Consider the following 144,179-nt stretch of genomic DNA (forward strand, 5'->3'; position numbering starts at 1 on the left):
CTTCCGCAGACTAAACAATCCCAGTTCCCTCAGCCTCTCCTCATAAGTCGTGTGTTCCAGTCCCCTAATCATTTTTGTTGCCCTCCGCTGGACTCTTTCCAATTTTTCCACATCCTTCTTGTAGTGTGGGGCCCAAAACGGGACACAGTACTCCAGATGAGGCCTCACCAATGTTTGTTTACCTGCCACATGCGCAGGTTCAGCAGATCGCGGCTCCCACTGGCCGCGGTTCGTGGCTCCAGGCCAATGGGGGCTGCAGGAAGGGCGGCCAGCACATCCCTCGGCCCGCGTTGCTTCCCCCAGCCCCCATTGGTCTGGAGCGGCGAACCGTGGCCAGTGGGAGCCGCGATCAGCTGAACCTGTGGACGTGGCAGGTAAACAAACCAGCCCGGCCTGTCAGGGGCTTTCCCGGAACAAGCGGCGGCCCTAGTTTGAGAACCACTGCTCTAGGACATATATACTCAGAAGGCATCGCTGCTGACTCAGTTGAGCAAAGCGATAGTGTGAAGGCAGGGTAAAATAGAAGCTTGCTCACTAAACATGGGCACTAGTCTAAAGTGTGGATGTACTGAATCATGTCAATTACAGTTGATGCAACTCCTTTGGAAGTTCTTGGTAGGATGGAGCTGAACAAGCTTCCACACAGACAGAGTGTAAATGTTTATTTAGATGTATTCGTGACTTTTACAAGCAGTAAGACCCATGCTTTACCCAAATGAGATTACAATCTAAAATAGAGAAGAACACGGAAAGAATTAGGAAAATATTTTAGGGCAGCGATAGTGAGAATAAAATAAAACAGAGTGGCTGCTGTTTGCACTCCTAAAGCGCCTTCTCTTTGGGGGGCCTGAACCCCACATCCTTGATGCAAAAATGTATTGTCCTTATTTTAATTTATTACTTGCATTAGAGTGGTGCTAGGAGACCTAGTCTTGGACCAGGACTCCATTGTGCTTGGTGCTGTACAAACACAGAACAAGAACACTCTTCCCATTTCTGAGCCCCAGAAGAGAAGCAAAGGAAGAAGCATGTGTAGGAAAATGAATGGGTTTTTAAAAACCAAACATCATTCCTGGAATCAAACTTTCCCACCAACTGCCACCTCCTACTGGCCAGGCTTTCCCATCTCCAATATCTGCTAGCCTTACAGAGGCTTCATGGTTTTGTCTGTTTGTTTTTTTCTGCTGTATTTGGAATGTCTCATGGTGCTGCTGCTTATTTATGCAGATAGGCATCAAGCCAGAGCTCCCCAGAATCCTTCAGAGAGCTGCAGAAGAGAGAGGGGAGCCCAGTTAACCATAGTAATTGTTGTGCTATGTCAGCCCAGTAGCTTTATCTTAACTCTGGCATTTCCTACCTTTTGAGTGCTTGATTCTGCCACCTTAGCATTCTTTTAGTACAGTGTTTTAAATATAATTTGATATACTTTTAGCATATCCCCTTCTATCTGTCTCCTTTCTAATGTAGACAGTCCTGTTCTTTTTAATGTTTCTTCATTTGGAAGTTTATCTATGCCTTTAATCTCATGTCTCTGAACCAAGTTTACTTCTGTTATATGCTTTTTGAGTGAATACAGTGCTCAAGGTGAGGGCTTCTCATTAATTTAAACAGTGGCATAATATTTTCAGCATTCTCTATCCCATTCCTTATGGAGCCGAACACTTTCTGCTTTTTTGACTGCTGCTTCACATTGAGCAGAATTCACCATTGAGTTATCCAGAACGGCACCTGGGTCTTTCTCTTCAATTGTTTCAGTTAATTTAGAAACCAACCAAGGTGTATGAATATTTCAAATTAAATTATTCTTCCCACTGTGCATTATCTTGCAATTGTCAACGTAAGTTCCATCTGCAATTATGTTACCTAGTCACCAACCTTTGTTAGGTTTGAAGTCTTCCCTGGTCTTGGCTGAATTAAATACATTTGTCATCTGCAAACTGTACCAGCTCTCTGCTCCCCCCGTTGACAGATCTTTAATAAATATTAAATAACATGCTAATACTGATGGCTCTTGTGATAACCCACAACTAACCTCTTCTGCCAGGATAAAAATGGGCCATTTTCCTACCTCTTTATTTTCTAGCTTGCAGCCAGTTTCTGATCTGTGACAGTCCTTTGTCTCCTATCCCAAGAAACTGAAGTCCAGTTTCTCTTCAGAAAAGGTATGACAGGCAGTGGTTGGAGCAGTTTCCCTTATGCTGTCCCCTGCCAGTATACCTCCTTCCTTATCTAGAGGATCTCTCTAGGGGTCAAAGGGCAATTCTTTCGACAGTCCATTCCATCCTATGCATCTCTGCTGACATTAATCAACAAGAGGAAAAAACAGGGTCAATTATTAGCGTATGTTTTGTGATGCAGACACCTGTCCAGTAAGAACTAAAATTAGAATCCTACCAACAACTCTGACCCAGGCTGTCAGCTGATAACTAGTCATTACCAATGACTTGGTTCTTAGCAACCAGCAGTTAGATTTCACGTAGTGATTGAGAGGTGAAAGGCTCCCTGTAACACTTCCAGGGCCCTGACCCATCCAGTCCCATCATATCTATCACTTCTACTCACTATCTCATACTGTGCACCTGTCCTCCAATTTGCCGTGCTGTGGACTCCTCTCATCTGCTAGTTCACTGAATCTTCCAGATCAGTACTTACTGCACAATGTCTGCAAAGCCAGTGAGAAGGGGCTTGCAGTGGTACTCAATGCTGTGCTTGGCACACAGGGACTTCACCAGGGGGGCCACCTTCCAGTAATTGTGTCGAGGCATTGTGGGGAAAAGGCTGTGAAAGAGAATGAGAAGAAGTTGAATTAGGATTCATACCCTTTCCCAGTGCCCCAGAGGGATCTCTCCCCTCTCCAGGAACCTGAAATGGTCCCATATAGGGTTTTTATTTCTTCTCCAAGGCCTATATCTACAGGTGCCCCACAGAAATACCATCTTTCCTCAGAAGTCCAAACCAACTGATTTCCCCATAAGGATCCTATCCCTCCCACTGGGAAACACTCACTGATGCTCTACAGGGTTCCTGTCCCTGGGCACGGGCCCATACTCACTGATGCTCAATATGGAAGTTCAGATGCCCAGTGAACCAGTCATTGAACAGGGACTGATCCACGTTGCATGTTGCCTGGAGCTGGAGGAGGAAGAGAGAAAAGTGAGTGTGGTCTCATGTCTCATCTCTCTGGATGGAAGTTATAGTAACAGAACGCCACTAATCATCACCTATAGCCCCCAACTAAAACCTCTCCAGCGCATCATCAAGGATCTACAACCTATCCTGAAGGACAATCCCTCACTCTCACAGACTTTGGGAGACAGGCCAGTTGTCGCTTACAGACAGGCCCCCAACCTGAGGCAAATACTCACCAGCAACTACACACCACACAACAGAAACACTAACCCAGGAACCAGTCCCTGCAACAAACTCCATTGCCAACTCTGTCTGCATATCTTTTCAAGGGACACCATCATAGGACCTAACCACATCAACCAACCATCAGGGGCTTGTTCACCTGCACATCCACCAATGTAATATATGCCATCATGTGCCAGCAATGCCCCTCTGCCATGTACATTGGTCAAACTGGACAGTCTCTACACAAAAGAATAAATGGACACAAATCAGACATCAAGAATTGTAACATTCAAAAACCAGTAGGAGAACACTTCAATCTCCCTGGACACTCAATAACAGACTAAAAAGTGGCCATTCTTCAACAAACAAACTTCAAAACCAGACTTCAACAAGAAACTGCAGAACTGGAATTAATTTACAAACATGACACCATCAAATTAGGCCTGAATAAAGACTGGGAGTGGCTGAGTCACTACAAAAAGTAATTTTCCCTCTGGTGATAGTCACCCCTTCTTGTCAACTGTTGGGAACGGGCCACATCCACCCTAATTGAATTCGCCTTGTTAGCACTGACCCCCGACTTGGTAAGGCAACTCCCATCTTTTCATGTGCTGTATATTTATACTTGCTTACTGTATTTTCCACTCCATGCATCTGATGAAGTGGGTTCTAGCCCACAAAAGCTTAAGCCCAAATAAATGTGTTAGTCTCTAAGGTGTCACAAGGACTCTTTGTTGTTTTTACTGATACAGACTAACACAGCTACCCCTCTGGAAAAACATTAACATAACTGGGAATCCTCCCCCACCACACCCCACCTTGCTCTGAATAACCATGAGTCACCGGGGGGGGGGGGGGCAGAGAGGAGGAAGTAAAGCCTTTTAAAAGCAGGCTTGTGTCTGAGACTTTTTATCCAGAAACTAAGGGAAACTGTCTGTGAAACACTGGATCCCCCAGTGACACAGGGTGTGCTGAGCAACTGTTCAGAAGCAAAATATAACTTCTTAGACAAATTCCCTTTTCTAATATATCAAAGTGTGAACCCTGAGTTGTCATATTTGCTCTCTGTGTAACTTGTTTGCTTTTCCTTACTATTTCATGTTGGAATCTGATTTTTTTTTCTATTTTTTTTTCTTTGTTACCCCAAGGAGTGTGCAAACTGTGGAGTTTGTGCCAAAGAGAATTAATAACTGGGGGCTGTTTTTATACCTTCGGGAGTGACAAACGGGAGGGGGAAAGTCTGAGTGGCTGGTAGTTAAGAACTCAGGGTCGGGTGGGTTTGGGGAGACTTAGGACCAGAAGAGCTTTTGGGGTCACCCTGCAAGGAGTAATTAGGCTGCTGGAGCCAGGGTGGGACCTTTATGCTTGTGGGCTGGCCACTGGGGCAAGGGCCCTGGGCCACAGCTGCCTAGGATTAAGGCATCCAAAGTTACAAGTGGTAACAAAGTTACAAAGGGCTGAGAGAAGCCCTTACTGGTTTGGGTGATGACCAAAAGTCACATCTTCCTCCTTTATCTCCAAGCCATTGTACATCCCTCCCTGCCGCAGCCATGAGTTTCTTGCTGGCCCCCTGTGAGGAAGCAGAGAAACTGCTGCCTGGCACAGCAGAGGTTAAAGAAAATCTTTGGGTTCAGCTAGCCCGGTTCCACTATACCTGCAGCCAATGCCAGGCGTGGAGGGGGAGAAAAGAAGGGAGCCTGACTCTCAGTTAGGGGCGGCCTGGCGAGGAGGCAGGAGCTCTCTGTCTGCGTGCTGGAAGGGATGGATCAGTGACCTGCCAACCAGCACAGCCCCTGGAGCCACGTAAGTCTTCCCCTGCCAACGGGAGCCTGCAGTTAAGCCCCAACGGCAGGGCCACTGGACTAGTAGGGCCATGCCCCAAACTAGAGAGACTTTAGTAGGAAGTAGCCCAGGGAAACTGGTGTTAACACCCGCACCCCCGCTGGGAGGGAGCCCCATCTCCCCTGTTTAGGGATTAAACTACACAGGGCCCTGGGCTGGGACCCGGTGGAAAGGGAGGGCCTAGGTCCCCCTACTACCCTCTCTGATTAATGATCTAGCCACTTTGCCACCCAGCCACGGAAGGCCCTATCACACCCCAACACCTAGACATCCCAAATGCTCCCTGTGCCTATGTACCCCTGGACTGGAATTCATATCGTAGGGGCACAGAGTGTGAGAGGGGAAGGATCATACCTGGGTAGAGAACCAGTCCAGGTTTTTATCGTAATCAATGTTCATTGGGATGTGATTCATTTGTGTCACCCAGACAAGCCAGATACTCTCCAGAACCCTGTGGAGACAAACACAGAAGGCAGTCACCGATTCTCTGCTTGCCCAATCCACTAATACATCTATAGATCTCCCTGAACACTACAACACAGGCACGTGACAATCCCATGGACCCAAGCCAGCAACTGTCGAGTTAAATGTCTTCCCAAACAGTCAGACTCCAGAAAAACATTTGCATACTCCAGCCAGCCAATGGTCAGTAAAAAGGATGGCACAAAGGGAAACCATGTATTATTTGAGTCAGGATCAGGGCCCATTGTACTAAGTTCTGTGCACACACAGAAGTTACAATCCTGCCTTGAAGCATGTACAGTCTAACTGAGGACAAAACACAAGATGATGCATCAAACAAGCAGGAAGGATGAGGGTAGGAGGAGACACAGACTAGGCATGTGCCCGATTTGCATATTGAAGGTTATTTTGCAAACCAGATATTTTGCCCTGCTGGCCTTGCTGTTGGGAGTTGGTGATTTACCACAGGCATCCAAACAAATTTAGGGGCTGTTGGTTTTAAGAACCTTAAAACCAAGCTATTTTTGTAATGAACAGAACATATTTTATCATGACAACATCTCTCTCTTTCCTTTGCATGCTTCCTGCTGCCCTGGTCACAGGAACTGTGAGCAGGTAAGTGCAGATTTCCTCTTCAGTGCTGCCGTTGTTCTCCTGCACAGTTCTCTGTCATCTTGCCGGGTCAGTGTAACCTCACTTGGCATCACATCACAGTCCCCTACTTGGCAGATCCACTACTCAAAAATTTGCTTGAAAGCATTTGTTACAGTGATTGCAACTTCCATGCTGTCTCTCAGCACAGCAATCGGAGGACAGGCCATCCCTTGAGGGATGCGGAGTCTAATTCCAGTCTCCCAGATAGAATATTTGCTCTTGCATTAGAGAGAGATCTGACTGGGTACAGGAAAACGAGGCAATTGGGAAAATGAGACCGAAGGGTTAGATGGTGTCAAGGGCCAAAGAGACAGAAAGTAGAGACAGAGCAAGGCCGAGAAGAAGGCACAGCCAAAGGGAGTTGTGGGATCAGTGAACGATACCTGATCAGCAGATAGAACCCCAGGAGACTCTTCACCCCCAGTAAGGGCTCGTAAGTGAGAAAGAATCGGATGTAGAAGCTCAGCATCCAGGCCAGGTCCTGCCAGAGAGGAGATGAAGAAGAATAACAAATCATACCCCTCCTCTGTCCCCACCTGGGTCCTAGAAACTGCTGGATTCCGTTGATCTTTTTCTTCTCCCCTGGTGACTGGGGTATGACCAGTGGGTACCCACCCACAGCACACCTGAAGAATTTAGGGTTGAGAAACACTAGACTGCAGCTTTGCAGCCCCCCAACAGTGTCCTGTAGCATTAGGCACCCTGCTTTGATCCTCCCTATGCATTGTAGTGCACATCCACTGTATAGCTGTTTTATTTATTAACATTTGTGCCTATCACCATGATCAAAGGCCACATTGGAAAAGCTAAAAGAGAGCAAACTGTTCCTGGTGAGTGGTTCAGATCAAACAAGTGGCCCTGAAAGGAGAGACTTCCAGAGCCAGGATTATCCACTATTAGAAATGCCCTGCCACCCACATCTCACTCTAGGGAGTTCCTCCCTCAGCACTGAGGGCTGGAGCTTTCTATCAGAGTGAAAATGCCATGGCCAGAGCATAGCGGGTGAGAGGCAGATTCAGAGACACTCAGCTCCCAGTTAGTCAAAGCTTTTATAGAGGGTAATGAATAGGGAGCAGGTGCTGAGTTCCTAGACCGCAGTGCGCTGAACATCGTACACACAGGAGAAATCTGGTGGAGGGGGCGTGAAAATTTTCTTTAATTTGAAAGCGAGTCAGAACATTCACTGTGGAGAGACAATTTAGTAATATCCATCTTCAAACCACTACACAGAGAGTAATTACTACCCCAAATACTCTGTTATGAAACCTTTAAAGTTGCTACACACTCAATATACCTGACACAAAAGCAAGGAAATAAAAAGCTAAGCCACCTGCCAGTTTATCATTGTTTACAGGCACACACCTTGCCTCTATCACAACTATTGTACCTCAAAGCTAAGAAGCTTCATTGTGCCCCCTCTAGGGATGCCAGGCTTCCAGCACCCTCTTCACCAAACTTCCCTCACCAAACACACTACACAATACTACAGCCTCCCTTCTGCTCTCCTCCCTCTCAACACTGCTCACTGTGCACATTTAGTGTAATAGTCTGGTAAAGGGGATCCTGGATGGTTCGTATCATTAGGGGGTCAGGGTTAAGGTTACGGAATATGTGATCTGTGGAGATGGTGACCAGAAAACAGGACAATTACATTCTTGTCATGGAAGCAATGAAACCTGGATTTCCACATGAATCATTGTATACCTGAAATAGTGATGTCACCCAGGCCAGAACAATAAATCTTAGAAACTCCAGGCCCAGTCCCAACAATAGCTCAGGCAGGGCTCCTTTAACAGTATGCATCCGATGAAGTGAGCTGTAGCTCACGAAAGCTCATGCTCAGATAAATTGGTTAGTCTCTAAGGTGCCACAAGTACTCCTTTTCTTTTTAGGAGAGTACTGGTATTCATCCAGACTTTTACCCAAACTCACAAATCAGATGGTCACTGTGAAATGAATGTTCTAAGGGTGTAACACCTCGTATGCTCTTGTTCCTTCAAGGGTCGTCGTATATACACAGTCGTCATTAGGCAACACTTACCGCCCAGTCTCTTCTCTGGATTGTCTTGTGCAGTGGAAAGTATTGGAAGTAGACAGGAAACAGGAATGGGGGCAGTGCTGGAAGAGGGAATGAGGAGAAGATAGAGATATTACTAATCCCATCCGCTAATCATTGACACCAGCTACACAGGAGGGGTCAGCTGCTGTTTAACATCCTCCCTATTTACTGCTGCAAGAGAATGTGTTTTATTATCACAGTAAAATGTGAATACATCAGCTTGCTTCTGTCCAAATCCAGAATGGAAATACACTTTGGCCTTTTCAGCATCATTATTGACAATTTCACCATCCCTGTCTGGTAATGCAGCTACACACTTGCTACGATTTCTCTTGTTCCTGATTTATTTTAATAATTTCTTCTTATTGTCCTTAATCTGACTGGCCGTATATTTTTGTTCATTGATACCTTTAGCGTTCCTAATCGATTGTCCATTTCATAACTGCTAATTTCCATTTGTTCTTGTTGTTCAATATTGTTGTTTTTTTATTGCTGCATTCACTTTCTTCCTTAACTAGAATGATTTTTTTTTTTAAACTTAAGAAACTTTATTTCATGAATGTGGAATTGTGGGGTTTTTTTGTGCATATAGTAATGTTTTCTAACACAACTTCCAGTTATTATTCACATTATTTTGTTTAATTTTCCTCCCAGTAAATTTTGTTTGCAACTTCATAAAATTGGCCAAGTCCATGTATTACTGGAACTATAATCAGTTTGTACAGAATGAATGTAATTAGGTCATGCTCACTTGCACTGAGGCAACTACTGATTCTTCTTCAAATATGTGTAAACAGGGATCTCATGGTAGGTGCACATGTGCCTTGTGTTTATGAACTTTGAATTTGTTCTAAGTAGCAGTGTCTGTTGGAGTCACACATGCTTCCTTGTGCTACCATGTGACAGCATAAAGAGCAGAGCAATTGTGCCCTTTGCCTCAGTTCCCTCTTATTGTCCATGGCAGTGAGACAGAACCTGGTCAGTGCCTGATCTGTTCATTACTAGATTTACATTTCAGTGTTTACTGAATACTGTGAAGTTCTATCTTCGTTTAGGTCTTTTTGTTTTCTAATTGGATTTCAAAACAAAACATCCAAATCATCAGACCCCTGTACACCTTCCTGTATGGCAGTGTGAAGTTTCATCCCTGTTCATTGTACAATATTTTAATGCCCTTGATTGATAGGCATGGCAGATCTCTGTTCTGCGTCATTGAAGGACCGTATCCCAACAAATGCTCAATCTGCCTCTCCTCATTCTACACCCAGAAATCCAGGGATGTGAGGCTCAAATTACATTTCCTTGGGCAATCTACGGAAGTCACATCTGATCCTGAAGACGTAGGAACTACTAAGATGGAGTTGAGATGACAAATTCATGGCAGGTGTCCCCACAGGCAGGCATCATGCCCTGAGTTTGAGCAAGGAGAAGAGCACGTACATAACGCATAAAAATCCACAACACTGGCACTGGAATCCTCGATACCAACTGCATTGGTATCGGCACCCTCAACATCAGCATGTGCTGACATCAGGGCAAGCAAATCTGATGCTGTGCTTTGAAAGATGCAAGGGGCAGACCCTCACCAATCATATGCACAGTTCTGGGTGTTCCATGGGGCCATCTTGCAAGGAGGACTCAAAGCACAGCTCCAGAGACAAACCATCCAAGACCACATTGACATCAAGTGCTGTGATTAAGTGCTGATTGTGATGAAGGCCCAGAAGACACATTTGGTTCCAACTGCAGCGCTGAGACCCAGACTGATACTGACCCCGGCACTCATAAGCAAGCCCATCCTGTTAGCGAGATACATGTTGACAGAAGAACAGCCACCTCTTCTCACTTCAGCATCAAGACTGGGATCACCTGGTACCAGGATGACACCTAATTGCACCTCTGTTCCAGATGCACTTCTTATCACCATCTCCTGGCTGCTCCTTCTGTCCTACATGAAGTAGAGAGCTTTGTCCCCTCGGGATAGCAAGGCACGCTACAGGGAGTTCCAGAGGTGCCCTATACAGTGTACTGCTACACAAGTTGCAATGGGCTAGGCCAGCACAGCCTGGCCAGCATCCCTGCAACACACCTCCTTGACCTCCTGGGCTTTACTGGGGTTGATACTCCCATATGTCTAGGAGCAGATCCCCACCACGTGCCTTAAGGAAGAGGGGGAGGTCTCAGTCACTGGTAACTTCTGTGGGTAGGGCCTCTATGCCCAAACCTGAGGGGAACCCCATAAGCAGGCAGAGAAGATTCTGGGGACACAAAAAGAATCTTCACCTGCTCAGGCATTCACTCCAGCCCCAACACTTGCTGCCAAGGACTTCAAGGCCTTCCAGGACCCGCTTACAAGAATAGCCTAAACTTTCAGCACCAAGGCACTGGTGATCCAAGACAACACACACAAACTGTTTGACATCCTGTTTGAACCTGAGAGATGATTATGTAAATTTACAGTAAATTTACTTGTGTTTACCCTTAGCACTCTCCCCTTCTGTTGCTAGTTTAAGACTGACAAGGGAGTCACAGAATGACGAAGTGGGGGAGGAGAGACGTGGTGCCGCTAGTTAGGACCAGAAGAGATCAGATTCCAGAGGGGTGACAACATAGGAAGACAAGGAGATGATGAGAGAGGAGGATCCTGTGTCCCACACTCAGTTTCTCACACACTGTGACCTGTCAGACTGGACAGGGGAAAGGGAGTCCTTTCTCTGCCCTTCCCCACTGGGAGGAATTAATTCAGGAGTCTGTAGCAACTGCTTGATGAGTGCTCTTGGGGAAGTAGAGATACTCACTGACAAAGTAGTACTTGTGCTGATGGTTGTAAGGCATGAACTTCTTCTTCATCCCAAGCTGTGAAGGGAGAGAGGACCACGGCAGGTCAGCAGGGCTAAAGAGACTCAGGCACATGCTTTCCAACCCTTCCCCACCCTGAGAGTTACCCATTGAGCCACTGCCCAGGTTAAATGACCTTACTGGTAACGACAAACTGCACAAGGGCAACCAAAGTGCAGTAATGGTCGGTGTCTGTCAGAGGTAACTAGAATACAACATGCACGTGCCTGGGATGGGAGGTTTGTCTCTTGTTCATTCCTCAATATTCTCCTTTCATCCCTTAGCCTCCCTGCCAGAGGCACCAACCCATGCAGAACGGGCAGGCAATGGACTTGTCCCGCATTTATTAAACACAGGAGCAATCTCAGATGGGGAGAAGTAGGAGATGGGATGGAAAATGCACAGGTTGGTACCCCGAGCAGGGAGAACCCTCTTGTTATGGGAGTTGCCATAAAAGAAAGGACTTTACAGCTGTTCAGATCCCTTCTCTTGTTCCTCATTTGGACATGAAAAGCTGCTGCAGGATATGCCTACTGCAGCCTCCATGTTACATTGTATTTTAAAAAGAATTGCTCAACTGTTTTTGCTCCAACCTTTCCAAAATTCACCTTTGGGCAGAGACCACATCTGAGTAATTCAGTTTGGAAGATGAACTTTTGAGAAGTTGTGATAAGCAATTTAAATGGAGTGTTAGAATGGAAACACAAAGGCAACCTAAACTATTAGTGTAGATATCACTAACTTTCCGGGGGTTTCTCCTTTCCTCTCTTCCGCCCTCTTTTTCTCTCTGTTTCTGTTCTTTCTTCGTGTATATCTGCATGCCTCACAGGAACTAATGAGATTTTAAAGCACATGGCCATGTACCCACCAGCCCTTTCCCAGCATGCTTGACATGCAGGTAGCAAAGCTTCTCTGAAGCCTTACATAATAGACACTTTGTTTCTATCCATTTACAGCATCTCCGATTTGGAATCTTTCTTTAACCCAAGCTGTCCCTCATGCTCACCTCCACAGAGAGCACCTTCCCTAAAGTAAACCAAGGGTGCATATTGAGATCAGGATCCTTGAGGAAGCAGTTGGTTTTAGCATGATGTTGGGCATGCCTTAGATTCCACCAGCTGGCCGGCAAGCCCTGTGGGAAAGGAGACCAGAAGATACATACCACACGGCTGCAAAAAAAGGAATAATCTCATCCATTATTTCTTCTCCCCTCTTTGAGTTAGACCATGTTCCCCTCCTTGCTATATATATAGAGAGAGAGAGAGAGAAAGAGAGAGAGAGAGCGCGCGCAGACCCTCAGGGAGGCTTTTTCTGAAGTCAGGTGGATATCAAATATTAATCAGTCCTACTGAAGCTCCAGTTAGCACTCACAGGATCAGGATCAGGTACTTACCAACAGTTGGCCTATCACAAACTTTTGAACCACGTGGTTCCATTTGGGCTTGCTGAATACTGAGAAGTGTCCCAAATCATGTTGCAGATACCCAGCTTGGGACTGGAAAGGGAAAGGATCACTGAGAAAATGAAAGCCAAGGTACTGCAATGTCTATTTTCTACACGTTCATCCTAGAGACTCCTCCCTCATTGTCCTGTCAGTATCCCCTCACCCCACTGTCCCATCTAGGTGAGATATCCTCTGTCTGCTGATACTAGGGAAACATTTCCAGTTCTTGCACAGTCAGTCCTTGTTAGGTATGTAGTTAGGGCAAAGGACACAGGAACTTATAGACAAACTGACCAGTAGCTGAAGTTAAATTCAATCTGGCCATTGCATCTGCAGAAGTACCAAAGGACTCTGTCTCTGTTTGATACCAAAAGCCTGACTCTATTACCTTGCACGTTGTGTAGTATTTATAGTAGTGCAAAGTGAGTATAAAATGTTACCAAATCCAATTTCTTTACTCACTCACACCCACAGCAAGACTTTACATTCACTGCATGCAGGTGTAAATGACTACTTAGGGCAGTGGAGAATCAGGCCCCAAGTTGCGAAGGGGGGCTTTCATTATAGCAGAACTCACGGAGCGGAATACATTAGTGCTAGCAGTGTGCTTCTTGGCAGTGGCACAAATATGAAACATAACAACTTGGAGTAGCCCTAGTCCACTGCCAGTGAACCCTGCCCTCAACCTTGTAAAGTGGCAGAGAACAGTTTTTTCATGAACAGAGGTATGAACCGGTGTCACCACACTAGCTGCTGGTTTCTTCATGAAAGTGATCTAACAGCCTGGGGTGAACATACCAGGTTTATATACAAAACCCCTAGGAGCGCTACCCACAAGGGGAACAGCTATGGAATAGGAATACGTAACTGGTGCTTAGTGTATGGAAGGAACACGCTGGTTTATTGCTGTATACTGTAGAATAGGGACTTTACCAGGGAGGTTGTCAGCAGCACTGCAGAGATGAGGAACGGTACTAGGGAAGTCCCAAAGTACCAGAGAGTGATCCAGCTGGCAGCCTCTAGCAGCAGAATTTGCAGGAAATTCAGGAAGAAGAAGAGGCCGTTGGGGTTCAGAAGTCCCATCCTTTCAATGGTGGCGCGTAGCTCACGGAAATCCTCTACCAGCAGTTTCTGGGGGGAGATTCAACATTGCACACTCTGTGCTCTGGATGTGCAGCACAGAAGTCTCAGTGGTGGGGGCGTTTCTCTGCTTACTCTAGAAAAACCTTTGGACTCTGCTCCCTTGGAGGGTGTGGCTGGACACTGTAGGATAAGATGCACCTGACTGATTGTGCTTCTTCGTGGGATCTCTCCAACAGTGGGAAAAGGCTATGGTTGATGAATGCAGCTCATTCACCACCCAGAGGGAGGGATGTATATGTGTGTCTGGGGGGTGTGAGGTGGAGGGGCGTCCCTGTATGACTATTGGGCTGAATCCCTCCCATTCGACTTTGCTGTAAAACATGCAGAAGCCAACAACCAATGGTCCCCTCTCCCACAGCAGCCTCCTTGTGACTCCATGAAACAATGAGCCCAATGCTACAGCTGAGGGTCCTGGAAGCCAATAAATAACTAGAAACCCAGATTTGCATGATTTTACCCAGTTCCTCCCTATTGGGATCCCAACCTGCAGCCATGCTTCAGGGCACTTACGTTTTTGCTGGGCTTCATGCTGATTTCATCTGGTGCCAGCTCCCCAATCAGCAGTGAGCTCATGTATTTTCTCACCAGTGCATGGTTGACATGGAATGTGACAAAGGCCTCCTGCGGAGGCAGGAGGAAATAGGGGGAGAAAAGCACACACCTGGGATGAGCACAAGCCAGGTACCATGTTAACCCCTTACTGAGGGAGATCACCATGGGTTGCTCAGTGGCTCTGGCTGGTCCCCTCCTCCTTTCTCTGCCTAAGCTCATGCTGACTTTTCTTTTCTTTTCTTTTCTTTTGGCTTTTTGTTGCACAACCCAACATGAAGAGCAGAGGGAAAATTTGCCCAGTGAAAGGGAATGCAGGGAAAATACAGAAAGCAAACTACTCCTGCACAGTTCCAGTTCAAAGGGGATCATGGGCCTGTTCCCTTTAACCCCCTGAAAATCTGTGGCTCTGACTGGGTTCCCTTTTTATTGGAGACCACTGGTCTTGATTTCTGCATTGTGAGTGACGGATTGGTGGAAGGCAGTAGAATCACGGTATTAAAATATTGACACAAATTTTGAGAAATTAAGGAACCTGGGAGTCCGTCTAGTTCTCAGTGAATCATTGGACACGCTCCTACCTTTCAAACCACCTTTGCATTTCCCTAATTTTGGCTGCTCTGGGGGCTGGTGCAGCCCATGACTCAAGTAAGTAGAGCAGTGGATGGCTGCAGTCTAGGATAGTATTGTGGCCTCCCTCTCATCCACCTCCAGCCACATGCTTACGCTAGGCGCGATAGAGGAGGGCAGTATAGGGCTGCATGGCACCTTGGTCAATGATCTTCTCTCCGTAAAGTTCACATGTACATGCTGGTTTTATTAGGACACATGAGCATGGCCTCTGTAAACTACGGTTGTGCCTCTCTGGAAAACTTTCAGCTTCTCAACAAAATAGTGGATAAATTAGATCCAGTTCACATATGTGATCTGCATTTTCAAAAAGCCTTTGACTAAATCCTGCACAAGTGGGCAGTAAGGAAACAAACTTGTTACGGAGGAGAGGTAAAGTCTCGTCATGTATTTAGGCACTGGCTAAAAAAAAGAGAGAACAAAGACGAGGGAAAAGGATCCTTTACAACATGGGAGGAAGTTAACAGCAGGGACCCAGGTGCTCTTCCTTCTTCCCTCCACCGCCAGTTCTCATTATGGCCGCCTGCCCTGCAGAGTAGCGGTTAATGTGGATTCCCCCCACCCCTAGAACTCACCGTGGCGTCTTGTCCCGCGAAGTGACTGATGACCTGGGCACCCCCCGGGTGCTGCCGGTAGAACTGGCTGATGTCATAGACCTTCCTGTCGATCACCAGCCACCGCTCCTGCTGCGGGTGCCCCCGGCCCGTGCGGAGCCCGATCTCCTCCCAGGTGAAGCGCCGCAGGGAGGAGCCTGCACCAGACTCTGGGTTCTTTTTAGCCTCCTTGACTTCATGTTCTGGCTGCAGCGCCATCACTACACTTCACATTTAGACCCACTGATCCTCCCCACTGCTGTTGCCTGCCTCATCTGACACTGTGCAGGCTCTGCCTTTTTACACTAGCTGTGTGTGGAGTCATCAGGCAGCCTGCCAAGCACCCTGCCCTTATGATCATTATGCACTTTGTGAACACCTTTTGGGCTGAGGAGGGCTGAAGGCAGGACTATTTGCTGGTAGTACATGATGTTTACCCTGAACTGAAGAAACTTTCTGTGCCAGGATATATTGCCACATGAGAGTAAGCATCCAGCAGGTTGAGGGCAGCAAACCAATCTCCAGTCTCCAAGGAAGGGATAACAGAAGTGAGGGTGATCATCCTGAATTTGATTTCTTTGATAAATCTGTTCAGGTTTCTTAAATCCAAAAAGGGTTGAAGACCACCGCTCTTTTGGGAAATCAGGAAGTAGCTGGAAGAGAAACCTTTCCCTCTGTGCTGGTAAGGAACTTCCTCTATTGCTCCCAATTCTACTAGACACTGTAGTTCTTGATATTAAAAAACGGTCTCATGACATGGGTCCCTGAAAAGGGACCTGGAAAGTAGGTTGACGAAAGACAGAGGTGAATTGAATCACATATCCCTCCTTTAGAGTGCTGAGCACTCAACTGCCCGATGTACCCTCTGTCCATGTACTGAAAAAGAGCGATGCCAGATTGAGGACAAACTGCTGAGTAATAGGGCAGACACCCCCCAGACTAGTGATTATTCTACCATTAGATATACCAAGGCAGTAACAAAAGTGTATGTCTGTCTCACCACACTGGTTAACAATAAGTCAAAAATGCAGTCTCCTTGGGTATTCCAACATTTATTTCACCAGCCAGACACTGGACTTTATGACGAGTGATTATTGAAAACCAATTTAATCAAACAAAGGGTTCTTCTGTTCTAAAAAGATCAGCCACGTAGCCAGGTCAATAACTCAGATCTTACCCAACAAGCATGCTGTTGCCAAACTTTTAGTAACTAAAATCTAAACATTTATTTTTTAAGAAAAAAGAATTAGAGAGTTAAAATGGTTAATAGATCATATACATACAATTGTTGCAAAGTTCTTATAGCAGGTTTGTAGCAGAGCTGGAATAGTTTGCAAAAGTCTCTCTGGAAATTATCCAAACAGCTTAGGGGTCATCGTCCTTTTTTAGAGCTTCCTTGTTAGCAATATAGGTTCAGAGAAATGATGTTTCCAGGGTCTTTTATACCCTCTCCCATGAGCATGGAATTTTACTGTCCCAAACAAAGCTCACAGTCTCAGTTTGTGGAAAATTACAGGCACAAGATGGAGTCCAGGGTCACATGAACAAGTCACATGCCCTTACATGGCTTTGATGACTCACAGGAGCAGCCATTGGAAACTAAGGAGTCCACAGAAAGACTTGATGGATTGGACGACTTTCTTCTACGGCCCATTGTGAGAGTCAATTGACAAAGCTGTCTGGCTTCAGTGTTGTTACCTGATGAGTGGAATAAACACATTTGGGATATAGATCTATATAGTCAATATTCATAACTTCAGATACAGTGATGATACATGGATATAAACAGGATAAACACACTTAGCAAATCATAACTTTTCCATTGACACTGTACATGATACACTTTGTAGAAAATTTGTTGCAATTGTATAACCGTGGTAGCAACAATGATATACACGGTCATATTTCAGTCATACAGCATCACACGCCTTCAAACTGTAGACCATCCATTGTATTTTGCAGCTCTTTTGGGACTAAAAATGCCCGTAGCCATCGAATATGACGTGGTACCTGACATGTCAATCGCTGATTGGAGGGACGTGGGAGCAGAGAGATGACCTTCGAGTACTATGGCCAAAAACTAATCCCTGTAGCCCTCTGACACCCTCATCTGAACGCTTGGGGTGGCATGGCGGGGTGTCTCAAGCCTGCATTGGTGAGGCGAGGCTTAAGTCGCTGCTCTCAGGATGTGGGACCTCCGCTGGTCACGCTGCCTGGGGTGGTAGCATTTAAAAGGGAGCAACTCAGCTCAGTCTGGGCTCACTGAGGAGAGCAGTTGTGTGCAGCAGCTGAGAAGACACCATCCAGGCGACAGGGACTGAACCTCTCAGCCAAACGGCTGGAAATCTGTCAACCGCAGGAGCTGAGGACGACGATTTGCTGTCTCTAGGGGAACGGGCTCTGGAGACAAAGCAGGGAGGAAGCCGGGAGGGATCCCAAGCCTAAGCTACGTATATTGTCTATTGCTTTGCAGAGACCTGTGTCGGAACCCAGTAGAGTGGGCCCGGGTTCTGCTCCCCCTCCCCTCTCACCATTAGGTAACGCTACCCTTAAACTGTTGCTGCTAGCCAAATTGGCCTTTGGACTCTTGCCAGTGAGTGACGCACCCCTGTAATATTGCCACTAGGCAAAGCAGCCTTCGGGCTCTCACCAGTTAGCGAGACTCCCCTGTGATATTGCTGCTCGGCGAAACAGCCTTCAGACTCTCACCAGGGGGTCACACTACCCTGTGATAATTTTGCTAGGGAAAGCAGCCTTTGGGCTCTCACCATGAAGCGTTTTATCCCAGAACGTCACCAGGAGGCAGTGCTGTCGGCCCAGACCACTCAACCAACCCCCGACAGGAGCCGATGATGCTGGAGTTGAAGGTCTCTCCCGTAGGGGCAAAGGCATCTGTCTTGATGGCCCTGCTGGCACTGGGGTTGACAGTGCTGGTACGTGTCAGTGTCAGGGCTTGCGAACAGATCTGGACTCTGATCCCCAGGGCTTTTTCAGAGCCTTTTTATGAGGATTTTGAGCACTTTGAAGAAGCCGCTGGAGAAGATGAGTGACATTTCTCAGAAGACTTCAGCTTAGAGGCTGGGGCAACCAGGGGGACTCCTCCTGGGTTAACGCTCCATTCTCTCATGGTCAGGCTTAAAGAGGGAAGCACCATCTCCTTGAGAAGGTGTGCTTTCCAGTTTAAATCCCCTGTTTTTTTCATTTTTGTCGGGAAGGAAGTATAAGTGGAACATTTACTCCTCACGCATTCCTCCACTAAGCACATTGGGCAACTTTTGTGCTTGTCACTTATAGAGATCACAGCTCTGCATGTTGGCACATTATTTGAAACCTGTAGATTTCTGCATAGTAAACACTGTGACGGGGTCCCGGGTGTGTAAATGGGGACTGTGGGACCACTGTGTCGCCTTTACTCACTATTCTGGGTTTCCCAGACAAGAGTATCTTGATCTTATCAAAACCCTTTTGGCATGCCTCTGACCAAACCACCTTATTGGGTTGGTGCTTTTTGCACAAGTCCGTGATGGGGGATATAATGTCGCTGAACTCACACACAAACCTTCTGTAGTAGTCTGTTAGGCCTATGAATGATTGGAACTGCCATTTAGTTTGAGGCACAGAGGCCAATTTACGTCTTCTACTTTGAGCAGCTCGGGGATATTTGTTCCCCTCCAACTCAATGTCCTAAATAAAGGACTTTGGCTGCTCCTATTTTGCATGTAGAGGGTTTTATGATTAGACCAGCCTCTTTGAGCTGTCAAAGCACGATTCCCTGGTGGTGTCCCATGAGTTACTGAACATCATCTATGTTACTATGTCATCTATTGTATGCCCAGTTACTATGTCATCTATGCATGCCCTTGCAAAATTTTGTAAACCACTTAGCACTTTGTTGACCAGTCTCTGGAAGGTCGCACCAACATTGACCAGACCAAAAGGTAACATTGTGAATTCACAGAGGCCAATGTCAGTGATAAAAGTGGATTTTTTCTATGCATCCTCATCCAGAAGGATTTGCCAGTAACCTCAAGTTAGATCAAAAGTACTGAGCTATTTGGCTTTGCTCAGTATATCCAGCATGTCATCAATCCTAGGCAAAGGGTATGCATCTGGTACTGTAACAGCATTAAGCTTTCTGTAGTCGACACAGACTCTTACAGTTTTGTCCTTTTTAGGGACCAAGACTACAGGGGATGCCCAAGAGCTGTCAGACTCTTTAATTACTCCCAGGTCCAACATATTGTCTAGCTCTGTACAGATTTGTTCTTTCACCTTGTCAGTGACCATGTAAGGCCTGGAAGGGGGTGGCTGTATCCTTTTTGTAAGGATTTTGTGGGTTAACGTGTGGTTTTCCTGGCTTGGTGGAAAACACCTCACTGTATCCTTGTAGCACTGACAACACCTCCCCCCCTTTCAGTTGGCGTTAACTCACTGCAGATTTCAGCGTTTTCTATGGTTGAACCATCTTGGCATTCAGCCATTAAATCAATAAGGGGGATGTGCCTCCATTTCCCCTTCCCTGCAACAGATCAGGTTTACTATGGCTTCCCTGCTGTGATAGGCTTTCAGCCTGTTTGCATGCACAAGCTGTGAGACAGCATCATCAAGGGGCTTTTTAACTTGATATGTGTCCTCATTTGCCACTTCTGCTACCTCACAGGGTCCCTCCCAAGAGTTTTGCATCTTATATTTTTTCACTGGACTTAACACCATCACCAAATCCCCCATTTCAAACATGCATTTACAAGTATTTTTGTAATGCCATGCCTTTTGTTTGGACTGACTGTCTTGGAGATTGGTTTAACGATTTCCATCATGTCTTTTAATTCTTTCTTGAACCTCTGAACGTATTCAGTCACTGGTTCTTCATTTACTTCAGTGTTCCCCTCCCAGAGATCTCTAATGAGATCAAGGGGCCCCCTCATTTTTCTTCCATATAAAAGATCAAATTGGGACAACCCTGTGGAATCTTGGGGTACCTCCCTGTATGCATACAACAGAAATGGTAATAACTTATCCCAATTTTGGCCCCTTTTCTTAGTGTACTTCCCTAGCATGGATTTTAAGGTCCCATTGAATCTTTCCACCAAGCCACTGGCCTGTGGGTGATATGGGGCAGTTTTAAGCTGTTTCACCCCACACAACTTCCATAACTCGTTGAAAAGTTGTGACATGAAGTTTTCCCCTCGATCAGACAAAATCTCTTTAGGGAAACCCACTCTGCTGAATATAGCGAGAAGGGTCTTTGCCACAGTCTCAGCTTCAACATTAGTCAGAGCAACTGCCTCAGGGTACCTGGTGGCAAAATCCACTACTACTAAGATATACTGTTCCCTCTCTGGGTGGGATGCTGCATAAGGACCACGATGTCCATCGCTACCCTTAGGAATGCCTCCTGTATCATGGGCAAGCGACACAGAGGAACTTTCTGAGGTCCTATAGGTTTCTTGCTGTCCTGGCACAATTCACAAGACCCGCAATAATCTTTTACATCATTCTGTATTCCTGGCCAGTAGAAATTTCTCTTTAGCCTGTCATATGTTCTCTGTACCCCCAAGTAAGCAGCAAAAGGACTATCATGTGCTAGCCACATTAATTCCCCACAGTGTTGGCTGGGTACAAGCAACTGCTTAAAGGGTTGCCCGGGGCTTTTGTTCTTTCCCACAGGAGCCTCTCTACACAATTTCCCATGAGCCTTAAAAAACTTCTTCCCATTCCCCTTGGTTTTGCAGCTGAGCAAAAGACAGACAGCTAACAACTGGGACAGCATCCTCAGTCACAGACAACATTTCCCCTGCCCTTGGTCCTGAGTGTATGCGGTCTTCCTCAGGCGTGGAGGAGTTCATCCCAGCCCCTCCCCCACCTGAAAGCAGGCTGCTGCCTTCTGCTGCAGGAGAAGCAGAGAGACTTTCTCCATTCCCCTGAGCAGTTTCTGGGGCCTCAACACCTTCCTCCGGAAACCCAATATACTGGCATGATATATACTAGTATACTGCTGGCCAAATGGTAGAGATTGTTGGGCTCAATGGGTAGTGATCAATGGCTCCATGTCTAGTTGGCAGCCGGTATCAAGTGGAGTGCCCCAAGGGTCGGTCCTGGGGCTGGTTTTGTTCAATATCTTCATAAATGATCGGGAGGATGGTGTGGATTGCACCCTCAGCAAGTTTGCAGAAGACACTAAACTAGGAGAAGAGGTAAATACGCTGGAGGGTAGGGATAGGATACAGAGGGACCTAGACAAATTGGAGGATTGGGCCAAAAGAAATCTGATGAAGTTCAGCAAGGACAAGTGCAGAGTCCTGCACTTAGGACGGAAGAATCCCATGCACTGCTACAGACTAGAGACCGAATGGCTAGGCAGCAGTTCTGCAGAAAAGGACCTAGGGGTTGCAGTGGATGAGACGCTGGATATGACTCAACAGTGTGCCGTTGTTGCCAAGAAGGCCAATGGCATTTTGGGCTGTATAAGTAGGGGCACTGCCAGCAGATCGAGGGACGTGATCGTTCCCCTCTATTCGACACTGGTGAGGCCTCATCTGGAGAACTGTGTCCAGTTTTGGGCCCCACACTACAAGGATGTGGAAAAATTGGAAAGAGTCCAGCAGAGGGCAACAAAAATGATTAGGGGACTGGAACACATGAGTTATGAGGAGAGGCTGAGGGAACTGGGGATGTTTAGTCTACGGAAGAGAAGAATGAGGGGGGATTTGATAGCTGCTTTCAACTACCTGAAAGGGGGTTCCAAAGAGGATGGCTCTAGACTGTTCTCAGTGGTAGCAGATGACGGAACAAGGAGTAATGGTCTCAAGTTGCAGTGGGGGAGATTTAGTTTGGATATTAGGAAAAACTTTTTCACTAGGAGGGTGGTGAAACACCGGAATGCGTTACCTAGGGAGGTGATGGAATCTCCTTCCTTAGAAGTTTTTAAGGTCAGGCTTGACAAAGCCCTGGCTGGGATGATTTAATTGGGGATCGGTCCTGCTTTGAGCAGGGGGTTGGACTAGATGACCTCCTGAGGTCCCTTCCAACCCTGATATTCTATGATTCTATGATTGTGGGGGTGGGTGAAACTAGATTCCCCGTACCACTAGCTAAAATCCATGTGGCATAGGAAGGTCTGGAAAGTGATCTGATTGTGTGAGTAATTGACATGCTAGTGGGGAATGACTTCTTCCACAAGGCTAGGACTGTTAGTTTGGTGATCAGTAGCAAGAAGGAATACTGTATGGGGTCCCCACAAAATTTGCTAGGTAAGATGTGGGTGTTCCTGTCTGGTTTCCCTCCAGGGCCTCTGTGCTGAGGAAAGCTGGACTAACATGGGCTAGTGGGGGCTTACTTTCCCTCAGCTTGGGCATCTATTCTTCAGGTACTCAGTGGAATTACAGAGGTAGCACCTTCTGGGCTCCTCTGTCTTGATAGGAGGTTTGGGATAGGAATTACCAGTAAGGGGATGTTTTTGTGGGAGGGGAATGTCTGTGTTATGCTTATAAGAAGCACACAGGATCTTCTTCAGGGTAAAAGACAATACACAGTGTTTATTGAAGATACAACAATTAGCATATGCATTCAATCACACCACACACACAAAGTCCTGCCCGTCAATGTTATAGTTACCAGTCCAGAGTCTGGATCAATCTAGTGGCCAGCTAGGTTGATCACAGGTAGGAAGGAGCCGGGTTCTGTCAGTCGCAACATGATGCTCCAGGCAAGTCTTGGCAGGACGAACCCAAAGTTTCATGGCAAGGCACCCTGTTCTTATAGTGATTTTCCTTCATTGGGACCAATGAGTTTTGCACCGTCATGCTGTAATCAATTGTTGTTTGATGAGTGCTTGTTTTCTTAAATTGTCCTTCTCACCCTTTATCTTGTTCTTTCATCAAGTTCCTCAGGGAGTTATCCGATGCTGGTTTTGATCACAGCTATCTTGTCCCAACTGATAGTTGCCTGTCTCATCTTTACAGTCATCAATCTGCACTCCTGTGATATTTCAATCGGGGAGTGTTACAGCCTCCTGGCGCCCTTGCGTCTGTCTCCGGTTCCTCCCTAGAATGGCCTTCACACTTATCTCTTATAACACACATTCCTCATTCACACACAAAACAGAATTAATTTACACAGAACATTTTGAACAGGAACATCAAGTTGCAATGCAAAAGAAAACAATCATGGTATTCTTTTACTTATTTTAAAATGCTAAACCTACAACAAAGTGGTGACCCTCAAAGGTCTGTTACTGCCTTGAAATCAGTCCAGACACAAAGAAATTCTGGCTGATGCATCTCTAGCAGTAGTGCATTAGGCCACTCCTTTCTGCTATTCAAAAAGGGTGGCTGGCAGGATATGGTCAAGTCATTCATTAATACATGTTACATTATTATCTCATTATTCGTTATCCTTCATTCTAAATTGTACAAAATACAAACAAAATCCTACTACTACATCCAGACTCCCAAACCCTCTCCTTCTTGCTAGGGATAAAACGGGACCCTCCCTTCCCCTCAGGTTTAAACCCCTCTTTTGGTGGTTTGCTTTCAATAGATGCCCATGTCTGTTCAAAGATGCCATCTCATCCACAGACTTTACATTTTTGTCCCATAGACACTTAACATATGCCTAGGAAATGCCCTTGAGCAACAAGATCAAACATTCCCTCAAAGCTTGTAACACCTTTGCCCCTCACCCATTTTCCCATCAAATCTCCCCCCCCCCCCATATTCCCCATTACACATGCCAATATCCCTCTTAAGATTCCTAAATTTAACTCTGTATGTTTCAGGGATAATCTGAAACCTTTGCAAAACAGTGTTTTTGAATTTATAACAGCCTAAAGCATCCTTAATGGGCAGTTCATTGAATACATTTAGAGCTTTACCAGTTAATTTCACAATCAAGGTAGGAACTCTCTTGGCGTAAGGGATTTCATGCACTGCACACAGCCTTTCAAAGGTAGTCAAATATTCAGAAATATCATCTACTTCATTGTATGCAGGACATAAATGGTCCCAATTGTGGATTTTTGGAGTGGTGGGAATCGTTGGGGTCGATGGGTTCTGGTCCTGCTTCTCTAGCAGGTCCAGTTGGTGTTTTCTATCTCTTTCTTTCTCCTCAGATTCTCTAGCTCTTAGTTCTGGGGCCCTTAGATGTGCTTGTTTCTGGTTCTCAGGTTCTCTCTTTCTCTTTTATCTTGAGCTCCTTTAGCTCCAATACTCTCTGGTGCTCCCTCTCTTATTCTGCAACCTGCAGTCTAAACAGCTCCAGCTTCTCAATGGCTTCACTGCTTTCACTCATTTTCCTGCTTTTCTGTCCCTACTTCCCTTTCCTGAAATAAGCAAACAGAAAATTACAAACTGGTAGCCTCCTCTTGACTGTCCTTAGCCACCACACCTGAATCTCACTTAAAATCCCTACACCAGTGTATGAAGTGCAAATGTCGCTCAGTACAAGCTGTGTATTTACCCAGCTCATTGCACCACTGGGATCCCCCCAGGGTGCAGCCTGGGACTGTGGAACCGCTGTGCCCCTTTTACTCACTATTCTGGATTGTCTTTCACAATGACTTACTAGTGGCAAGCAGCAAACCCCTCCAGGTGCTGTTACCACTCAGTACAACTGCATGTGGAACCCCACACCCAGCAAGATTGCGTGAATGCTCCCAGAGTCATTCACGAATCACACAGAGAAAGGCACCAGCCAAACCTCCACAGCTCCCAGCCTGGTACCCTAGGAATATACCGTCTTGCACTGCTCAAGACCTTCTTTTTGGGCAATGCATGTTTATTAACTGGTTCACCACTTCATCAATGGAAAGTGGACATGCATCAGCCTTTGTGACCTGAGCAGATTTACCAAACAGTTCAGGCAAACTCACTGGTACAGATAAACAGTAAAACAAGTTTACTGGTTACAAAAGATAGATTTTAAGTTATTATAAGTCATTTGCAAAAAGTCAGAGATAGTTACCAAAGAAAACAAAACAAGTGCACAATCTAAATCTTAAACCTGTAAGACACTAGGCATTATTTAGACCAAGCAGTTTTCTCATCCCACTGGATATTGCAGTTCATAGTACGCAGGTTTCACCCTTGAAACCTGGGTCAGTCTTCTCTGTTGGAGTCTCCAGTCTTCTGAGCAGTCTTGTTGCTTGCAGTGTAGGTAGGGGAGGAGAAAAGGCAAAGCCTGGGGCCACTGTGTTGTGTTTTATACCCTTAGTCCCTGTGCTTGGAAAACATAAGTCGACCAGGCATGTCTGGTGGGCATTGCTGAGTCACAGGGTGAAGCAATACCCCTGGTGTGTCTCCTGTGAGTGAGTCATTGAATTGAAACTCCTCTGCTGGACAATGGCTGGTGATGTCTGTTTGGCATCTGCCCGGGCATTGGTTACCTCCCTTGCTATTGTCTTTGGGGGAGATAATATCGGCACTTCCCAAACCCACAACATATTTTGGTGACAACCATACAACACAATTCTCATAACTTCATATTAATTAAAGATACACATATTTAGTCGGAACAGTGGGTTTCAAAGGATCATAACCTTTCCCATGATACCTTACAAGGCATGCTTTATATGCATATGACGGGGTGGGAGAGACCACGTCCAGTGCAGTGAGTTCACGCCATCCTTCAAGCTACCCTTGGTCTCCAGGCCATGAGACCTAAGGGCAGGAGTCTGTAGAGCTGCCCTGATCTGCAGGGCTTTAAGGCCCAATGGCCGGAGTCTATAGAATCGCCTTGTTTCACAGGGCAATAGGGTAATGTGACCCACATCTGGGGGGTAGCCCTTCTCTGGCAGGCAGTAAGGACTAGTGTCAAGAATCCATAGGGGTACCCCAGGGTTTGCAAGGCAGTAAGGCCCAATGGGCAAAGTCAATAGAGATACCCTGGGTCTACAGGGCAGTAAGCTCTAGTGGCCAGAATCATTAATGATCCACTGAGTTCACCAGCAGCCAGGTCTAGCAGCCCGAGTCAATGGAGATACCCCTCCAGGCGTGGCTGTATGGCCTAGCAGTCAGAGTCAATATAGTCGCCCTCCGGACACGGCTGTATGGCCTTGCATCCAGAGCCAACAGGGTCACATTCTGGGCATGGCTGTATGGCCTAGAGGCCAGAGTCAATAGGATGGCCCTCTGGGAGGGGCTGTAGGGCCTAGCGGGGGTGTGTGTGTGGGTTGCCACCCGGGAGGGGGGGGTGGCAGCCAGGTAGGGGGACCCAGGCCCTCCCTGCTCCACCAGGTCCCAACCCAGGGCCCTTGCAGTGGCAAGTGAGTCCACCACTGGGTCAGTGGGGATCCATCCACAACACGCTGACTTGTCGTCCCCCCGGGGCTACTTCCTACCTTGTCACTCCCATCTGTGATGTGTGCGTCTTCGGGGTCTCTGGGTTCCCTCTTATACTGCTGCTACACTTGGAGCAGGCCTGGTAGGGATGTGGGGGCGTGGCTTCCTCTACCCACAGTGAGGAGTTAACCCTTCCCGGTCCAGTGTGGGGTGAGTTCACAATGTCACAATGCAATGTCATAATTATATACAAATGATGAATATGGGGGCTATAGGGCGCTCCCCTGAGGTACAGTATGTCACAAACACCAGATAAACCACTACATTACTAACTACACTAAATTAAGCAACAACTACAGACAATACAAGAATTCCTGAACGCTGATTAACCAAAACTCAAAGAGCGCCAGTGAGCTCCAGCTCTTTCCCATGGTGGTCAGAAGGACCTGAGACAGAGGCAGCAACCTTGCCCCTTTTTATCCTTGGCTTGGTGCATGAAGACAGTGGGGGCGCATGTGCTGCCTGCAGATGTGGCTGAAAGACTCTGACTTGAGTGCATTGGGTCCATATACACCTACAGTGGAATGTCTATGTGCTCAATCACTCAAAGGAGAACATTCTTTTTTTTTTTTAATCCTTACATGTTTTTGGCCTCAATATTTGCTAGTAATGAGTTCCACAGGTGATTTCTGTGTTTGACAAAAATACTTCCCCTTCGATCAGTTTAAATTTGTTGTTTTTCAGTGTCATTGAATGTCCCCTGGTTCTTGTATTATGACAGAGGATGTGTGCATGGTGAGAGAATGACGAAGGACCTATTGAGAGTAAAATATAGTGCTCAGCGGCTCTTAGGATTTGGACCTATTTGAATACAAGTATTAAGGACGATCCTTGGGTTGGGCTGAGTGTTGACTGGGGCAGGGCCAGTGCCAGATTAAGGTATAAGCTAACTGAGCTACAGTTTAGGGCCTCACAATATGAGGGGCCTCTAAAAAAACCCAAAACTGACTCCATTTAAAATTTTATCAAAATCGGTTGATAAATAAAGGAGATTTGGGAAAAAGAATATTCTCTCTCTATATAGACATTTTCATTCAAATATTATAAAAATATACACATCTGGCTACACAAATACCCACACCCTATCCTTACCCTTCACTAATTGTTTATCATTGACAGGCGGGAGGCCAGGGCTGAGAAAAAAACGATAATTGCACTTGTAAAATTATTATTTCTACAAGTAAGTCTGCTATCAGTCTCCCAAGGCAGCGTTTTGTGGCCAGCTGTTCCTGCTAAAATTCTGACCGTGCCTTCATAACTTATTTAAATAAATAAAAAAATTAATATTCTCACTGCTGATAAAATCAGGGAAAATGTGAGGTCGGAAAGGGCAGTGTCGTGAAGCCGCCCTGCCACGCTCCTACTTGTAGGTTCGTGGGTTCTTTCTTCTTTGGGTCTGTACATATGGACAATTGTGTATTTTAGTGTGCACGTCACTTTCTGCTTCATGTGTTACCCATGCTTCACATGATTGAGTGTGCAGGTGACCGTCTTATGGACTTGGGTCGAGTGGATCTTGAGGAGGATAAATTTGTGTTGGCTTCCCGCCATCAGTTTTGGGAACCTTCAAAGTAAATGTCAGAGTGCTGACGAAAGGATAGATAGAGGGTTTTGAGAGAAGTGAAAGAAGATATATATATATATCAAAATATTCTGAGTACTTGGTGAGCAAGTTATTTCAAACTATGTGCATATATGATTTATAAGCTATTAAAGCCTATAAAATTCATTATCTTTGCTTGAATATAGACTTGTTTTTCTCACTTTCTCAATGCCTGTCTAGAGATTACCAGTCTTTTTTCTGGTAAATTCTTTCCTTCTCTTTCGTGCATATAGCTTGTTGTCACACTGTGTGTCCAAGGTGTTTACATGAGATTAATTAGTGGTCTTTGGGGAGACAGAGGACAGAGAAGCAAACACGAAAAGAGATGTCTGCCAAGAAAAAAGACTGAGATTTTCTGCTTGGCAGGTTTGGAGTGTGCAAGATAATATTTTATTATAGGTAGTATGTGATGTAAAAATTCTTATATAGTCTTATAAATCACATATCATATGCATAATATATTGCATTTTTATAGTATGGCAAAAGAAAAATCCCAACAACTCATTGTTTTGTGGCAAAAATTAAATCGGAATAAACATTTGTCAATATATTTTATATCTACTGTGGATAAACTTTGTATTTCCTTAATAAAATTAATCAAACTTTTTTTCATTTATTCATATGAAAAGAAGGATAATTTTCCTTATTCATGGTGTAAAAAAATTATATATCCTCTCTTGTTTTCCTGTGAGAACATAGACAAATAGCAGTAACTTTCACAGAAATATCCTGGTGAAACAACAAAGGTTTTTGGCGCGCACACACACACACGCACACACACATCTATATTGTTGTTGTGTAGATATATAAATCTCAATATTTATAATATAAAATTAATTTTTTATTGGTTTCAAATTTTAGTACCAATATTAGGTAATTCAGCATAACTGTCTATGAAAAAACAAATCAATTTATTGGAAAAATACATTCCGCATACAATTTTCCGATGGTTTGCTTATTACCTAGGTGTAATTCATATCAATATAACTAATAGTTGAGCTTTAAGCTTGTGGGTTATATGCAGCCTATATCCTCTATTGCCTCTTGTATCTTCTAGTGTCCTCTTATATCCTCTAAGAGTCTCATAGCGCATTCAGAAAAGGAATTCCACAATTTAGATGCCCCAACAGAGAAGAAAAATTTCCTGAGAACTCTTCTAGTAAATTGTATTATTTACTATATTTTTTTATTTTGTATTTTTTATATTGTATTGTTTACTTCTACTTTACTTACATACGCAATTAGTTCAAAGAATTTGTCTACAATTTATTTTGTCATGTCATCATTACAGAGAGGGCTGCTGAAAATGAAGATTATTATTCTATGTTTACAACTACACCTTTGTATATATCCAAATATAAAGCTTTCATGTTTATATATTCAATGTCCTTTCTGTGAAAATAATAAATTCATTTTTTTTATGGTACGGGGCCTCTTACACTCAACATAGTTTAGGGCCTCAGAAGATCATAATCTGGCCCTTGCCAGGATTGAAGCTGGAGTGGAGGTGGTTTTATGCCAGTGGAGAGTCTCTTCAGCCCCACCACAAATTAGAGAGGCCTCAGGACTATCCTAATTTGCACTTGAGTACTCACGGCTTTAAGGGCCAGTGTGGCATCTTGATGCATCAAAAGCACAGTGGTTCTCTGGCTGTGGACACTCTACTAGGTTATACAGCCAAGGCACTGCCTGCAGTGGGGCAATCCTTCTACCTGAACCAGCTCTACCCCACATGGGAAATGTCTAGCATAGGGGAACTTCAGCTGGCCAAGTTGACAGCCAGAGTATAAAACTCAGCTCTGAATCAGGAGAGGGGAACTAGTTATGAGGAAGAACTTGCTGAAACCTCAGTGCAAACCCAAACCCTTTTTTAAAACCTTTCAGATGTCAAGTAGTCAAATCCAGGTCACCTCTCTTGTGTTTCAGTATGTATGAGGTGTGGAGTGACACAGTCCTCCGAAATGCACTCCTCTGGTCTTCTGTGAAAGAGACAAGAAAAGCGTACTCCAATCTGGGAGGATATGGTCAGCACATTGAAACTCACATGATCTATGGTATGGGAATTCCATCCCTTGCACAGATTACTTCTGTCCATGGCTAGAACACTCTGTGCAGGGAGCTTTCCCTGGTTGGGTCAGTATATATCCCCACAGTAATTCTGCTTTCATAGCATTGAACTATACCCATTTTCACCTCACAAAAGGACAGCATATAAATTTAGACCATGATGTCTGGGGCCTGCAGAGAGGCCAAAATTTAAAAATTGAGCCTTGGGCAATTGTGACCCAGAGAAACCAGGGACTGCTAAATGCAAGGTTTCAGCACTGTAGATTCCTAACTGAGGGTAGTAAAAGGAAAGGAACCCTCTTGCATGTTGTTTGGTGTTGGAGCCATCCTTGAGTGTATTTCTATCATATCCAGAACAGCATGAATCCCATGGGGCCTTAGGCCTTGATAATGTTTCACATTCAGTAACTAGCATTTTCCTATTGTGTTTGTTTTCTGCAAATACTTTTTCCAGTGGAGATATTTTCAGTCACCCAAAAGTAACCAAGGTTGTCAGTGAACCACATTGGTGTTTAATTCCCAAAGACTGTGGACAGTTCAGTGCTCAGTTTGCTTTCATCGACCTGAAATAAATGTATTCAGAATGTTCCCTTTTGAATTGACAGCAACAGTCTGGGGAAAAGTTCACCATGGAAACTGTCAAGGATTGTCTTTGCCACCTACAGTTGCTATGACGAAAAACACCCTCACAAATTGTTCAATGGAGTGTAAAGAACCTTCTGTTCAGTGTTGATTCACCTTGGGGTTTCAGACCCCTCTCACCTCCCAACTATCATGCCTAGACACCAGGATGATGGGCATCTAGTAAAGAGTTTATAACATCTTATATTTATATTTTGTATTTCTAGTGCGTTAGGGGCTCAATTCCCTTTGCGCACTTGTGAGAATCATGAGTAAGTGGAATGACACTGGGTAAGACTAGTGTAAGTGGGAGGGGAATCAAGGCATAGATCATAATATACTAGAAGAAGTAATTCCATTACAATATCGAATATAAAAAGCAGACACTTGTAACAGGTCACTGACACTTTCTATTTCTATTGCTCTAAAATCTATACTTTGCCTTACTTTGTTGAGGCAAAACTCACCATTTCCTGGGACTGAACTTTATCAAACAAAGAAATGAGATTAAATCCAAACCAGTTCTCTTACTCAGGACTGGCTCATTTTAGGGTTCCTAGCTCAGGGCTGCTTAGGCTGCTCCAGGTCCTTTCTGCTGCAAATCCGAGACCTTTCCATCAGGGAAGAACATACTTTTTTCCCTTTTATTGCAGCCAGGTTTCTTATTGCTGGCAGGGCTTATTTCCAGGAGAGACCTGTGACGTTATCATAGACTCATAGAATATTAGGGTTGGAAGAGACCTCAGGAGGTCATCTAGTCCAACCCCCTGCTCAAAGCAGGACCAACACCCACTAAATCATCACAGCCAAGGCTTTGTCTACCCAGGCCTTAAAAACCTCTAAGGATGGAGATTCTACCACCCTCCTAGTGAAATAGTGTTTCCTAATATCCAATCTAGAACTCCCACACTGAAACTTGAGACCATTGCTCCTTGTTCTGTCATCTGCCACCAGTAAGAACAGCTTAACTCCTTCCTCGTTGGAACCCTCCTTCGGGCAGTTGAAGGCTGCTATCAAATCCCTGCTCACTCTTCTCTTCTGCAGACTAAATAAGCCCAGTTCCCTCAGCCTCTCCTCGTAAGTCATGTGCCCCAGCTCCGTAATCATTTTCATTTTCCTCCGCTGGACTCTCTCCAATTTGTTCACATCCCTTCTGTAGTCGGGGGGGACCAAAACTGGACTCAGTACTCCAGGTGTGGCCTCACCAGTGCCGAATAGAGGGGAATAATCACTTTCCTTGATCAGCTGGCAATGCTCCTACTAATACAGCCCAATATACCATTGGGCCTTCTTGGCAATGAGGGCACACTGCTGACTCATATCCAGCTTCTTATCCACTGTAATCCCCAGGTCCTTTTCTGCAGAACTGCTGCTTAGCCAGTTGGTCCCCAGCCTGTAGCGGTGTATGTGATTCTTCCTTCCTAAGTGCAGGTCTCTGTACTTGTCCTTGTTGAACTTCATCAGATTTCTTTTGGCCCAATCCTCCAATTTGTCTAGGTCACTCTGGATCCTATCCCTACCCTCCAGTGTATCTACCTCTCCCCCATTTTAGTGTCATCTGCGAACTTGCTGAGGGTGCAATTAATCCCATCATTCAGATAAAGATGTTGAAGAAAACCGGCCTCAGGACCGACCCTTGGGGTACTCCTCTTGATACCGGCTGCCAACTAGACATGGAGCCATTGATCACTACCCGTTGAGCCCGACGATCTAGCCAGCTTTCTATCCACCTTATAGTCCATTCATCCAGCCCATACTTCTTTAACTTGCTGGCAAGAATACTGCACGAGGGCAGATTTGAACACAGGGTGATTTTAGTCTTGGTGGTGACACATCAATATAAGGAAAGTGGCCTCTTTCCATACTCTGCCAGTATAATATTTCCATCACTTTTAAAAAGGCACAAGAAATAATATGTTCCTGGGATAGTAACAAACTGGCTACCAGTTTTGAGATACGATGAAATTACCTCCTCTCATCTTTACCATACATTGAAAAAAACCCTCAGTGTTACTAGGAGGCTAAAAATCTGCATGTTTATGCACAAAAGTTTGAGGTTTAAGATAAAATGATCCCTGTGTTGCTCACAGGCTACTCTCTTCTATAAAACTAATATAGATTTTGCAACTCTAGTTAACAACTGGAGTTTGCCAGAGGGAAGCTAGTGCCCTGCAGATACTGATACCTACATCCATCCAAAGCGTTGGATTACCACCAGCCTGGAAAACCTCCATCTGTCTCACCTCTTCCTCTGTCCCTTTTCAAAGAGAAGCAAAAGTGGATCATTCTACCTTCCCTCATCCATCTTTTGACACAGATGAATCCAAGCTCCTTCACTGTAACCTCCAAAACATGCTCAGCTCTCTTTTCCTAATACTTTGTCAAGGCCTAATCGCCCTGTGGCGTTTTCACATGGAAGAGTTCTCAGTTCTAGTTTTCTGACTTTCAAGCTTTTTCAGGCTGATCCATTCAAGACTTTGGCTACCAGGCCCAGATGTGTCCCAGGAGATATTACTCCCATTTTTGACCCAGGAGAAGCCCTCATGCTCACCACAAGATTTGCAGATTGCCTGCCCAGCCAAGACTGGCTGGTCTGAAAAATCCCAAGGTAGGTGTTTTTGTTTGTTTTTGTTTTGTATTAAAGTAAAGTGCTTGTTGGAGAAAGAAGTGGGGGCTGTACTCCAAATTTCAAACAAAAGCTCAAATTTGATTCAAAATCTGAACTTCGGTTCAAACCAGCTATTTTTCTCCACTGGTTCACTCCTCCTTAGTGTACGGAGCCTGTGAAGTATACTTAAATGCAATGTACAGCAAAAATTGGATCTTTAAGTTGTTATCATTGTGATGAAGTATCCTCTGGATTCTGAGACCTATGTGCATTTTAGAGTTGATTGCAGATATGTTTGATGTTTTTTGAAATCTGTGGGACAACCCACACACTTAGAATTAAACATAAGTGTTTGCAGGATAGGGTCCTTAGTATGAAAGTATGAGGTGGGAGAGAGTAGCTGTGAATTTATAAGTAATTTCTAATGAGGAGAAAAAAGTACCCAAGTGTAACAATCACGCTGAGTAATGCTTGTAGAACAGAAACAGAAGGTAAGTAGTACTTTTCAAGGAGTTCCGGAAGGGAGAGAAAATACCTAGACCCTGCTGTGCTTAGAATAGCAGAGAGCCCACATCTACTTATCCAGAACCTTGAGTGACACAGCATCACTTGAAGTAGAGCTGGCTAAATAATTAAAACTTTAATCAAGCTTCTCCAATAAATATTGTCATAAATTTACTGACATAGAAATTACCATACTCGATCAGAGCAGTGGTCCAGCTAGTCCAGCATCCTGCCTCTTAGTGGCCAGCCAAGTGCTTCAGAGGAAGGTGGAAGAAACCCCATAGTAGGACAATTACTCAAAAACTTGCTCGTAAGGGAAGTTTCATCCCAATCTTATCAGTTAGTGGTTGGCTACTGTGCTGAAGCTCGGGGATTTCCATCCTCTTTTAAACCCTATTCCCTATTATTAAGCCAGCCAGGGAGCTGGTTCAGTAGCACAAAACATGCTGAATAAATCAATCAATGGGAAATTGTTACAATGTAATGAATAATGTAGTACAGTGACTACAGTGGGAAGGGAGCGGGCTCTTATAGCTCATTTGGCCACAGTATCTTATGAAGAAAGCTCTAGTACGTTTCTCCCTGAAAACTCCTGAACTCTGCAGCCAAGACATGAAGCCTTTGTTAAGGAGCTATAACAATGATCAGCGCATGCCTCAGTGAAAAGATGCACCTGCACTTTTCTTCATTTCCGCAATTTAACACTTCTTCCTGCTTCTTAAAACAATAGAAAAGGAGGACTTGTGGCACCTTAGAGACTAACCAATTTATTTGAGCATAACCTTTCGTGAGCTACAGCTCACTTCATCGGATGCATAAAGTGAAAAAGGCAGTGAGGATGTTTTATAAACACAGACCAAGGCTCTTCTGGCTCTGTCAATCTGTTTCTTCACTTCTGCAGGTGGGTATTGTAGTTGTAAGAATGCTTGATAGAGATCTTGTAGGTGTTTGTCTCTGTCTGAGGGGGTGGAGCAAATGCGGTTGTATCGTAGAGCTTGGCTGCAGACAATGGACCTTGTAGTGTGGTCTGGGTGAAAGCTGGAGGCATGTAGGATTCATAAACCAGTCGGAGAACACTTCAATCTCTCTGGTCACGCTATTACAGACATGAAAGTTGCGATATTACAACAGAAAAACTTCAAAACCAGACTCCAGCGAGAGACTGCTGAATTGGAATTCATTTGAAAATTGGATACAATTAATTTAGGCTTGAATAGAGACTGGGAATGGCTAAGTCATTATGCAAGGTAACCTATTTCCCCTTGTTTTCTCCTCCCCCCCACTGTTCCTCAGACGTTCTTGTTAAACCCTGGATTTGTGCTGGAAATGGCCCACCTTGATTATCATACACATTGTAAGGAGAGTGATCACTTTAGATAAGCTATTACCAGCAGGAGAGTGGGGTTGGGGGAGAGAAAACCTTTTGAAGTGATAAACATCCATTTTTTCATGGTCTGTGTGTATAAAACATCCTCACTGCATTTTCCACTTTCTGCATCCGATGAAGTGAGCTGTAGCTCACGAAAGCTTATGCTCAAATAAATTGGTTGGTCTCTAAGGTGCCACAAGTCCTCCTTTTCTTTTTGCGAATACAGACTAACACGGCTGCTACTCTGAAACCTGTCATTATGCAAGGCACTTCATTTAGCCATATGGAGTGGAAATCTATCAACTGCATGAAAAAACTTGTACAGATACAGACAGACATCATCTTCCTCTCCAAATGCAAACAGATGGACATCGTTCCAAAAGGACTGAAGGTAAAAAACCCATTACAATCTACACACCACACAGACTATGCTGACAGCTTGTGCCACACGCTCTCAAAGAAACTGCGGAACCACCTGATCAATATCCTCTACAGCAAACAGGGAAAGATTAAGAATGAGCTCTCAAAACTGGATACTCATAAAAAAACAACCTTCCACACAAACTTCCTCGTGGCTGGACTTTAATAAAACTACACAAGCCATTTACAACACACACTTTGCTTCTCTACAAAAGAAAAAGGACACTAAACTTTCTAAACTACTACATGCCACAAGGGGCCACAGCAATGGTTCCCTCAACCCACCCAGCAATATTGTTAATCTATCCAACTATACTCTTAGCCCAGCAGAAGAAGCTGTCCTATCTCGGGGCCTCTCCTTCTGCCCCTCCACCCCCACGAACATGATACAGTTCTGTGGTGACCTAGAATCCTATTTTCGACATCTCCGACTCAAGGAATATTTCCAACACTCCTCTGAACAACATACTAATCCACAGAGATCTCCCTACCAACACTACAAAAGAGGGATTCTAGGTGGACTCCTCCTGAAGGCCGAGACAGCAGACTGGACTTCTACATAGAGTCCTTCCGCTGACGTGCACGGGCGGAAATTGTGGAAGAGGAGCATCACTTGCCCCACAACCTCAGCCGTGCAGAACACAATGCCATCCACAGCCTCAGAAACAACTCTGACATCATAATCAAAAAGGGTGACAAAGGAGGTGCTGTTGTCATCATGAATAGGTCGGAATATGAACAAGAGGCTGCTCGGCAGCTCTTCAACACCACTGTCTACACGCCATTACCCTCTGATCCCACTGTGGGTTACCAAAAGAAACTACAGCATTTGCTCAAGAAACTCCCTGAAAAAGCACAAGATCAAATCCGCACAGACACACCCCTGGAACCCCGACCTGGGATATTCTATCTACTACCCAAGATCCATAAACCTAAAAATCCTGGGCGCCCCATCATCTCAGGCATTGGCACCCTGACAGCAGGATTGTCTGGTTATGTAGACTCCCTCCTCAGGCCCTACGCTACCAGCACTCCCAGCTATCTTCGAGACACCACTGACTTCCTAAGGAAACTACAATCCATCGGTGATCTTCCTGAAAATACCATCCTGGCCACTATGGATGTAGAAGCCCTCTACACCAACATTCCACACAAAGACGGACTACAAGCCATCAGGAACAGTATCCCAGATAATGTCACGGCAAACCTGATGGCTGAACTTTGTGACTTTGTCCTCACCCATAACTATTTCACATTTGAGGACAATGTATACCTTCAAATCAGCGGCACTGCTATGGGTACCCACATGGCCCCACAGTATGCCAACATTTTTATGGCTGACTTAGAACAACGCTTCCTCAGCTCTCGTCCCCTAATGCCCCTACTCTACTTCGCTATATTGATGACATCTTCATCATCTGGACCCATGGAAAAGAAGCCCTTGAGGAATTCCACCATGATTTCAACAATTTCCATCCCACCATCAACCTCAGCCTGGACCAGTCCACACAAGAGATCCACTTCCTGGACACTACGGTGCTAATAAGCGATGGTCACATAAACACCACCCTATACCAGAAACCTACTGACCACTATTCCTACCTACATGCCTCCAGCTTTCACCCAGACCACACCACACGGTCCATTGTCTACAACCAAGTTCTATGATACAACCGCATTTGCTCCAACCCCTCAGACACAGACAAACACCTACAAGATCTCTATCAAGCATTCTTACAACTACAATACCCACCTGCTGAAGTGAAGAAACAGATTGATAGAGCCAGAAGAGTTCCCAGAAGTCTCCTACTACAGGACAGGCCCAACAAAGAAAATAACAGAACGCCACTAGCCGTCACCTTCAGCCCCCAACTAAAACCTCTCCAACACATTATCAAGGATCTACAACCTATCCTGAAGGACAACCCATCACTCTCACAAATCTTGGGAGACAGGCCAGTCCTTGCCTACAGACAGCCCCCCAACCTGAAGCAAATACTCACCAGCAACTACATACCACACAACAGAACCACTAACCCAGGAACCTATCCTTGCAACAAAGCCCGTTGCCAACTGTGCCCACATATCTATTCAGGGGACACCATCACAGGACCTAATCACATCAGCCACACTATCCGGGGCTCGTTCACCTGCACATCTACCAATGTGATATATGCCATCATGTGCCAGCAATGCCCCTCTGCCATGTACATTGGTCAAACTGGACAGTCTCTACGTAAAGAGCTGATCCAGAAAATAGGAGGGTGTGCTGTCTTCCGGGTGCTAAGATACGGGATGTAGACCTGAGGTTGAAAAGGATTCTAAAGGGAGCGGGAAAGAATCCCCTAATTATCCTTCATGTGGGAACAAATGATACGGCTAGATTCTCGCTGGAAAGTATTAAGGGAGACTATGCTAGGCTGGGGAGGACACTTAAGGAAATTGAGGCTCAGGTGATCTTTAGTGGGATTCTGCCTGTTCCTAGAGAAGGGCAACAAAGGTGTGACAAGATTATGACTATCAATAGATGGCTTAGGCAGTGGTGCTATAAGGAGGGCTTTGGGATGTATGGCCATTGGGAGGCATTCATGGATAGAGGACAGTTCTCTCGGGATGGACTTCATCTGAGTAGGGAAGGAAATAGACTTCTAGGATGGAGGCTGGCACAACTGATTAAGAGAGCTTTAAACTAGGAATTTGGGGGAGATGGTTGGGAGATGTCCAGGTAATCTCCACGCCAGAATTCAGCATAGAGTGGAAAGAAAATGAAGTAAGAGTGGATACAGCTGTAGGTAGGAGGAAGGGCAGTGTAGATACAAGTCTAATAGGTTATACTGGTAGTAAAATAACCGTGCCTAATAGGGTACAGAATGTGAGTGAGGCTAAACAGCAAAAATTAAGATGTTTGTACACTAATGCAAGGAGCCTAGGTAACAAAATGGAGGAACTAGAGTTACTGGTGCAGGAAGTGAAACCAGATATCATAGGTATAACAGAGACCTGGTGGAATAGTAGTCATGACTGGGCTACAGGTATTGAAGGGTATGTGCTGTTTAGGAAAGACCGAAATAAAGGTAAAGGTGGTGGAGTAGCACTGTATATCAATGATAAGATAGAATGTAAAGAAATAAGAAGCGATGAAATGGGTATGACTGAGTCTGTCTGGGCAAAAATTAAATTGGGGAAGAAAACTATTAGAGCCTCCCCTGGGATAGTGCTTGGGGTGTGCTATAGACCGCCGGGATCTAATTTGGATATGGATAGAGCCCTTTTTAATGTTTTTAATAAAGTAAATACTAATGGAAACTGTGTGATCATGGGAGACTTTAACTTCCCAGATATAGACTGGAGGACGAGTGCTAGTAATAATAATAGGGCTCAGATTTTCCTAGATGCGATAGCTGATGGATTCCTTCAGCAAGTAGTTGCTGAACCGACTAGAGGGGATGCCATTTTAGATTTGGTCTTGGTGAGTAATGAGGACCTCATAGAGGAAATGGTTGTAGGGGATAATCTTGGCTCAAGTGATCATGAGCTAATTCAGTTCAAACTGAATGGAAGGATTAACAAAAATAAATCTGCGACTAGGGTTTTTGATTTCAAAAGGGCTGACTTTCAAAAATTAAGGAAATTAGTTAGGGAAGTGGATTGGACTGAAGAATTTATGGGTTTAAAGGTAGAGCAGGCCTGGGATTATTTTAAATTAAAGCTGCAGAAGCTATCGGAAGCCTGCATCCCAAGAAAGGGGAAAAAATTCATAGGCAGGAGTTGTAGACCAAGCTGGATGAGCAAGCATCTTAGAGAGGTAATTAAGAAAAAGCAGAAAGCATATAGGGAGTGGAAGAAGGGAAGGATCAGTAAGGCAAGCTACCTTATTGAGGTCAGAATATGTAGGGATAAAGTGAGACAGGCTAAAAGTCAAGTAGAGCTGGACCTTGCAAAGGGAATTAAAACCAATAGTAAAAGGTTCTATAGTCATATAAATAGGAAGAAAACAAAGAAAGAGGAAGTGGGACCGCTAAAAACTGAGGATGGAGTGGAGGTCAAGGATAATCTAGGCATGGCCCAATATCTAAACAAATACTTTGCCTCAGTCTTTAATAAGACTAAAGAGGATCTTAGGGATAATGGTAGCATGATAAATGGGAATGAGGATATGGAGGTAGACATCACCATATCTGAGGTAGAAGCGAAACTCAAACAGCTTAATGGGACTAAATCGGGGGGCCCAGATAATCTTCATCCAAGAATATTAAAGGAATTGGCACAAGAAATTGCAAGCCCATTAGCAAGAATTTTTAATGAATCTGTAAACTCAGGGGTTGTACCGTATGATTGGAGAATTGCTAACATAGTTCCTATTTTTAAGAAAGGGAAAAAAAGTGATCCAAGTAATTATAGGCCTGTTAGTTTGACATCTGTAGTATGCAAGGTCTTGGAAAAAATTTTGAAGGAGAAGGCAGTTAAGGACATTGAAGTCAATGGTAAATGGGACAAAATACAACATGGTTTTACAAAAGGTAGATCGTGCCAAACCAACCTGATCTCCTTCTTTGAGAAAGTAACAGATTTTTTAGATAAAGGAAACGCAGTGGATCTAATTTACTTAGATTTTAGTAAGGCGTTTGATACGGTGCCACATGGGGAATTATTAGTTAAATTGGATAAGATGGGCATCAATAGGAAAATTGAAAGGTGGATAGGGAATTGGTTAAAGGGGAGACTACAACGGGTCCTACTGAAAGGTGAACTGTCAAGTTGGAGGGAGGTTACCAGTGGAGTTCCTCAGGGATCGGTTTTGGGACCAATCTTATTTAATCTTTTTATTACTGACCTGGGCACAAAAAGTGGGAGTGTGCTAATAAAGTTTGCAGATGATACAAAGCTGGGAGGTATTGCTAATTTAGAGAAGGATAGGGATACCCTACAGGAGGATCTGGATGACCTTGTAAACTGGAGTAATAGGAATAGGATGAAATTTAATAGTGAGAAGTGTAAGGTCATGCATTTAGGGATTAATAACAAGAATTTTAGTTATAAGCTAGGGACGCATCAACTAGAAGTAACGGAGGAGGAAAAGGACCTTGGAGTATTGGTTGATCATAGGATGACTATGAGCTGCCAATGTGATATGGCTGTGAAAAAAGCTAATGTCGTCTTGGGATGCATCAGGAGAGGTATTTCCAGTAGGGATAAGGAGGTCTTAGTACCGTTATATAAGGCACTGGTGAGACCTCACCTGGAGTACTGTGTGCAGTTCTGGTCTCCCATGTTTAAGAAGGATGAATTCAAACTGGAACAGGTACAGAGAAGGGCTACTAGGATGATCCGAGGAATGGAAAACTTGTCTTATGAAAGGAGACTCAGGGAGCTTGGCTTGTTTAGCCTAACTAAAAGAAGGTTGAGGGGAGATATGATTGCTCTCTATAAATATATCAGAGGGATAAATACCAGAGAGGGAGAGGAATTATTTAAACTCAGTACCAATGTGGACACAAGAACAAATGGATATAAACTGGCCACTAGGAAATTTAGATTAGAAATTAGACGAAGGTTTCTAACCATCAGAGGAGTGAAGTTTTGGAATAGCCTTCCGAGGGAAGTAGTGGGGGCAAAAGATCTATCTTGCTTTAAGATTAAACTCGATAAGTTTATGGAGGAGATGGTATGATGGGATAACATGGCTTTGGTAATTAAATATTCATGGTAAATAGGCCCAATGGCCTGTGATGGGTTTTAGATGGGGTAAGATCCAAGTTACTACAGAAAATTCTTTCCCGGGTATCTGGCTGATGAATCTTGCCCATATGCTCAGGGTTTAGCTGATCGCCATATTTGGGGTCGGGAAGGAATTTTCCTCCAGGGCAGATTGGAAGGCCCTGGAGGTTTTTCGCCTTCCTCTGTAGCATGGGGCACGGATCACTTGCTGGAGGATTCTCTGCTCCTTGAGGTCTTTAAACTACAATTTGAGGACTTCAATAGCACAGATATAGGTGTGAGGTTTTTTTTTTTGTGGGAGTGGTGGGTGAAATTCTGTGGCCTGCGTTGTGCAGGAGGTCAGACTAGATGATCATAATGGTCCCTTCTGACCTAAATATCTATGAATCTATGAATCTATAAAAGAATAAATGGACACAAATCAGATGTCAAGAATTATAACATTCATAAACCAGTTGGAGAACACTTCAATCTCTCTGGTCACGCGATTACAGGCACGAAAGTTGTGATATTACAACAGAAAAACTTCAAAACCAGACTCCAGTGAGAGACTGCTGAATTGGAATTCATTTGCAAATTGGATACAATTAACTTAGGCTTGAATAGAGACTGGGAGTGGCTAAGTCATTATGCAAGGTAATCTATTTCCCCTTGTTTTCTCCTACCCCCCCTCCCCACTGTTCCTCAGACGTTCTTGTTAAACCCTGGATTTGTGCTGGAAATGGCCCACCTTGATTATTATACACATTGTAAGGAGAGTGATCACTTTAGATAAGCTATTACCAGCAGGAGAGTGGGGTTGGGGGAAAGAAAACCTTTTGAAGTGATAAACACCCATTTTTTCATGGTCTGTGTGTATAAAACATCCTCACTGCATTTTCCACTTTCTGCATCCGATGAAGTGAGCTGTAGCTCACGAAGGCTTATGCTCAAATAAATTGGTTAGTCTCTAAGGTGCCACAAGTACTCCTTTTCTTTTTGCGAATACAGACTAACATGGCTGCTACTGTGAAACCTGTCTTAAAACAATAGGACATTCATGTATTTTTGTCAAATACAGAATAAATTACTTAGAGTTAGGCTGTGCTAGTTGTGTCTCGCAGTTTACTTCAGTGACGTGTTGTGGAACTTGCGTGTAAAGGCAAGGGGAGTTTGGGCTTGAGCCTGAGTCTGAGCCTGGGCTTACAGTGCAGTTCAGATGTACCCTATGTTCCTTTTCCTTGGTCATACAGGAAGTTGTTGACTGAGCAAGAAATTGAAACTGGGGTCTCCTGAATCCTGGCTGAATCCCTCCACTATTAGACCATCCTTACTCTATTGCTTGAGCTAATTTCTCACCTTCAACTGACGTGTCTGGTGCCAGTGAGACAGAGATGACTCCAGGGTCTTGAGCAAAGCAATAAGAAAAGGGTGGCTCCCCCTACCACAGCAGAGCAGGCTGGAAAATACAGGCATCAATGCCCTCACAGGTCTTACACAAAGCAAGTGCTCTACAATTTGAGCTAATCAACCTGGCAAAAAAAGGCACTAATCTGATGTCATCCCATTGCAACCTGTTGCTTGTATCTGAAATGGCTGTAGGAGGTATCTTTCTCCGGGGCTGGCTAACTCAGACTGTGGTGCTACTTACATCAACACTGTAGCATGGTGTAGCTATGCTGGTTACTAGCTACCTGTAGACAGGCTTTGGCCTCTGGTTCTTGCTCTTGTCCATGACTGCTATGGGCAAAGGGCCAAAAGACAAGAGAAGGAGGTGGCCCAAGTGCTCCCCAGGGAGCAGGTGAGAGCTGTTGCCCCAGGTACTAGAGAGCCCTGACCTGCCCATGTTGTTCCAGAGGCCACAAAAGTCCCCTCAGTTGCCTGTTGCTCCTCTCCAAAATGACCAAAGGAGCAGTACTTCTGGTGGGCCAGCTACTTCAGTAGAGTGTGGTTCTAGTGACCCCTACAAAAACTTGCTGGCAAGTTAAAGAAGTATGGGCTGGATGAATGGACTACAGGGTGGATAGAAAGCTGGCTAGATCATCGGGCTCAATGGGTAGTGATCAATGGCTCCATGTCTAGTTGGCAGCAGGTATCAAGAGGAGTGCCCCAAGGGTCAGTTCTGGGGCCGGCTTTGTTCAATATCTTCATTAATGATCTGGAGGATGGCGTGGATTGCACCCTCAGCAAGTTTGCAGATGACACTAAACTGGGAGGAGTGGTAGATATGCTGGAGGGTAGGGATAGAATACAGAGGGACCTAGACAAATCAGAGGATTGGGCCAAAAGAAATCTGATGAGGTTCAACAAGGACAAGTGCAGAGACCTGCACTTAGAAAGGAAGAATCCCACGCACTGCTACAGACTAGGGACCGAGTAGCTAGGCAGCAGTTCTGCAGAAAAGGACCTAGGGGTGACAGTGGACGAGAAGCTGGATATGACTCAACAGCGTGCCCTTGTTGCCATGAAGGCTAACGGCATTTTGGGCTGTATTAGTAGGAGCATTGCCAGCAGATCAAGTGATGTGATCATTTCCCTCTATTCGGCATTGCTGAGGCCTCATCTGGAGTACTGTGTCCAGTTTTGGGCCCCACGCTACAAGAAAGATGTGGAAAAATTGGAAAGAGTCCAGCAGAGGGCAACAAAAATGATTAGGGGGCTGGAGCACATGACTTATGAGGAGAGGCTGAGGGAACTGGGATTATGTAGTCTGCAGAAGAGAAGAATGAGAGGGAGATTTGATAGCTGCTTTCAAAGAGGCTGGATCTAGACTGTTCTCAGTGGTACCAGATGACAGAACAAGAAGCAATGGTCTCAAGCTGCAGTGGGGGAGGTTTAGGTTGGATATTAGGAAAAACTATTTCACTAGGAGGGTGGTGAAGCACTAGAATGGGTTACTAGGGAGGTGGTGGAATCTTCTTCCTTAGAGGTTTTTAAGGTCAGGCTTGACAAAGCCCTGGCTGGGATGATTTAGTTGGGGATTGGTCCTGCTTTGAGCACGGGGTTGGACTAGATGACCTCCTGAGGTCCCTTCCAACCCTGATATTCTATGATTCTATGAAAATCCCACTGCCTCCAGCCTTGTTCTCCATGACCCCCAAGGAAATGCTGACTACATCCAGCCTTGCTCTCCATGACACTGTATAACCCCACTGCCTCCAGATTCACCCTTATTGACCCCCTCCATGACCGTAGCTGCCTCCAAAGATTTACTTGTTGACCCATTTTTGGCTCCCACTACATAAAGCCATGCTCTGTTGGACCCCAACTGTTTTCAGCTTCACCCTCAGTCTGAAAGCAAGGATTGGCCTGTCTCCCAAGGTCTGTGAGAGCGAGGGATCGTCCTTCAGGGTAGGTTGTACAGTCTTTGCTTACAGACAGCCCCCCAACCTGAAGCAAATACTCACCAGGAACTACACACCACACACTAACCCAGGAACCTACCCCTGTAACAAACCCCGTTGCCAACTCTGTCCACATATCTATTCAAGGGACACCATCATAGGACCTAACTACATCAGCCACGCCATCAGGGGCTTGTTCACCTGCACATCTACTAATGTGATATATGCCATCATGTGCCAGCAATGCCCCTCTGCTATGTACATTGGCCAAACCTGACAGTCTCTACGTAAATGGATAAATGGACACAAATCAGACGTCAAGAATTATAACATTCAAACACCAGTTGGAGAACACTTCAACCTCCCTGGACACTCAATAACAGACTTAAAAGTGGCAATTCTTCACAAAAAAACCCTTCAAAAACAGACTCCAACGAGAAACTGGAGAACAGGAATTAATTTGCAAACTGGACACCATCAAATTAGGCCTGAATAAAGACTGAGAGTGGATGGGTCACTACAAAAACTAAAAACTAAATTTCCCCCTACTGTTACTCACACCTTCTTGGCAACTGTTTGAAATGAGCCACCCTGATTATCACTACAAAAGTGATTTTTCATCCTGTTGATAATAGCCCACTTTTATTGAATTGTCTTGTTAGAGCTGACCCCACACTGGGTAAAGCAACTCCCATCTCTTCATGTACTGTTATATATATCTTCCTACTGTGTTTTTCACTCCATGCATCTGATGAAGTGGCTTTTAGCCCACGAGAGCTTGTGCCCAAATAAATTAAGGTGCTGCAAGTACTCCTCGTTGTTTTTTCTGATACAGACTAACATGGCTACCACTCTGAAATATAGGCAAAGTTAATGAGACAGCTGTCAGCAACTGGCATTGGTGTACTAAGGACCTCTGCTTATTTTTTCTGGGTAGCAGTGGAGGTCATTTGAAAAGTGAAATTAACACACACAAATTCATTTGGAGTTTACATAATGTAAAGCAAAGATCATATTTTATTTGACTTCACAGAGTGCAAATAAGTCTGGTCCTGACTACCCTAAGGCCTGGTTTACACTTGCAAGTTTTTGCGCCAAAAGGCAGCTTTTGGCAATGAAACAGCAGAGGAGTACACACTGCAAAGTCACGTTGTGCCATGAAACTCCTCAGCTGCAGTGCTGTAATAAAACCATCTTGAGCAGAGTGATAAGGCTTTTTGCGCAAAGGCTTTAATAAAACCACTTTGAGGAGAGTGATAAGGCTTTTTGTGCAAAGATTTTAACGCCAAAGTGCCAGTGTAAACACCTTGCTTGCTTTTATCCTTGTAATTGGCCTCCCGAGGTGTACCACAATGCCTGCAGTGACTGCTCTGCTCATTGGTTTGAATTCAGCAGCCCTGCAGTCATATGACCCTCCCCTTTCAAAGCTCCGTTCTGACAGCGGTGCTGTGCTGCTCTGCTCTGGAAAACAAAGAGCAAATCAGGGGCTGATGTTGGGGTTTTCCCCTCCCCTGCCTCAGCACAGGTTGCTTTCAACAGCTGTCTGAACTTAGGAGACAGCATGCCACCCATATACTCGCTCTCCCCCAACACGCACTGTCTGTCTCTCCCCCTCTCTCCCCTACACACACACTCCCTGTCACACACTCTCCCCCCCTACACACTTCAGTTGAAAAGCGGCTGACAATCTAGTAGGATGCCCATGGAATGATGGGATTGAGAAACCTGCATCATGTGATGCTGTCCCTGCCCCACAAGGCATTGCAAACCCTTCCCAAAGCACCCTGCTGCCAGTTGCATGGTGGGATGGCTACCACAGTGCACTGCTCTCTGTGTCATTGCTAGTGTGGATGTGCTCCAATGACACAAGGAGCTGGGATGGACATGCAACAGTGGTTTTAATTAAAGTGGTACAACTTTTGGAGAAAAAACTTGGCAGTGTAGATGTAGCCTTAGGATCTTCCACCCTGGAAAAGAGAAAGAAAAACTCCCACCTACCATCTCATAGCTACTTTGACCTTAATTCAGCAAGGCACTTACACACCTTTGAAGTCAATGGGATTTTAGCACATTCTTATGTGCTTTCTTGAATCAAAGGTTCTCTTTTCAGGGCGTCTTGAAAAGAAGCAGTCAGTGGAGCAGAAGTCTATATTTACTAGCTAATCTAACTGCACCAAAGGGAGTCTCCCTAAGAACTGATCTGTTCCTTCCCCTGGACATTTCCTGAAACAAGCAGCAGAAGAGGCTCTCTTTCAGAGAGGAAACTCTCTTTCAGAGGGTTGTGAGGAAGTTGGCTGATGTGATTGCAGAGCCATTGGCCATTATCTCTGAAAACTCGTGGGGATCAGGGAAAGTCCCAGATGATTGGAAAAATGCAAATATAGTGCCCATCTTTAAAAAAGGGAAGAAGGAGAACCCGGGGAACTACAGACCAGTCAGCCTCACCTCAGTCCCTGGAAAAATCATGGAGCAGGTCCTCAAGGAAACCATTTTGAAGCACTTGGAGGAGAGGAAGGTGATCCGGAACAGTCAACATGGATTCACCAAGGGCACGTCATACCTGACCAACCTGATTGCCTTCCATGATGAGATAACTGACTCTGTGGATATGGGGAAAGCAGTGGACATGATATATCTTGACTTTAGCAAAGTTTTTGATATGGTCTCCAACAGTATTCTTGCCAGCAAGTTTAAAAAGTATGGATTGGATGAATGGACTATAAGGTGGATAGAAAGCTGGCTACATTGTCGAGCTCAGCGGGTAGTGATCAATGGCTCAATGTCTAGTTGGCAGCTGGTATCAAGCAGAGTGCCCCAGGGGTCGGTCCTGGGGCCAGTTTTCTTCAATATCTTTATTAATGATCTGGATGATGGGATGGATTGCACCCTCAGCAAGTTTGCAGATGACACTAAGCTGGGGGGAGAGGTAGATATGCTGGAGGGTAGGGATAGGGTACAGAGTGACCTAGACAAATTGGAGGATTGGGCCAAAAGAAATCTGATGAGGTTCAACAAGGACAAGTGCAGAGTCCTGCACTTAGGACAGAAGAATCCCATGAACCGCTACAGGCTGGGGACTGTGACAGGGTTGGGCCAGATGGCTACAGGAAAGTGACGGAAGGCAGATATATTAGCCCCAGGTTAAGTAGGTCCCTTTTCCCTGGGTAAGGTAACAGGGAAGGTTCCAGAACAATCAGGAACTTTCTGGAAACAATTAAGACAGACAGGCTGATTAGAACACCTGCAGCCAATCAAGAAGCTGCTAGAATCAATTAAGGCAGGCTAATCAGGGCACCTGGGTTTAAAAAGGAGCTCACTTCAGTTTGTGGTGCGCGTGTGAGGAGCTGGGAGCAAGAGGCGGTAGGAGCCGAGAGTGAGAATGTGTACTGTTGGAGGACTGAGGAGTACAAGCATTATCAGACACCAGGAGGAAGGTCCTATGGTGAGGATAAAGAAGGTGTTGAGAGGAGGCCATGGGGAAGTAGCCCAGGGAGTTGTAGCTGTTGCACAGCTGTTCCAGGAGGCACTCTAGACAGCTGCGTTCCACAGGGCACTGGGCTGGAACCCGGAGTAGAGAGCAGGCCTGGGTTCCCCCCAAACTTCCCAACTCCTGGTCAGACACAGGAGAAGTTGACCTGCACTGTGAGTTCATGAAAACAGCCAAACTGAGGGCTGCCGTGAATCTCTGAGGCAAGCAAATCTGCCAATAAGCGCAAGACCCACCAAGGTAGAGGAGGAACTTTGTCACAGGACCGAATGGCTCGGCAGCAGTTCTGCAGAAAAGGACCTGGGGATTACAGTGAATGAGAAGCTGGATATGAGTCAGCAGTGTGCCCTTCTTGCCAAGAAAGCTAACGGCATATTGGACTGCCTAAGTAGGAGCATTGCCAGCAGATCGAGGGAAGTGATTATTCTCCTCTATTTGGCACTGGTGTGGCCACATCTGGAGTGTTGCGTCTGGTTTTGGGCCCCCCACTACAGAAAGGGTGTGGACATATTGGAGAGAGTCCAGCAGAGGGCAACAAAAATAATCAAGGGTGCTGGGTATGGTATGATGGGATAGCCTAATTTTGGCAATGAATTGATCTTTGACTATTAGTGGTAAATATGCCCAATGGCCTGTGATGGGATGTTAGATGGGGTGGGATCTGAGTTACTACAGATTGTCTGGCTGGTGAGTCCTAGGTGTCTGGCTGGTGAGTCTTCCCCACGTGCTCAGGGTTTAACTGATTGCCATATTTGGGGTCAGGAAGAAATTTTCCTCCAGGGCAGATTGGCAGAGACCCTGGGGGTTTTTCACCTGCCTCTGCAGCGTGGGGCACGGGTCACTTGCTGAAGGATTCTCTGCACCTTAAAGTCTTTAAACCATGATTTGAGGACTTCAGTAGCTCAGACATAGGTTAGGGGTTGGTTACAGGAGTGGATGGGTGAGATTCTGTGGCCTGCGTTGAGCAGGAGGTCAGACTAGATGATCATAATGGTCCCTTCTGACCTTAAAGTCTATGATTCTATGACTTACAAGGAGAGGCTGAGGAAACTGGGCTTGTTTAGTCTGCAGAAGAGAAGAGTGAGTGGGGATTTGATAGCAGTCTTCAACTACCTGAAGGTGGCTTCCAAAGAGGATGGAGCTCAGCTGTTCTCAGATGTGGCAGATGATGGAAAAAGGAGCAATGGTCTCAAGTTTCAGTGGGGGAGGTCTAGGTTGGATATTAGGAAAAACTTTTTCACTAGGAGAGTGGTGAAGCACTGGAATGGGTTACCTAGGGAGGTGGTGGAATCTCCGTCCTTAGAGGTTTTTAAGGCCCGACTTGACAAATCCCTGGCTGGGATGATTTAGTTGGTGCTGGTCCTGCTCTGAGCAGGGGGTTGGACTAAATGACCTCCTGAGGTCTCTTCCAATCCAAATCTTCTATGATTTCTTGTAGGACAAAGTGGGAATGTGATACTTAACCCCATCACTGTCTCAGCATGAGGCCTTGGTACTGAATTTAAGGCCTTGTCTACACTACAAAACTTTGTTGGCAAAAGTTATGCCACTTTAATTAAGGCGCTTTAATTAAAATTGCTGTTGCATGTCCACACTATGCTCCTTGTGTCGGCAAAGTGCATCCACACTAGCAGCTCTTGCATCGACACAGAGAGCAGTGCACTGTGGGTAGCTATCCCACTGTGCAACTGGCCACAGGGTGCTTTGGGAAGGGTTTGCAATGCCTTGTGGGGCAGGCACAGCGTCACATAATGCAGGTTTCTCAATCCCATCATTCCATGGGCATCCTAGCAGATTGTCAGCTGCTTTTTCTACTGAAGCGTCTGGGGGGAGGTAGAGGAGAGTGGGGTGGTTTGTGTGCGGGCGGGGGGAAGACAGCAGGCTGACTGACCTAGCCTGAGGCAGGGGGAGGGGACACCTCCCCTCACGTCAGCCCCCGGCTCTGTTTGGCTCAGCGGTCTCTCCCGAAGCAGCCTGCTCTGCCTGCCTATGGGTTCGTGATTCCCTCCGAGGTCTCCCACAGCCTCCTCAGCTGCTGGGAGCGGCATCCTGAGCAGCTCTGTGAGCTCTCCCTGCTTAGGAATGTCAAAGCACCACAGCAGTACTCCCGCCCCGCAGCAGCAGTCTGCCTGCTGCTGTCTGCCTAGTGCAGGGCGGAACAGGAGCACTCCAATGATTTGCTCTTTGTTCCCCAAATGGAGCAACATGCTCAGCTGTCAGATACTTCCCGGAGTTTGGAAAGGGGAGGGGCGCATGCCTGCAGGGCAGCACAGATCAAAACAGTGAGCAGAGCGGTCCCGGGAGGCATTGTGGGATGCTGGTGGAAGCCAGTTCTGTCGATGAAACAAAAAGCAGTGTCTACACTGATGCTTTGTCGCTTTAACTTTGCGCAGAAGACTTTATGCCTCTTGTTGAGGTGGTTTCATTTTGTCAGCAAAAGAGCAGAGTTTTGTCCCCAAAAGTAGCTTTGCAGTGTGTACTCCTCCCGTTTTGTCGGCAAAAGGCAGCTTTTCCCACAAACACTTTGTAGCGTAGACAAGGCCTAGGTCTAACATGCCAGAGAATAATGGAGCCTTGACTATGACAAAGGAAATAGGGCATTTCTTATTTGTTGAGTCATCCATTCCCTTACCTCTTACATCCCTGTCCTCCATTTCTGTTTCTCCAGCCTGCTTCCCTCTTTCTCACCATGCATCTTTACTATGCCGCTTGCTACTGCACCAATTCTTACTTACTATACAACATCAGCTAAGGCAGTGAGCAAGGGCTTGCATTGGCACTCGATACCATGCTTGGCACACAGAGACTTCACCAGGGACTCCAGTAGTTGTGTCGAGGCATCATGGGGAAAAGACTGTGAAGAGAAGAGGCAATTTCATTACACAACTTGTTCAGCACAGAAGCCAGCTTTGAGTATAGCAGGACAATTAGAGCATCGTGACCATCAACCAGAATAAGAACCAGGTTCATACACACAGGGAACCAGGGATTTCCATCACATCATCAGGCCTCTTTCTTGTTCCTGAAGGATGTTCTGACCAAAACAGGAATCCAAATATGATCATCCTCTCCAGGGCTCTGTCTTGAGCAGGTCCTTAGAGGAGGTCCTAAGGGTATGTCTACACAGGAATAGAAAACCTGCTGTAGTTGGCTAGGGTCAGCTGACTTGGGCTTGTGGGGCTTGGGCTGCTGCGCTATAAAATTGCAGTGTAGACATTCAGACTCAGGCTGGAGCCTGGGCTCTGTACCCTGCAAGGGTGGAGGGCCCGAAAGCTCGGGCTCCAGCCCCAGCCTGAATGTCTACACAGCAAGCTTTAGCCCAGCAGCCTGAGCCCCACAAGCCGATGTCAGCTGACCCTGGCCAGCTGTGGCCATGCCACGGGACATTTATCCCTGTGTCGACATACCCTAAAGGTCCTGCTGTTGCCTCCCTACTGTATACGTTTCTTTCCCACTGCTCTTTGCCTTCTCTTCAGTAAGAGTCGGCTAAGCCAGCTGGAACAAATCTTCCTTTGCTATCTTAATTGGGTGTAACCTTAGTGGCATGTTGAACACAAAACCTTGAGCAGCCCTATGCTGGTTAATGTTTTCTGGGTCCTGGAGTGGCATCTAAGATTGTGTGTGCTACGGTTTGGTCTAACAGAACTAAACTGCAAACATCAAAGAGAAATGGCATTTTCCTATCTTTTGCTCTACTTTTCTCTTCTCCCCCCTGGCCCCGGTGCCATTGCCTTGTTCTAAGAAGAAGTAGGATCAGACTTTAACCATTACACTCTGAGAGCTGCAGCCCAAAACTGACTCTTTTCCACCAACAAAGGCATTGAATGACATTTAGAAATGTAACTTTATGTTAAAAAGACTACAAAAAAAGTGTGATTAAGTAAGGGAATTTATTACATTAAAAATGACTTCGTTGTTCTGAGTTTTACACCCCCTTTTTAATTTTGTGTGTGTTAAGTCAGGGATAAGAAGAACAATTTGTTTGGTGCAAACCAAGCAAAAGCAAGTCCCTGGTACAGACCTTGAATCCAAATTACAGTTACTGTTGGAGCAGTAAATAAAGGTAACAGAAAAAATTAAAAATGATATCCTAAAAACCTCTTGCTAGTATAGCTGGTGCACTGACCAGGAACAATCCCGCTGCCTTCTCTCCTGTGGATCCTATTACTCACGTCTAGATTCAGAGACTCCAAGGCCAGAAGGCACCACTGTGACCTAGGAGGAAAGGTTAAAAAAACTGAGCATGTTTAGTCTTGAGAAAAGACGACAGGAGGGGACTTGATAACAGCCTGCAAATGTGGGAAGGGCCGTTCTAAAGAGGACGGGGATCAATTGTTCTCCATGTCCACTGAAGGTAGGGCAAGAAGTAATGGGTCTAAATGGGCTGTTACCAGTCAGGAAAGAGATCTTGGAGTCATTGTGGATTGTTCTCTGAAAACATCCACTCAATGTGCAGTGGCCATCAAAAAAGCAAACAGAATGTTGGGAATCATTAAGAAAGGGATAGATAATAAGACAGAAAATATCATGTTGCCTCTATATAAATCCATGGTACGCCTACATCTTGAATACTGTGTGCAGATCCAGTCGCCCCATCTCAAAAAAGATATATTAGAATTGGAAAAGGTTCAGAAATGGGCAACAAAAATGATTAGGGGCATGGAAGAGCTTCCGTATAAGGAGAGATTAATAAGACTGGGACTTTTCAGCTTGGAAAAGAGACGACTAAGAGGCCATATGATTGAGGTCTATAAAACCATGACTGGTTTGGATAAAGTAAATAAGGAAGTGTTATTTACTCCTCACAAATACAAGAACTAGGGGTCATCAAATGAAATGAATAGACAGAGGGTTTAAAACAAATAAAAGGAACTATTTCTTCACACAACGCACAGTCAACCTGTGGAACTCTTTGCCAGAGGATGTTGTGAAGGCCAAGAGTATTACAGGGTTCAAAAAAGAACTAGATAAGTTCATGGAGGACAGGTCCATCAATGGCTATAAGCCAGGATGGGCAGGGATGGTGTCCCTAGCCTCTGTTTGCCAGAGGCTGGTAGTGGGCAGCAGGGGGTGGATCACTTGATGATTACCTCTTCTGTTCATTCCCTCTGGGGCACCTGGCATTGGCCACTGTTGGAAGACAGGATACTGGGCTAATAAATGGACCTTTGGTCTGACCCAGTATGGCCGTTCTTATGTTCTTATCTGCGGCAAGGGAGATTTAGGTTAGATATTAGGGAAAACTTTCTAACTATCAGGATAGTTAAGTTCTGCAATAGGCTTCCAAGGGAGGTTGTGGAATTCCCATCACTGGAGGTTTTTAAGAACAGGTTGGACAAACACCTATCAGGGATGGGCTCGGTTTACTTGGTCCTGCCTCAGTGCAGGGGCCTGGATCTCACGACCTCTCGAGGCTCCTTCCAGCCCTACATTACTACAATCAACTAGTGTGACTTCCAAGCTGTTGAATTTTCCCCAGAAACTGGATTAAAGTGTCTTTTAGAAAGATACCTAATTTTGTTTTAAAGACTCCTGAGTGCTGGTGAGCTCAACATCTCCCCGAGTAAGCGGTTCCAGTGTTTAATTACCCTCACTCTTAGGTGGGTCCCCTGTCCCTCTGCAATGCTTGCACTCACTGGTGCCCCATGAGAGTTCCCACCCTTCTTCCCAGGACCTGTACTCACTGGTGCTCAATCTGGAAGTTCAAGAGCCCAGTGAACCAGTCATTGAATAAAGACTGGTTCACATTGTATGTTGCCTGGAGCTGAGAGAGGAAGAAAGAAAGGAGAAAGTGTGGATCCATAAATTATACATTTTATATCTCTTTGAACAGCAGGATGAAAAGTGCCCCACTCCCGCCCTTCCAGGCTAATCTAGGCTTCATTAACAATATCCTTAAAGTGACACAGATCCTCAGTGCTATTGCCAGGAGTAATGATATTTACACTATTAACTCTTTAAGCATCTATAAGTGCCTTCCAGCACACCTAGGAGGGGAGAGGATCTTACCTGGGCAGAGAACCAGTCAGCGTTCTTATCGTAATCAATGTTCATTGGGATGTGGTTTCTGTGCGATACCCAGAGAACTACAATACCGTCCAGGACCCTGTGAAGAAAAACAGGGGGAAAAGGTAATCACTGCCCAGGATAAATGATTAATATACCCACACTGAACAAACAAGGTGAAACTCTCTCTGTTTCTCCAGGGAACCACTAGTGTTCCAAGCAGCAAGTATGTCTCAGCACCAGACCCTTTCCAGAATGGCTGCAATCCAGCAGTGGCTCCAAAATCCCACACACTGGACAGTTTACTCCCAATACACCACAGCTTCCTGACATCTGGGTCTTTTAGCACTGAATCCTTTCAGAAACCAAGTTTGTTCAAAACCATTCCTTCACACTCATCTCCACACAGAGTGTCTTTCCTAAGGCAAAAAGGGAGGGATGTAGTAGAATATCAGTGTCCTTGGCGAAGCAGTTGGTTTTGGCGTGATGCTGGTTATGCTGGTGATTCCGCCACGTGGACGACAACCCTTGCAGGAATTAAAACACACTGCTGCCAAATATAAATTGCCTCATTTTTTATTATTTTATCATTTGAACTCTGGTAGTGCCTAGAAACCCCAACTGAGATCAGGGCCCTGTTGTGCTAAGCACTGGACAAACAGTCCCTGCACTGAAAGGCTTACATTTTAAATCAACAAGACAAAGGGGTAGAGATGGGGGAGTAAAAGATCTAATATACAATCAGAGCGAATAATATAATGGCTGAAAACATATTAATTCCACAAAGTAAATAAATAAAAATGAGTTCTGAGTGAGGTTTTGTTGGGGAGGAAGAGAAGGAAGAGAAAAGGGACATAGAAAGGAAGGGGATAAAAGAACAAAGGGAAAGAAAAAAAGGAGTGAAGAAGGGGAACAGGGAGGGCAGGCTGAGTGAGACTGAAGTGAAGAGATTCTGAAGGCAGGAACTGGAGGGAAGAGCCAATAAACATAAGGGAAGAGCATCCGAAGGTCTCTGCTGCAGTGCCTTGCCTCTCCTCCTGTTGGATGAGTTTTTGGATGGCCCTCTAGCAGTTTTCCTTCCATGAGCTCACATGTCTGGGGCATGCGGAAGCCTGCGTGAGCCCTCATCCATTATTTGTTCACCCGTTCCTTGAGAACTGCATCATGTTCTCCTCTCTGCTACGTTTATGGGGCAGGCTATCCATAAGAGACTTTCTGAACAGAAGCGGCTCACTCTTTTAACCTACCTTGCTGAAGTTCCAACAGGCACTTACCTTTAGCTTGCACATCATAAACTCATGACACAAGTGGTTCCATTTGGACTTGGTGATGACTGAAAGGTGCCCCAAATCATGCTGGAACCACCAGCCCTGGAACTGGAAGAGAAAATGCATCACTGATAAAATTGGGCCAGGGCTCCTTGCACTTCTGTAACAGGGCCAGGGCAGTGCTATGTCCTCTGTGCATATGCAGTTCTAGATGATCTGGTGGTCCCTTCTGGCTTTAAACTCTATAAAACCAGCCTCAGCCAGTGAACCCCAGCTCCAACTGGATGGCAGTGCCTCCTGATGACACCAGGAATCAATTTCTACCCTCCATACTCACAGTGCAGGGTAAAAGATGTCCCTAGGACTATCATTTAAACAACCTAATTTGATGAACGTGCCCTTTGCTATTATGGGGAACATCTTTTGTATCCGCTATACACTCAGTCCTAAAGAACACTCCCACCTTATTATCAGTGCATCCCAAGCCCATATTGGGGAGAGCACGGTGAAAGGGACCAGAAACACATGTGTCTCTACACATGAATTCCTGGGGACTCCTCTTTTCAGTGCATCCCAACCTCAACCTGGTGAAGGTACAGAGCACCACCTGACTTGGCCGACAGACACAGCTTGTCTACACGTGAAAAGAGGATGTCATTGGTCAGATAACCTCAATTTAATTGCAACCTTTTTCTGAGTGTAGATGCAGAGTAACACATTTCATTTTGATTGAGTTATTTGAGGGATGACCTCAACCAGCTCAACTCAACTGAGGGAAAATATGTTCTCTCTGTCTACAGAAAGGGAAAGCTTGTGATTAGGGGGAGTTCAGGTAACATACTCGAACCTAATCAGTTCAGACACAAAAGCTTATATGCAGGCCATGCCATGGCAGTGCGGGAAGAAGACTGGCAAGAGGAGGGGACCCAATAAACTATAGATAGGAGAAATGTGGGCTGCTAGTTCTAACTACACTCACATGAAAAGCACATTACAGAGGGCTGAGTTCACATCATGCAGTATCTCTCTTGTATGTGCTTTCTGAGACAGATAGGGACTGGAGTTGGTCTGAGCTCCCAACAGCCAGTGCTCCTCCACTACTTCTCTTCAGAACCTTTTTCTGAGTCAGGGTGACAACTTAAGAGGTCTGAGTTTCCCACATCCATAGCTTCTACAAGACTCAGTTCCTCCTGCAGATTAAAAAAGCTGTGAGCTCCCTGTTCCCAGCAGTACTGCAGTATTTTAGCTGTTCTGAACAACTTTGCCTGAACCTTCCAATAAACCATCACTGCTGGATGCTGCAGACACTCCGTTGGAGAAGCTGCATCTTATGAAACAGGGCAAAGGGCCATAGCAGAGTCAGCAGCTGAGGAAGTGACTAGAGTAGGAATATATAACATGTAAATACATGTGTCCCTCACAACACTGATTTGGGCAGTTTACCTGAGCTGTTGTCAGCAGCAGTGCTGCAGTGAGAAAGGGCATGAAGGATGTTCCAATGTACCAGAGAGTGAACCAGCCTGCAGCCTCTAACATCAGAATTTGCAGGAAATTCAGGAAGAAAAAAAGATAACTAGGTTTGAAGAGTCCCATCCTCTTGACAATGGCACGTAGCTCATGGAAGTTTTCTACCAGCAATTTGTTGGGGGGGAGAATTATTAATACAGCACTTTAGGGACATACTTAAAACTAGTGACATACAGGTAGGTGTGTCTTCAGCTATTGTAGCTGAACTGGTTCATCTCTACACTTGATAAGGGAGTTTGATGGAGTGGCAGAGTTAGAGACTTTCATTTTCATTCTGTAACTTTTCCAAAAGTTGAGGAAGTTTTGAAAAGTTATGAAATGCAGCAAAAGGAAGAAGAAGAAGAAAAGAAAAACACTGACATATGATTGTACTCAGTGGGGAAAGGGATAAGGAAGGGGAAAAAACAACCCCCCAAAATTTCAAGAGTTTCAAATGTTCAGTTTCAATTAAAAAAACCCCAGACATTTTAAAAAAATTAATAGAAGCTTTTGCTTTATTAAAATGGCCCTTTTTATCCATTGTATGTGATCAATTGAGGTCCCAGAGGAATGCTGTGGCTAAAAGGGCTATCACCATCCTTGGATGTATAAACAGAGTGGGTCCAGACGCGTTCGTCATTGGTTTGAATATTTGATTGGGATCATGACCCCATCTGCTGATGCCTCAACCCCATGTGGGTTCCCATAGTTTGGGAACTGCTATTTTAAATCAAAATTGGATGCCTTTCTAAAAGATATACTCGAGTTCATCCAGAAGTCAGTGCAGGAATTACTGGGTACAACTCTATGGCCTGAATCAGCAATATTCGGTAGATTCATAGACGTTTAAGGCCAGAAGGGATGATTAAATCATCTAGTCTGACCTATATAAGAACCAATACTTTCAGCTCAATCACTTGTGTTTGACTAAAGCATATCTTCCAGTCTTGATTTTGAAATAAATTGCAGCACAAAAGTTTTAACATTTCTGTTTACCACAGTTCACACCTCTACAAATTAGTGTTTTCTCAGAAACAACCTGTTTAGGGACACATCCTGAATAACATGATCACTGGTGGCTTAAGGGAGTGGGTCCTGACCCTTGCATCCCAAGAGTGTGCATTCAAATTCTTTCTCCAGGAAGTCTAAAAGGTGTGTATGTTTGTGTGTTCTGCTGCCCAACATCTGGCCACAGTGGAGCCCCTTCTGGAAGTGTGAGAGAGGTGTGCAAATATGAGGAAGCTCTGCACCTCACAAGTGAACCCCCCATGATATCTACCCATCTGCCTGGCTCCTATTCGCAGACAGTCTTGTGGGTTGTACTGTGTCTGGGATATAAAACCCAGAATGGTGGTATGCAGGTGGGCTGACATGGGAATGACTAGTTACCACACTGAAAATGACGCCAGAGAGGCAAGTTTGCCACGACAAATTGGTTCTGTTATCGGAGAGGCTCACTGAACTTCTCTTGAGTGGCACTAGGCACAACGGACCAGCTCCACGATGGGAGCTGGGAACAAGCATGCTCAGTGTATGCCACAGGAGACGTTTGGGGAGCAGAGAATAGGCATGACTGATGTACGGCCCAGACGTACAATGCTGAAATTGGAATGGGGAGCTGCAACTAATCCCATGGTCAATACAGCTACACCTAACACAGTGAGGGGCAGTGAGAGGATCTGAAGACGAATGATGGTATAGAATTATGTTGGACACAACATAAGAAAATCTGCCATTTTCTGTGTTAGGGATAGGTCAGATTTTGTTTGGCCCCGTGCCTATTGCTAGTTCCAGGGAAGCAGAGTTAAGGTTGTGTGTAGTGTAGAGACGTTACCTTAATTCTGTATTTCCTGGTTTTCAGAAGTTTAAGTTTGCCTTAACTTTGTATTAATTAAGTTTTGTGGCAGTGAATATTCAACCTTATATATGCAACCCACTGGCCAATATGTATTATAGGGCCCCCTCTGCACCGAATCCACAGAGGATGTCAGACTGCTGCCAGTTCAGTCCGTGGTGTGCTGGCCAAGGTGGCGTCTTTTAAGTATCTACCCTCACATACACACTCGTATTTTAAGTATCTACCCTCACACCTCTGAGAACAGAGCCTCTCTGGAAGCAAACTTAATTTGAAAATTCCAGAAAAGAATTCTTTAATAAACACTTATAAATAAACACTTGAGAGCTGTTACATGAAATGCATGCAAATTGCAAGAGAACAGATAAATGCCATAATTTAACCTTTACACTGAAAAATTTCTGAAATAAATACTGTTAATGTAACTTTTATGTTTTAACAAATTAATTGGGCAATAAGAATCTTTCCTAGTGAAGCCTGTTATTTCTGTACCTGACAGTGAATGCTGCTACGTGAAGGAGAATGTGATATATTCCATAACATGCATTGATTGATTTTGCAATGTAGTACATAAACAGAATTGCATTGTGTTGTAATATGAGTTACCTTTTGACTTCTTGCTTTTGATGGGCAACAAGAAAAGTCCAGTTTAATACCTTTCTGCACAGAGATCACTGTGGAAGTGGGGGAAATCTATGCTCCCGCAGAGGGAGTCATTGGGACAGTCTGTACTTGCTAGGCTGTGCCATACCTAGAGGGAATCTGTGATACTGGGGATATCCAATGGCTGATGGGTTCTTCCTACCTGCTACCACTATGTGGGGAATCACTGCGATGGGGGGGGGGCGGGGGAGGAAGTAGGGGAGCTCAGTGAGGGTCAATATTGCACCAAGGTAAAAGCATGGCTGATCAGCATTCCTGTCCATTGGCATTGTGGCTCTATGATGCAGTATGATGTATAATGTGTACTAGGAGCTCTGGCTGCCACTGAATGAATGAAAAATCTGGTTTTGCATTTTTTTGGGAACAAACTTGACTCCCAGATCCCATCCTACATCCATCCCTTAAATACACTCACATTTTTGCAGGGCTCAAAGCTGGGTTGACCAGGTGCCAGCTCCCCAGTCAGCAGCATGTTCATGGACTTTCTCACCAGGGTTTTATTAATATGGAAAGCTACAAAGGCATCCTGTAAATGCACAAAGGAATAGGGTGAGAAAACAACACACCAAGCATGGGGAAACACAAACAACACGAAACAGTAAGAAGCAATACTGTTCGGGAAGGCCCCCTCCTCCTTCTCTGTCTATTCAAGATATTGCTGGGATAAAGTTTAATACAACACTGCATGCTCTCTATTTTAAGCTTAATTACATTAAAATAAACTGTGGTTGATTGGTATATGTCTGCACATGTCTATATCAAACTACAAACTGCGTTTTGTTTTGTGATTGTCATTTGGATTGTAAACTGGACTGTCTCTTCAGTTTTGCCCCATAGCCTCTATTTTGAGCCAAAACACACTGGAGGTTTTGGAGAAATTCCTGCACCTAGCAAAGGGCTAAAAATAGCAATCCAAAATCATTAACCTGATGCTCTTCCAATCAAACGGAAGCACCACAGAACAATGATCTGGCTGCAGACCAGAGGAACCAGTTCCCCCCGGTGAGTGACTCATCTGGCAGAGGGGACTGAAATTTATAAAAGCGATGATCTCTCAGTGGTCATTTTAGAAGAGACTATAAAGAGATGGTAAGAGTGGATAGAAGAAGAGATCTTTTTATTTTCTAAATGAGTACAAGTAGAGATTCAATCTATTGAAACAGCATCCACAAAACATAACATAAACAAAACATGACAGCATCAGCAAAAAGATATGTCTGAGTCTAATAAGGTTGTTCAGAAATTACTGGCATTCTAGCAATAAGAGCTACAAAGAGTGGGAAGGAAAAGTCATTCTACTCAGTAGTTTGTGCAATATTAGATAGGTTCAAAAACATCCTACTGCACATCTTGGGCTATAAAAAACCTTTTAATTCAAATATGCATCAAATAACAGCTTTGTCTCTTTGTGGTTTAAAAAAATTACCTGAATTTGAATATTCAGATTAGGAAGGTAAGGAATGTAAGTTGCCCATCCCTTTTAAATTGTTTCTTTCTGCTACTTCATAAACATCCAAAATTAGGATTTGTGTAACCTTAGCCGTGACAGAAAATATGATTCTTACTACAGCTGGTTGGGAATTTTCTGATTGTTGCTGTTCTTGGAAAATTTCAATTAATTGAAGCTGAAATGTTTCACGGGAATGTATCAGTTTTGATGGGAAAAGTTTTTTGGGTTCAGGATGGAATGTCTGAGAGAGATTCACCCCAGAATAGCCAGGTGGTTAAGGCACTGATTTGTGAGACCCAAGTGCAGAAGAAGATCTTGAACTGGGGTTTCCCACAGCCCAAGTGCAGGCCTTAACCACCAGGCTGTTCTCTCTCACATACAAACACACACACATATTTTTACTTTTGAAAGGTCTCAGGTGCATTTCAGAAGGCAGAAAAATAGTTTCCCACCCACCTCTATTCTTAATCCCTAAAAACTGTGACCCACATCTTCAAGCTGTGCCACATCTGAAGACACTCATATTATGTGCAGTGGCAGCCAAAAAGGCTAACAGAATGTTAGGAACCATTAGGAAAGGGATAGATAATAAGACAAAATATCATATTGCCTCTCTATAAATCCATGGTACACCCACACCTGGAATACTGGGTGCAGTTCTGGTCATCCCATCTCAAAAAAGAGATATTAGAGTTGGAAAAAGTACAGAGAAGGGCAACATAAACGATGATGGGTTTGGAACAGCTTCCACATGAGGAGAGATTGAAAGGCTGGGACTGTTCAGCTTGGAAAAGAGGCGACTAAGGGGGGAGACGAGAGAGGGCTATAAAACCACGACGGGTGTGGAGAAAGTGAATAAGGATGTGTTATTTTTCCCTTCACATAACACAAGAACCGGGGGTCACCCAATGAAATTAATAGGTGGCAGGTTTAAAAGAAACAAAAGGAAGTGCTTCTTGACACAACACACAATCAACCTGTGCAGCTAGTTGCTAGGGGTTGTTGTGAAGGCCAAAAGTATAACTGGGTTAAAAAAAGAATTAGATAAATTCATGGAAGATATGTTCCTCAATGGCTATTAGTCAAGGTGGTCAGGGACACAATCCCATGCCCTGGGTGTCCCTAGCCTCTGATTGCCAGAAGCTGGGAGTGGATGACAAGGAATGGATTACTCAATAATTGCCCTCTTCTGTTCATTCCCTTTGAAGCACCTGGTATTGGCCACTGTTGGAAGACAAGATACTGGGCTATATGGACCATTGGTCTGACCCAGTGTGGCTGTTCTTATGTTCTTAGGTCTTCTCAGGGCAGCTTGGGCTGGGATGGGATGGAGGACAAGGGAGCTGTAAGTCCCTGTATTTCCCTGCACACCTGCACTGTTAAGGGCCAGGCCAGTCCCAGACATAATTTAGACATCCCTTAGGCTGCTCTACATTATGGCTGACTGCAACAGCCTCAACGAGGCATTCCACGGTGTGCTGAGAAGCAAACCTGTATTCACAAACTACCCACTTTGTAATAATCTTTGTACAAAATATGCTTTGTGAGGTATCATTTGAAAAGTGCTGGTCAATAATATCACAGTGAAATGTATGTAGCAATATTATATGTAAAGTTATGAAATCCCCCTTATGATGTTATTAGCATATGTTCAAAATCACACAGCCCTGCCTGGGAAAGAGTTGTTCAACAGGTCTGTCCTAAACAAAGGAATGTGTGTACCTCAGTTTACATATATGTAGTACACAGAGTCCTCGTGACAGCAAAGTGTGTGTGTGGGGGGCATAAAGGCAGGAGACCAGGAAAATCTGCATTTCAGCAAACAGAGAAGAGGTGAGAAGAAAGAGCATGGAGCCACTTTCACCACCAGTTCCTTCTTCACTGTTTGAATAAACTTTGCTTTGAGGGATAATCATCAGAAGAATCCACTTCAAAGGTGACTGGACTATAAAAGCGATGGGCAAAAACACCCCAAGGCATCTTTCTTTCCATCTCTCTCTCTCTTTCACAAGGGAACCAGCCCTTTGACTATGTGGGAGAGGGGAGGATCCCGACCAGAGAATTTGGTCAGTCATGTTGCTGGGAACATGTGGTAAGGACTTAACAAGCTAGATTTGGTTCAAAGTAAAATTTTAGCTATTAGAAAGTGTTTTATCTTTATTTGTCTTGTAACCATTGCTGACTTTAATACCTTTTACTTGTACTCACTTAAAATCCTATCTTCTACTGTTAATGAACTTGTTTTATCTTTTAATCTAAACCAATCCAGTGTTGTCTTTAAACCAAACTGTTTGGTAACTCCGGTTAAAGTAGCAAACTCTTGAATATTGACCCACTTACATGGGCAAGGGACCTCTGTTCTCCAAACTACCCAGGAGAGGGCTGGACAGTGCAGAACACAGTTTTGGGAAAATCCAGGACTGGGAGTGTGTTATTGTCACCCTGCAAGTAGTAACCAAGGCTGGTGGGACCCAGGGTGTGGTTGGTGTTTGCTGACAGGCTGCTGGAGACAGAGCTGCTGGACCAGGACTACTGCTATACACAGACACTTCAGTCTGACCTGCACAATGGCAGGCTATTTGTGAGCCGCCCAGGTTGGGAGCTACAACAGCAAAGCATTGTGAGGCACCCAAGATTGCAGGGCAGGCAATGACACAACCCCACACTGGTCTGGATTGTACCTTGGCATGTGACACACCATTAGGGGTCATTGAAATCTAGTCAGTCCAGCCCTGTCCTATTCCACTTGATTCACTTGCAAATAGCCTTTTAAGGTCTGGGGAAGGGGTGGGGAATGCATACAGTTGACCATAACATCTCTGTAGTATTTCCCTTGAATCCATTGGACACAAGAAATCCCAGCTGGCTTTTTAAGCCAGTTTTCCAGCCCCTTTGATTGGTTGGTCACACCTTGACAAATCTCCTGGGCCTCACCATGGTATCTTGTCCCACATAGTAGCTGACAAGCAACATGACCCTACTTCTCAGTTCTTACCATGTCATCTTGCCCTGCACAGAGGTACCTTCTGCTATACGCCACCCCCATCCTGGCTCTTACTGGGGCATCCTGCCCTGCATAGAGACTGATAAGCCGTGCGCCCTCCGGGTGCCACCAATAGAACTGGCTCATGTCATAGACCTTCCTGTCGATCACCAGCCACGGCTCCCACTGCGGGTGCCCCCAGCCCCGGGTGGAGCCCAATCTCCTCCCAGGTGAAGAGCTGCAGGGGCCTGCCTCCTCCACTATATCCGTCATTTGCACTTTAGGAGGACTTGACTCTGAAGCTATCTCCATCTGCCTCGGCACTGAGCAACTTCACTCTTCTCCCTGCTTCCGTCACACTCCTGAGCTGGTAGTGAGCTAGTTGCCTTCTCTGCATTATCCGTATTGAAAGTGACCCTACCCAGTCTTGCCCACCCAAGAGCCAATTGGCTACTGCACTCCTCTCAGTTCCACCTCTCCCAAGGGCCTGCAAACCCACTGGTTCTGCCAAACTTTTCCTGTTCCACTCCTATTAGAACTCCCTTTGCCATTTACCTCTCTCCCCCGGTAGTTTCATCAGGGAACTACATGATCCACTGAGACCACTTAACTCCAAAAGGGATGATGCAACTGGATAAACATGGATTCTGGCTCAGGTTCCAGGACCAGAACATTCTTGGCAGCATGATCCCAGTTGTCAAGTGCCATTCCAGAACAAATTAGATTAAGAAAAATCCTGACTGCTCTTGCTTTGTCAATAAAGCCTTCCACTGGGATGAAAAACAGAACAGCAACAAATTCTACAACCTTAAGTTTTGGCTGTCCCGCACTACGTGTAAAAACAGAGGTGAACAAATTATTAAGCAATAAATCTGTAAGCACCTAGAGGACAATAGGGCTATAAATAATAACTAACATGGATTTGTCAAAAGAAATCATGCCAAACCAGCCTAATTTCCTTTCTTTGACAGGGTTACTGGCCTAGCGGATGGGAGGAAGGTGTATATATGTTGTAGCTTGATTCTAGTAAGGTTTTTGACACAGTCCCATATGACATTCCCATAAACAAACTAGGGAAATGAGGCATAGAGGGGGTTATCAAAAGATGGGTGCCCTACAGGTTGAAAGACTGTATTCCAGAGTAGTTAACAATGGTTTGCTGTCAAAGTGGGGGGACACCTGTAGTGAGGTCCCCCAGGGGTCCGTCCTGGGTCTGGGTACGATTCAGTATTTTCCTTGGTGACATGGATCATGGGGTGGAGAGTCTGCTTACAAAATGTGCAGAGGACACCAAGCTGGGAGGGGTTGCTAGCACTGTGGAGGATAGGATAAGAATTCAAAATGACTTTGACCAGCCTCCCCACAAGAGAACAACCTGACTTCTTCAATTCCCCTCCCACACACACTTCTGGCAGTCATTAGTTCGCACCCTCTCGGGAGCCCTTTGGATGCTGCATACACCAGGTGCTGCCCATGACATGCCTCTTCCCTTACATATGCTCTGCTCCCCCAAGACCACTAGTCTCACCATCAGTGAGTTACCATGGGGGAGCAGGTCCCACGGCCCCAGTCCATTTTCAAACTTGGCACTTTAACAGGAAGAGGTTTTTAATTATTATTTTTAAATGGCTCCCACCTCTAGCCACAGGGGGAGATGGTTTATTTATACTCCCTTTGTTTTTAAACTCCATTGGTCCTTCCCTAATCTCTACAGCTACCCATTGTCTCACTCACTGTTAGAACGGCAAACAGTGCTCTCCATAACAAAGACAAGAAATCAATATCCCAGATCACACCACAGGTCCTAAAGCAAGGAAGGGTTACAGAAGGAAAGTGTTATTAGAGCACAGTGAAATACTATTATCAGGGCTTGTCTACACTACACATGCATTGCTGGATTAGCTATCCTGGCTGAGCCCCCTAGTGGAGACACAGCATAAACCAGCAGGAGTTTTTCTGCAGGCATAGCTAAACCACCTCCCTGGAAGACATTAGCTTTGCCGAGTTGCACCCGCACTGGGGGTATTGCCAGCATAGCTACATTTGCAAACAGTGTGATTTCCCCCCCCACCCCCACATTCTCAGCTGACATAGCTATGCCAGTGAAACTTTGCAGTGTAGGCAGCAGGTGTATCTACTCTAGCAATGTAGCACAGACATTTAGGCTAGGTCTACACGAGTGAGTTTACAGCGGCACAGCTGTACCAATGCAGCTGTGCTGCTGTAAGATTCCTTGTGTAGCCGCTCTTTGCTAATGAGAGAGAGCTCGCCTGTCGACATAATAAAACCGCCTCCAGGAGGGGCAGAACCTATGTCGGCAGGAGAGGCTCTCCTGCTGACATAGCGCTGTGCACACTGGTGCTTATGCCGGTGAAACTTATATCGCTCAGGAGGGGTGTTTTTCTTCACACCCCTGAGTGACATAAGCTTTGCCGGCATAAGTGGTAGTGTAGCCATGGCCTTACACAGCAACAGAAGGAGTTCTTCCATCGCTGTAGTAAATCCACCCTCAGTTCCTTCTCTGCCATGAAGTTCTATAGCAGAGCAGAGCAGAGGGGAAAGAGGGAGGGTAATGGAGCACCCATAAGGACACACTTTTCGAAGAACCGCAGATACTGCACAGGGCAAGTAACCTCTTTTTCTTCGAGTAGTGCCACTATGGATGCTCCACTCTGGGTGACTACCGAGCAGTTTCCACTGAGGAGGAGGGAGCTTTGGAGTCGAGTCCAAAACTGAAGATAACACAGCAGAGCCAAACGTAGCACGGGAAGCTGAGATCTGGGTTACTGCATAATGTTCAGAAAAAGATACGTATAGAGGACCTCTACATTTCAGTAACGGAAACATTTTTCAGAAAGGTTTATTCAAGTAGAAAGATCTCGTTGAGTGCATTTGTACACCTGAAGGAAGTTGGAGACCCTGAGATTGATAACAACAATTAATGCAGCCCTATATCTGCCTAGAATCTCTGCTTGGAGATGGCCGACCCTTTAGATCTGTCCGCAATAGAGAAAGAATTTGAAAGACTTTCTAAAAGATTTAGTCCTCTCAAGTTAAAAGGCCAAAGCCCTCCTATCACCATGCCTCAGTGGGTCACAGCTGAGGATGCCAAATTCAGGATAAACTGCTGAGAAATAGGGCAAACACACCCAACTGGTGGTTATTCTCTCATTAGATTATATGAAGCCAGTAACAAAAGTAAACTTCTGTCTCACCACATTGGTTAACAAGAAGTCAAAAATGCACTGTCCTTAGGCATTCCAGCCCTTCCTTCACGGCCCAGACACTGGACTCTATGATGAGTGGTTACTGAAAACCAATTTCATCAAACAAATGGTCCTTCTGATCTCAAGAGATCAGCCACGTAGCCAGAACGCAGAGACTGCGGGGGAAGGGTTTGCCTGGCTTCTTGAGAGAGAAGATGAGGGTCTGGAAAGTGATCAGAGAGCAAACAGCCAGCTAAATGAGGTAAGGGAACTATGTCTGTCTTGGCCACATCGGGACTAGTAGGATAGCCCTGGCCTTGTCTTTCCTTATCTTGATCAGAACCAGGAGTGGCAGAAGTGCCCTGAAAGTGGGGGAGAGGGGCCACAGGTGCCCGAACTGTGGTCCTACCCCCGTTGTGCCACCCCCCTAGGGTTCCCAACTTTGCTTGGATGTATTCCTGAAGGTTTCATCACATGACATAATCTTTAATTAAGGATTAATCTTTAATTCCTGGAGACTCCAAGGCAATCCAGGAGGGTTGGCCACCCTACCTCCCAAGGTCCCGCTCCTGCCCCGCTCCTTCTCCCCAAGCACCCGCCCTCGTGTTGCCCATCCCCCTCTGAGCCTCCACCCCCACACCGCTTCTTCCCCTGTAGCCCCACTCCTTTGTCACCTCTACCCCTCAAGATCCCACCCCCAATTCGCTCTTCTCTGCCCCTTCCTCCCCATTGCTCACCCTTGTGGCCAGTAAAAAGGGGGGCATGGTCTTCTGGCCCCCCTATTCTGGTGCCCCGGATCAGAACTTTGGATATTAAATGCTTTCAATCTCTTAGGAAACTCGCAATTATATAAACCAATGTTTTTGTTATAGATCTAGTGTGGAAGCCTCTCTCTGCCACTTGCAAAGATTACGTTTCCATTGAGATGAATAGTCTTTTTATTTGGCTTTAATCTTGCTGTTTATATAATGTTGTTGTATAAATCAATGGTTCACCCTTCTTGGAATACTGTGTTCCATTCTGGCACCCTATCTCAAAAACGATATAACAAAAATAGGAGTTCAGAAACAGGGGATGAGAATATTTGGAAGAGTGGAGAGATTTCCATATGAGGGGACATGAAAAGGTTGGATCCATTTAGGTGAGAGACGAGTTCAGTAAGAGAAAACATAATAGAGATATGCAAAATAATGTATAGCATACGGACAGCAAAGGGGGTGCTCCTGTTTATCCTTTTCAATAATACAAGAACAATAGGACTGTCCCAGCTTGCCTGAGCCTTACAAAGTGTCTTACAAAATGGGCTCACCTAGCTTTCGATAGTCCAGCCGACGTCTAACTTGCACAAAATAAATCTAAAAGGGGTTTCCATAACCTAAAACATAAAGTGTGGTGAGTAGTAGCCCCTAATTTGACCTGATTTCTTGGGTTGTGGTAGAGGGAAGATCCATCCTCCCTCCCCTGGCTTCTATATCTGTAATCACCTCAGAGAACAAGCACTGGTGAATATTTTCTTTTCTATTTTGTGCTATTTCTGATTTATCCAGGCTGGTTCTGATCTAATACTAATGCAAGAAATAGCATGGACTATTCAGAAACAATCACAAAGGGATGGGGCTGGATAGAGATTGACTGGAAGGCTGTTCTAACCATAAGGGGCAGAGTTAAAGAAGGCACAGAGTTAGGAGTAAGGGAAAGTTAGGTGTAGGCATGAGCACTGGGGGCTGAGGGAGGCTTGTTGCCTGCCACCCCTAAATTTTTACTCTCCTGTTGATTGAATCCCTCCATATGGCTGTACAGCTCAAGAATTCTCAAACTGGTCTCCCTAAGTATTCTTAGGTAGTTGAATCTAGGACTCCAACCTTCCCTTCCTTCTCCAGGAGAGTGGCTGCAGGAGGTAGGAGCAATGACTTACCAGCAGGAGGAGGGGCCATTTTCTCAAACTTGCTGTCCCAGCAATTGCCTTATTACTGACATTTACATGGGATTCACTATCGAGTTAATCTCTGTCTTTGCATTATGCAGCTGGTGATTCAATGTCTCGTGGGCCAGGAAGAGAAGAAACTAAAGAGGGGATGGGAAGATTAAAGCCGGAGACATGGCAGGAAGTTACATTTGGTCAAAATGGAAAATAAAAGGGGTGGGCTCAAAATAAGCACGGGAAAGGATCAAATAGAAAAGGTTTCAAACTAAAAATGGAGCAAATAGGTTAAAAAAATCCCTCATGTTTAATCCCTGTCCCTAATTGTCTATCCTTTCTCTATGTAGCCCTATCTGCCAGGTGGCGTTGGCAGCAGCAGGGCTGGGTTCAGTATCTACTTAGCAATACAATACAGAACCGGCTCAAGCCCCCACCCCATAACCTGGGAAAACTGACCACCACCTCTGGGCACCTCTAAGAAGCAATGCTTCCCCTCTCACAAGCACTGCGGCCCTGTATAGCAAAGAAAACTTTTAATAAAAAAGGGAAAATAACCTGACTTGGGAAAACACCACAACCATGATTCAAAAGCATATGACCATGTGTAAAACACCTACCCCAGAGTACGTTGGGCAGTGTCCTTTGCCTCAGTTTCTCACCTTGTGGTGTGAAAGTCTGACAAACAAATGTTCCTTTAACATGCCACTCCCTGCTCCTCCACTGCACCCCACTCACACTTGCTGTCCTTGGTCAGCCAAGACCCAGAATTCAGAAGTGCATTCATGTGTGTTCACTTCCCATTGAGGAGCAGAAGGAGTGGGGAAGGGGAGCAAGGCATCAAGCAATGCCTCAGATGCTGCTGCCACGCCGTTTACTCTGCGTCGCTGCCTGTTGCCGTGCAATCATTCACTCCGCTGCCAGTGGCTGCTTGTGCCGTCACTTTTTCTGCTGCCACCAGCCTCTCTACTGCAACCTCTGCAATGTCTTGAGGTCCCACCACTTAATATAGCTCTCAGGGATTTCAGCAGTTATTGGCGGAATCTCACTGCTCGTGCAGGCTGAGTCGGCGCTTTCACTGAAAATGCTGTCCCAAAGCAGATCCAAGGCTTAGTATTTAGACCTTGTTGTCAGCAATTTCCGTTCTAGGGATCACTGAACGGGGCAGAACTGTGGAGCCCTTATTTCCCTGAGGGACAAATTCCGACTACACTTCCACATCTGTATAAATTCTCTGTTTCACCCAAATCGTGCTTTCAGCCCTGAGGCTTTGGAGGGTATTTTTTGTAGTTCTTGTTGCACAATGATTTTATGGCTAAAGAACAGATTTATTTCATTGCTAAACTTATTCACCATAAGGCTGGTTACACCACTGTAACCTCTCACTGCCCAGTGAAGTTGAGCTTTTGCCAACAACTCCACCCACCTGTACTGCACCAGCCATGCAGGTTTTCATTATTGGTGGCTGGGTAACAGTTTCTGTTTTGTCTGGCATTTATTTCACTGCCTCGAGTTTGAGGTTATATCAGAAGTGAAAGAATTAATTTTAAAGTACCATGCATACCTTAATCTGCAATTTAGCCATTTAGGTGAGCTGTCAAGTCTTGAATGGTGGCTTGGTCTGAATTAAAAACAAGAGTAAAAGCTTCTAGTTGTCCATGGAGGGGTGTTTTAATAAAGGATCACTGATGCAGAACTGTGCAAAACAACCCTTGTTATGTACTTTAAAGTCACTGGAAGCTGTTAAAATTTCAGTGTGGGAGGCATGGCTAGCTAGTTTGGTATTATTTATTTGGAGTTTAAATGTCTGCAACTAGTGTGATCCAAGAACCACCCAGCTGGGACTAGTAATGCCATGAAAGGAAATGCAAGTCACTGCCTGGAAGGAGGTGGGGCGGGGCGGGGGCGGGGGGGGGGAGAGAGAGAGAGAGAAAGAATTTGAATGAATAAACCAGAATGTTTTTTCATATTGTTGGCCAGCAGATACTTCATGTATATGGAAGTAAATCTGAAACAGACAAGCCTGGCAAGTATGTGACGGTTCACCCCATAAGCTTTATGGAAATATGCTTATGAGTGTATATATGACACAACTGGAATATTTTTATGCTACATATGCCATGTAACATATCTCTGTAAAGGTTATGATCTACTGAATCTATTCATCTTATTTGTATGCATGTATCATTTTTGTACCCAAAGTTATGAATATTGGCTGTGTACTTGCTTGAATTTTAAGTAGCCTTAGTAAAGCATTTGGTCAGCTTCTTGAGAAAGGAATGTGCAAATTAAGTGCCCAATCAAGAAACACTTAATAAACAATGGATCTTGGAAGGCTCCAATCCACATAAGAAGTCTTCCTGCAGACATTCAAGATAGCATGTGGGCAATGGCTGCTGCCTGTAAAAACCTGAGTCGTGCATGGACATGTGACTTGCCCAGGTGACTCCCAAGCTCCATCTTGGAGCTGGACTTTGCATAGGAGAGAGGAGGGGGTCTCCACCCACAAGAGAAAGTCTATTTAAGCCTGTGGGAGACCCCTCCATTTTGTCTTCAGCTGGCTCAAGAGACAGCCTCTCCACCCCAAAGGATACCTGAAAGAAACTGGAACAAAGGACAGTAAACACAGGGGGTGTGAGTGATTGCTGGACCCAGACTAGAAGGAGACTAGTCTGTAAAAGGACGCTTACTGGAACACCTCTGAGGGTGAGGTTTTATCTGTTTTCAGTTTTCTTACTGTATTAGGCATAGACTTGTGTGTTTTATTTTATTTTATTTTGTAATTTACTTTGTTCTGCCTGCTATTACTTGGAACCACTTAAATCCTACTTTCTGTATTTAATAAAATCACTTTTTACTTATTATTTAACCTACAGTATGTATTAATACCGGGGGGGGGGGAGGGAAACAGCTGTGCATATCTCTCTATCAGTGTTATAGAGGGTGAATAATTTATGAGTTTACCCTGTATAAGCTTTATACAGGGTAAAACAGATTTATTTGGGATTTGGACCCCACTGGGAGTTGGGCATCTGCTGCTTTCAGTTAGGCTTGCAGGTTGTGGGACTGGGTTCAGACCTGGGTCTGTGTTTGTGGCCGTCAAGCATGTCTGGCACAACAAGATAGGGCTCTGGAGTCCCAACCTGGCAGGGAAAGCAGGGGCAGTAGTAGTCTTGGCACATCAGTTGGCAGCCCCAAGGGGGTTTCTGTGATCGAACCCGTCACAGTGTATATGGGGCAAAGGAATGTTTTAAAGACACTGTCGCTTTAAGTGTAATTATTTTCTGTCTCTGGGAAAGGGAAGATTGTTAAAAGGCTGATTGTACAATTATGCAGGCCAAAGAGGGCTGCACAAAACTTGGCAGCTGTGTGGGTGCTCAAAAATGTCTGGGGAAGCTAATTTTGTGGGATTGTCTGGACAGAAACTAGAAGGCTGGGTAGGTGGAAGTGGCAGGGGGAAGCTGGGGGTGAGCTACGAGAAGTTGGGTTTGTGAGGTTGGGAAAAACTGAGGGTGTACTTAGATTTGTGGGGGGAGAATTTGAGGGAGATGCGTGTGTGTGTAGGGGAACACTGGGTGACTGGAGGGGGGATATTGAGGAAGCTAGAGGGGGTCTGGAGTGGCTGGGTCCCCTGGACCTCCCTTCACTTGCTGCGGCTTGCTTGGTTCTCCCCACTGCTCTACCCCTGCACAGATCCAGCAGAGGGAGCAGTGAGACAGATGCTGTAGGACTGCAGGCACCACAGTGGCCTCTGGTGGCTCTGAGCTGTATATACAGGCTATTCAACCTGAATGTGGGACAATCAGATAGGTCTACGCAAATTAAGAGGCTGGGTTGGAGTGGCAGTGCTAGGCATAAGAAGACTAACTAAGCAATTTCTTAAGGCCCCCACACAGCTCAAGAGGGCCCCACATTGTGGAGATACTGCAGTTAGAATTCTCAGAGGGTGGGTTAGGACCACCCATCCCCCATTATTCCGGCTTAGGGTTCCCAATGGACTAGCACCGGCTCTGGTGGCTTGCATGTATCAGTGCAAGGTTCATACGAGGTGCATGAAATTTAGTAGATCTGCTCTTCTGCTAGGTTTCAGTTTCTGCTAGAGTTAATAGGGGTGCAATATAAAAGCCTGATTGTAGTAGGCCAGAAATATTAACGCTTGTTTTATGTTGTAGCTTAACAGACTAGGGTAGCTCTTTAAAGTAGGGATAGGTGATAGCTTATAATATTTTGCTATTTTTTTTCCATTGTAAATTCTGAAATAAAAAGCTACAAGCCCACTTTCCCCACTTCATGGCATCCTTAACTAGTTCAGTTGTTTTCAGTATATAATTACCCTGCAATCATTATAGATTCAAAACAGTATCAAACTAACACACAGCAAAGAATGGTTATTTATTGCTACTACAAGTTACATACACTAAGAATTACAATTTTATGCAATATATTGTATGCTTGTCCTCCACAAACACGTCAATTTAGATCCATCATATGTCTTTGGTGGTGGTAGGGTATATTTCCTTGTATATTGCAATACAATATTAAAACTGTGTGTGGGAGAGGGGGTAAGAATTCTCATTTTCTGCCTGAAGAGAAGGTTATTCACTCTGTGCAGTAACTGAAGTTCTTTGAGATGTGTGTCCCTGTGGGTGCTTCACTTCAGGCGTTGATGTGTCCCAGGACCCAGATTGGAGATTTTTGGTAGCCGTGCCTGGTTGGGGCGTGAATGCACAACAGCCGTCTCGTGGTGCCACTGGCACGTCATCTAGCGCTCGTGCGTCCTGACCCCCTCAGTTCCTCCTCTACTGTAGAGTCCTTAAAGCAAACTCCAAAGTAGAGGGGAGGAGGGTGGGTAATGGAGCACCCACAAGGACACACATCTCGAAGAACCTCAGTTACTGCACAGGGTAAGTAACTGTCTCTTCTTCTTCTTCAAGTGCTGTCCCTATGGGTGCTCCACTTCAGGTGAATGTAGAGCAGTGCCCTCACAAGGATGGAAGGGACTTTGGATTGCGGTTCATTGCTGAGGCTAGTACCATGAGGCCTTGTGTTGTGTCTGAGCTTGAACCAAGATTAACGCATAGTGGTTTGTGAATGTGTGTTTGGAGGCCCAGGTGGCCGCCCTGCATATGTCTAGAATGGAAATGTTGTGTAGGAATGCTATGGAGGTAGATAAAGCTCTTGTTGACTGGGTTCTGATGCCTGGCGGGGCTTCAGTGTTGTATAGTGAATAGCACATGTGGATACAGCTGGATATCCATTTAGGTAATCTTTGCATGGATATGATAGAGCCCTTAGACCATTCTGTTGTTGACACAAAGGGTCAGGGTGATTTTCAGAAGGGTTTCGTTCTGTCCAGGTGAAAAGCTAAGGCACAGTGCACATCCAACATGTGCAGGGTCACCTCATACGTGTTAGTGTGTGGGTCTGGATGAAACGCACATACATGGATTGGTTGGTTGAGGTGGAATGAATACGGAAATTTTGGCAAAATTTAGGGTGTGTTCTAAGTACTACTTTATCCTTGAAGAATATGGTGTATGGGGAGTGAGACATGAGAACCTCTATCTTGCTGACTGTCCACGCTGATGTAATAGCAACCAGAAATGCCACTTTCATAGATAAATGAAGGAATGGGTATGTGGCTAAAGGTTTGAATGGGGCTCTGGTTAGCCTTTGGAGCACAAGGTTTAAGTCCCATGCTGGTGTGAGTTCTTGGATGTCTGGGTACATGTTCTGTATGTCTGTTACAAATAGTTTAGAAATGAGAAAATATTGAGGTCCCGTCTACCTTTTGATGGAAGGCCGTGATGGCAGCAAGATGAACTTTAAGCAATCTCATAGCAAGTCTTGAGTTCTTTAGGGATAATAAGTATTCCAGTATTAGTGGAAGTGGTGCCTGTCTTGCAGATATTTGTTTGGTCTGGCACCATAAGAAGAATCTTTTCCATTTTTGGAGGTAAGTAGTATGTGTGCTATGTTTCCTGCTGTTTATTAACACTTGTTTTACTTGTTCTGAGCAGGTTAGTTCATCGCATTGGAGCCATGCCTTCAGGTGAAGTCTCTCCGGGTCCGGATGGAGGACTTGAGTGTCATTCTGAGAGAGAAGATTCTGTAGACGAGGGAGAGTGAATGGTGTGCAGATCGCTATGCGTGACAGGTAAGGGAACCAAGTCTGTCTAGGCCATATCGATACTAGGAGGATTATTTTGGCCCTCTTGGTTCATATTTTGTGTATTACCCTGGAGATCAGAGGTATCAGTGGGTATGCATATAGGAGGGGAGCATTTCATCTGATGAGAAAGGCATCTCCTAGGGCTCATGCTCCCAGTCCTGCTTGTGAGAAAACTTTGGGCACTTTGTGTTTACTAATGTTGGGAACAGATCTATGTGCAGGGATCCCACACATGAAATGTGTTGTAATATTTTGTTGTTCATTTCCCATTTGTGTTCTTGGGGAAACAGTCTGTTTAATGTGTCCACCATTATGTTCAGTTGACCTGGGAAGTATGCTGTGGTAATAGTGGTGGTTTTTTTTATGAACTAGTTCCATAGTTTTAAGGCCTTGGTGCGTAAGGAGTGGGATCGTGCTCCACCCTGTCAGTTTATATATAACATACAGGCAATGTTGTCCATCAGGACGCTTGTCGTTTTTCCACGTATAATAGGGAGAAAATGTAGGCAGGTGTTGCAGACCATGTGTGATTCGAGCAGATTGATGTGTAAGTGTGTTTCTGTGGGGGACCATTTGCCTTGGATTGTATGTTGGTTCAGGTGAGCTCCTCATCAGATCAGTGAAGCAGCTGTTGTGATTTGTATGGGTGGTGGATCTTATTGAAACAGGATGCCTGAGCAACAGTTTATTGGGTTTGTCCACCATCGTAGTGACCTCTGGGGTCAGTGTGAGTCTTTTGTTTAGAATGTGCTTCCGTGGGATGTATACCAAGCTCAGCTGTCCTTGGAGGCAGCGCATGTGTAGTCTGGTGTGTGTTACAATGAAAGTGGTGGCCACCATACATCCCAAGAGTTGTAGGCAGGTGCATGTAGACTCCCATGGGCTGTCTGAGACCACTGATATGAGGGAGGTCATTGCTGTGAATCGAAGCACTGGCAATGACGCTTTGGCCTCCCCTGAGTCCAGGTGCGCTCCTATGAAGTCAATTGTTGTACTGGAGTTAGAGTAGATGGATGGTAATGTGAAAATATGCATTTTGTAGGTCCAGAGCTGAGAACCAGTCCCCCTTGTCCAGCGCAGGGATGATAGTGTACAGGGTGACCATTTTGAATCTGTGGGTACAGATACCTTTGTTGAGTTTCCTGAGATCAAGAACGGGTCTCCATCCTCCATTTTTCTTTTGGGTCAAGAAGTAATGGGAGTCGAACCCCTTCCCCCTGTGTGTCCTGGAATGTGTTCCACAGCACCTAGCTGTACAAGATGGATTACCTCTTGCTGAAAAAGATGCTCGTGAGAAGGGTCCCTGAAGAGGGATGGGTAGGTGGGATGGAGACGAAAGAGATGGTGTAATCAGATCGTACTATCTCTAGTACCCAGTGATCTGTGCCCACGCTCGATAAAATGGCCATAGTCAGAGGCCAAACATCTGGATAGGTTGTGTAATATGTGCTGACTGTTGTGGGAGGTCAATCAGACCCTTGACCAAATCTTCAAAATTGCATCTTGGCCGGTGGTGTGTGTAACGCAGTTGACTGGGACTGAGGTGGTCAGCATCTCTGGGGACGATGTCTTTGGCGTGAATTCTCGAAAGGTCTCTGTTGTCTGTGAACCAATGTGTCCCTCTTTCGGTTATAAGGTTGGTATCTCCTAGGTCTATTGGGGGTATATCTATGCCCATGGTTCGGAGCGTTGTTCGAGCGTCCTTCATTGAGTGTAGGACTTCGACAGTCTTTGCGGAAAATAATTTTTCTCTGTCAAAGGGAAGGTCTTTAATCTGGAGGTACTTGGGGATTCCGGAGGATTGTAACCAGGATGCCAGTCTCATGACTATAGCTGTAGCCGTCGTGTGAGCGGCCACGACCATGACATCAAGGGATGCTTGTACTGCAGTCCTCGGAGACAGGCATAGCATCCTTACACGAAGTACAGTGTTTAAAACCAGGGGAGCCTGGCATTTTCATTGTCCAATTTTGTCATAGTACAAGGAGATAGAAACGGAGAGGAGAGCTCTCAGAGTGTAAAAAAAACCAAACCAAAACAAAAAAAAAAAAACCACACAGGAAAGTCTAAGTGGTTAACTGGAAACCTAAGATTAACTATGAACTAACTGCTGGGAACTAAACTTAGCAATAACTATTTCTAAATATTTTCTAGGTAAATTTCTGACACTGCTGTTGGAGCTCTCTCTGCAGCCAAGGACAGTTGAGAAGGAACTGAGTGGGTCAGGACACAAGATGGCTACTGCGCACATGCGCCCTGACCAGGCACTGCTACTAAAAATCTCCAATCAGTGGCGCTGGGGCGCACCGACACCTGAAGTGGAGCACCAACAGGGACAGCATTCGAAAAACTGTATTTATGAGGACCCCTTCAGAAGCACGTAACACAAGAAACAACCAGGCGTAATACACTGTAGGCAGCATATGTGCATCATTGGCTCAACTTGATGGAAAGTCAGGTATGTATCATAAGCCTTAATACTGCTACATTTAATAAAGATTCTCTAAATGCTAGGGGCTTGTGATTGTGGAGTAGAATGATGCAAGTTCCATTTCTACTGACAGCTGTTAAGTCTGGGGGAACTTGGATCTGTTATACAGTCCATTACAGACAGAAATGATTCAGCTCTATTAATTGGCCAAACACTCATGTTCAAATTAGCAACCCTTTTTTTACTTTCTAAGAGAAGCCAGGGAGACAGCACCACTCAGCTGCAACTTTGGGAGTCCCTTAAAGCTTCAGGTAGCACCATATATATGTAAGCACTAAAAGCCACAGTATTGACGTGTCTGTGACATCTTTTACACCTTATGATACAACAAAAATGAAATCACTCTACCATAGATCTTCCTCTGAGTCTTGCAAGACTCTTTCTCCTAAGCTAAACCTCTAGAGGTATTTTAACAGCTAAACCAATGGACTGGGGATTCCCCTGGACTAATGTATATCCTTATCACACATGTAATATCAGTATTTGCTCAATTAACCCTTTTATTCAACTGAATTTGCCTCAGGCAGGGGAGAAACTGCTCATACTCTTTTCACTGGAAATTGCAAATGGACAACTAACCTGAGATCGAAGTTCTCTACCTGTTTTACACACACATACATATATATGTGGTCCACTGAACATGTCTATGCTCTTGTATACTGCCTCTGGTTTCATGGCTAATCCTGCTTGGTGTTTTCACCTCTATGGTCTTGCATCCAACCCCACCCTGAGTTTTGGCCCCTCTAATCTCATGTCCACACTATTCGGTCTCGCATCCACTTTGTGGTTACATACTTAGTTTATAGATTTTAAATGTATACTGTAGTCTTTAAAGGCTCTTCCTTCTTTTTCTCAGCACTGGTGTTTCTCCTTATTTCTCCACATTCTCCCTCTCCCCAGAAAGTTTTACACTGTCCCCATTTTCACTTTGACTCTGTCACACTAGGAAGAAGCTGGATAGGATTCACTGCCACATTCACTGCAAGGGAAATGTCAGCAGAGAAGGGCTGCAGTTCCCATTGTTAAAGCCACCTTTCCCATAGTAAGGTTAACCCCTAGTGGTCCCCATATACCCATACCACACCTTATAGAGGTAGAATAGGAGAAAAAGTGTACTATAAAACCCCACACTCATACTGGAACTAAGTCCACCAGCCCTCCCACTGTAGCAGCTAGGCCCACTCATCTCCCTGAATCTGCTTGCCCTCCTCTGCTGTGTACTACATCTTCATGGCAATCAATCCCATGGGAGTTGCTGCTGCTTATCCATGCAGATAGGCATCAAGCCAGAGTTCCCCCGAATCCTTCAGAGAGCTGCAGAGGGGAGAGAGTTGGAGCCCAATTAGTCAGCAAAGGAGACTGAACATAAAATCAAGAGAGAAAAAAATACAGGGGTGAGACAGAACGCAATAATCTAGTGTGAAGCCCCATCTCCCCTGTTGAACTCTGGAAGGACAAGAGGTGATGGGCTCAGAGCATGCGTGACAGCATTCAGCCACTGGACTACCTGAGAATGCTGCCTCACAATATGAAGCTCTTTCTGAGGTTTCTACAGAGCTTTCTAGGCCATTTTGCCACTGCTGACTGAGAAGTACCTATGAGGGAAGCACATATACCAAAGTGCCCAGAGGAAACAAAGCATCAGAGCTCTGACACTCTCCAGCGAGAGAGAGATGGGGCAGGAAGAAGAAATAAATTTTCACTATTGCTTAGAGACAAACCCAAACATGTAAAATAAAGTTGAAATCAATACAGGCAAAAGAAGCCTGAACCTCAGCTTTTTCCACTGGGAGACAGAACTCTACTGAGCTGTTTTGAATACCCACACCGACCAAAGTGCAGCCCAACAGTGACAGGGGCTGATATCAAGATCCAGAGAAATCACACTCTTCCTCCGAGGGATTAGGTGAATGCTAATAGAGAGCCCATATACAAACCTAACCAAAGTAAATTTAAAAGACCAGTGATAAATCGAGTACAAACTTACTCAATAGTAGCACATTATTGTACATCTAAATGGTTTGCCTAAGACCAAGTCCTTGTGTACTAATCATGAAACCAAAATTATGTGGCAGGACCCCTTAATTCTGCCCCTTTGTTTGTCCATTTTAGGCATTGAATGAGGCAAGGGTCTGGGGCAGGAGGGACTGTATGTGATCATGCAATTAAAGACATCATCATAATGCATATGGAAAAGATTACAGAACTATGGTTGTACATTCAACTGCAAATTTGGTATTTCCTAACTTTCAAGTTCTTGACTTTGCAAACTAAGTAATCTTTTCATGAGGTTGTGTGTGTGTGTGTGTGTGTGTGTAATTTCCTAGGTTTTTCTTAAAAAGAAAGGTAAAAACCAAATTCCATTATGTGCAACTCTAATAACCTACATCCCTCCTCCAAAACCCATCATGAATGATCAAGAGGGTTTGAGCCCTAAACCTTCACAGGGCATCACAGGATATTATTACTCAAGTTACCGAACTAACAACATTAACTGGCAGCAGGAGAACGTAGTTTTCCCAGAAGAGGGAATAGGGGGACAACCCTGTCTCTCTTCCCTTCTTCCGCAAAGTGGGAGTAGCTCTTGACCCATGTGTTCCCACACAGGAGGGACTGGCCACTGTTACCCTGTGCTGGGTGAAGGATAGTGCTTGGAGAGAGCCCAGCCTCTGCCTTCCTTCCTGTAGGAGGGAGTTGGGGGAGCTTCTGGCCCATGTGGGGCCTCAGTAAGTGTAAATGGGCCACTGGGGTGGGGGGCGAGAAGCTTTAGGAGAGAGACAGCTGCTGGCTGGCTGGCCATACCAGGCCACCCTTACTTCTGTGCTGCTGCCTTCAGAGCTGGGCACCCAGCCAGCAGCTGCCACTCTCTGCTCTGGCTTCAGAGCTGGTCAGCAGTATATGTACTTGTGTGGTGGGAGCCATGGGGGAGGGAAGGCAGAGCGTAAACGTCTACAGACACAAAGAAGCGGGGCACGATAAAATAAGTTTGAAAACCATGGCTTTATAATGGAACACGCTGGAGAGGGATCACTACCAGCTCCCCCGCATAATTATTCACATGCAGTACACACACACACAGCTTTTATATAGAATGCTTGTAACAGGAGGTGTTTGTCCTCACTGTCTCTTGATGTTCTTTTAAGGGTAGCAGCATGGAACCAGGAAACCCACTGAACTCCCCTTATCGAGAAACACAGAAGAAACGGACAAACACAGAGAAGAAAGATTCAAAGACAGGTGGAATGAGCTGGAAGAGGGTAAAACAATGGACATTCTGTAGATTTATGCAATGTGAACACACAAGGGGACTTGCATAATATCATTTGCTGCTATTTGCACAGCCACCTAGTTGTATCATACAGACCTAGGCCTAGACTAGAAGCTATGATCTAGAAGTGAAAGACTCAGTATCCCATTCTAAGGCAGTGGTTCCCAAACTTTTTGCCGTCGTGACCCCATTTTAATTAATTATTTCCTTCCAGGACCCCAGACAACATGCAGGATGCTATTTTGAAAAGCAAAATGGGTGTCCTCTGCACAGTACGACCTTGCATAAATGGTACTTATGAGGTCACGCCATATGGGGGATGCCATTTTGTTCTACCAAATTGCATTTTCTGCATTGCATGATCCTGTATGTATTATGCATGCACAGTCACAATGTGCAGACCAAAATGGTGTCCTCCACACATTAGGATCGCTGCAACTGACGGAAGAATCCCATGCACTGCTACGGACTAGGGACCGAATGGCGAGGCAGCAGTTCTGCAGAAAAGGACCTAGGGGTTACAGTGGACGAGAAGCTGGATATGAGTCAACAGCGTGCCCTTGTTGCCAAGAAGGCCAATGGCATTTTGGGCTGTATAAGTAGGGGCATTGCCAGCAGATCGAAGGACGTGATCGTTCCCCTCTATTCAACATTGAGGAGGCCTCATCTGGAGTACTGTGTCCAGTTTTGGGTCCCACACTGCAAGAAGGATGTGGAAAAATTGGAAAGTGTCCAGCAGAGGACAACAAAAATGATTAGGGGACTGGAACACATGACTTATGAGGAGAGGCTGAGGGAACTGGGATTGTTTAGTCTGCGGAAAAGAAGAATGAGGGGGGATTTGATAGCTGCTTTCAACTACCTGAAAGGGGGTTCCAAAGAGGATGGATCTAGACTGTTCTCAGTAGTAGCAGATGACAGAACAAGGAGAAATGGTCTCAAGTTGCAGTGGGGGAGGTTTAGGTTGGATATTAGGAAAAACTTTTTCACTAGGAGGGTGGTGAAGCACTGGAATGCGTTACCTAGGGAGGTGGTGGAATCTCCTTCCTTCAAGGTTTTTAAGGTCAGGCTTGACAAAGCCCTGGCTGGGATGATTTAGTTGGGGATTGGTCCTGCTTTGAGCAGGGGGTTGGACTAGATGACGTCCTGAGGTCCCTTCCAACCCTGATATTCTGTGATTCTATGAACCCTGTCTGCTGATGGTGTGATCGACTCACAATCTTTAATGTATTTGTTCTCAATATACCCCTGAGAGCCCTATTAGCCTATTTTACAAATGGGGAACTGAGGCACAGAAAGGCAAAGTGACTTGCCCAAGGTCACTCAAGAAGTCTGGCAAAATAAAAATTGAATCTGGGTCTCCCAAGTCTTAGGCTAGTGCCCTAACCACTGGACCATCTTTACTGTGAGTCATTCACAATCTTGAGTCATCCAGTCCCAACCCACCTATATCCTGCATCCCTCTGTCTCAACACCTGACCCCATCTTGCCAGCAATTATTGCACCAACTCTTTCTGTTCATACTTACCGCAAAATGTCTGCAAAGCCAGTGAGCAGAGGCTTGCTCTGGTACTTGATGTCATGTTTGGCACATAGTGACTTCACCAGGGGGGCCACCTTCCAGTAGTTGTGTCGTGGCATCCTAGGGAAAAGACTGTGGAGAGATAATGAGGCTGTTTCAATAGGATCTAAACTCTTCAGTGCTCTGCAGAAATCCCATCCCTCCCACAGGGGCCAGTACTCACTGGTGCTCCATTGAGAATTCCTGCCCTTTTTGCTGGATGCATTATCTAGTGGTGCCCCTGGGAGTTCCTTCCCCCTCCTGCTGAGACCCATTGCCACTCGTGCCCCCTGGGAATTTCCTCTCCTGAGGTGCCTATACTCACTGATGCTCGATTTGGAAGTTCAGGTGCCCAGTTAACCAGTCGTTGAACAGGGACTGATCCACGTTGCATGTCGCCAGGAGCTAGGAGAGAAAAAGAGAGAGAAATGGGTGTAGATCTATGGAAGTGGATTAATTGGTACCAACCCCTGACCTCCACTTTTCTCTAACTTGAGCAGGGTTGCCTGGGGGGTGGTGTGGGGATTACAGTTCCTTGTTCATTAGAACAGGGAGACCAGGCCTGGGTGAGAATGGCATGCTAGGATATGGAATCGTTACTGCATTAATCAGGTCCTCACTCAGTAGGAGTGACATGACCTCGACAGTTGGACCGGCATAGACCTGTCCTCCCACTCCTTATCTCATATCTTCTATTGGGGAAAAATGGCCACAGGATCAAGGAAGCAGAAAGGAGAAGACTATCAGAGCCTCTTATGCAGGGAGAACTGTATGTGAGTGCTCTGGATCAGGCAGCTTCTATCTGCCAATCTCTTTGCTTCCATGTCTATATGTTCTCATTCTGGTTTTTACATCAATGCAGTCTCATCTAACCCCCAGTCAGTCCAGGCTTCATTCCCCCACCTTCCCACACAGATGATCACAAGTCTCCTCTCCCAAAGCTCATCATCCATGGGCTCCTTGTTGACCTTTATCCCGACTGCAAAATTTCATGTATGCTCCCTGTGTCCCTGACCTGGGATTCACACCCACAGACCCTGGTAAAAGATTGTCTCTTACCTGTGTAGAGAACCAGTCCATATTGTTATCATAATCAATGTGCATAGGGATGTGGTTCATTTGTGATATCCAGGTAAACAAGATACTCTCTAGGACGCTGTGCAGATACAGACAAAGCCGTCATTGCCACATACAGTCACAGCAGATAGAGACTCACACATCAAGCCAACCCAAGATCTGCGACCCAAGGCAAATGTTGCCAGATAAGACCCCAGTCCAAACCGGCAACAGATAAGTAACTGGCCACCTCATCCAAAGCACTGACTGCTCAGTAAAATGCCCATGCAAACTCGCAATGGCCAGTAACATGCCTGCAATCTCAAACCAATGTCTGCCTGGTAAAGCGCTTTCTGGTTAGTAAAAGGCCCCCTCAGACCCACCAGAATGAGTTGCTACCAAGTATAACTTCTCTCTTATGTTCCAACCAGTGAGTTGTCAGTAAAAGGCCCCCACAAAAGTGAGGGCAATGTATGGAAAACATAATTTGTACTCTTATAAGAGAGAAAGCAATGATAGGGAAAGGGAGAAAAGCAGAGTGGCCAGAGGCAATCACAGATGGGAAGGAATGTGCTATGAGGGCAGAGAAGAGGGGTCAGTCAGTCAGGTGTGAGTACCAGTAGGCAGAGGGAGTCATGGCTAGAATGAGGATTACTTGAGCAGCAGGAGGAAACCCAGGACACCCGTCACTCCCAGTAAGGGCTCGAAGAAAAGAAAGAATCGGATGAAGTAGGTCAGAGTCCAAGCTAATTCCTGTGAGAGAGAAGGAGAGAAACCTTCATCAGGACAGCAGTTTACAGCAGAACAGTACCCCACCACCATCCCGCAATGGGAGGAATAGAAGCCCCAAATCCCCCCATGTAAGGCTCACTCTGTGTCTATCCTTTGCAGCTCCCCTCAATTCTCCCATATCAGTGAGGATACAGCTTGGGAAGTTTCTTGTAACCTGCACTAATGGTCTATGTATTGTGGATTTCCCCCATTACCTCACACCAGAGAGAGTGCCCAGCCTGAGAAACCTCACCCAGAAAGGCCCACTCACTGTTCCTGCACCGTGGAGTAGCAGGAATCCAGCTCAAGAAATCAATCCTCTAAGCCTCACTGGCTGCCCCTGCATTCTAGTTCCCTTTCACCACCTCAGAGCAACATGAATCCAGCCCCAGAAAATGCCTTGGATCCATATGCTGTAATTCTCCTCCACCATTCTAGACAAACAAGGGCCTGGTCCTAAAACCTCCTCAGTTAGAAGAGCATCTGCCTGTTTGCAAAGGTTTGTGGGAAATGCTGAGTGCACTTACCCTCCATAGTTTGCGCTGGAATATGAAGTACAAAGAGTAAAACTGGAACACTGGAACCACAAGCAGGGGCATAGCTGGAGAAGAAAACAAGAAGAGTAGAGACATTAACAGCCTCACCTAGTTAATGAACACCCTGGAAACCAGAATGAAAGGAGAGCTCTGTGCAGTGCTCATCACCAAACTATGCTTCCAAGAGATTTCGCTCCTCATCTTCCTTCCTTACTCTTCTCCTCACTCCCCTTCCTTTCTCCCTCCATTTTATACATTCAGAGGCCAGCAATCTGTAGACAACTCTCAACTCTGTGCCTGCTTCCAACTGAATGCAAATCGTACCATCTCCCTGCACCTGAGAGTCAACAGGTGAACCTGATGCTATACACCATCTTTCTGAACTCATCAGTGCTTCTGAATACCCAAATAGCTACAGCAGTGAAATTGCACTCTTCTATCCACTGGTAGCCTGGAGAGTGCACTCCTTTTGGTCAGATTTGGACTTGATCATGATGATCCACATTTTCATGACCTCCAGGCTTGACTTCTGTAATGCAATATATCAGAATGAGCGCAATATCCTGTAAAGTGTTCCAGCTGGCTCAAAATGCAGCAACCCACACACGTATCAACACAGACCATGGACAGTGCATGACCCTGGCACTACACTGTATGCCAGCTCCCTGTCAAATACTGAATGAAGTTCAAGGTTTTGATCCTGATCTTTAAAGCCCTCCATTGTATTGTTCATATCTCCCTGACAGCCCATCTCACTCTCCATAATCTCCACCTTGCATTAGAGCTACATTTGTCTGTAATAATGGAATTGCCAATCACCTCAGCAGCACCTCTCCACCTCTGGACAGAGACAAAGACTCTTCTGAGTAATAACATTTGTATCTATAAGGTGCTCAGATAGCATAGTGACGGTAGGGAATAGATGGATTCTCCCTCCACCCCCCCATCTCCTCTCCTCCATGACTACTCCTTAGTTTCTTTTAATCTGTCCCTCTCATTTTATCTACTTCTTCTCAATTACCCTCATCTCTCCTCTCTTTCCTTTCACCTTTTTGCCATTGCTGTGTGTCAGTTGCTTTAGCACATGAGGTGACAATTTCAGCCATAGATTGTGTACCCGAAGCACTGTAATCTCCTATAAGGCTGTCATGGGAGAGAAGTCCTCTCAGCCCCTGGGATTATTTAATGTAGGAGTTGGTGGTGATCGTTAGACAAAGATCTATTGGGCAAAGCAGGTGTACTCACTGATGATGAAATAATTGTGCTGATGATTGTAAGGCAGAAACTTCTTCTTCTTCATGCCAAGCTATAAAAAAGAAGGGATCATGGCAGGTCAGCTGAGCAAGAGAAATGCCCACTCAAATTTCATTGCCTCCTCCTCCTCGAGATACACCTTCTCAGAGATCTAAATCCATTGAATTACAACAGCATAAGGGAGATCAGAAGAGGCCTCATTACATCATTATATACTATTTCACACACAGAAAAGGAGTACTTGTGGCACCTTAGAAACTAACCAATTTATTTGAGCATAAGCTTTCGTGAGCTACAGCTCACTTCATCGGATGAAGCTCACGAAAGCTTATGCTCAAATAAATTGGTTAGTCTCTAAGGTGCCACAAGTACTCCTTTTCTTTTTGCGAATACAAACTAACACGGCTGTTACTCTGAAACCTGTTATTTCACAAACAATGCAATATAATAAACATGTTCCCTACAATCTCAAATACGTACATATACATCTTGTAATTTTTTTTTCACTCTTGCATACTTAATGTCAGTGACATACTGGTCCAGAAACTTTACAGCCAAAATTGTCTTCTGTCTAAGGAGCATATTCTAGTAGAAGATATAAGACCAGATGGCCTTATAGAAAAACCTGAAGGAGGGCGCCAATTGGGAGGAATACTCCACAAGATTCCAGTTGAGGAGTTTTCTCCAAATTCTTCCTTTATGATGCAGGGTTCACCATCCCTCCAGAAGAAACTGGAGGTTCATAAATTGTGGATATTAGAGATCTGCTGGCAGCCATTGTCACAACCCAATGGCCCCCACCCTCAGGGGGTCCCCTGGGGAAGCAAATCAGCATTGTACGTTGCTAACACGGTTATAGGCATTGAAAAGTATTCTGGGAAAGGTTAAAGGTGTGAGTTCCTTTGCAGATTGCAAAAGGCTGAAGAGAGAGGAAAAGAGAAAAGAATGGATTAACTTGACAATTCAGCTAGGCTCGAAGATAAAGGGCGAAACTGCCGCTCAAGGCCAACGCACACACAAACAAGCTCCCTGCTGCTAAACAACCAAAAGCTTGTGGGAAAGGAGAACTGAACCAAACAGACCTGAAAGGGGGGTGCAAAACTAATAAGAATGCGAAGCTCAGCAAATGGTAACATAAATGTCTCGCGACCCTGAAGCCAATGTGTTTTGGGGAAACCAAGAAAGTCTCAGAAGGCCAGTTTGGACTGGTACAGAGAGCACGGGAGACAAAGGTCCCTGAACGGAATGCCCCCAAAAGACCCCAGGACTTAAAACCCTCCTGAGAGCTAAAGCAAATTGGAAATCAACAGAGGACCCTAAATGACCCGTGCACGGAACAAGAACTCCCGTCCACCCTTCCCTCTCTTCTTCTTATGTTACACCCAGGCTTGGCCAGCCTCGGGTAGTGCGGGTGTGAGTATGAAAGTGGGTTAGAGCTTGGGGCACGAATGCTTTCTTCCTTCCTCTGAGTGACATGGGGAACATCCCCACCCCACCAGCACTCTCTGCTGTTATTTTATTATTTTATCAATAAAGCTTTAAAACTCAGTTACTTGGTGTGCTCCATCATCTCCTCCCCTAACAATCCTGTGGCCTCAGCCTAATCACCTGACACCTCAGGCAGATTGCGAACAAAAACCTGTCACACCATCATCATTTGTGCTAAGGCCCTGTACCTCCACACTAGCTCTGCTGCCCCTGCTCCAACTCCACCCAAGTTTTCTAGAAGAAAGGTCACCAATTTCTGCACAGAGGGGGCTCTATGAATAGGTTAATGCAGTATCTGTCCACCACTTTCCCTGCAAAGTTGCTAGCACAATGCCATACCTGACCTCACCTACTGATCTCAGGACCCATGTGGAGGGGCCTGTAGCTGCAGAGGTGGCTGATTTCCCCACTCTTCCATGTAAAGTGGGTGAGAATCAAATGTGAAGGGGACCCTCCATGTGCAGGTCTCAGATGCCTCATCATGATTAATGGCAATACTGGGTATTGGCAGATCTCTCCTCCTGCTGCTAAGAATAGACTCTTGATATTCATTTGGGTTAATATGTATACCTCTACACTGTGGCTGGGAGCGAGCTTCTCAGTGCAGTAAGACAGACATGCACTAGCTGTGCTCAAGCAGCAAGCTAAAAATAGCAATGTTGCTGTGCGCAGCTTGGGCAGTGGCTTGGGCTAGCTGCCCGAGTACTCAGGGGGGTCAGGTGGGTTTGTATTCCTGCTGCCTATGCTACCCTGACTACACTGCTATTTTTCATGCACTAGTTCAAGCAGAGTTAACGCACATCTGTCAGCCCACGCTGGGAAGCACGTAGATGTACCCTTTGTCTCTAAAAAGGTCAGTGATATACACATACACACATTTGTTATAGGAAATAGAGCTTAGTTCTGTCACAGTTAAGTGATGTCACTCCAGCAGTTAATGAAGTTAGGTTGTGTGTCAAAGTTCCTCCTCTGCCTTCGTGGGTCCTGCGCTTATTGGTGGATTTGCTCACCTCAGAGATTCACGGCAGCCCTCAGTTTAGCCACTTTTGCCAGTGGGTCAAACCTGCCGTTCACTCAGTTAACCTCATCACTGGCCAGTATGGGGAAAAGGAAGGAGAACAATCCCTGCAGTCTCTGCTGGTCCACCTAGTGGATAGGGGAACAGGCCAGGGACCTTTCCCTCTGGTGGGACCCACAGTCCAGGTCAACTTCTCCTGTATCCAATAGGAAGTTGGGGGTGGGTGGGGGGAACCCGGGCCCGCCCTCTACTCTGGATTCCAGCCCAGGGCCCTGTGGATCACAGCTGTCCACAGTGTTTCATGTAACACCTGTGTGATAGCTACAACTCCCTGGGCTACTTCCCCATGGCCTCCTCCCAACATCTTCAGTATCCTCACCACAGGACCTTCCTCCTGATGCCAGATAGCGTTTGTACTCCTCAGTCCTCCAGCAGCAGCATGCCCTCTCACTCTCAGCTCCTTGCGTGCCCCACACTGACTGAAGTGAGGTCCTTTTTAAACCAGGTGCCCTGATTAGCCTGTCTACCTTAATTGGTTCCAGCAAGTTCCTGATTGTTCTGGAACTGCCCCTGTTACCTTACCCAGGGAAAAGGGACCTGCTTAACCTGGGGCTAATATATCTGCCTTCTATCACTCTCCTGTAGCCAACTGGCCTGACCCTGTCACAGTTGGAACTGTTAGATTGGTTTATAAGGGGGAGAGGTATCAATAAGTAGCATTGTGCAAAGCTCTAATACAGTGGGTGTTAGATTGTGGTGCATGGAACACAACCAGGTGATCCACAGAGCTGCTTTTGTCACAGTGGTGAAGCACCAGGAGGCATCACTGCTTGAATACTATCTGTCTTGATTTTTATACTAAGCCCATATTTTTATGGACTTTTTTATTGCGGGAAGGCTAAGCCATATAACTGAGTGTTGCTCTTTGTCCTGAAGATAGTGAGATTTCTCATTCTCACATGTTCCACGGGTGAGAGTTCTGTCTCCAATGGTCAATAATCTCATCCTTCAAGTTGACGGTTCCATGGTACCACAGGAACATAGCAGTGAGTGGTCATAGTCTCACAGAAAGAAAAGATTCTCAGGTAACTGGGCTAATCCCTGGACAGTTTTGAATATTGGGACCAAAACTCTGCAACTCATTCTGTATTGCCTAGAGAGCCAGTGCAGAGAGAGGAGCACAGAGGCAATGTGCTCTCAGAGGCCTTGGCTGACGAGTAGGCAGCTTGTGCATCCTGAACCAACTGGAGCTTTTTGCGGGGTCTGTGGTTCATTCATAGATATGATGAATTGCAATAATCAAGCGTGAAGTTCACAAATGTATGGATTACTATGAACAAATCAGTGTATGACAGGACTGGATACACATTCTGACCAGTCATATATATAAATGAGGGCATTTTTAGCAGTCAGTTATTTGAGTATCTCAAAGTAGTGGGCGGGTCATTGCTTGCTAGGTTCATTGGCAGGAAGGGAACATGTGCAAGGGTCTGCATCTTAGCAAAGAAACAACAAAGTTCCTGTCCAGGGAGAGTGCCTGATACCCTGCTCCCAGCTGGAGAAGCTTCTCAAAGGAGGGAGAGGACTACAAAAAGAAAAGCAGGATGCCCCAAATGATCTTTCCCCTTGCTCTGCCCATGGCATTCACGACATCTGAAGAACAAAGGAAGCAGCATTGGACTATGGGAGCTATCCTAATGGAAAGAAGTTCAGCCAGTAGAACTGCTGAAGCATGTGGGGAGAGAGACTTTGCTTTGGATTTACTCATTTGTTAAATTAGGCATTAGTTGCATTTTACCTTTATTTTACTTGTAACCAACTCTGACTTTTATGCCTTGTTACTTGTGTTCACTTAAAATCTCTTTGCATTTAATAAACTTGTTTTATTGTTTTATCTAAACCAGTGTGTTTGGACTGAAGTGTTTGGGAAACTGCATTTCAGGATTTGTGCACATCATTTTCTATTAATAAAATGATAGACTTTCTATGAGCTTGTATTGTCCAGGAGAAAGCTGGGCAGTACAAGACGTACATTTCTGGGAAAAGCCTGGGATTGGGAGGGTGCTAATGTCACCCTGCAGTGTGGTTCGAGAGTGGCTGGCTGCAGCACTCACACTCTATAGCTCAAAGTGACTTACATTCTGAAGGCTGTGTGAGAGCAGATCAGGAGTGGTAACTACTGCAGCAAAACAGTCTGAAGGGAACCCTAGCTAAGAGGGCTGAGGTGACACAGCTGTTCATCAGTCTAGATTGTATCCTGGGCATGTCACAGAGAGGAAGTGGGAAAGGGAAATTAATCTGGCGTTTTAGGAGACAGAGGTGAGAATCAGCCCATCCTGGTGTGTGGTACACCTATCTGATATAGGCAAATGTAGGCCACAACAAAAGCTCTCCCTCATTTGCTAGTTGCCTTTTGCCCTGTTTTCCTTTCATCTTCTATTCTCTGTTTCTCTCTTCCTTTTTTTGTTTCTGATAGAACCCAAAGAGATTTCAGGCAGCAGATCTGTATCCCATCCTTGCCCCTTGCAAGATCCAGTGATTAGCTTGTTCCCAAACATACAGCCTCCTGATTTCAGATGCTTTTAGCATCATATCTTTTCAGTGGTCTAAATAATTCCTAACCCACCCCCACACTCACCTCCACAGAGAGTATCTTTCCCAAAGCAAACAAGGAGGGATGCATTGCAATATCAGGGTCCTTTTGGAAGCAGTTGGGCTTGGCATGGTGCTGGGAATGGTGGAGAGACCACCACTGTGCTGAAAGCCCCTGCAGGAAAGGAGGAGACCACAGGAATCAGACTACAACACTACCAAAAATTAAATCACCTCATCTGTCACATATTAACCATTTTCCCAGTGTTGCACCACATTCTTCTAATTACATGTACAGTGCAGAATGTCAATGTAATGCTATCTAAACTGAAAGGGAACCACCCCCCATGGTTGATCAGTTTTGCAATGCAGGGTGAACACCCCCAGTATCAGGCACTTACCTTCAGATGGCTCATCACAAACTCATGAACCAAGTGGTTCCATTTGGTACTGCTGAAAACTGAAAGGTGCCCCAAATCGTGCTGCAGAAAACCAGACTGGGACTGAAAAAGAATAGGATTCATTCAACAAACAGGGCCAGGTTTTAGTACACGGCTGCATCAGGGCCAGGGTGGTGGTATGCTCAGTCCTACCAATTCCAAGAAAACTGGGAGATCAGTGCTCCCCAACTCAGTGAGACCTTCTCTTCCTAGTACCAGGGAGATGTCCATTCTCTCGAGTGATGTTCTCTCCCTGTACAGTCAGTGCAAGCCAACCCGATGAGAATGCCCTCTGCTGGTATGAAGGAAACCTTTTGTATTGTCAATATACTCTGTCCTAAAGTACCCCTCTGTGTGCAGTGTCCCCTGCCTGAAATCTGTTGAGACTCCTTTCAGTGAACTCAAAGGCACTCGCTTCATTTTCACTATCAGAGCATTCAACCCCAGATTGGTAAAAACGTGTTCCTGGTACCAGTAAAGCATTTTTTTCACACTACCAGCTACTTTGGTGAGACAAGAGTAGTGGGTGAAGGGAGGGTTGTGAACTAAGACTGGAGCTAACTCTACAGAAGTAGTTTGAACTCTGTAGAAGAGTACCCTTCCTTTGAGAAGAACCCTCCTCTGGCCTGCTGCCATCTCCTCTGAGCATTAGTAATGCCAAAGGACCAACCAGGCAACTGTGTCTTTCAGTGCTTCTATGTCCTCAGCTCCAGGGCACCTCATGCTCCCATTTGGGACTCAAGAAAAAGCTTGGTTCATACACAGAATGTGTCTCGAAGTTCAGACTCAAAAGATCAAAGACCAGAAGCAACCTTTTTGTTATAAGAAGAAGATTGTGTGGAGTGAGGTTGTCTAGCAGACTATGGGAAGGAGATGTACTGATAGTCAGAATAAAACAAAAGAAATATTCCCCAGGGTTGAGTTCACTACATGCAGCATCTCTGCCTTAGGCTAATTTCTTTACACAGAGTCCTGGGAGAAGCTGTGACTAGAGCTGCTGTGAGCCCCTTAGAAACTGCATTTCTGCATCACTGCCTACTGTACTTCCACCAGCTGGATAAGGCTGAGGACTTGAGAAATTGTGAGCTCCCCACATCCATCACTCCTATGACATTTTCTAAGGTGCCTCTGGCTGGGCAAGACAAGAACTCCAGTAACTGTGAACTCCCCCAAATCAGGATTCCAACAGCATTTGCAGTCTTCTGAGTACCTCTACCTGAACCTTTTATCTTTGGTATTGATACAACCTCAGGTGAAGAAAGAGCATCCTGCTAGTCAGGTGACTAGTCACAGCAAAGATAAGGGGGATGGCCATGTAATAGGAATATGTAACTGGCCCCGAGTGTGAGGAAGGGTAAGCTGGTCCCAAGCTACATTCTGTGGGTTGAGGACTTTACCTGAGAAATGGTCAGCAGCACTGTAGAGATGAGGAAAGGCACTAAAGATGTCCCAAAATACCAAAGAACAAACCATCCAGCAACATCCAGCATCAGAATGTGCAGGAGAAGCAGGAAGAAGAAGAGGTGGTTGGGGTTGAGGAGTCCCATCCTTTCAACAGTGCTGTGCAGCTCCCGGAAGTCCTCTACAAGCAATTTCTGTGGGGAGACCCAAAGTTACAGCACTCTTCACTCTGGGTTGGCAAAACAACAGCTTAAGGAGCCGGCAGGTTTACCCAGCTCCTGCTCTGCAGAGAAGCCACCATGGCAATGAAGGAAACATTTTACCAACCGGTTCTATACCCTCTGAAAGGAGGCATTGCAACACTAGGGAACAGCTGACAGGCTCCATCAACCCCATTGCCAGTCTTTGTACCACTGGGGAGATCCTGTGGCTGACACATTCTTCCCTACTGTTGCTGCTATGTGGGATTCACTGTGGGAATTGTGTATTGGGCAGAAGTCTGTGAGAGACTGGACCTGCCATTCCCAGTGTGGGTCACTATGACACCAGGGGAAGCTCTCAGCCAATGTTTCTTCAGCCTTCCTCCACCAGACACTCTGGTTTCTATATGCAATGTGAAGTCTATTGGGGGTTTTGACAGACTGCACATGAATGGAAATGTGGATTTGCATTTTTCTAGAGCATCCTCCCAATTCCAGATCCAGTTGTGTTTCTGGCCTTTTGTACAAACTCACATTTTTGGTGGGCTCAAAGCTTGGTTGATCCAGGGCCAGCTCCCCGATCTGCAATGAGCTCATATACTTTCTCACCAGCCCCTTATCAATGTGAAATGCCTCAAAGGGATCCTGAAAAAACATACAAGTGAATGGAGTGAGAAAAATCCCAGAAGATATTAAGCTAGACGAAGAAAATTACGTCCCATCTCAGCAGGAAGCAAGTCTGGATTAAAATTCAGTAAAATACTGTATGTTTTCTGTTCTATTCTGCATCTGAAATCAATGCATTAAAATACTCATTAAAAAAAGTTTAACTTTTATAATACCCTAAACTGAGTATGCCTGCAACATTTAATTACAAATGTATACTTTCATATAAAACTCAATTTATTTCAACATATTAAATCATGTTAGATCTGTTTCAAACATGAAAAAAAAATAATCACAAAAAATATCAAAATTGTTCCCCTTTCACTAGGTTCAAAACAGACCCCTTTTCCTTCCTTCCTTCCTTCAATTATTTGTGAATTTTTAAATCAAAACATTTATCCAAAACATTTTTAAAACGGTTATCAGTGTTTCAGAAATTTTGTAAATAAAAAATTAAATTATTTACAATAATGATTTGTATGAAATAAAAGTTTTGATAACCATTTCCATCATGTTTTTGGTAACCCTTTTAATGAAAAAAAATCAGAACATTCTGCAAAAAATGAAAAGTTTCAAAAAGGTGAAGTTTTTTGGGACAAATTTCATTTTCACAACAAGGTAATATTTTCCATGTTCAATTGTTCAAAAAAATTTCAGTCAGCACTATATGTTGTATTTAAAAATAGCATCAAGAAAAAATCCATACGATAAATCTGCGCTCATACATTCACTCTTAAGATTACTGGAGATGTGGCATTAAAGGGGTATAAAAATTGGTAAGAAAGAGTCATTCTTGGTAGTTTGGACAATGTTCAATGGATTCAAAACATCTTGCTTCATATCTGGGTCATCTGAAAGAGATGCTCCTATTACAGAAAAAATAATCCTTGAAAATTTGAAAGACCTCCTGCGGTCTCTTTCAACCCTAATATAATATAACAAAATAGTTTGAGAGAAATGTTCATTTTGTCTCATTTTAAAAGTATCTTAGTATCTAGAGCTTTAGTATAATCTATTTGAAAATATTGGTAAAACGTTTCCGTTAATTTATTCAACGGACATTGTAAGCACCTTAAGGCAGGAACTGTCTGTTTGTACAGTACATAGCAGAATGAGGTCCTGGTCTATAACTGGGACTCTTAGGCACTACTGCAATATAAATTAATTGTTAATGTTATCAGTAATAACACTATCTGACAAACTCTAATGGGACTTGATCCTACTCCCATTTAAGTCAATGGAAAAAACTCCCATTCATTTTGAATGGTGAAGGATTACGCCCTTAGTATGCATCAACTGTCTTAATAATAAAGCTTTAGACAACTCATTAACTGACACAGAGAGAAGATGGGTGGGGTATTAGACCAACTTCTTGGAAGATCTCTGTGTAGCTCAAATGCTTGTCTCTTCTGCCAACAGAAGTTGGCCCAATAAAAGGTATTACCTCACCTACCTTGTCTCTCTCATATCCTGGGACCAACACCACTACAACAACACTGCAAACAACTTGCTAATTGCCAGTTTTACAATATTTCAGTTGGCAAAATGTTGTTAGAGCCAACAGGCTCCACATGCCCTCCAGATCCAGCCACAAATAATTTGAACAAACCCAGTCGCGAGCTCCCATGCTCTTTGACCTTCACGACATTTTGCTTTGGGATCCATTACAAAATACAGAGGAACAAAGAAGTAGGATAGGAGAATATTTTTTTTAAATGAACCTGCTCCTTTGTTTTTTGTATTTTCATGATACATTTTCTTCTCCAAAGAGCAACAAATTCTCTTTCTCCTGTCCTGAACTTCACAAATATAGATAGATTAGATAGATATTAATGAATGAAACAAACTAACAAACCAAAGTTCAGGAACAATATTTAGCTAGGCTGTGCCCTTCTGGCCCTGATCTCCGAGTCAATACTCACAGACATTGAAATTCTGCCCGGCTTTAGGTAGCCACTGACAAAGAGGCACCCGCTGATCCTCAAGAAACCTCAAGGAGGAGTCAAATTCCTAGCATCACTTGAGTGGAAGCCACCACGTAGCACAACCTCCAGAAGATGCTGTGATAGTTGGAAACTGCAGGTGGTGTTTTGAATCAAAGATGCCATTAGCATCACAGCATACAGGCACATTTATTAACCATAAATCTATGCTAGTGATGCTGGAGTCAGGACTTGTGGTTGCACATTAACCAGCTGAGTGCTTTGAGAGAGAGGGTATGCTCAGAGCCAGAAATATGTACTCTTACTTTGCCAACATCATCCAAGCCAAAGTCAATACCATCTGTGAAGTGCTCTCCATTTCTTCATTCTCCTCTCCCTCCCCTCCTGAATTTCTGTCTCGGAATCCAATTTCTTTTATTATGTCCATCTCCAGCCTCCAATCCCATAACGTATTTCCTCAACCTTGTCCACTCCCAGTCATTCTCTTATCCTAAATCTCTCCTCTGGTTTTCTCCCCTCTACCTCCAAACATGCAATTATATCTCCAATCCCAAAATATCCTTTTGACACCACTTGTCTCTTTAATACCCATATCCCTCCTCTCCTTCAGCTCTAACCTCATGTGAGCAGTTTACTTCTGTGCCCTCCATTTCCTTTCCTCCAGTTCTCTCTTTGACCCTCTACAGTATGAGCTTCACTCACTTCAGAGTAATCTCTGTCACCTATATCCCTAATTACTCTCTTCTTTAGCCATTTCAAATGGGTCTCTTCTCCATCATCATTATCCTTGACCCCCACCATTTCAGACACAGTAGAACAAAGATAGAAAAAGTTCCAGCGGCAGAAGATGAGGCTAGACAAATTTGGACTAGCAGTAAGGCACATATTTTTAATGGTGAGGGTAGTTTACCATTGGAACGACTTACTAAGGGCTCTGGTGGATTTTCTATCAATGGAAATGTTTAAATCAAGATTGGATGTTTTTCAAAAAGATATAGTTTAGTTCAAACAGGAATTAATTCAAGGAAGTCTTATTGCCTGTGATGTACAGGAGATCGGACTTGTTGATCACAGTGGTCCCTTCTGCCTTCAGACATTACAAGTCTATGAAACATACACTTCTCTGCCCAAGGCTTCCATTGTTCTCCACTTTCCTGTTATCCTCTTACGTTTTCGACTTATCCTTCTAGGACCTTCACATACTCCTTTCTCTATCAGAGTCCTCCAGGTCTCTCTCCTTTTCCCTTTACATTCTCATTGAATATAGTTATCCAAAGATGACTCTCCCGGGTTCGGGTATCACCTCCACGCTGTTGTTTCCCAAATTTCCCTCTCAACCCCAAACTATTACCATCAGTCAAGTTCCACTTCTCCACCTGTTGCCTATATTCTCCCCTTGGAAATCTCATAGCTACTGAAAAGTCAATGGGCCAAACACATTTCTGATCTAAGATCACTGACCTGGTGGGGTTTCACCAGGACTAATTTAGTCCAGTTTCCTATCTTCCAAGTTGACATCATGGGCATCATCTTTGACTCTTCTTTTTGCCTTTCCTCACATACAGATTCTGCAAACCCAGCCACTTATTTCTCTACAACAAACTAAGATTTCTGAGTAAAGGAAAGATTGGGGAAAAAGTACTTCCCCTCCTTGTGACCTTTTCTTGAACCACTTTACAGCCAAAATGGCACAGGCTTGAAAGCTGAAATTAGCAGGGAAACAACCCATATCGAAGGGCCTTTGAGACTATATCTACACTGCAGCAGGGTGGTGTAATTCTCAGCTCAGGCAGACAGACACACGCGAGCTCCGCTCAAGATAGTGCACTAAATATAGCAGTGTGGCCATGGCAACATAGGCAGTGGCTTGGGCTAGCCAGTGAGGGGCTGTGTCACCACTTGCCCTGCAACCTGGGGTGCCTCCAAACTTAAGCTCCTCACAATCAGCCTGCAGGTCCCACCCGGAGTGTCTGTGTATAGTCACAGCCCTGGTCCACCAGCTCTGACTCCAGCAGCCTGCCAGCAAATACCAGCCACACTCTGGCTCCCACCAGCTTTGGTTACTACTTGCAGGGTGACCCCAACAGGCTTCCAGTCCCAGTTTTTGCCCCCACAAAATGTGTTCTGCACAGTCCAGCCCTCTCCTGGACAGTCCACTGGTCTGGATTGCACCCCATACTGTCCTCCTTGCCCCATACCAGTTGGGACGGGTGGTGTGTCTCATTCTCTCCCTCTCATGTTCACGACCCTGCTCCCCAGCAGCTCACTCCCCCATCCCTCTGCTTGTTCCCATCCCAGGTAGCTCCTAGCCCCTCCAACTGCCCATCCCAGTGGCCATAGAACCTGCTGGCCCCAATATTCTGCCCCATCCCTGCTAATGGGGCATCACCCAGAAGATTCTGGTGCCTGTTTGAGCAGCTGGAGGGAGGGGGCAGCCCCCATCCCAGGCGACACAGACTGACCAGTGCCCAGTACTAGTAACTGTCCCGATGTTTGTGGGACAGAGCCTGAGTTCAAAGGACTGCCCCACGTCCCTCTGTGCTGTAAAGTGGTTCTGTTAACAGCCCAGTTTTTTCCTTCTGGGTCCATGTATGGTGCTGGGCTTGAGGCAGAGCTGATGCATACTTCAGGTGGCAGTCAGGTGGCCATATCTCCCCCCAAGAGGACTGGAGCCTCTGCTATCGCACTGCAGAGCTGACAGCAGAGGCAGCACTTTGTGGGTCACCTACAAGCAGCCATGACAGCAGCCTGGAGACCAGACAGCCCTGCAGTGCCTCATATCTATCCTCAGAAGGGACTGTACAGGCCCCAGACCCAGCCAGCCATAGAGATCAGAACAGAGCAACAGAAAGATCCCTGAGCACACGTAGCCCCGTTGCCTGCACGCACCAAGCAGCGGAGCTGAAGGTAACAGAGATCTGGAGAATGGGTCTGGTGTCTGCACTGGCCTGGACCAGCCACCACATTCCTTCCAAGCCCCTGTATAGCAGATGACAGCGCCAACTTGGCCCACTCATCCCTGCCCAAGTCATTACTCAGGGTTAACGCCAGCCCAGGGCCAAGGAGTTGAATGTGCAAGTGACCACTGATGCTGATGTTTGGACAGGGTGGGGGATCCTCTTTATGTATATTGGGGATTATTTTTTCCAACATGTATTACTTTGAACATTGAATTTCATCTACCGTGTTGTTGCCCAATCAGCCAGTCTTGTAAGAGCCCTCTGCAACACTTTTGTAAGAGCCCTCTTGCAATCAGCTTTGGATTTATCTATCTTGCAAAGTTGGAAAATAATACAACTTCACTGTTCACCCCCTTTTCCTGATCATTAATGAATATGTTAAACAGCACAGGCCTCAGAAACCAAGGATCTGTACTGTTCACCTCTCTCCATTGTAAAAACTGACCATTTATTCCTATCCTTTGTTTCCTATCTTTCAACGAGTTACTGATCCATGAGAGGACCTTCCCTCTTATCCCATTTCTACTTATTTCCCTCAGAGCTGTTGGTGCCAAATATCACAAGACTCATGATAAAATCACTAGAGTTGGCAACACTATTGTAGGTCTGCGACTTGTCTTAATTTTGTCAGCCAACACGTTTAGTCAGTACAATACAGGACTGGGAGTTAGGAGAACCCAGGCCCTAGTACCCGTGTTTGTCACAGACTTGCTATGGTGTTCTTGCACGTCACTTAAGTTGTCTGTACTCAGCTTCTTTTCCTAAAAATATGGATAATAATCCTTACCCACACTTGTAAAATGCTGTGAGATCTTCAGACGAAAGGTAATGTGTTAACCTAGAGTATACTTATCATCTCAGGGCTAGATTTTTACTTTAGGCACACTCCTGACCAAGCTGCACTACTCCAACTGTATGTTGGGATGCCTTGTGACTCTGAGCCACACTTCTGAACCACAATTCTTTCCTCCATGCTCAGGAGACCTATACCAACAGTAAACTACTTCCTCCTCATGCTGGCTCAGCTACTCTGGCCCATTCACTTGCTTGGGGTGGTAGTAAGCAGGTGAGTAACCCCACTTACTCCTTTATAAATGAACCAAATGTCCAGGTAGCTTACTCATGGATGTATGGGAATTTCTTACTCCCTTTTAGAAGTATGCAGTGCAGGTAACAATCTAACCCTATGTATATAAAGCACGATATATAGGCAAACTGTGTATTTCTTAATAATTGTTTTGGTGTATAAGTACTATGGTGACAGACATGTTACATATAGCTATAGTATGATACACTTTAATGTCACCCACACCTTATCTGGGTACAAGGAGCACAACAATAAAGCAGGGATGGAAAGTGAAAGCAGGTGATGGCTAGCTTTTGGTAATGGGCTGATCAGGGAAGGAAGAGAGAAGCTAAGATGGGGCCATAGAGCAGAAAGCCCATGCAGAACATCAGCAGTTCTGTTACTGGAGCTGACAGCTGTTTGGCATTATGGCATGAGGTAGCAAGGGACACCTTATGTAACTGAGTAGGTTGGATAGGCCTAAGGCTACTAGTTTCTCCATTTGTGTGTTCCTGTTGGACGGCCTGGATACATGGACAAAGCAGGAATGATGACATTATCATTTAGACTAGTCATTGTATCTTTCAAGGTGCTTCTATAGCCATGACCATAGTATCAGAGTGTCTCAATCTTTTATTATATGGATCTGTACAACACCCCAATAAGTTAAGGAAGTGCTATTATACCGATTTAACAGATGGGAAACTTCAGCAGAGAGAGATTAAGTGACTTGCCCCATATCTCACAGGGAGGCTAAGACAGCAGGTACTTGAACTAGTGTTCTCAAGTCCAGTCTACTGCCCCAGCCCCTGGGATATCTCCTTTCATTCACCTGATGGCTGTAGAGTGGCAGTAACATCTAATGGAGGCAAAGTCTCTAATGCACCTTTTGGAAAGGATAGTACTAACAAAGAAGAATCATGAGCCACATTCTTAAAAGGACCATGCACTTTTTTTTTGTGAAAGAATTTTATTTTAGATTTCCTTATTACCTCGGGCCAGCAATCCTGGGGTTACTGTAGATAAAGTAATTGTGCTATTAAGGAAGTACATTCAGATCAGTCTCCTTTTGTAAAAAAACAAACAAACAAAAAAACCACACATAAGCACACAATCTGATCATGAGGAGAAAAAACAGCCTCCTCATGAATTCCTAGCTCCACTACATCCCTTGGAGAAAACCCACCCTCTGAGAATAAGGTAGTCAGCATATCAGAGCCACCCAACTTCCTCACAAGCTGATTAGCTGACTGGTGGTTACCTCTTTCCTCTTGATTCCACTTCCCCTATTTGAAAGTAGGCAGGGAGCTCCCTGCACACTTCCCTCCACAGTGAGAGCTTCAAGACCTTGTATGAGAAGGACAAGGGAAGGAAACACACATGATTCCTTCCATCCCCTCATCCTTCTACAGTGAACCCCAGTCCCTTTTATTTCCTGCTTCTATTCCCACAGGCAAAAATCAGACCAACACACACAGGATTGGTGATAAGGAGGTGACATCCAGTTCTGAAGTAAGGCTGATATTTACCAGTATGTCCTGACTTGTATTTCATCACCTTTTCTAAGGAATATTTCTTTAAATCAATAGTGCCCCTCTTCCTTCTTATATTTCTCATGCTGCCCTCAATGCAAGTCCAGGGATGCTGGAGCAGTTTTTAATAGTGGGGGTGCTGAGAGCCATTTAACCAAACTGTAAACCCTGTATATAATGGAAACCACTTCAAGCCAGGGGGTGCTGCCACACCCCCAGTTCCAGCACCTATGTGCTATTCCCACCGAACCTGTCAGCTTTTTGGTGTGAAACCAGCTAGGAGTAGTGCACAGCTGATAAGATCAAGGTGTATGGATCAGCTTTCAGGGTAGGAAGGTACAAACAGTGTTCTAAAATGCTTCAAAATTGGAGGTTTACATTTTGAAATTTATCTACCAAAAATGATATCCCAGCCCTACGGATTGGCTAACATATCCCAAACACCAGATGTGACTTATATGCGGGAGCTCAATATATTTTTTTAGGAAGATTGGAAAGGGAAGCAGGAAGAACACCATTTTTACCTGTTGATTTTGTTTCCCAAAACACAGTTAAGAGGCAGGAGAACCAATGAAATTGCAGACATCTTTAGCCCCTTTCTAAACACCACCTTTTCTTTCTCAAGTCCCCCAGCATCTGATACTGTATCACTTAGCAACAAAGATGAATTATTAACCATTTAAGGAAAGGGTGAGAGAGGAGTTCTTGCTATTAAAAAGCCGAAAGGAGAAAGCGAATAAAAGAAATGATAGCCACTCCAAAGGGGAACAAGAAATTAACTTTTATATGAAGAAAACTGAGCAGTAATACAAAGAAGAATTTAAACGCGACACAGCCATAATGTAGCCCAATGATTTCAGTGGGACTGTAGGTTGTAAGATGCAGCTGCATTTTCAGTCACAGACCAACCGTCATAAAAACTCCTAGGTGAAGAAGGTGGATGAATCAGAAACAATTTAGAAAAATACCTTTTGCTAGTAAAAACTGTCTCTCTCTGATTGTTTCAGGTTGGGCGATAGCCAGCTGCCCAAGTCACAGAGGGTGGCATAAGACTGGAGGCCCCTGAAACAGGGGGTTACAAGGGTATGTTTATGGTCTGCCAGCATACACTGATAATAGGATGTCAGATAATTGAAGGTCTGAGACTGATTTAAAGAGGCATATAAAGGGACATCTACAGCTGGGCGCTAGGGACTGAGAGCAGGAAGCATGGCCTATGGAATATTGGGTTTTGGCTTTGTTTGTCTGCTCAGGGATATCCTTTCACATCTACATAATGTGCCAAGAGTTAACAGATTCTTTTCAACCCACAGAAACAGGAAACTCATCTCTCAGGAACCTGTGACTCCTAGTTCCTCAAAACGGCAGAGTGTTTTACCAGCCAGTTATTATTTCTCCCACAAGAATCCCTCTGTCACGGAGGAGGGAGGGATCTGAGAGAAAAGAACATTTGTTTCTATCTATGGGCATTAGGGGAGGCAGTTTCCTCTGTCTCTCAACTCCCAGCATAAACCACCTCAAGTGACACATCTGTCTATGGGCACCACACTCCAACACAGATTGAATAGGGAAGTTCCGTTGGCTAGAAGTCACCTGAAGTCACCAGCCTAGTGATATCAGTGATATAAAGGATCAGATAAACACTGTGCAGTTTAGGGTGATCGCAGTCACAAATCTCTCTCATATGACAAGTACCTTTCTCCTCAGCCTGCAGTTCTTAGACCTTGCCCCTTCTGTTGTCTTGATAAATCAATCATTGTCTATAGCTCTCCAATGCAGCTGTCTTAACCCTACAGGTTTCAGAGTAACAGCCGTGTTAGTCTGTATTCGCAAAAAGAAAAGGAGTACTTGTGGCACCTTAGAGACTAACCAATTTATTTGAGCATAAGCTTTCGTGAGCTACAGCTCACTTCATCGGATGCATACTGTGGAAAGTGTAGAAGATCTTTTTATACACACAAAGCATGAGAAAATACCTCCCCCCACCCCACTCTCCTGCTGGTAATAGCTTATCTAAAGTGATCACTCTACTTACAATGTGTATGATAACCTGGATTTGTGCTGGAAATGGCCCAACTTGATTATCACTTTAGATAAGCTATTACCAGCAGGAGAGTGGGGTGGGGGGAGGTATTTTTTCATGCTTTGTGTGTATAAAAAGATCTTCTACACTTTCCACAGTATGCATCCGATGAAGTGAGCTGTAGCTCACGAAAGCTTATGCTCAGATAAATTGGTTAGTCTCTAAGGTGCCACAAGTCCTCCTTTTCTTTTAACCCTACAGAGGCCAATTACTTGGGCCCTCCCCTCTGCTGCCACCAGCATGGCATCCTGCCCCACACAATAATTGATAACCCAGCTAACCCACCCCCTGCGCCCCAGTTCAGTTCCCCGCCCTGCGCTCGCTAATGAACCGGACGCCTCTGCCGCTCACCGTGGCGTCCTGCCCCGCGTAGCTGCTGATGACTCGGGCGCCCCCCGGGTGCCGCCGGTAGAACTGGCTGATGTCATAGACCTTCCTGTCGATCACCAGCCACCGCTCCTGCTGCGGGTGCCCCCGGCCCGTGCGGAGCCCGATCTCCTCCCAGGTGAAGCGCCGCGGGGAGGAGCCCTCCGGCTCCGGCTCCGGCTCCGGCTCCTCCATGCCCGCCTTAGGACCCCGCAGCGGAGCCATTCCCCCCGCCCGCTGTCTCACCACTGAGACCCACTAAGCCAGCTGCTCCCCTCTGTCATAACCAAACTGCGCACTGTGAGCGAACCGACCCGCCTCTGCCGCGCCCGTCCCTAATCTATCCGCCTGGACATGCCCTGGGGAACCCATTGGCTCACGAAGGCCCACCCACAACTTCACTTCCCTAAAGCTGCATCCCATCCCATCCCTCAAGAGCCCATTGGTTGCTCCGCTCTCTTCAGTCCTAAGCCAACTCACTGGCTATCCCGGCAATCAATCGAGCAGGACAAATCCCAGCCGGGCAATTTACTACTTTATTTTTTAAGGGGGCCCACGTTGCTAAAATCACTCCCATTCGCCTTTTCCCGGAGTCTGTGGGAGCGGGGGAGAAAAGCTGGAATCCCTAGCCTGAAGCTGCTTGTGGAGGGACAGGCTCAGGCTGTCAAGTGAGACTATCCTGCTGCCACCCGCTGTGGCACCTGGTAGATTCCCCTCTGAGCTTCAATAGCTAGGACAATACATAATGAAGGAGACAAGGTGGGGGAGGCTGCAGAGGTGCAACAAATGATTTGACTAGCCTGCAGAACTTTTACTTCTAGTGATGATGCACAAAATAGAAAAGAGCCCCGACATGGCTGTCACAGCCTAGACTGAGTTTTCAGGGCTGGCAATTAAAAATGTAGTGTAACTTATGTTACATTTGGTACAAAGGTCATTGAAAGACAATAAACATGAAACCCCATGATGCTATCTTTACAGACCCTTTTCAGAGTAGAACTACACTTTACATTACTTTGACCCAGACCATGACAAATTTTAAAGATTGTCATTAACACTTTGAATTGTACCTGAAGTGAACGATGACCAGTAGAGTGCATGGAGCACGGTGTACAATATCATATAAACATATAGTCTAATATACAGTAAATGTAGTATGTAGGTCCTAGTCCCAAGATGCAGGCAGGGATGGGTGTTTTGAAATATTTAATAGACATTTTTAAATGGCAATCGGCAAGTTAATATTGAAAAGCCATACAAAAGAAGTATATGTTTTAAGGGAGCATCTGAATGAGAACAGGGCACTTGGCTGGCACACAAGAAGAGGAAGGGTGCTCTAGACTTAAGGAGCAGCATGGAAGAAGGGGCAAATACAAGAATGGGTGGAGAATGTAACAAGGAGAACACTAAGGAAGATAGTATTGATTGAATGTCAGCAATGAGAAAGGAGCTCATCAAACAAAATGTATGACAAATGCTATGTTATAGGACAATGGCTTTCAACCTGTGGTCCTTGGACCCCTGGGGGTTCACAGACTATGTTGAAGGGGTCAGCGAAAGGTGACTATGAAAATAGAGTTTCAGATCCTAGAAAAGGCATTCCATTTTTCTGACTAATCAAAAGTATGTGAATACTTCCACCTACAGGTCAAAAGCCAGAAATGTTGTTACCGTAGAAGACCACAGTTTAGCACTCTCTCTCACACTGCATCAAATACCATGCCAAGCATATGCAACATTTATAGTTTAATTCTGTTCAGTCAGCTTTCAGTCTAAGACTTCTATGGTAGGGGTTCATGGACCACAGGCAGAATTTCCAAAGGTGGCCACACCTCCCTCTGAAATTTTTTAGTGGTCTGCAAATGAAAAAAGGTTGAAAACCATTGTTATAGGACAGACATCTATAGTGTTGGTGGTTGTGAGCAGTCAGACAAAGGAACAACCACAGAGTGGTGGGATAATCCATCACATAGAGTAGTGTTTCTTAACCTTTCTGATTCCAGAGTTTGCTGCCTTCCTAAACTGTTATGGACTGCTTGAGAGAGCAGGGGGTGGGGGTTGGGGGGAGAGAGAGAGGGAGGTGGGGGAGGGAACCAAAACAAAAACCAAAAGTGTTTCACTGGTATTTCTTGCTGTTTTCTTAGTATTGCCAGGAGTTTCCTTTTTGTACTATCTACATGTAAGACATTTCTTACTTGCTTACCAACACAGGGCCACTACTCCAATTCTGTTTATTTGTTAAAATAAAGTCCAGTCCAACTAGTTATCTGATATGAAAAATCTTATCCTTCATTTGAAATAAAGGTCAGGTTACCAATAATTTTGTAAAAAGAAAAGGAGTACTTGTGGCACCTTAGAGACTAATACATTTATTTGAGCATAAGCTTTCGTGAGCTACAGCTCACTTCATCGATGAAGTGAGCTGTAGCTCATGAAAGCTTATGCTCAAATAAATGTATTAGTCTCTAAGGTGCCACAAGTACTCCTTTTCTTTTTGCAAATACAGACTAACACGGCTGCTACTCTGAAACCAATAATCTTGTCTACAACTGTATAGCTCATTTTGTACATTAGAGATAATTCAATTGATTTAGTTTTAAAAAATAATAAAAAATAATCAGATGGATTCACTCACCATACTGTTAATGAGATGTTTGTGCCTGTCTTGTAGACACAAATCTTTCAATCTGGGGATGAATGTTTTACAAGGACACTTGGAGCATCTTTCCAGTGCTCAGCTGGTTGCAGTATTTTGTTTTCGTTGCAGTCATCACTGAAAATCCAATTTTGCAGAGATATGTGGAATGGAACATGAGCAAAGTTCTGACATCTAGTTCACTAAGTTGTGGGTATTCACTCCTGATTTTGATCCAGAAAACAGACAGAGTCACTTAATGAAAGTGTAACTTCAGACCCTCATGACTTGACAGTTCCAGCAACTTGTCCTCCAATGATAGTGACAAAGAGATCTCAGTTTCTAGAGGGGAGAATGGATCATGAACCCATTGTTTTCCTTTTTGTGGATCAGAGTATGATGGGAAATAGTCCTTGAATTTTTGGGAAGTTGATTTTAGATGGGATGCAATTATTTCACATAGGAGAGGCAGATCCACATCTTTATTGTCATCAATATCTGGAAATGCAAAAGATGGGAACATGTCATAACAATCACACCCGACTCTCTCTTTCCAGACTTGGAGCATTTTTTTAAAGGCCATGATCTTGTCATCCAATACAAAGACACTCAACATAGAGAGATTGAGCTGATGGAAGTGATCAAATATATCTGCCAAATATGCAAGTTTGGCAAGCCATTGTAAATCCTGAAAGTATGCTGCCAGAGGAGACTTCTTTTGAGACAGAAAGGCTTCAAGTTCACGTCACAGTTCATATACTCGGTTTAATACTTTGCCATGGGATAACCACTGCACTTCAGCATGTAAGAATAAGTTCTGACCCCATTCCTTAACACATTGTAGCAAATATGTGAGAATTGAGTCCATTTGCTTTCACAAAATTCACAATTTTAACAACTATACTGAGGACATCATTAAGCTCTGGAGACAATTTCTTGGCTGCCAAGAGCTTTCTGGATGAAACAGTCAGCAACCTTATTTACATCTAGTTCCTTGGTATGGTCTTGATGCACGTTAAGGACAGCTACATTATTCAGTTGCGTCTGTCCCATTGATAACTGGAGATAATTTTTAAGTCTTCTGAAGCTGTAGAATAAGCATTCTGCAGTTCAGGAGGATACAGGCACAGTGAGAAGGATTCTTATAAATTTGCAGTGCTCTGGAAGGGTTAGGGTTCCAATGCCAGCTACAAAAGTGCCATGCAAATGCCTGTTCTCACTCTCTGATGACACTGTAAATAAGAAAAGGGCAGCATTATCTCCTGTAAATGTAAACAAATTTGTTTGTCTTAACGACTGGCTGAACAAGAAGTAGGACTGAGTGGACTTGTAGGCTCTGAAGTTTTACATTGTTTTGTTTTTGAGTGCAGTTATGTAACCAAAAAAAATCTACATTTGTAAGTTGCACTTTCATGACAAAGAGATTGCACTACAGTACATGTACGAGGTGAATTGAAAATACTATTTCTTTTGTTTATCATTTTTACAGTGCAAATATTTATAATCAAAAATAATATGCATTTTGATTTCAGTTACAATACAGAATACAATATATATGAAAATGTAGAAAAACATCCAAAATATTTAATACATTTCAATTGGTATTCTATTGTTTAACAGTGCAATTAAAACTGCGATTAATTTCAATTAATTTTTTGAGTTTATCGCGTGAGTTAACTGCGATTAAACGACAGCCCTATTTGCAACAAACCCATACTTAATGTATGACTAATTGCATTTTTGATTGAAGGCCGAATGTTTCCTTTTCTTTTCTAATCCTTCTTCCTTATTATGTTCAGAGACACTCACATCTCTATTCTGTTTTTCTGAACTTTTGTTAGTTCTGAAAAATAGATTCAGAGGTAACTGCTTTGACAATGACATTGTCTGATTTAGCTAAGTAAAAGCTTTTCTAGAACTTAAATTTTGCTTGCTGCTTTCTGTTAACTACTTCCTTTCAACAAATGTGAACTAATGTGCTTTGCATATCAGCATCATGGCAACCGATGTCAGCCCAGTCAGTTTATTTTTCAGTGTTCAGAAATAATTGAATGAATATAGTCATGTAAAATGCAGTACAAAAAACCTTTACATTTTAAGAATTAATATTCTGTGTCAGGGAAATCTCAGGCACTGGCAAGGAGGCTGCACAGACTGGCCACAGACCAGTCGTTAAGAAACTGACAGAATATAGTGTGCAAATGATCACCCACAATATCAGAATAACATGTTTCTATTACTCTCACTCACACAGGTCACTATGATATACAGTCTAAGAGCCATAAACACAACCCATCCCAAGAAGCAAATAAAATAGATGGCAAATACCCCGATTGGGAACCAGAAGAGAACACAAGCTGAGGCAATCCACATTTGTTTATACAAAATGACTGCATAAGTAACTGTCTACAATGGAAAACTTGCCCACATACAAATACAAAAAAATACTAGCATCAGCAGCCTGTAGGTCTTCTAAAGGTATTCTTGTTTTGCAAACTAGAATACGATTTCACATCCATGGGGTTGCCAGAACAGAGCGTTCAGACTCTGGGCATGTCTACACCTTTAACTTGGCACACATTTTGTTTTTCTGTGTTGTGATCTGCAACAACCATCACGCAATCAGCTCATCACACCACATTGTTATCTTGTGACCAAGTTAATGTTGCATTATATCTATGTGGCCATGCAGCACAGCTGTGTTTCACGAGTGCTCAGCATTCTGGTCAGGTTTCCCATGGTACATTGTTCCGCAGCTCTGCTGCATGTCTTCTGAGATGTTTTGAACTCTGCATTCTGATATTTTTACTGGAAAGTAATGGTATTATGGATATTGTAGTCAAACAAAATAATTTCCGTGACTCCTTGTTTCACCATGTGGTAAGGCAGATCCCCACACCACCCCAATCAGGAAGGCATTAGAGCACCTCTGTGCACAATCTGCCTCAACCCAATGCACTTGTAAGCCTGGAGATGGGTGGATACTTAAAAGGGAGCCTGCTCAGGGCAGGGGGGCACTCTGAAGAAGCAAGACTGTAACTCTGAGCTCCCTGGCTCCTGGAAAAAGCAATTGCTCACTGGGAAAATGGCTGGAGAGCCTTGACTGTCCAGGCCTTCTCAGAAAGAAGAGCTGGTACTTTTCCCTTTAGCTTCCTGAAGCTGTAGGACTGTTTTTTTGCAGGCTGCAGAAGCATATTGACTTTTTTTGTTTGTTTTACTCTGACTGCAAGGGGGCAGACACTCTGAACAGCACAGCTAGAGGGCTGTGCCCTGGATTCTGAGACAGGAGCAGTGCTCCCAAAGGGAGTACTAGAGAGGGATAGCCAACCTACCTCACCTAATCATCCTTCCTGTTTCTATGATCCAGTGCCATTTTTAAAGCACTGTCAGGCAGCATGGAGGAAATGCTGATGATCGCTGTAATCCTCACACGCTCATGAATGTAAACAGACTACTGGTAGACTATCTAAAGCAGGGGTCAGCAACCTATGGCACACGTGCCAAAGACGGCACGCGAGCCGATTTTTAATGGCACGCTGCTGCCTGCTGGGTCCCAGCCGCTGGCCTCGATCAGCCCGCTGCCGAATCCAGGCTGGGACCCCGGCAGTCCGCAGTGTGCCATTAAAAATCCTGCCTGCCCTGGCCCACGGGGGCAGGGTGAAGAAGCTTGGTCCTGCCGGCTGCTGCTGCAGGGCAGGCAAGGTCCCTCCTCCCCCGCCTCTTCCCCCAGCGTGCTGGGTTCCTGCCCCTCCTCCTCCGATCAGCTGATGGCCCTTGCGAGGGAGGGGAAGAAGCGGAGCCACAGTGCACTCGCTGCTCCAGGGAGGAGGCGGAGAAGAGGTGTGGACGGAGCCTTGGGGAAGGGGGGTAGAATCAGGGCATATGCCCTCCAGCCCCCTGCCGTGAGCCGCTCTGGGCAGGGAACACCCCCCACAACCCTAGCCCACACCCCCGCGCTCTGCCCTGACCCCTACACCCCCCCCCCACATCCCCAGCCCTCTGCCCTGACCCCTGACCCCTGCACCCTGCCATGACCCCAGCCTTGGCTCCAGCACCCCCCACACCCCATGCCCTGACTCCTGCACCCCCCTCACATTCCCCCAGCCCTCTGCCCTGACTCCTGCACCCCCCTCACACATACCCAGCCCTCTGCCCTGACCCCTGAACCCCCCCCACAACCCCAGCCTTGACTCCAGCACCCCCCACACATACCCAGCCCCCCCACACCCCATGCCATGACTCCTGCACCCTCCTCACACACCCCAGCTCCCTGACCTGACTCTTGCACCCCTCACATTCTCACCCCCACCCTGAGCATCAAATGGGAGCTCCTGCACACCGCACCCCCACATTCCCACCTGCACCCCTCACACCAAATGGGAGCTGCCCAGGTAAGCACTCCACACCCAAACCTCCTGCCCAAACCCTGAGCCCCCTCCATCATTCTAGCTCCTGGCCAGACCCTACACCCCAACCCCCAGCCTGCTCCTTCACTCCCAGCCCTGTGCTCTGTGCACCCCCACCATCAGCTCAGTGCAGAGAGAGAGGAAGAGAATGGGCTAGAACCAGGGAGAAGGTAGGTACCCGCTCTATGTGGGCAGGGCTGGAATCCCAGATGGGCAGCGGGCTGAGCCGGGCAGGCAGCCGGGACCCTGGCTGGCAGAAGCCGGTGGACGGAACCCCAGGCCGGCAGCAGGCTGAGTGGCAGCCACTGCTGGTCTGGAGTCCCGGCCGCCGGCCCCACTCAGCCCACTGCTGGTCTGCGGTCCTGGCCGCCAGCCCTGCTCAGCCCGCTGCCAGTCTGGGGTTCTGGCTGCCTGCCCCTTGCCAGCAGGGGTCCTGGCCACAGGCCCCGCTCAGCCTGCTGCTGGCCTAGGTGAATGGAACCCCAGGCTGGCAGCAGGCTGAGCGGGCTAGTGGCGTAAGATCAGCATTTTCATTTAATTTTAAATGAAGCTTCTTAAACATTTTGAAAACCTTGTTTACTTTACATACGACAATAGTTTAGTTATATAATATATAGACTTATAGAGAGAGACCTTCTAAAAAACGTTAAAATGTATTACTGGCACGCAAAACCTTAAATTAAAGTGAATAAATGAAGACTTGGCACACCACTTCTGAAAGGTTGCCGACCCCTGATCTAAAGACATGCAGTGACTGTAGAACCAGGGTGATAAGGGCCCCTAAGGAGGCTGACAACAGACACTTCTCTTACTTACATCTTTTCCTGGAACTGTATCTCATGGTGGAGCACTGCATTTGGCTCAGTCAGCCAATATTGACTGGTAAGACAGGATAGTGCTGCAGACCTGCGATGATCAGTAGTGGGAGGCAGAACTTCAAGATCTTAAAAGCCACTTTCTTAGAACTCTGTGCAGAGCTTGCCCTTAAGCTTCAGCAGCAGACCTCCACACATGACAGCCCTCAGTGTGGAGAAGTGCATGGCTATTGCCATTTGGAAGCTTGCCACTCCTGATTGCTACCAGTCAGTTGCTAACCAGTTTGGTGGCAGCAGAATCAACTGTCAGGACTGTTGTAATGAAGGTGTATGCTGCTATAAGGAAGATGCTGTCCCCCCCGTGTCATAAGACTAAGCAATGTGCGGGCAGCTATTAAGGACTGCATGGTTAGGGTTCCCTTATTGTAGAGGGTTCATTGATGAGATTCATGTGCCTACTCTTTGCCCCCCACCCTCAACACCAGGCCTCGGAGTTCATCAACAGAAATGGGTATTTCTCCATGATACTACAAGGCCTTGTTGATCATCAGGAAAGATTCACCAATATTTATGTGGAGCTGCCTGGAAAAGTCCATGGTGACAGGCTGGATTTTTTTCAGTCATTCTAGGAGGTGCAGCTTACCCTATGCTCTCCTGGCTTATGAAGCTTTCACTGGACAACTGCATAGGTAAAAAATATAAAACAAATTTATTAACTACAGAAAGATAGATTTTAAGTGATTATAAGTAGCGAGTGTACAGATCAAAGCAGATTACCTAAGAAATAAACAGAACTTCCTCCTCCTGGTGTGATGGATGGCCATTTTGGTCAGCACCATGAGGAGGTTGATGAGAAGGTTCTGTAGGAGTTGGAATAGGGGCTGCAACCTGACACACCCTATATAGATGTGTGTCAAGGTGATCTTCTGAAAAAGGGGGAGGTGTCAGGAGAGTTCGTGAACTATGCCAGGTACACTACTGTGCTCACAGCTCTATGGAGGAGCCACCAGCTAATATCCCTGGCAAGCCATGGAACCAGAGTGGAGTACAGGGGGCCCCAATGCGCCTTCTCACCTTCCTCAGGTAGCAACAGGTCCTGCCAGTTGGTGTCAGGATGGGACACAAGGGCGAGCAAGTGAATGGTATGAAGCACAAGCTTGTACAGATGTTCTCTGAGTGTGGTTTGGAGGCAGACTGCCTGGATATTGTACTGCCAACACAGGTAGTGCATCAGGGATGGCCAGGCAAGATCACACTGCAGGGGCCCAAACACAAGTTTCTCAGGAGTTGGGGTGAGGGGTGGGTGGAGAGCACTTTCCTGCAGGACCTGTTCAAGGAAAGGAAGAGAAGCAGGAAGCAAGGCTGCCCTCATCTCCTGGAACACATGATAGGGAGCCCGCGGTGTGGACAAATCCATACATTGGCTGAGCACCACAGGATCCACCCAGTCCCTCTGACTGTAGTCCAGGAGGTCTCAGATTCTGGTGCCATCAGCCAGGACTAACCTCCGGCACACCAAGAGGGATTCTGCCACCTACACACATAGATGAGGTTGTGTAGCAGGGGTTCTTCCAGGAAGTTCTTCCTCTCAGTGGCTGCCATGGACCTGGTTGTTGAAACTAGTTCAAGGTTTGAGGCAGTCCTGGTAAAAGACCATCAGCTCAAAGAAGTCTTGGGAGACTTCTCGGGTGGAGATAAAAGAGCTGCCAGTCATATTGGAGCCCTCAAAGGTGGTGGAGGAAGGTGTGCACCAGCATGCTCCATGCCAGACTACCTGCACTATAAAGGAACCTCTGAAGGAAGTGGAGGTGGAATGAGTGGACCTGGCTGTGGCTGAAGACCAGGTCTTGTTTGCCCTCTGTCAGGGGGAAGCTCAAAATACCTGCAGAGACCCAGTGCAGCCCTGGCCAGAAAAACTCCAGGACCTTCATCGTAGGCTGTCCAGGAGTCCTAGGGATGGGCTCAAGGTGTTGAACAGTTGCCAGAGCATGGACTGGACCAGCTGGTTGAGTACCAGTGCCCTCCCCTGAAAGGAAGGCAGAGGAGCAGCCCCATCCACCTCTGCAACAGGTCAGGAACCCTGGCTTCTACATTGGTCCAACTCTCCAGTGGGGAGGGAGTGGTGGCAGAAAGATTTACACCCAGATAGAGCAATGGATCCACACCCTACAGAATGGTACAAAGCATGGGTGGGAGGGAGTCTGCCTGTCACCCGTCCCAGTCCATCAGACCAGAGTTCTTGACCCAGTTGACCTGGGCAAAGGAGGCCACTGAATAGATGGCTTGTCAAGCTTCCACCCATGCCAGGTCCACCACCATGGTGGGAGAGAGAGCCACATTGAGTGGGTGTGGGTTACATAACCTAATCCTGAGACCTACCTTCTTTCTCTCCCCCTGCTGCCACTAGGTAATGACCTGTGTTGTTTTCTCTTTTTCAGTGTATTTTAGCAGTGTTGTCAACTCTAGATATTTTATCATGAGTCTCAGAACATTTTATATTTTTGGTTGCTATTTAATGGAATAATTGGGGCAATAAACCATTACAAATTAATAAATAAGATGCAATGCAAGGTACACAAGAAAACCATAATTTTCCATAGGCTTTTACTAAAGTGTAAAAGCATAGCCAAGATAAAATAAGGAGTGACACAATTTGCATCCCGTAAAAACAACTGCAATGCTCACAATCCAATCCACTGCACCCCCACAATAACAGCTGGATATACAGTCGCACATTTTCAGGCTTCAGACTCAAAATAAGAACAAAAGGTGTTGTAACACTACACCCCATATCCTTCTTGGAAATATTGTTATAATATGATTATAGCATATCTAAGATGTATTTTGATACCCAAGATTGGTCTTGTGAGGTATCATTCGAATCATTTCTGTATCTGAAGTTATGAATATTGATTATGTATCAATTACAAGTGAGTTTACACCTGGGGAATGCCAACCAGACAGAATGCAGTCAGTCTGGATGGGCCATTAGGGAGAACAATAGGTCTTTGAAGATGCTACCCTCTCACCTTCCTGAGAAGTTTCCTGGGATGCTACAAACAACTCATGGCTGCTTTGACTCTGCAGAGTCATGTGATCATGTCACCTAGTAATGGATTCCATGATAGAATACCAGTATTTTCCCACTGAGGGCTGGGAAAACAAAGGGTTCCCGCCATATGTAAAACCTATTTAAGGCCAGGGAGTGACTTAATCAGGGTTCATTTTTCACTGAATCCCCACCCAGGATGACTGCTGGAAACATCTAAGAAACAAAGACAAAAGTGGGGAGAAGAGCTGAGCCCAGGCTGGAAAAGGTATCTGGCCTGTGAAAGAAATGCCTAAAACAACATTTAGGGTGAGAAATTACTACTTGTAACCAGTTTCTTTAGTGTATTAAACTTAGTTTGAATGTTTGTTTTATTTGTTCAGTAATCTGCTTTGATCTGTTTGGTATCCCTTATAATCTCTTAAAATCTATCTTGTGTAGTTAATAAGCTTGTTTTTGTTTTCTCTAAAATCAGTTTGTGGAATTCATAACTGGGAGGCAAAAAACTGTGCATATCTTCCTCCACATTGAGGGAGGGGACAAATTTCAATAAGCTTGTGCTGTACAGTTCTCTGTTCAGTGCAAGACAATACAATTTTGGGTTTGCACCCCAGAGAGGATGTGCACTTGAGTCCTGGGCAATTCCCTAGCTTAGTCTTCCCATCTAGAGCTGATTTCAGTGTCTTTCTGCAGCTGGGTGTGTCCCTACCTGTGTGTGTGCTGGAGGAGGCGTGATGGCCTGGCTCAGCAGGACAGTGTAAGGGAGCACAGACTGGTGGAATAGGTGGGCTCAATGGTACCTCCAAGAGTGGCAGGTAACCCATCATAGGCATACCTGAGAATATTGCTCGTGCGGGCGGGGGGTTTATAGTGGATGACCCCTGAGTCATAGAATATCAGGGCTGGAAGGGACCTCAGGAGGTCATCTAGTCCAACCCCCTGCTCAAAGCAGGACCAATCCCCAATTTTTGTCCCAGATCCCTAAATGGCCCCCTCAAGGATTGAACTCACAACCCTGGGTTTAGCAGGCCAATGCTCAAACCACTGAGCTATCCCTCTGCACCTCCCACCCATTGTTAAGGCTTTCTCCCTTACTCATGAATATTGTGCAAAGTACAACATGCAGCTATAATCCCAGGGAAGTTTTGTTCTGCAGCTTTTAATCCAGCCCTAAAACATCACCCTCTTGCTTTCAGACAGCCAAATGCACTGCCATTCTGTGAGTACTGAGGTGATAGTTAAACAATTCCTATCTTTTGTCCAAGCGGCCTGTAAATGGCTTCACTGGCCAGGGAACAGAAGATAAGACAGGTCCCCAGGATAACTGGAGCAATGTCCACACCATTATTGATGAGTGGTACTGGGGGTTGTTGTAATAATTGGGCCTACAAATTTACCCTACCTGTAAACTCAACTGTAAGAAAAAATGGTTACTCACCTTCTTGCAACTGTTGTTCTTTGAGATGTGTTGTTCATGTCCATTCCAATCAGATGTGCGTGCGCTGTGTGCAAGATGGCCAGAAAGTTTTCCCTTAGAAGTTCCTGTCGGGTCAGCTGTGGAGCCCCCTGGAGTGTCACCTTCATGGAGCTCAATATATGACCCTGCTGACCCAACCCCCTTCAGTTCCTTCTTGCTGGCTATACCGACAGAGGGGAAGGAGGGTGGGTATCGGAATGGACGAGAACAACACATCTTGAAGAACAACAGTTATGAGAAGGCGAGTAACCGTTTTTTCTCTTTGAGTGATTGTTCACGTCGATTCCAATCAGGTGACTCCTAGAAGGTGGGGTAGGAATTGCTAATTGGAGTACCACCCTGCTGAATACTGCATCATCTTTGGCGTGTTGGGTGATAGCATAGTGAGATGTAACATAAGCACCTTTGACCAAGTTTCTCCATGGGGTTTAAGCACGAAGTTTCCAGGTCATGAGGTGGAAGGACTGGAGATCTGGGTGGTGGAGATGACTGTGGTCCTCAGTGATCAGATCAGAGCAGAGTGGTAGCACGATTGGGGTGTCCACTGACAGCTCTAGAAGCCTGGTGTACCAACGTTGATGGGGCCACACTGAGGCCAGCAGAATCACCTCCACTTTGTCCCTGAGGATCTTGAGCAGCACCCTTGTGTACGAGTGGGACCCCAGTGGGAAGGCATACATGAGGCGGTCTCCCTAAGGTAGCAGAAATGCATCTGTCATTGAACCAGGGCTGTGTTTCTGGAAGGAGCAGAACATTGGGCACTTCTTGTTGCTCTGGGTGGCAAATAGGTCGACGTGGGGAAATCCCCACCTTTGGAAGATGGGATGAAGAACATCTGGGTGGACGGACCATTCGTGGTTGCAGAATGATTTACTGAGGTTATCCGCTAGCTTGTTCTGCACTCCTGGGAGACAGGACACCTCCAGGTGAATGGAATGTGCTATGCAGAACTCCCATAGTTGGAGGGCTTCTCGACACAGGAGGGAGGAACGGGCTCCACCCTGTTTGTTGATGTAGAACATAGCACTGGTGTTGCCCTTCATCACTGCCACACTTTGGCCTTTTAGCCGGGACTGGAAAGTTTGGCATGCCAGTTGCACTGCTCTGAGCTCCCTGATACTGATATGAAGGGAGAGCTCGTCCCGCGATCACAGGCCCTGGGTTCGGAGATCTCCCAGGTGTGCCCCCCAACCCAGATCTGACGCCTCCATTATTAGGGACAAGGAGGGCGTTGGGCTGTTGAAGGGGACACCTACGCATACCATCTGAGGGTTGAGCCACCACTGTAGGGACTCGAGTATGTGTCCTGGCACCATAAATACCGAGTCCGGCCTGTTGTGCCCTGGTCAGTATGTCTGGGTGAGCTGCGCTTGAAGGGGTCTGAGCCGCATGCCTGACTATGTATGTGCAGGCTGCCATGTGTCCCAGGAGATTCAGGCATGTCTTTTGCTGTCACCTCTTTGGGGGCAGGGACTCTCTGTGCAGCGCTATACAAACAGTCTAGTTGGGAAAGGGGTTACACTCTCACCGCTGTAAAAGAACTGAAAGGGAAGAGCAGGAATTAAAACTTGTCCCTTGCTGAAAGAAATGTCCATTCACCAGATGGCAGTAATGGTGCAAGCCGCTCCCCCGAGGCGGTAGTGGTTGGGTACTGCCTAAGGCTTTGAATAATGTCTGTCATGGACTGGAAATGGGTCTCTGGCAGGAACTACCTTGCCTGTACAGAGTCCAGCACCACGCCGATGAATTCAATTCTTTGGGTCAGTGATAAGGTTGACTTGTTCACATTGAGGAGCCCCAATCTCTGGAAAGTGGACCTGACCAATCGTACATGAGACTTTACCTGCTCCCTGGTATGGCCCCTGAGCAACCAGTCATCTAGGTGTGGGTATACCTGCACCTGCCTCCTCTGGAGGAAGGCTGCTACGATTGACATGTACTTGGTGAATACTCAGGGGGCTGTCGACAGACCAAATGGGAGGACCGTGAACTGATAGTATTTGTGGTTGAGCGTAAACTGGAGAAAATGTCTGGTTGAATGGCTATGTGAAAGTACTCATCTTTCATGTCGAGGGTGGCGTACCAGTCTCCCAGATCCAGGGAAGGGATAATCATGCTCAAGGAGACCATGCAGAACTTCAACTTTACCATGAACTTGTGGAGTCCTCGCAGGTCTAAAATGGGTCTAAGACCCCTCCCCACACTTTGCCTTGGGGATTAGGAAATAATGGGAGTAAAACCCCTTACCCCTTAGCTCTTGAGGAACCTCCTCCACTGCCCCTATGGCGAGGAGTGATTGCACCTCCTGGATAAGGAGTTGCTTATGAGAAGGGTCCCTGAAGAGGGACAGGCGAGGGAGTTGGGAGGGAGGGGAGGAGCAGAATTGGAGAGAATATCCCACTTCTACTGTGAGAAGAACCCAGCAGTCCAATGTTATTTGGGACCAAGCATGGTAGAAGTGGGAGAGACGATTCAGAAAACATGGGTAAGGAGCCGGTGGTGTGGTGGGTGCGCCATCCTCATCTTCAAAAGGCCTGTTTAGAGCCTGATGAAGGCTAAGACTGGCCATGACCTTGCCCTGAAGGGGGGTTGGAAGGTTTCTGCCTGCAGTTCTTGCCCCTTTGTCTTTAAAAATCCTGCCTCAGCCAAGAAGGATACGAGCGTTGTTGTGGTTGGGGCTTGCGTTGGGTTGCCAGCATATGCATTCCTAACGACTTCTTGGTTGCCCTGGAGTCTTTCAAGCTGTGCAGCTTGGAGTCTGTCTGCTCTGAGAAGAGCCCCATGCCCTCAAAGGGAAGGTCCTGCAGGGTTTTTTGCACTTCCTGGGGTAGCCCGGATGCTTGAAGCCATGATGTTCTCCTCATGGCTATGCCTGACGAGAGGGTACTGCCGGCCGAATCCACCAAGTCTAAGGACACCTGCAGAGAGGTCCATGCTACCACCTTCCCTTCCTCTATGATGATGGAGAATTCAGCCCTAGAGTCTGCAGGGATCAGTTTTTTGAACTTCAGCATGGAGGACTATGAATTGAAGTTATACCTAGTGAGGATAGCTTGCTGATTAGCTATACTCAGCTGGAGGCCCCCAGTGGCATAGACCTTTCTACCAAATAGATCCATCCTTTTTGCCTCCTTAGATTTGGGGGCTGGTCCTTGCTGTCCCTGACACTCTTTCTCATTAACCACCAACACGGCCAGAGAGCATGGCTGTGGGTATGATAATAAGTATTCATAGCCTTAGGAAGGGACAAAGTATTTGCACTCCACACCCCTGGCGGACAGCAGAACTGAGGTTGGGGTCTGCCATAGGGTCTTGAGCAGTTTTGATCAAAGGCAGAGCTACCTGTGATGGACCTTCGGGAGTGAGAATATCCACCATGGGGTCCTTGGCCTCGGCCATCTCCTCCGCTTGCAACCCCATGTTGCGGGCAGTCTCCCTAAGGAGGTCCTGATGTGCCTTTGATCAATCGGAGGAAGGCCCAAAGCTGATGCCCCTGCCACAACTTCATCAGGGGAAGAGGACAAGGTGGCCAGAGGGGGTACAGGATCCTCCGGCCCTCCAGCTACCTGACCTCCTCTTGGTCAGTGCAAGCCCCTGTGGCAGGTTACAGCCTGGGATGTTGTAGCTCGACTCTGTGGCTGGTCCCGTGTTGGGGTCACCTCTGCCGTGACTGGAGCCTGAAGGAGGTGGTTGGGACAGAGTGACCTCGAATCCCTGAGGTGTAGGACTGTCCCTAGGAGAGTGGGGTGGCCGGTGTTCTGATGTTACCGATCTCAACCCCCTTGAAAAGGTACCCTGGGCCTGATGGTAAGTCTAGGGGGTCCAAAAGGGCCACTGCGCTGGGGGCCACCACTGTGGCTGCCAGGCTGGCAGTGCCTTCCTTCGTCGCCACTCAGTCCTATGTCGACTGCACCTCCAGTAGTAAGAGTCGGCAGCAGACTCCAAGGAAGCGGATCCCAACCATGAGGACCATGGCGGTGCCAAGGGCCCATGCACTGACGACCAGTGCTGCGATGAGGCGGGGGACCAGTCCCAGGACGTTGTTGCTGGGGACTGGTGCCTGGAATCTGGCAATGGGGACCAGTAGCCGGTAGTCTTTGCCAGCAATCGAGGATGAAGGCCCGATGCCGCGGGTTGGTGCCGGTCCTCTGATGTCTCTGTGGGTCAGTGCCAGTTCTCTGCTTGTGCCGGGGATTGGTGTCAGTCTGGCCTCAGTGCTGGGGAGGGGCAGCAATGCATCGCCAGTGCCAGAGGTGCTCTCGTGGGGCTCGGTGCCAGGGAGTGGTGCCACGGCAAAGGCGACAGAGAGTGGTGCCGGGTATGGTGCCAAGCCAGGGACTGCGAGGGTCGCATCATAGGGGGGTTGGCTCTAGACCAGTGGTGGGCAACCTGCGGCCCATGCCACTTCCCACAGCTCCCATTGGCCTGGAACATTGAACCGTGGCCACTGGGAGCTGCGGGTGATCATGCCAGCAGACAGTCAGTGTAAACAAACTGTCTCGCAGCCTGCCAGTGGATTACCCTGACAGGCCAGGTGCGGCCTGCGGGCCACAGGTTGCCCACTACTGCTCTAGACAGTATCGGTCTTATCGGCACCAGAGGTTTGCCCCTGAGAGCCAGGGGCTGTGCAGCCATCATCTCGATGAGGTCTCTGGCGGTTTCAAAAGTGTCCAGGGTGGAGGGTGGCTCTAACACCTCCGCCTGGCATTGCCCTGCTGGAGAGTCAGTACGTGACGGGCTCAACGGTCCCCTGTGGGGCACTGAAGTCAACGGCACTGACTCGTGCTGACTTGGCACCAGGTCCTTTCTGGTGTTAACCCATGCATCTCCTGACGGTCCTGTAGATATTGGAGCTGGTAAGTGTCCTCTTTCTGCCTTCTTGTGTCTCTTGTGCGGCACCAGGGAAGTCAAGTGGTGCCAGATTGCTATCCCTGGGTGCGGTGCGGGGGAGCGCCAGTGCCGAGCGTCTCTTGTGGTAGAGTCCTTCCTCGGCTCTGTGTCGCATATGGATGCCAGAGCACTCCATACGGATGCGCTCGGTGCTGGGTCTTGGTAGTTCGCAGCCAGCTGTGGGCAGAAAGCAGATTCCATTAACACTTGTTTTAGTCAGAAATCACACTCCTTTTTGGTTCTTGGCTGAAAAGCCCTGCAGATTTTGCACCTTTCCATTTGGTGTGCTTCCCCCAGACACTTTAGACAAGAGTCATGGGGGTCACTGATGGGCATAGATGTATTACAAGCACTGCAGGGCTTAAAGCCTTGGGCTCATGGCTTGCCCCGGAGCCTGAGGAGGGTTAGGGATTGGGAAGACACCCTGCTCCCAACCTACTATCTAAACTAACTAGCTATACTAAATTAACTATAACACTAACTATAAACTGTAATGACTAACAGAAGAACGCTAAGGGAGCACTTGCTGAGCAAGTGAGCACTGTTCCAACAGCTCTCATGGATGGTAAGAAGGAACGGAAGGCGGGTCAGGTCGGCAGGATCATATGTTGAGCAGTCACTCAATAGAAGACGTCACTCCAGGGGGCTCTACAGCTGACCCAATGGGCACTACTAAGGGAAATCTTTCCCATGACCGCGCTCACAGCACGTGCACACCTGATTGGAATCGATGTGAACAAGCACTCGAAGAAGAATTAAAGTTCATAAAATATCACAATAACCTATAACAATAAATGTTTATGGGAAAAGATGCAAAAGAGAAACAGACTATATTGGTACAAACAAAAGGCCTACTAATATAATACTGTATTAAGATCATGCCTGGTAAACATTAAAAGTGTGGGAGAGAAAAATCAATGGATCAAAACTGATTTGTCAGAAATTAGGCCTAATTGGTGAACAAAATAATGAGGGAACAGGCTATTCCAACCAACACTCCCTTTTGGGGTTCTCATAAAGAAAAGGCTTTTGAGGGAAAAGCAGTGGAAGAAGCTGCTGTCTGCCAACAACTGCTGTAGTGAGATTTAACATCAGGGCAGCCACCCCCACCATCTTCTGGAACCCCAGGATCTAACATAAAACCATTAGCCTTTGTCATCCTGTGCCTGAGAGCTATCCTGGTCAGATAGGGCCACAGAGAGGGACCCCGCTGTAATTGTTACCTCCATCAACTCCAGCTAAATCTCAAACACTACCTGGTAGTAAGACTTTGTCTTCCCCTCCATGCGTCCTTTTCCTTTCCCAACTTATTTAATCTCTTTCCTATATCTCTTTTTCCTTCTGTCTAATCAGAGTCTGGCTTACCCTGCCAAAAACTGTATTTTGCCATACCACTGTAAGCCTGTGATCAGAAAGAGACAGCTAACGTCAATGCCCTAACTACCCTAATGCTAGCACAAGTTTGCCAGCTCTCAGAATGTTGGATAAGACCATGTGCATTCCTTCCTGTGTTTCTCCAGCAGCAAGGTTGCAACTAAAAGGCAAAACCAGAAACAGAAGCTGTGTTTTCTATCTTTGCTGGGGTTTTCCCTCCCTTCTTGTATGGGTTGACTTATTTTGTCTTCTAGGAAACGGGATCAGACTTTAACAACAAGACCATTAACAACAGTTTCAACCCATCTCAACAAACTTTTTAACTTTTCCCTCAAAAGTACAGTTATTATTACCATCTAAGAGACTGTAAAACAAAGAGGCTAAAGATCTCTCCAGCTAACGGGAAAGGGAACAAGGGAGGCTGTTAAAATGAACATAAGAACATATAAGAACATAAGAACGGCCATACTGGGTCAGATCAAAGGTCCATCAAGCCCAGTATCCTGTCCTCTGACAGTGGCCAATGGCAGGTGCCCCAAAGGGAATGAACAAACAGGTTATCATCAAGTGATCCATGCCCTGTCACCCAATCCCAGCTTCTGGCAAACAGAGGCTAGGGACACCATTCCTGCCCATCCTGGCTAATAGCCATTGATGGACCTATCTTCCATGAATCTATATAGCTCCCTTTTGAACCCCGTTATAGTATTGGCCTTCACAACACCCTCTGGCAAGGAGTTCCAGAGGTTGACAGTCCATTGCGTGAAAAAATACTTCCTTTTGTTTGTTTTAAACCTGCTACCTATTAATTTCATTTGGTGGCCCCTTGTTCTTGTATTATGAGAAGGAAGAAGACTTCCTTATTTACTTTCTCTATACCACTCATGATTTTATAGACCTCTATCATATCCCCTCTTAGTCGCCTCTTTTCCAAGCTGAAAAGTCCCAGTCTTATTAATCTCTCCTCATTCGGAAGCCGTTCTATACCCCTAATAATTTCTGATGCCCTTTTCTGAACCTTTTCCAATTCCAATATATCTTTTTTGAGATGGGGCGACCACATCTGCATGCAGTATTCAAGGTGTGGGTGTACCATGGATTTATATAGAGGCAACATGATATTTTCTGTCTTATTATCTATCCCTTTCTTGATGATTTCCAACATTCTGTTAGCTTTTTTGACTGCCGCTGCACATTGAGTGGATGATTTCAGAGAACTATCCACAATGACTCCAAGATCTCTTTCTCGAGTGGTAACAGCTAATTTAGACCCCATCATTGTATATGTATAGTTAGGATTATGTTTTCCAGTGTGCATTTGCATTTATCAACATTAAATTTCATCTGCCATTTTGTTGCCCAGTCACCCAGTTTTGTGAGATCCTTTTATAGCTCTTTGCAATCTGCCTGGGACTTAACTATCTTGAGTAGTTTTGTATCATCTGCAAATTTTGCCACCTCACTGTTTACCCCTTTTTCCAGATCGTTTATGAATATGTTAAATAGGACTGGGTCCAGTACAGATCCCTGGAGCCTTATTTAATTCTTTACATTTCAAATGCCTTAACTGCTTTTCCTTCTCTTCTATATCTCTAATAGAAGGTTTAAAAGATTTCTAATCATGTGTTTGCCATGGTACTAAGCAGGGTGAGGTTGCTATATACCAAACCCCGAACATTGTACAACACAGTTTTATGTTGGACAGTGACAGGGTCATATTAACACTTCTGACTCTCTGGGCCCATTTATTCCATCAAATTAATAAAACAGGACAAAGTCTTCATGATTCATTAAAGTAAACAGGCATGCACGAGTTCCAAAAGATCCTAGCATCATGGACCTTTCCAGAACCCCCTGCATTTATGTTTGTGAACCTGCCATGATAGTCCTTTGAGCACCATGGAGAAATACCCCTCTGTTTATAAACTTTGAGCCCTGGTGCAGGGGACAAATGATGGGACAACTGATGGGACCCATAAGCCTAATACAGTTCAGGAACCCCAGGCATGCAGAGCCATAAATAATCTCCCAAACATTACAGGCCAGCGGAACAATATCTTCTGCAAGTCAGCACATACCTCTATGACAACCCCAACGGTCAATCTCCCCATTCTAAATTGGTTGGCTACCGATCAGTAACATTTGAGGGTGGCCAGCTTCCAAATGCCAATGGCGACCCACTTCTCAACAGGTATGAGACACTGCATGTTGGTGCACTGCAGCTGCAGCTCCAAGGCTAGTTTAGAACAGATCTGAAAAAAAAAAGTAACATCATCTTTGTCAATGATTTTCGCTTCAGCATTTATTTCCCAAGCTGCATGCTGCTGCTCCAGCTGCTGCCTATTTAGTTTGGAGTAAGATTCTTGCTTACTCATTGTACGCTGCTCTGTTTTATTTCCTTTATCCAAAATAAAAAACAGAAAACAACAGGCCATAACCTTTTTCTTTACTTGTTTCCAGCCTTCTCACTTGTGAATCTCTCGGTAACTATATTATCTGGTATATAAGTGCCTGAAATGTGATCTTTAGCTGAACAGCAAACTGGTATAGCTACTGCCATCTACGCCACTGTGACCCTTCCTGGGGATATTGTGAGACACCTCACTACCACCTGCCCTTAGTGTGAGGGAGCCTTGCCTGTGCCTGCCAGAGGTCAGCATCCCAACAGTCCCTGCCACAGTACTCTCCTCTCAGTCCATGTGGGCTCCACTATCCCTCATGCAGGTTAGCAATAGATACTCTCCAACCCCAAGAGTCCTCCAAGTGTCCTCCTGAAGTGTCCAACCTCTTATCCACTGGGCAGTCACAGAATTACCAAATCCTCTATTCCCAAAGGAACAATACACCACAGTTTACTAGCTACACCTTAGAACAACTCTGCTTAACACTAGACCACTGTGACACAGGCTTTCAGTAGAAACCACACATGACACTCTTTGGTGAACTAGAATGTAACACCAGACCCAGGGGATCCGTCTTATACACTCCTGTACCCTCTGCCAGCTGACATCAAGAGGTCCTTGGGTCACATTTGAGTTCAAATCCCTGTTCTACATCAGGCAGAGTGGGATTTGAACCTGATTTTCCCACCTCTCAGGTGAGTGCTCTAACCAGTGGTCTAAATGTTACAAGGAAAAGAGGGGTAATACCTTCTCATTTTTTTGTGAGTGGGAGTTAGGTGCCTAACTCCAGGAGTGGGTTCCTCGCTGTGAATCCCAAACAGAGGGAAGTGCCAGACATTGGAAACCTGCCTGACAGGCTACGTTCTGTCAGAAGCTTGCATGGGTTCCCTCAGAACTTTGTCAAAATCAAACTGTCTCCACAAAACATTTAGACAAATCAGTAACATTCTGATGGAAAAAAAAATGTTTTGTCGTAATTTTTCCAACCAGCTCTACTCAAGAGCTCTTCTGCTATCAGCAAATAGCTGCGAAACCCACTGACAAAGTGCATCTCGTCCCTCCTGTAGTACATGATCCACATGGAAGATAACAGTTTAGTACTACCAGTTCCTCTGTTAGCTCTGGTAGAGAACTGTGCTGTGGATCTCCATGTCTCAGCCCAGACAATGACCCAAGTGGAACCCCAGAATGGAATTTTTCTTTTTTCCAGTTTCATTAAAAAAATCCATTAAAAGAAAGATAAGGTTGCAAAGTCAAGTTAGAAAACATCAGAATTCAGATTACCGGTGCAATTCCAATTTCTTCAAGTTGAATCAAAACTGCCCTTGGGATACATGTTTGGAAGTTTTGAATGTACAACAAATCAGTCATGTGATGCATCAGTCCTGAAAAAAGCTTCTAAGGAAATCTAATTTAAAGTAGATTTTGTAATGTATGTGTTTGTGCACGCTCACAATAGCCTCCCAGTTGGACACAGATGTGCACAATAAGCGATTGCAGCTGATACTCTCAGGGCAGAAGCTGCTGTATCTATGTTTAGTCTGAGTGGTGATCTCCTGGCTGTGGGTTTGCCAGGAATACACCTTCAGCTAATTTCATTATACCTTTACTAAGGAGACTGCAGCAGCAGGCTTAATTTTAGGCAGATTGATGAAGAGCTTTTTGTCCCTAGGTACAAATATGTCTTAATAGAAATTCCCATTTCACCATAATCACAACCTGATAAACCAGGTCAGGAAAAGTTACAGAGCTCTTTAAACTTTGCAAGGTTAGTTTTATCTGGGGTTTTGCTGAGGCAGGTGGTTGTTTCATTTTCTAAAAACATAAGAATCCATGAAGTTAGAGCTGCATTCGTGCTTACTCACTTAATTCTGGGAAGCTTAGCAGCGAGTCTGAGGAATATCACTGAAACTCCCAGTTTCAGAGGTTTCTGCTCTTTAGGAGATGTAGAGGGGAGACACTCTCACAAGAGAGTAAGACTTTGCTCACATGCTGCTTTTAAAGGAGCCTGCACAAGCTCCTTCACCCATCCCTGGGCCATACCTTAAAGAAGAGTGGGGTGGAGCCCTGTAAGAGGGAAAAACATGTTGCCAGGAAGATGTATAGAACAGTCTACACATACATATCCTATATGTCTCAGTGAGGAAAACAGCAACCATGCCATGACCTCCTGAAAAGGGAGGGGAGGTAGATCCATGCTCCCTGATGTTGTGTCCAGGCTGAGTAAGGACAAACCACACAGAATGAGCTGTGAGACAGAGTCACTGGAGACAAATGACTCGTGTATCAGAGAAATTGTAGGAGCATGGAGAATTCTGCACCGCTGCATGTGCACCAAATTCATGTGCCCTGCATTCTTTGCTTCCCCACAGAAAAATGACGGCAGCACAGGCAGGTCATTTCGGGTGCCTGGAGCAGCAGGTGGAGAGGTAAGTCACCACAGGAGGGTTTGGGGGAGAGGCTGGGGATATCCTGGCTGGTGGCTCCTACCCTGAGCTGAGCTGGGAAGGATGGGACATCCTCTTCCCCTGCAAGGAGCAGCCTGGGCCAGGGCTAGCCCATCCTGAGAAACCTCCCCCAGCTGCAAGAAACTCCCCCCGCTCCTCCTCCCCGCTTCCTGCCCTCATTGTTCCGCAGCCATGGGGGGACGAGTCACTGTACAGGGAGCTGTTACCCCATCTGCCCAACCTTGTGCATCCGGAGCCCCCTTGCACCCAGATCCCCTCACTGAGCCCCACCCCCCTATAGCTGGAGAACCCCGATTAGACCACCCCAAAGCTGGACCTCCACCCCACCATGTCCCACTCCCCCAACACCCCCTGCTGAGCCCCAACCAATTTCACCTGGACCCCCCTGCAGAATCCCATTCCCCCTGCACCTGTATCCCCCATAAAAGCTCCTGTTCATCCAGATCCCCCCTTGCACCTGTATCCCCCCACGAGCCACATACACCCAGATTGCCCCACACAGAATCCTCTCACTGCACACTAAGCCCCTCTATACTTGGCTCCTACTGGGCTGAGCCTGCCTGTTCCACACCTGGATTAGGGGATAAGGCTGGGTGTGCGTGTGAGATGCTGATCCTCTTGCTTGCTATCTGGTGCATCTGGAATGGAGGGGCAGGGCCCCAGGGTTATTTCTGGGGCTGACCCAGCCCTTACACTGTGTCAGGGTTGGGTGCAGGCACACTGCTGAGTCTGTGTCCCAGGGAGTGGGGGCGGGGGGGGCTGCAGGGTGATTTCAGACCTCTTTGCAGCCAGTGGCCTGTGCTCCCAACTACCATGCTGGAGCCTCCATATTTATTTATTGACAAATAAAATATGCAGAATTTTAGAATATAGTGCACAGAATGTTTACTTTTTTCGTGCAGAATTCCCTCAGGAGTAATAACACTGATTCTGGCATGGTCACAGTGAAGGAAGCTTCCATTTGGCCTCCTGAGCTGTCTCAGTGTGTACCTCGCCCTCATGCTGGCAAAAACCATGTTTCCCTGCAGGCTGTGCAACTTTCTTGGCGTGAACCTCGCCATGTGCTGGCAACAGCCAGGTTTCCCTGAAAGCTGGTTGACTCTTTCATTCACAAGCTGGCTGGGAGCTGGGTTCCTGCATCCTGCTGTCTGTCTTGTATTCCTGACCGGGGAGGGGAAGATAGGAGCTGTCCTTCAAACCTTCCCCATAAAGACAAAAAGGGTTTTTTTATTTATTGTTTAGTGGTTTTGAGAAGGGAGAGCCTACAAGCCAACAAAGAAACAGAGAAATGTAATTAAAAATATTTTTTAAATCTTGTGAAAGCTCTGCTACAAAAGGACACCTGGAATCTGCCCAGTGCTGCTTGGAGGCAGAGAATTCTGCAGAGTTCATCCTGGTCTACACTACACAGTCAGGTTGACACAAGGCAACTTATGCTGACATAACTGTAGATATGTCTTCTCTTAAATTTGGCTCCTGCCATTGTAAGTGCCCTGCTATGCCGACTTAATAACACTACCTTCCCAAGCACTGTAGAGTCACGATTGATGTAGTTAAGTTGACGCAGTGAGAGTGTAGACACTGTGTTACTTACTTTGATCCTTAATGACCGCCAGCTTGGGTTGCTAACCCTCTAGGATTTGTCCTGAACTCTCCAGGAATTAAAAATTAATCTTTAATAAAGGATTATGTCATGTGATGAAACCTCCAGGAATATGTCCAACCAAAATTGGCAACCCTACCTCCAGCAGCAGTCCAACAATATCCCACACTGACCGCTCTGGTCACCATTGTGAACTCCACTGCCCAGGATTCAGGTAGACAGGAAGCCCCCACTCCCATTTAGAGCCCCACGAATTTTTAAAATTCCTTGTCCTGGTTGCCCAGCTTGACGAACACACCTGGCAGCTCTCCATTGCTGAGTGTAATGCAGCTGACTGTGCCAGCTACAGGCTCCTGCCTGGAGTAGACAGTAGATATTGGATCTCCTATGCTTGTGGGGAGGAGAGGCTGTGCAGGCATAGTCTGATGCAGTTGAAGAAACAGACATCTATGAGCAACTGCTTGGGGGATGCAGAAGAAAGGCTACAACAGGGACTACCAGCAGTGCTGCATGAAAGCCAAGGAGTTGCAGCAGGCATACCAGAAGGCCAGGGAGGCCAACAATAGATCCGGTGCTGAGCTGCAGACCTGCCACTTTTACATAGAGCTACACGCCATCCTAGGCAGAGATACCACCACCTCTCTCAACACCACCATGGATACTTCTGAGGAGCCCGAGTCACAGGCCCCTGCCACGAACAGCTAGGAGGAAGAGTATGGGGGACAGGCAACTGAGGGACCTAGCTCCAAAGCAAGCCAAGATCTGTTTTTGACTCCACCATAGTCCCACCAGTCAAGCATGGGCAGGGCTGAGGCAGGGGCAGGAACCACTGGTAAGTATACAGTTTACTTTGAAATTACAGAGATGGCACTCCCAAAGTAGCAGGACACATCTTTTGATTTACTCATTTTTACTTATGCTAGAAGAGGTAGAGGAACAACCAAGAGAGGTAGAGTTGCTACCTGCTTTTCATTCCCTTCTAGAGTTAGGTGGGGCAGCAACACAGAGTAGTTTGTTTATGTGCACCAGGTTGCCTGTGAATCTTCCGTAGAGATCTCCATGAAATTTTCATGGAGGTACTCTGCAATCCTCTGCCAAAGGTTTCTGGGTAAGGCTGCCTTATTTCTTCTGCCACAGTAGGACACTTTCCCACGCCGCTCAAAGATTACATCAGCAGACATCATTGCAATACAAAGGCTAGCAGCATACAGGCCCGGGTGGCATTGGGATGCCAGGAGCAGCTGTGCTCTGTTACCATCAGGAAATAAAGAAGGAAAGAAAAACAGCTGACAAAAAAAATTTAATCTCCTTTGCTCTTTGGACTCTCATGGGGCTGGAGTTACAAAACTGAAGCAGAGATCTCAAGGGTCGACCTAGGTTGACCTAATGCCATAAAAGACATTCAGAGCTGATAGATTACTACAATTCTGTCACTTTTTAAAACCATAGACTGTAACTCATTTATGTATGCTTGCCTGTTTTAACCTTGTAATAAACTCATTTCTTTTCCTAGTTAATAAATCCTTGGATAGTTCACTTTAGGATTGGCTACAAGCGTTGTCTTTGGTGTGAGATCTAAGGTGCAAATTGACCTGGGGGAAGTGACTAGTCCTTTGGGATTGAGACAAACCTGAGTACTATTGCAATTTTGGCGTAAAGTAAACCATCTATCACTAAGTCCAGCTTGCCTGGGTGGCAAGATTGGCCCCATGGGCACTCCAGTCTTGCTGTGACTCCACAGTAAGATTTTTACAGCTTTTGGAGTTCACACTTGTTACTGGGTTGGTGATATCTAATTATAGAAGACAACCAATTTGGGGTCTCTGCCCTGCTTCTTGACAGTCTGTCCTGAGGTTGGCACTCATGGTCGTGAGCCACCCAGAAAGTTGCATAAATAGCTCATATTGTTCCTTCCAATGTGCATTACACTACTATCATTGACACTGAATTTTATCTGTGATTGTGTTATCCATTCAAACTTTGTTACATTGCTCTGTGGTTCCTCATACTCTTCTCCAGTCTTGACTAATACATTTTTACATAATTTTGAAAATTATGCCACCTCACAGCTCTCCTGCTTTACCAGATCACTACTAAATATTGTTATGGCAGGCATCACCAGGTGCCACTTTAAACAGTTTCCAAGTGTTTTTTTCTTAGCTTGTAAGCAAGTTTTGATTCTTGGGAAGACATGCTTGGTTAGTTTTTGATTATGCAAATTTGCATGCAGAGGCAGCTTCAGGAGAGAGGGAACTGTGCAATATGTAGAAGAGTTTGCTATCTGACTTGGGCTCTGATTAAAATCAATTCTTGAGGCAGAGTTGCTGTCTGGAAACCAGGCATTAGTGTTGGACTGAGATTCAGAAGAGGTTACAACTTACCTTATTTACATATATACACACACCAGTCCTGACAATAGGCATGTAGACTATACCCACCCTCCCCAGCACTGATTTCTCCTTTAGTGAGACACTAACATTGCATGGCAGTGGGGAAACAATAGTGTCAGAACAGGACACTGGTGTCAGAAACAGGAGCAATAACGTTTTAAACAATGCCAATTCTAGTACAGATCCTTGTAGTAACCTTTTATCACAATGAAACTTTACCATTTATTACTGCTTTTTGGTTTCTATCTCTTAGCCACTTTTTGATCCTTGGCAGTATTTTGCCTCTCATCCCACGATTAGTATCTTTAGTAGCCTATTATAGTGACCTTTTGGAACTTTAAATTATGTCATCTAGTTATCCTTTATCCAATAGTTTACATATTTGAAAAATTCTAATAGATCAGTGAGGCACAAGTTTCCTTCGCAAAAATCACACTGGTCAGAGCTTCTTATAGTTTGATTTTCTAGGTGTTTTTCATTTCTATTTTTTATTATTGTTTTGTTCAGAGGTAAGTCTTACTGGTCTGTAATTCCCTGAATAACCCCCTCTAGAGCATTTTTAACTATAATGACTGGCAATGAAAAAGAGCCAAGACAGAACAGGAATGTGTAAAACATGATGGGATGACAGTCAATGGGACACAAGAACACCAGACTAAACACTATATAGGAAAGGTAGATTAGGTGGTGGAGGTGAGGGAATAGCACTAGATGTAAAAGATTCCATGGATTCTAATGCAACTGGATTTCTGAGTGTATTTTTGAGAAACTTCTGTTGGTCTTCTATGGACAGAGCTCAGGGTTCAGAACCCAAACAGTACAAAGCTGCAACAACAACTATACATCAGTGGATACAGTTACATTTTTCTTTTGTTGGACAAGTACTTCTGTGATCAAGACCTAAGTCTTGTCTACTCAGGAAAGTGATTCCAGAAAGCTTGGATGTGAATGTAACATGCAGTAGCTATTCTGCAGTAATTCCTTATGTGGACACTCTTATTCTGCAATGAGTGTGCCTTTTTGTGGTTTAGTTTAATCCACTTCCAAAGGTTAACTCCACAATATCTGTTCCAGTCTATTTCCCCACATAGACAAGCCCTTAGATCTGGAGTCCCACCCAGAGAACATTGTTAATGCAGGCAATACCAAATTAAGTTTAAGCCACAGTTTTTCTTCCATAGGAAAGCTTTGTGGACATTTACCAAACCATACTGCTCCTGAGAAAGAACTTCATAGGTCTTTGAAGGTTCTTTGAGGCCAATGGGTCTCATGGGTACCACCACGTATGTGATAAATTATGCTAGACTCTGGATGACACCACTACAGCATTAGCTGCCAATGATTTAAGCTCCAAATATAGATGGGGAAAGCAGTGAATGTGATATATCTTGACTTTAGCAAAGCTTTTGATACAGTCTCCCACAGTATTCTTGCCAGCAAGTTAAAGAAATATGAATTGGATGAATGGACTACAAGGTGGATAGAAAGCTGGCTAGATCATCGGGCTCAACGGATAGTGACCAATGGCTCGATGTCTAGTTGGCAGCTGGTATCAAGCAGAGTGCCCCAGGGGTCGGTCCTGGGACTGGTTTTCTTCAACATCTTTATTAATGATCTGGATGATGGGATGGATTGCACTCTCAGCAAGTTCTCAGATGACATTAAGCTGGGTGGAGAGGTAGATATCCTGGAGGGTAGGGATAGGGTCCAGAGTGACCTAGACAAATTGGAGGATTGGGCCAAAAGAAATCTGATGAGGTTCAACAAGGACAAGTGCAGAGTCCTGCACTTAGGATGGAAGAATCCCATTCCCTGCTAGAGGCTGGGGACAAACTAGCTAAGCAGCAGTTCTGCAGAAAAGGACCTGGGGATTATAGTGGATGAGAAGCTGGATATGAGTCAGCAGCGTGCCCTTGTTGCCAAGAAGGCTAACGGCATATTGGGCTGCATTAGTAGGAGCATTGCCAGCAGATCAAGGGAAGTGATTATTCCCCTCTATTTGGCACTGGTGAGGCCACATCTGGAGTATTGCATCCAGTTTTGGGCCCCCGCACTACAGAAAGGAGGAGGACAAATTAGAGCGAGTCCAGCAGAGGGCAACGAAAATGATCAGGGGGCTGGGGCACATGACTTATGAGGAGAGGCTGAGGGAACTGGGCTTGTTTAATCTGCAGAAGAGAAGAGTGAGGGAGGATTTGATAGCAGCCTTCAACTACCTGAAGGATGGAGCTTGGCTGTTTTCAGTGGTGGCAGATGACAGAACAAGAAGCAATGGTCTCAAGTCGCAGTGTGGGAGGTCTAGGTTGGACATTAGGAAACATTATTTCACTAGGAGGGTGGTGAAGCACTGGAATGGGTTACCTAGGGAGGTGGTGGAATCTCCATCTTTAGAGGTTTTTAAGGCCTGGCTTGACAAAGCCCTGGCTAGGATGATTTAGTTGGTGTTGGTCCTTCCTTGAGCAGGGGGTTGGACTAGGTGACCTCCTGAGGTCTCTTCCAACCATAATTTTCTATGATTCTATGACATAAAGGCACCTCTGGATGTTACTCCAAAATTTAAGCGTCTCAATTAGTGAGAAATAAAGGACAGTGTATTGAAAGAGGTTTTTCTTCAACCCACCCTCTACCTCAGTAGCAATCAATAAGGATGCATCTACTTTCCCACTTCTACAGTTCATAGTTAATGGAAGGTTTATGGTCAATGAAACATAAAAGCTCCACATAAATATTTTAGAGCTACAGGCTGCAGACCCTCAGATGGCCTCCACAATTCTTTCTGTTTTAGTCATGGGCTGACTATTCCAAACGTTGATAGGTAAAATATTAGCAGTGTTCTAGATCAACAAGCATGGAATTTTGTTAGGAAGCAATGGCTTAGGGGAGTGGCATCTGGCTGACTAAATTTCTCCAATGTCCCTCCACTTGACCAACAGGAATATTTGTTGATGGATAAGTTAAATTGCAGACCACTAGACCATCATAAGTCATCTCTGAAGGAGTCAGTCCTAGGTTTGCTGTTTAGAAGGTGATGTTATCCTGCATCCTTTGTCAAAAGGAGCAATGCAGGGTATCTTTAATTTTGTTTCAGAGCAGCAATGGACAGAAATTCAACAGATGCATGGCTTATTTCTCCTCCAGTAAGAAACAGACCCATTTTAAAGTCCCAGCCTCTACCTATGACTGCTGAGAAGATCAGACAACAACATGAGCTGCCTCTAGGAGCTATAATTTGCTCCCATTCCAGTGCACAAAAGCATACATGTCTGTGGTAGTATCTGGAACAGATGTCAAAATGTTTCCATCATAGACCCAGACAGGATAAGACTGGCAGGCAGAGTCAGGGCTAGAACTCAGGTCTCCTGTGGTTAGAGAATGGATTTGGAATCAGAAGACACAGGATGAATACGGTAGCCATGAATCTGTGTATCCGGGTCTGTAACTTACACATGCATCCACTTCACTCAAGAAAGCAGAATAGCTAGGCAAAGAATGTTTGAGATATGCACTGTCAGCTCCTTGGACTGGAAAAAACCGATCTACAGAATAAACAACTGCTTGGGCAGGTCTGCCTGGTGTTGGGATCTGTTTCTATGTGGGCATGTTGAAACACCCATTTCTGTGACTTAGCTCTTCCACAATCGCTGTTGTTAGAGTACTCCCACATAGGAGGAAGGAAAGGGGAAGGGAAAAAAATCTGTTACCTTTCAAGCTTCTCCTTCAGGCAGAGGAGGGAGAGAGTTTTGTTTATTGTTTTTTCCTTTACCTATGTGGAAAGTGCTCAGACACAGCTGGCCAACGTCAGGCACCTGGCATGACACTCACACATTTGGATGTCCTGTCGCAATTGAGCATTACTGGCTTTTTGCATTAGTGAGAAATGAAATAAATGGTTACTAATCTGTTCCATAAGTGTTATTCTTCATGATGTGTTGCACATATGCATTCCACTTTAGGTGTGTGCTCATCAAGCACATGGTTGTTGGAAATTTTTCCCTCAGCAGTACCTGTCAGCATGACACGTGTCCTCTGCTACTGCACAATGGTATAAATCCCAACTTCCCTCAGTTCCTTCTTACCAGACAGACTCCAATACAGAGAGGAATGAGTGTGGGCTATGGAATGGACAACATGCAAAACATCTCAAAGAACAATAATTAAGGAACAAGTTAACCATTTATTTGAGTGATTGCACAGGTCCATTCCACTTCAAAGGACTCATAAGCAGTTTGATTTGGAGGTGGGCTCAGAGCCTACCTGAATAATGCTTGGAGGACCACACATCCAAACCTGGCATCATCTCTAGAATGCCGAAATCTGGCATAATGTGAGACAAAGGTATGCACTGGAGTCCACATTGTCACTTTACAAATGTCTAGGATAGGCACTTGAGCTAGAAAGGCCAGAGAGGCCGCCTTAGATCTTGTTGAATGTGCTATTACTCTGCTTGGTGGAGCTACATTGGCCAAGTCATAACACAAGCATATAGAAGAAGATATCCAAAATGAGATCCTCTGAGAAGAGACTGGGAGTCCCTTCATCCTGTCTGCCACAGCCATAAACAATTGTAAGGATGATGTAAGCTGTTTGATCCTGTCCAAGTAGAATTCTAATGCTTTAACATCCAAAGTGTGAAATTTCACCTCATCATTATGACCATGAGGCTTTAGGAAGAAAGAAAGTAGATTTATTGCTTGATTAACATGGAAGTGAGGCACCATCTTTGTCAGAAACTTTGGATTGGGACATAGGTAAATCTTGTCCTTATAGAAGGCTGTGTACAGAGAATGAGACATTAAACCATATAATTCACCTATTCTCCTGGCTGAGGTGATTGCCACAAAAAGGCTACCTTCCTTGAGAGATGTAGCAAGGAACAGGTAGCTAAAGGTTCAAAGGGAGGACTCATTCATTTTGACAACAAGTTCAAGTCCCAAGGGGGAACAATTTCCTCTACCTGAGGGTATAACCTTTCCAGACCCTGTAAAAACCTTATGTAGAGAGAGTTGTAAAAAGACAGGACAATTATCATTCGGGGGGTGGAAAACCAAAATAGCTGCTAGATGAACTTTGATTGAATAATGGCCAGTCCTTGTGGTTTTAGGAATAACAGATAGTTCAGAATATGATGCATTGGAGACTGGACCAGGGAAACCCCTCTCTACTGGGACCAGATGGAGAATCCCTTCCACTTAACCAGTTAAGTGTACCTAGTGGATGGTTTTCTACTATTGAAAAGAATATCTTGAACTTCCCTTGAACAAACTCTTCCTGGGAGATTAGCCACAGAGCATCCAGGCTGACAGGTAGAAGACCTGCAAGTTGGGGTGGAGAAAGCGACTAGGATCCTGAGATATTAGATCTGGGTCCTGAGGTAGAGAGAGTGGAGCTTTGATCAAGAGGAACAGCAGAGTGAAATAAAAACAGTGCTGTCAAGGCCACACTGGAGGTATATGTATAATTTGAGCCTGGTCTTTCTGATTTTCAGTAAAATTCTGAAAAAAGAAAAGGAGTACTTGTGGCACCTTAGAGACTAACCAATTTATTTGAGCATAAGCTTTTGTGAGCTACAGCTCACTTCATTGGATGCGTATGCCTAAGGTGCCACAAGTACTCCTTTTCTTTTTGCGAATACAGACTAACACGGCTGTTACTCTGAAACCAGTAAAATTCTGAGTGAGTTCCTGTTGATATTTAGTTGTATTGTTGCTGTTGAGATATTAATGCTGCTGAGATTTAAATTGTACTGTTAGTGGTGTTAGGCATCTTTTTAGTTATTTAAATTGAGATAAAAATAAAAACAATATTAACAGTAATTTCCACATCTCCATGTTCCTCATGGTGGCTCCAGAAACAGTTGGAAGTGTTTGGTGGGCTTTCCAGTGGGTGGCAGCAACAGCACTACTGAGTTATGAAGAAACAGTCATTGTGCTCAAACTCTTTGCATGGGGATCCCCACCTTCACTTCAGTCAGAGGCATAATCTTCCACCTCACTGATATGGTAACTGCTTCCAGCTGTCCTAGAATCTTCCAGAACCTTCTCCCTCAGTTCTTGGGAGGTCACTCACCAAGCCAGTCTTCTGTAAGAAACTGGCTAATAGTGAAGAATCCTTTGGCTACACACCTTACCACTACCATATACCACAGACCACACACTCATAACCTTAATTCTGACCCTCTACCAATCTTCTAGCATCTCTTTCACCAAACTAATCTGTCCAAACTTCCAGACTATTATACCAAACATCCACAAGTAAGCTTTGGAAGGGGAGTCATGCAGAAGGGAAGGTTGAGGGGCAGTGTGATGTACTTGGAGAGAGAAGTTTGGTGAAGAGGTTAGTGGAAGGCTGGTATCCTTCTTGGGGCAGAATTAAGGTTTTGTTTGGTGATTTACTACTGTGTCTGTCTTTGTCTCTGCTTTCCCCTCCGCTCTATGGCCCTTCTCCTCCCCTATCTGGCCACCCATCCTGTCTCATTGTCCACCCTGCTGCTTTTGTCCAGTGCCTAGTTCAGCTCTTTCTCTAATGTAAGAGCAATCCCTATACTGTCTTGGATATTGGAATTAGACTCTGCAGCCCATCCCCACCCCCCATGCACCAAGTGATTGCAAGTCTCAACACAGCAATCACAGAGCAATCACTGTAACAAATGCTTTCCAGCAAATTTCAGAGTATTAGATCTACCAAGTAGGAGACTATAGTGTGATGCCTTGTGAGGTCTCAGTAGCCTGGCACAGTGACAGGGAAATGTCCAAGGGAACAGTGGCAGAGCTGAAGAGGCCTGTTCTCCCCTGCTGGAAGCTGCTGTGACAGGGCAGCAGGAAGCATTCAACCTTCTCTTTATTAAACTAAATAGATTGAGCTGTGAGTCTACAGCTAAAGCATGTTTTCGAATGCTTTAATCATTCTCGTGGCTCTTCTCTGAACCCTCTCTAATTTATCAACATCCTTCTTGAATTGTGGACATCAGAACTGGACAAAGCATTCCAGCAGCGGTTGCACCAGTGCCAAATTACATGGGTAAAATAATGTCTCTGCTCCTACTCAAGATCGCCCTGTTTATGCACCCCAAGATTGCATTAGCTCTCTTGGCCACAGCATCATACTGGGAGCTCCTGTTCAGCAGATTATCCATCATGACCCCCAAATCTTTTTCAGATTCACGTCTTCTCAGGATAGAATCCCCCATTGTGTAAGTATGGCCTACATTCTTTGTTCCTAGAGGTATATATTTTCATTTAGCCATATTAAAATGCATAGTGTTTGCTTGCACCCAATTTACCAAGTGATCCAGAGCACTCTGAATAAGTGAGCTGTTCCCTTCATTTACCTATCTGCAAACTTTCCGATTATTTAATGTTTTCTTCCAGGTCATTGATAAAAATGTTAAATAGTGTAGGGCCAAGAACCAATCCCTGCAGGACCCCACAGCAAACACACCCTCTTGACGACAATTCCCTGTCAACTGATGCATCTAAAAATATATTTGTAAAGTCAAGAATCAAAGCCTGGATCAAACCCATTGTCCTAGGCATAACAAAGAAACATAATGAAAAAAGACAGTTTTAGCACCAAAGAGCTTACAATTTAAGGTATTTGGGGCAAGGACTATACCTCCCTTTGTCTGTGGACAGGACCTTGCATGTTGTGAGAGCTACCAGAATACATAATTATACTAGGGAGAGAAGAAAGAGAAAAAGGAAATATGGAGAAACAGGTCCTGTGTAAGGGAAGGGACTTTAAAAGGCTAGATCATCAAGCAACTACATGCCTGAAACTTAAATACCCAACCAACTAGCTGGCACAGACATTTGATCAGAGAATCCAAACTAGCCATTGCTCCTAAGCATAAGATTAGAGAGGCCAAGCCGCTGGGGAAGGGGGCAGGACCTGAATGTCAATGGGTACAATATCTACATGTGTGCTTCTTTCTGTATTTGCATAAAAGCAGATGCTCAGCATCTGCATTTCATGCTTTAGATCTGAGATCTCCATTTGTGACATACAGACTCCCCTAAACCTAGCAACCAGCTCTCAAACAACCACCATTGTGAAAGGGTTCGAAACAATCATTACTGGTGGTTTCAATTTGTCTTTTGTCCCTTAATTCATACCCTGTGGACAATAAGTGTTCTGTAGCAATTGACCAGGAAGTGGCTATAACAGCAGAGTCCAGATGGGATTTTCAAAAGTGCTATTGACTTTCAATGGCACTTGTGTTTTTTAAAATTTTATCCTCCATCCCCAGTCTTTCCGTATTCTTTGCCTCCTCTCCTGGAAGCATTGAGCATACCTCAGCTATTTGAATCCAGTAACTCTTTGCTGGATCATAAAAACAGAGTTAAGAGGACTTGGAAGACAGGGATAACAAGAAGGACCACCCTAGGAAAAATACATGACTAACCACTGACTGTGCATGTTCCCAGTATCAAAAATAATCCCATAAAGCACCCTTCAAGGGATCCCACCCCCAACATGCAGGTTTTCACAGGCAGAAATGCCTGAGGACATGCTGCAGGGGCCACTACTGCAAAATAAATTTTATTGTTTCATCATTCAATTCTAGGTGTGAGGGAGGGAACAATACAGAGAGACTTTTCCAGGATTCAGGCGACATTTGCATTTGAAGCATAGGGTCCAGGCAGGTTTGTACTCAGGGTGGCTAGCCTGTGCCACTGCAGAAACACTACTATTTTTAACATGCTAGCTGGATGAGAGCTAGCATGAGTACATTTACACACCCCTAGCTCCAAGTGTAGACATACCCTCAGTTTGTGTAACAGATTCCACTAGAAGTCAAAACAAGGAGCTGGCAAGTTTTCATCTGCTTGTGGCTCAAGAATTAAAGATTTCCCAACTAGGTGCAAGAATTTTCCACACTCCTCCCCTGTGTGCAACTTAATCTGGGCTTCAAAGGTCAACAGTCTTAGTCCTACTTTGTAGTGTAGCACTTTGCACAGTGAGAGAAGGTGTGGAGGAGAGTTCCCATAGTGTGTGCAAAGAATATCATACGAGGGAGCACTGAAGGGAGGGAGATCCCATAGCAAACAGTGATGTGACAGTGGGAAGGTGTGTGTGAGAGAGGAGGCAGGACCACATCTTGGATCTGAAATGCAAGGTAGGAGCACCATGTCCCTACACAGATTAGGAGAAACTCACATCCTAAAATGGGAGAATATGGCCCCAGCAGGAGCGTGGTATTATTAAACCACAGTGGTAGGATCTGGAGCCACAACTGCCTCCAATAGAGTGGGAGAAGGAGGCAGGATCCAGACCTGTAGCATCATTTACCAGTGACAGAATGGGCAGGAACCAAACTCCAGGGTCAGATGAGTCATGGTTTGGTGTTGCAGTAGGTGGCATCCAGACTCGCAGCTGGATGTGTTGCAGTGAGGCTGCATCCAGAGCCATGACCGAGGATCCTGTAGGAAAGAAGGACTGTATCTTAATCCATACCTCAGCGCACCATTAGGAAGGCTCTAGATTCACACCTGTTTGTGTTTAGCATGAAAGCTTCTGATAATTGTTCCATTGAGTGGGAACTGATGGGCAACCATTACCGCAGCACTCATAGGAATCTCTCCGGGCCCCTTTCAGGTAGCATAACACATGTCCCATATATCCATCACCTACAAGGAACAAAGGGAGAATTTTGTGCTAATTCTCATTTGCCCACCATTCTTCAGGGCTTACCAGACTGTTCCTCTGATGCCTCCCAAAGAGCTCACTGAACCCCAGGGGAATATGTACCCATCCACCATGCCTGCATTCTACCTGTTATTAGCCTTGGCTACTTGCTCTTCACATTTCCCTTTAAGCCTTCTACTTTCCTTTTTACCTCACATTGTAGTTTATATTCCTTTCTGTCGATATCACTTGGGCTGGATTTACACTTTTTGAATTATATGATTTTGGCCTGAATATTCTCGTCATTGAGCTATAGTTTGTTTTTATTTGCTTTTCTGCTTTCTTTCATTTAGTAATATACAGATTTTTTTATTATTGTAACAGTTTGCTTAAATGACCTCTGTGCTGATTCTGAGGAATAAATTCTCACCTTTTGTCTTTAGATTTTAAATATTATCTTCATTTTAAGAAAAGGAGGACTTGTGGCACTTTAGAGACTAACCAATTTATTTGAGCATAAGCTTTCGTGAGCTACAGCTCACTTCATCGGTGCCACAAGTATTCCTTTTCTTTTTGCGAATACAGACTAACACGGCTACTACTCTGAAATCTTCACTTTAATAATTCCCATTCCTCAAATCAAGTGTTTTGGTGCTAGTTTTTGATATAATCACTCCCACAATGGTAATGAACTAAATTATATTCCATTAAAAAGACTACAGTAAGAGAATATTAAAAGTTGAACTACTAGGCACTCAAAAGTAAAGAAAATTTAATGTTACATGCCTCCTTGTGTGTATGCATCATTTTAAGCCTTTAATTACTTGATCACATATTATTTCCTAAATAACAGTCATTCAACCTAGACTGAGATTGCAGAAAATTTGTGAGTTCACAGATTGTCCTAGTAGTAATGCACAGCATGTAGCTTAATTGCCCCAGGAGTGGATCAGTTGGGGAAGGGAGAGTCAGAATCCCAGTTCCATCCCTGGCTCCCCAGCAGGCGAAGGGGTCAGCAATCTGCTGCTGTTCTCCCCACCATGCTGGGCTGCACTGTGTACATAGCCTTTAGAATGCAGCAACAAATGGAGTGGTTGCTTCTACTCCACTATTGCTGTACTTTGGCTCATCTAAAGTTGGCAGCTTAGTTACAATAGAATCTGCATCTGATACATACTCACTGATGTTTCTAATAACTGTGTGTTGGCTCCACAGAATCAGGAAACTCTGACTTACTTGGGCAATACAAGCAAGATCACCTCTCCTCTACATTTAAACTCAACATAGCCCACTCTCCTTTGGCATTACACTGAATCAGGCCCACAATATATTTTAAAAGCAAAAATTAACAACTAAATTCAGAGCAAGAATTAGTTTTCCCCAGGAGCCCTGCAGCCTCAGAGAAAAGAACCTAATCTGGGACTATCTGTGAGGCTGCTCTGCAGAGGAATGGTAAAGATCCAGGATCCAGTGAGCAGTAAATTATATTATTGGAGTGCGGCCAATAAAATATGAAGTATCAAATGGAAGGGATGTGTTGGAGCTGGGCTGCAGTGACCCTGTGTCTAGTGGGCTACTGGGTTAGAAACAAACATGAGTGTTTTATGAAAATGACAAATGGCCACATGATGGCACCAGAGCTCAAGCACTAAAACTGGGAAGCTGCCTGGATTTACAGGGCCCTCATTTCCTCACATCAGAAGCGGGAAAGCAGTTGAATGTAATATTTTACATCAATAGTCCAGAATGTGTAAATGCCTAATACTGCAGAAGCAGCATGGTCTGTGAGAAACCATTTCTCCTTCTTTTGGGGAGGAGGATGGACAGAGAAGTGCAGCTAGTCCCTGTCCATAACACTCAGAGGTGAACAACAGGGGAACAGGTTTCAGAGTAACAGCCGTGTTAGTCTGTATTCGTAAAAAGAAAAGGAGTACTTGTGGCACCTTAGAGACTAACCAGTTTATTTGAGCATGAGCTTTCGTGAGCTACAGCTCACTTCATCGGATGCATAGCATATCGTGGAAACAATATGTTTAGTTAGAGGAGCCTTGATTAGGAGTTTAAATGATAAACATTTATGAAGAGGGACATCTCTACTACTTCCTGCTCATACTTAACAGAGGAAACTCCCCTACTGCTCACATTTGATCTCAACTCTGTAGACACTGCACTAACAGAGACTGTAAAAACTCCAAAGTCAGAAAACTCAGAGATGATTCCGCAGGACCAAAGGAATTGCCATGCTACATCAGAACAGCAATGCACCTACTCTGGTATCCTGCTTCTTACAGGCCCAGTACCATGGGCTTCAAAGGGAGGTGTAAAGCCATGACAGACAAACATTTATGCAATGACTTTTCTCCCTATGGGATAAATTTCTTCCCTGGCCCATTCTCTTAATGGTTGGCTTTTGTCCTGATGCATGAAGGTTGATACTCTTTTCATGTCTTATGATTTTGTTGCCTTTCTCTGGATTTTCCTATTTCTGCTGCATCCCTTTGAAATGAAGAAAATTCATCATGGTACGTATTGGTACCAAACACATGGATAAGTGTGAGTCTCAGAAGCTAGTTTTAGATTACTAAAAAGGAAGTTTGAAAATTTCTCTAGCATAACTTTATTTTTAAAACCTTCCATTCTCCATTTTCACATACAGGGCTAGTCAGACAACATGCAGTATAGGCATGACAAGATGGAGCAGAA

General features: G+C 45.3%; 3 protein-coding genes and 1 long non-coding RNA gene across 11 annotated transcripts; all 4 read right to left on the reverse strand.

Moving 5' to 3' along the window:
- Window positions 1-603: 603 nt before the first annotated feature.
- On the reverse strand, window positions 604-15,787 carry LOC102932384 (acyl-CoA (8-3)-desaturase). Its single transcript, XM_043550226.1, has 12 exons — window positions 15,551-15,787; window positions 14,307-14,417; window positions 13,587-13,784; window positions 12,603-12,704; window positions 12,216-12,341; window positions 11,170-11,227; window positions 8,354-8,430; window positions 6,696-6,793; window positions 5,551-5,647; window positions 3,053-3,132; window positions 2,653-2,778; window positions 604-1,267 (listed from the first exon to the last, which is right to left on the reverse strand). Exons 1-12 carry the CDS (start codon window positions 15,785-15,787, stop codon window positions 1,216-1,218), a joined length of 1,362 nt encoding a protein of 453 aa, XP_043406161.1. The 3' UTR covers window positions 604-1,215.
- Window positions 15,788-23,090: 7,303 nt separating this feature from the next.
- Window positions 23,091-71,154, reverse strand: LOC102932601 (acyl-CoA (8-3)-desaturase-like). Of its 8 annotated transcripts, XR_006291973.1 has the most exons (7): window positions 70,142-71,021; window positions 60,338-60,448; window positions 55,905-56,006; window positions 53,715-54,730; window positions 52,751-52,839; window positions 51,257-51,478; window positions 23,091-30,486 (listed from the first exon to the last, which is right to left on the reverse strand). XR_006291973.1 is itself a non-coding variant. In XM_043550227.1 (5 exons), the coding sequence occupies exons 1-4, from the start codon at window positions 70,181-70,183 to the stop codon at window positions 54,668-54,670; spliced, it is 318 nt and encodes a 105-aa protein (XP_043406162.1). In that variant the 5' UTR covers window positions 70,184-70,997; the 3' UTR covers window positions 51,829-52,839; window positions 54,634-54,667. The 8 variants fall into 8 exon arrangements, 2 of the variants coding, with proteins under 2 accessions (XP_043406162.1, XP_043406163.1); XR_006291976.1 differs by lacking the exons at window positions 23,091-30,486; window positions 70,142-71,021 and adding an exon at window positions 71,044-71,154 and having other exon boundaries at window positions 49,914-51,478; window positions 54,634-54,730; XR_006291977.1 differs by lacking the exon at window positions 23,091-30,486 and having other exon boundaries at window positions 49,914-51,478; window positions 52,797-52,839; window positions 54,634-54,730; window positions 70,142-71,001.
- Window positions 71,155-73,852: 2,698 nt separating this feature from the next.
- LOC102932824 (acyl-CoA (8-3)-desaturase) lies at window positions 73,853-104,771 on the reverse strand. The gene is made up of 12 exons (XM_037899457.2): window positions 104,329-104,771; window positions 94,262-94,372; window positions 93,524-93,721; window positions 92,088-92,189; window positions 91,733-91,861; window positions 86,580-86,640; window positions 85,326-85,399; window positions 84,683-84,780; window positions 84,031-84,127; window positions 83,297-83,376; window positions 82,939-83,064; window positions 73,853-79,456 (listed from the first exon to the last, which is right to left on the reverse strand). The coding sequence occupies exons 1-12, from the start codon at window positions 104,566-104,568 to the stop codon at window positions 79,405-79,407; spliced, it is 1,368 nt and encodes a 455-aa protein (XP_037755385.1). The 5' UTR covers window positions 104,569-104,771; the 3' UTR covers window positions 73,853-79,404.
- LOC122466465 lies at window positions 102,661-103,728 on the reverse strand. The gene is made up of 2 exons (XR_006291978.1): window positions 103,590-103,728; window positions 102,661-102,817 (listed from the first exon to the last, which is right to left on the reverse strand). It is a non-coding gene; the product is annotated as an uncharacterized LOC122466465 (long non-coding RNA).
- Window positions 104,772-144,179: the final 39,408 nt, after the last annotated feature.

This window comes from Chelonia mydas, chromosome 6 (genome assembly GCF_015237465.2).
Source record: "Chelonia mydas isolate rCheMyd1 chromosome 6, rCheMyd1.pri.v2, whole genome shotgun sequence".
Taxonomy (NCBI): Eukaryota; Metazoa; Chordata; order Testudines; family Cheloniidae; genus Chelonia; species Chelonia mydas.

Bases quoted from the DNA above. Each gene is read 5' to 3' on its own strand.
- LOC102932824 (XM_037899457.2), bottom strand. From the start codon at position 104,568: ATGGCTCCGCTGCGGGGTCCTAAGGCGGGCATGGAGGAGCCGGAGCCG. The intron at 84,128-84,682 runs GTAATCCTCATT...GTATCTGCACAG, and splicing joins GGTTTCCTCCTGCTGCTCAA to CGTCCTAGAGAGTATCTTGT. The intron at 83,377-84,030 runs GTAAGAGACAAT...TTTCTCTCCTAG, and splicing joins TGGACTGGTTCTCTACACAG to CTCCTGGCGACATGCAACGT.
- LOC102932384 (XM_043550226.1), bottom strand. From the start codon at position 15,787: ATGGCGCTGCAGCCAGAACATGAAGTCAAGGAGGCTAAAAAGAACCCA. The intron at 12,342-12,602 runs GTAAGTACCTGA...CCTTTCCCACAG, and splicing joins TTGTGATAGGCCAACTGTTG to GGCTTGCCGGCCAGCTGGTG. The intron at 11,228-12,215 runs GTGAGCATGAGG...CTCCCTTCACAG, and splicing joins GGAAGGTGCTCTCTGTGGAG to CTTGGGATGAAGAAGAAGTT.
- LOC102932601 (XM_043550227.1), bottom strand. From the start codon at position 70,183: ATGTTAAAGGAACATTTGTTTGTCAGACTTTCACACCACAAG. The intron at 60,449-70,141 runs GTGAGAAACTGA...GTGCATTTACAG, and splicing joins TCAGACTTTCACACCACAAG to GATGCCTTTGTAGCTTTCCA. The intron at 56,007-60,337 runs GTGAGTGTATTT...TTTCTCTTCCAG, and splicing joins GCTTTGAGCCCTGCAAAAAT to TTCCAGGGCTGGTGGTTCCA.